The sequence below is a fragment of the Schistocerca cancellata genome, chromosome 6 (assembly GCF_023864275.1).
Source record: "Schistocerca cancellata isolate TAMUIC-IGC-003103 chromosome 6, iqSchCanc2.1, whole genome shotgun sequence".
Taxonomy (NCBI): domain Eukaryota; kingdom Metazoa; phylum Arthropoda; class Insecta; order Orthoptera; family Acrididae; genus Schistocerca; species Schistocerca cancellata.
In genome coordinates, this window is record NC_064631.1 from 62,217,407 (window position 1) to 62,361,585 (window position 144,179).

Sequence of the window (144,179 nt, forward strand, 5' to 3'; positions counted from 1 at the left end):
TGCCAAAATACATGTCGTTTATGAAAAGTAACAGACAGTTCACGTTTGAGTTAGACCTACAGCATCGACACTATCCTAACCAAGATAAGTACTGTTTGAGCACAAAAACAAATACGCATTTTTGAATGTATAAGTGAACCAACTCATTGGGGAACAGCGCCAATACAGTAAGGATGACGATAATAGATCAAATTGCAGACTGCGATTATTATAAAAGATTATACCGAGTCGAGCGGATGTCTCAAAAAAAAAACACATTTACAGACAGCATTTCCTGTAATCAAGACAAACATGTAATGAAAACACCACACATTCACACAGCACACCGAAACACTGATGTAAGAAGAAAGGAATAAGGTTCTTTACTGTGATATATTACCTGAAATGGAGAACAACTGCTTTGTTTATGCACACATGTCATAGGTGGGTGACAGAGATATAACATGACAAAGAAAATCACAGATTTGATATTTCAGAACCAAAATCATCTACAAAATTATTTATAGTTAATCGAGTAGTAAAGCACACACACACCCACACACAACCACACACACACACACACACACACACATGCAAGCTGTTCATCGCAAAAGTATAGCTTCAGATCACTATGACAATTAGATCAAGATGGAACTGCATTATTTCTCAAAATATGAAAAATTTCTAAACCTACACCTACATCCATACCTCGCAAGCCACCTGACGGTGCGTGGCGGATGGTACCTTGAGTATCTCTACCGGTTCTCCCCTCTATTCCAGTCTCTTATTGCACCTGGAAAGAATGATTGCCGATATGTCTCTGTGTGGGCTCTAATCTCTCTGATTTCATCCTCATGGTCTGTTCGCGAGATATACGTAGCAGAGAGCAATATACTGCTTGACTCCTCGGTGAAGGTATGTTCTCGAAACTCCAACAAAAGCTCGTACCGAGCTACTGAGCGTCTCTCTTGCAGAGCCTTCCACTGGAGTTTATCTGTCATCTCCGTAACGCTTTCGCGATTACTAAATGATCCTGAAACGAAGCGCGCTGCTCTCTGTTGTATCTTCTCAATTCCTTCTATCAACCCTATCTGGTACGGATCACACACAGGTGAGTAGTATTCAAGCAGTGAACGAACAAGTGTACTGTAACCTACTTCCTTTGTTTTCGGACTGCATTTCCTTACGATTCTTCCAATGAACCTTAGTGTGGCATCTGCTTTACCGACGATTAATTTTATATGATCATTCCATTTTAAATCACTGCTAATGCCTACTCCCAGATACTTTATCGAATTAATTGCTTCCAGTTGCTCACCTGCTATATTGTAGCTAAATGATAAAGTATCTTTCTATGTATTCGCAGCACCTCTCACTTGGCTACATTGTGATTCTATTGCCATTCCCTGCACCATGCGTCAATTCGTTGCAGATCCTCCTGCATTTCAGTACAATTATCCATTGTTACAACCTCTCGGTGTACTACAGCATCATCCGCAAAAAGAATCAGTGATCTTCCGATGTTATCCACAAGGTCATTTATTTATATTGTGAATAGCAACGGTCCTACGACACTCCCCTGCGGCACATCTGAAATCACTCTTACTTCGGAAGACTTCTCTCCATTGAGAATGACATGCTGCGTTCTATTATCTAAGAACTCTTCAATCCAATCGCTCAATTGGCATCATAGTCCATATGCTCTCACTTTGTTCATTAAACGACTGTGGGGAACTGTATCAAACGCATTGCGGAAGTAAAGAAACGTGGCATCTACCTGCGGACCCGTGTGTGTGGCCCTCTGAGTCTCGTGGACGAATAGCACGAGCTGGGTTTCACACGATCGTCTTTTTCGAAACCCATGCTGATTCCTACAGAGTAGATTTCTAGTCTCCAGAAAAGTCATTATACTCGAACATTAGCCGTGTTCCAAAATTCTACAACTGATCGACGTTAGAGATATAGGTCTATAGTTCTGCACATCTGTTCGACGTCCCTCCTTCAAAATGGAGATGACCTTTGCCCCTTTCCAATATTTTGGAACGCTACGCTCTTCTATAGACTTACAGTACACCGCTGCAAGAAGGGGGGCAAGTTCCTTCACGTACTCTGTGTAAAATCGAACTGTTATCCCATCAGGTCCAGCGGCCTTTCATCTTTTGAGAGATTTTAATTGTTTTTCTATCCCTCTGTCACCTATTTCGATATCTACCATTTTGTCATCTGTGCGACATTCTAGAGAAGGAACTACGGTGCAGTCTTCCGCTTTGGAAAAAGACACTTAGTATTTCGGCCTTTAGTCTGGCATCCTCTGTTTCAATACCATTTTGGTCACAGAGTGTCTGGACATTTTGTTTTGATCCACCTACCGCTTGGCATGAGACCAGAATTTCTTAGGATTTTCCGCCAAGTCAGTACATAGAACTTTACTTTCGAATTCATTGAACGCCACTCGAATAGCCCTCCTCACATTACATTTCGCTTTGTGTAATTTTTGTTTGTCTGCTTGGCTTTGGCTATGTTTGTGTTTGCTGTGAAGTTCCCGTTGCTTCCGTAGCAGGTTTCTAACTCTGTTGTTGTACCACAGTGGCTCTTTTCCATCTCTTACGATCTTGCTTGGCACGTACTCATCCAATGCATATTGTACCATGGTTTTGAACTTCGTTCACTAATTCTCAACACTATCTGTACTTGAGATAAAACTTTTGTGTTGAGCTGTCAAGTACTCTGAAATCTGCTTTTTGTCTGTTTTGCTAAACAGACAAATCTTCCTACCTTTTTTAATATTTCTATTTACGGCTGAAATCATCGATGCAGTAACCGCTTTATGATCGCTGATTCCCTGTTCTGCGTAACTGTTTCAAATAGATCGGGTCTGTTTATCACCAGAACATCTACATCTACATCTATACTCCGCGAGCCACCTTACGGTGTGTGGCGGAGGGTACTTATTGTACCACTATCTGATCCCCCCTTCCCTGTTCCATTCACGAATTGTGCGTGGGAAGAACGACTGCTTGTAAGTCTCCGTATTTGCTCTAATTTCTCGGATCTTTTCGTTGTGATCATTACGCGAGATATATGTGGGCGGTAGTAATATGTTGCCCATCTCTTCCCGGAATGTGCTCTCTCGTAATTTCGATAATAAACCTCTCCGTATTGCGTAACGCCTTTCTTGAAGTGTCCGCCACTGGAGCTTGTTCAGCATCTCCGTAACGCTCTCGCGCTGACTAAATGTCCCCATGACGAATCGCGCTGCTTTTCGCTGGATCATGTCTATCTCTTCTATTAATCCAACCTGGTAAGGGTCCCATACTGATGAGCAATACTCAAGAATCGGACGAACAAGCGTTTTGTAAGCTACTTCTTTCGTCGATGAGTCACATTTTCTTAGAATTCTTCCTATGAATCTCAACCTGGCGCCTGCTTTTCCCACTATTTGTTTTATGTGATCATTCCACTTCAGATCGCTCCGGATAGTAACTCCTAAGTATTTTACGGTCGTTACCGCTTCCAATGATTTACCACCTATGGCATAATCGTACTGGAATGGATTTCTGTCCCTATGTATGCGCATTATATTACATTTATCTACGTTTAGGGAAAGCTGCCAGCTGTCGCACCATGCATTAATCCTCTGCAGGTCTTCCTGGAGTACGTACGAGTCTTCTGATGTTGCTACTTTCTTGTAGACAACCGTGTCATCTGCAAATAGCCTCACGGAGCTACCGATGTTGTCAACTAAGTCATTTATGTATATTGTAAACAATAAAGGTCCTATCACGCTTCCTTGCGGTACTCCCGAAATTACCTCTACATCTGCAGATTTTGAACCGTTAAGAATGACATGTTGTGTTCTTTCTTCTAGGAAATCCTGAATCCAATCACAAACCTGGTCCGATATTCCGTAAGCTCGTATTTTTTTCACTAAACGTAAGTGCGGAACCGTATCAAATGCCTTCCTGAAATCCAGGAATACGGCATCAATCTGCTCGCCAGTGTCTACGGCACTGTGAATTTCTTGGGCAAATAGGGCGAGCTGAGTTTCACATGATCTCTGTTTGCGGAATCCATGTTGGTTATGATGAAGGAGATTTGTATTATCTAAGAACGTCATAATACGAGAACACAAAACATGTTCCATTATTCTACAACAGATTGACGTAAGCGAAATAGGCCTATAATTATTCGCATCTGATTTATGACCCTTCTTGAAAATGGGAACGACCTGCGCTTTCTTCCAGTCGCTAGGTACTTTACGTTCTTCCAGCGATCTACGATAAATTGCTGATAGAAAGGGGGCAAGTTCTTTAGCATAATCACTGTAGAATCTTAAGGGTATCTCGTCTGGTCCGGATGCTTTTCCGCTACTAAGTGATAGCAGTTGTTTTTCAATTCCGATATCGTTTATTTCAATATTTTCCATTTTGGCGTCCGTGCGACGGCTGAAGTCAGGGACCGTGTTACGATTTTCCGCAGTGAAACAGTTTCGGAACACTGAATTCAGTATTTCTGCCTTTCTTCGGTCGTCCTCTGTTTCGGTGCCATCGTGGTCAACGAGTGACTGAATAGGGGATTTAGATCCGCTTACCGATTTTACATATGACCAAAACTTTTTAGGGTTCTTGTTTAGATTGTTTGCCAATGTTTTATGTTCGAATTCGTTGAATGCTTCTCTCATTGCTCTCTTTACGCTCTTTTTCGCTTCGTTCAGCTTTTCCTTATCAGCTATGATTCGACTACTCTTAAACCTATGATGAAGCTTTCTTTGTTTCCGTAGTACCTTTCGTACATGATTGTTATACCACGGTGGATCTTTCCCCGCGCTTTGGACCTTAGTCGGTACGAACTTATCTAAGGCGTACTGGACGATGTTTCTGAATTTTTTCCATTTTTGTTCCACATCCTCTTCCTCAGAAATGAACGTTTGATGGTGGTCACTCAGATATTCTGCGATTTGTGCCCTATCACTCTTGTTAAGCAAATATATTTTCCTTCCTTTCTTGGTATTTCTTATTACACTTGTAGTCATTGATGCAACTACTGACTTATGATCACTGATACCCTCTTCTACATTCAGAAGTTCTAATATGTAATCGCCACGGGTCGGTTCTCTGTTTAACTGCTCAACGTAGTTTTCAGATAATGCACTTAAAAGAATTGAACTGGATTCTTTGTCCCTGCCACGCGTCGTAAACTATTGAGTCTCCCAATCTAGAGCTGGCAATTTAAAATATCCACCCAGAACTATAACATGGTCGGGAAATCTACTCGAAATATTTTCCAAATTTTCCCTCAGGTGCTCTGCCACAAAGGCTGCTGAGCCAGGCGGCCTATAGAGACATCCAATTACCATGTTTGAGCGTGCTTTAACCGTGACCTTCATCCAACTAATTTCACATTTCGGATCTCCGTCAATTTCCTTCGATACTATTGCCCTTTTTATCGCTATAAACATGCCTCCCCCTTCACTGTCCACCCTGTCTCTGCGGTAAACGTTCCAATCAGAGTGTAGAATTTAAATAGTGTTTACATCTGGTTTCAACCGACTTTCCGCCCCTAGTATTATGTGGGCATTGTGACCGTTTATTAATGAGAGCAGTTCTGGGACCTTTCTATAGACGCTCCTGCAGTTTACTATTACCACATTAATATAGTCATTCCCTGTTGCATTTTACCTACTGCTACCTTGTCGCGTCTCAGGAGGCGTCTTGTCGGGCCTAGGGAGGGTATTCTCTAACTTAAAAAACCCACATGTACACTCCACAAGTACTCCGCTACCCTAGTAGCCGCTTCCTGCGTGTAGTGCACGCCTGACCTATTCAGGGGGACCCTACTTTTCTCCACCCGATAGCGGAGGTCGAGAAATTTGCACCCCAGATCTCCGCAGAATCGTCTGAGCCTCTAGTTTAAGCCTTCCACTCGGCTCCAAACCAGACGACCGCGATCGGTTCTGGGAACGACACTACAAATTGTTAGCTCAGATTCCACCCCGCGAGCGAGGCTTTCGGGCCTTCACCAACTCCGCCAACCGCCTGTATGAAATGAGGATGACCTCTCAACCCAGACGGCAGGAGTCATTGGTGCCGACATGAGCAAACGCGCCCGGTACCCGCGAAGATGTCTCGACTGCAGGGACCGTGGGTGAAGCATGTAATACCTGGGGTGTACCATGCAACGTACCAGACTCCCCACAGCCGCTACATCTCGAGGCAGCAGCCAAAAGACGGCTGGCCGTGGCCATCAGCACGTTTAGCTGTTCGCAAACAGTGGCCAGCTCCCCCTGCGTCCGTACACAGCAGTCACACATCCTATCCATCCGAAGAAATCAACAACTTACTGTAGAGAGTTAATCAACTTTTAACTAGACTGCTAATTCACTAAAGGTGACTGGTATCTGACTAAACTATGGTTACTATACACTTCTTGTTGGAAACAATGAAAACACGCACTAACTGTCTCTGGATCTATGGAACACTATTACCAGTACACGAAAATTAAAGCTTCCTAAAAGCAGAAACACATGGAAAAAGAAGTGACACGTAAAAAAACACAGCTAATACTTAAATTTACGTAGCTTGCTACACAGCAGATGTGAAGCAGACGGCAGTTACGACGACACTAAGATTACTGGCACTTCAGCTGAGTAAAGTGACTTCGTACACTTTGCAAGAACACTGGATTCAAATTAAATACTTCCACATCTAGAGAGCCTTAGTCCCACTTACAATCATTTTATGGAGCCATAATTCCGATTTCAAAAGTTTGTTTCATAACTAGCCCCGACTATATCCAGTCATGTGCAATAACTGCCATTGATTTATGTTTCCTAAGACACGTTATCTTCGCCTCTCCTAAAAATGGTGCTGAAAAATAGTCTCTTACACCAAGAGTACGCCGAGAATGCCTAATTTCTTTCACTGCAAGCCTAGAACTGTATCTTGATATTATAGTTTACATCTTTTACACCTAATTTATAAGGTTTACTATGCTATTTTTCTTATAGCACTTCTGATTAGGCATGGAAAGAGTATACTCCAGAGTTCACTGTCATTTATTAGGTACCAGTATGATGAATATGTGTGGTAAATAACAGAGTAATATTTGACTTAAGCATGATTCTATTCAACGTAAAGACTGTAATTTTTGCATAGCTAGAATGTCTTTTCCAGATGTGTTAAATGTGAAAACAGTGTTGTGATACTTGACAAGTTTGTGGGAATTAATTGGTCTCAGGGCGTTTATTGTAATGTTAGAATGACTTTGATGTCAGATGAGATTTAACATAGTAAGAACATTGTTTACTCTCTTCAGCAGCAGAAATACTCACAAGGGAACATTCTAAGATTTTTGATGAAACTTGGTGCATACATAAGAGTGCAAATAATGGTATAGTTATTGTCTCGTTCTCCTTGTTCGCTGTCCGTCTTCTTCCCTTCACCGCATGTGTTCCTGTTTCTATGCGTTTGGGCGCTGATGACAATGCTGTTTAGCGCCCGAAAACCTCTAACCACAGACACACATACACCTCTTTTGGGCCATTTTCACTTTTAAGGGGTATAAACAAACCCAAAAGGTAAAGAGTCATTTTAGGATTAGAGGGAATATATTCAAAATCACAAACATTAAAGAAATGTGTTCTTATAGTTGTTGAAATGTAATTAACATTCTTCAAGCCAGTATAATCAATTTTTGTTATAATTTGAGGTTTTGTAAATTACTTTACTACAAGAATACCTTAATAATACTGCAAAATGAAGGCTTTCGTTACAACATAAAGTACAGAAGCTCTCACACCACATCCATCCACATGTAATGAAGCTCGTCCCTGAAATGCCATTTTTGAAAATAAGTTGTAAATAATGCACTGTCGCAATATTTTCAAGACGCCTACTTGAAGAACCAGAACGTTCATTATCATTCTGTTTATTTCTTTTTATTAGCTATGTTTTATGTTTCAAAATCTAATTTTATATTTTAAGTTCAGTTATTTCTTTGTTTTTAGTCGGCAATTTCACAAACATTTATTTTGTTACTTGAAAATGAAATGTTATGTTAAAAAACCATTACAATAATGACAATCTGTAAAGAAATGTATAGAACATAACGTATCGTTACGCGAGAAACGTAACATGAATGAAATTTCTTCACACGATACACTCAACAAGCAGCGAATATTATACAAAATTAAGCAGGAGTGTCAAACTGTGGAAGTCGATCTTGTAGGTATAATGATATGTACCACGCATATTTCAGTGCATTGGCGATCCTTGGTGAATGAAACTGATTATGTGGTAGTGATTGAGCTTGATAATATTGCTTCTCAAGTGGAGATGTATATCGTAGTCATTCAGCAGTATTAGATACAGTATGAAAATATTCTCACAAAGTTGTTCAAACTTCGAAAGCCATCTGAGTCCAACGAATCAAGGTACTGGGATCTCCACATAAACAAGTTCCAAATGCTCAAGTGCAGAACTCAGAACTGTTCTTTCATTCTTATCATCCCAGGAATTTAACTATAATACAATACTCTCCCACCCTGTGGAAGAAACCTTTGTCAAATGTGTCGATTTGGCCGGACGGTAGTTTCAGCAGATTTCGATGCAGTCACAAGAACATTTAGTGCTTTAAAAGGAGAGACTCAAATTCCCAGTCCAAAGTCTCCATTAGTTTCCTTTACATCAATAAAAAGGAGGTAAGCAATTTGCCAGCTGCAAAGCCTATAAAGCCTACACTCTGAATCGTGTGAGTGAAGTTCTCTTTGTGGCGCGCCTCTGTAGCGTCTCACGAAGAGCATCGCACAAAGAGTCAAACAGCGTGTGTACTGTTAGCGAACTCCAGTCTACTGGGGCGTTGCATTTGAGTACTTACTGGTCAAAGCATTATCCACTGAGGACAGTGGCTGGAACAAACTATTCACGACACAAGGATTGTGATTTCAGGGCATGTTTCTGTTATTAGTAGTTGTTTCTAAAGACTTCTATTTGTAGAATATAGAAGTGCTGCATCATGTAGTAACACGTCTCGTTGCCACCGCCGGTGCCCAGCCCCTTTGCGGCGCCGCTTGCCACTTGCCGCTTCCAACAGACACAGTAGGCTGCGAGCGGCCAGGATTCCACCGAGGTTCGCCAGCCAGCAGCTGCAGACCACGTCGCCAATCCGCCGGGAGCTGCACTCATCGGCGTCTTCCAATCGCCACCTTCCACTACATAAGCCGCTGCCGTCAAGTCTTCAACAGTCTTTGATTTTATCCATACTGGATGAGATGTCGTTGTTGTGAACGTCAATGTTAAAAAATATATAGGCTCAGCCACTTGTTTATAGTGTAAAACACTAAGATTGACGCGTATTAGGAAACAAAATGGTAGGCATGTTTTTAAAATATTTAGGAAACTAACCACAACTTATGTGTTGATACAAAATAATTCCTCCCATCCTAATAGCCAGAAACTTTCTGCTTTTAGATCTTTCATAGATAGAGCCTTTAGAGTCCCTATGAATGAAGAAGATAGGATGACTGAGCTGAACATCGTGAACCAACTAGCTAGAACTAACGGGTATCACCAAAACGTTGTCAATAAATTAATACGACAGAAACAGCGCGCGAATGCAAGGAAGAATACCGCAAATAATATTACAAGAGTCACAATACCATACTTCGGTGATATTTCGCAAAACGTGGCTAACATTTTCAAACCTTTTAAAGTTGATACCGCTTTTCAGACCAATAATACGCTGCGGTTTAAACTAAGAAATAATTTACAGCAGGAAAGCGATAAATATGAGAGAGCTGGGGTCTATAAAATTCGGTGTAACACGTGCAAGGCAAGCTATGTAGGCCAAACTGGTAGGTCCTTTAAAGTACGTTACAAAGAACATAGCGATGCTTCCCGGCTTAATAATTTCGAAAAGTCAGATGTAGCCACGCATGTATGGGAAACGGGACACCCCATGTTGGAAATAGATCAGGATCTCGTTATTTTACATAGACAGGACAACGGCAAAAAGCTGGATCTACTAGTACAGCTGGAAATTACGATACATAGCGTGGATAATCAGAACACACTAAATGACCAGCTAACTGGTGATACAAATAACTTTTTCAAACATTTCACTGGTTTCTTTTTGTAATTTTAATTTTAGCAATTGGCAGGATACCATCGTTTCATGCGGTACTTGCAACATGTATACGTCATCTGTTTATATAGACATATCTGTGACGTCCTTGTTTACTTGCGCGTGAGCTCACTCGCGTTTCACTGTTGCGTTTGGCTACGTGCTGTGTGGTATCAACTAAGACCCACGGGCGGTTTACGACGATGGAGGAGAGAGCCATGTGGTTAGATGTTGAACACCATTTTAGAGTTTTTTATATTTTGACTACTATGTGGAGATGCACCTTGGAAGACACGGCTGCAACAAGGGAGGTAGCCACGATGTTTTAATTTTATTATCAATTTCATGCCTGGTGCATGTTCCATATTAGCGAGTTTTAACAGATTCTTTTACTTTTTATTATTCTGATGATGGAAGCTTGACTTCCGAAACGCGTCAATCTTAGTGTTTTACACTATAAACAAGTGGTTGAGCCGATATATTTTGTAACATTAACTTCAACAGTCTCCTCCGCCACTTCTTGCTATTCGTACGGAATTCTACATCGCCGCACGACAGCTGCACTTCACAATATTGTTCAGGCTCTCTCTCTCTTTCTCTCTCTCGGAATGCGCTTTCCACCCTCATGTTGCGGCAGCGACGGATCGTGGTCGAAAGCAAATCTCCTGCGGTTGACTGTGATTTGAATACAGTCCCCAATTCATCGACGTCGCCGCGGACTACATGGCCTTATCTTGTGAACTACAAGTACCCGACACCGTAACGTCAGCACAACACGCATCTCGCAGCAACGCCGTTGTGCCAGACCTGCCACAAGGACGATACAGACATCCCCCGACTGGTTTGCTCTGTTCCTGTCGCCCTCGTCCAACACAACGCTCCTCGCGATTTCAGTGACGTCTTTACTTTACCCTAACGACATTTCTTATCCGAGAATGAAGAGAAATGCAGTACTCTGGCTAATTGGCACTACTGTGCAGTACATACTAAGTATTTCCCTTCAACGAAGTTATTATAATTAAATAAAATGAATATTTGAAATATATTTATAAATATCATGTAGATGTGTAGCTACTACCATCCATTCTAATTCCGATTGAACATGTGTTTGGAAATCAGAACTGCGAATGCAAGAAAACATGCTTGGAAAACAAATTTCATACTGGAGGCAGGAAAATTAACTTTCGGTATCATTTATGTAATTATGGAACCGGTCTTTATACACCATCGAAGAGACACAATTTCATCTATTTTGATACCCCAAACTAAGAACAAAAATTTCACTGAAGTCATTCTGTCACATATAATCAATAACAAACTAACTTTAGTAGTTCATTGTTTATGTGGTTAGAATAGGAGCTGAAACAAAAGCATCTAAAATCTGAGTAATGAGCACTGGCATTTGTGGGGAAAAAAAAGCATTTGCAGACACTGCATTATCGATAAGTAATCTTTATGTTCATGTCCGCTATGAAATCAGATAATTAGGAACAGTTACTCTCATACACCTACATATAAACATTGAGAACGGATGCGTGCAGTTTGTTTTCGATAATGGAGACTACAATGACCGCACTGTGGGTGGCCATGACACGTTTCATGTGGTGGGTGGAACTGCTTGCATAACACCTAAAACCGCTCTTCAGGTAGAGGACAATTTCCCTCGAAAGTATGTTACTGCTCATGCTGTTGAAAAACGAGACCTGTTTGATTTGCAGACGTACAGAGTGCCAAGTACATCTGGCGATTGTAAAATAATTGCTGCAAAAATGGCTTCACCGAAAATAAAACCACTGTCATATGAACATGGCCAAACACTTAATTTGGTTTGGTTTAGTGGTACCTGGTTGGAAGGCCCAGAAGAATGTAAATCTTATTGTAGGGGCTGCATGAAAATGCTGTACGCCACTTCCGCTGTAGTCCCTCTTACATTCATCAACTAGGCTTCTTCACATCCGTCAACAATTTATACGGATCTTCTTCAAGCTGCCACAAAAGGGACCAGCAATGTAGAAAGAACAACAATGTTGACTTTTGATCAGCCTTTGTACGCTAAGGGTCGTGAAATTGTAGGAACAGCACATGGTGACAGCCTTTTGAAGTCACTTTTCATTCGAATTCGAGCTCACCTGTTAATGTCCTTTCTATCAGCGATTGGATTCATCACGGCAGGAAATGGTTTAGAGGAATTGTACAGTCCTGTCTATGCCAAAAATAGTGTTCAACAATTGATGAACGTGAAAGCTGACACGAAGTTTATTCGTACTCTCTTCCTAGTCGAAGAGGCAGTAACTGCTATATTTTTGAAAACTATTGAAGCTCTCTTTCGTGTGGTTAAAGATTAGCTTAATTTTGTCTACTCAACTTGCAAGCATAGTAATACATCTTCTGAAGAATTTACGAAGGCAGCTAAACAGTTTTGTAGAAATTTTCGAAAACCAACTTTAACGTTCAGAAGAATCAGAACGAACACAAAGACTGTGGATTCACTTCACAGAAATGGTTGAACTTGTTCGAACGAATATTGGAGCTGAGAGGAGTGGGGACTTTCTCCTTCACCTTCACTGTGTACATCAAATGCTCCCCATTTTCCATGCGTCTTACGCTAAATCTGCACAAGTTTACCTACAAGATTCGCTGGATCCCTTCAACTCAATGAGACCAGAATCGATTTGTTCGTTAATTGTGGTTATTTGACCATCCGACGTTCTGAAAAGCTTTGGTCTGGAGTCTGGGATGACACTACTGTTGAACAGGTTTCGATGACATCCTTGAGTAGCATTGGTGCATTGACTGGAGACAGAGGAATAACAGCGGCAACTCCATGCCAGTTTGTTCTCAGGCGTGTGAAGCAATGGAAGAATATTCAGGTGTGTGCAGCGCCTCTTCAGAGCAACACGTGGATATATGAGAGGCAAGGCAGAAAATAAGCTGCAAGGACATGCAAACTTTTGTTTCTTGGTTTGAGGAACACAATCTGTTTTCTAAGGCACCCTAACTCTCCTCCTTGTCAGCAGATGAAAACGTAAACTGTGATAAAGCGTTTGAAATTGGAACACTAGCCTTGAAACAGATTGCGAACAAACATTCAATGAGATACACTTGAAAAGAACGTTAGCTGTTAAGGTTCTAGCCTCTATAACCACGTCCATGACAATTAACAACACTGCATGTGTGAACCTTAACACTCTCTTACATCGGAGAGTGTGCACAGTAAAGAGTGATGAGAGACTTGAAGAAATATTTGAAGTTGAATTATGTGCTTATCCTTCATCCTTGTTCGATGAATCGGGCTTGAAGAGGAAGGAAAGCAAATCTTCAGTGGTGACGGTATTGGTTCCAGATTGAAATGAATCATCGATCACCCCAGATTCAGAGAAAGTGACCTATCTCATTGATGGAGTCAACTCCTTTATCCTGTTGTCTGGCAACACCCAGCTATCTTCTGATAGATTTGAGAGCTATACACAGAAAACATGGTTAGTCTTTATGGGCAAACAAGTGTTGTTTTTGATGGATACAAGCAAGGAAACACAAAAATGAATAACACGTACCCAGATCACGTTCTACCACTAACAATGAAGTGAAAGTAGAAGACTCAGTCCATGTAAATATCAATTAAAGCGAATTTATAGCTAACGCTAAGAACAAAATCAGCCTTATTTCTCTCCTTGCAGTGCACATGCAAAGAGGTGGTTCACAGTTCATCAAGCATCGGGTGATGCCATCTTATTAATAGTTTCAATAGCGATTGATGAAGCGAAGAAAGGAGTTGAAGCTTGTTCAGTTGGTGATGACATGGGCTTACCAGTCTTATTGACTGTCCACACACTATCAGAGAACAAATTGATAATCGTGGTACCAAAGAAAGGCAATCAGCACGAAAAAGTATAGACTATTTCTGACGTTCTGCGAGGCATTGGGAATATGAAAGGTGTACTCTTAGCAATATACGTCTTCACAGGGTGTAACACTGTATCAACTATCTACAACAAGTGGAAAGTGCAAGCCAACAACGCTATTTGTACGAAACTTCTAGTCTTCAACGATACCAAAGCTGACCCCAATGCAGTGACTGATGCTGGAAAGAATTTCCTTCTTGCGGTATTTGGAGCCAAGAACACCAAAGGTCTAGCTTGTTTTGGCTACCAATGTTACTTGCAGGCTACTGCATGCAGCCTATACATTAATTGCTCAAGTTGGCTGCAATTCCCCCCACTTCAGAAGCTTCCAGGCAGCATTCATTTAGAGCCTACCACCAGCTGCAGCAGTGGCTGAAAGAGAAGAAGAATCCACTTAAATGCGGGTTTAAGAAGACTGGCGAACACCTCAGACCAATTACAACAGTACGTCCTGCAGCTCCCTGGGAATTACTATCCCTCGTAGTGTGCGCTTGCAAAGACGTATGCTCCAGTAACTGAGAGTGCAGCAAGAGGGGTGTAAACTGCATATGTTGTAATTGTTCAGCCCTAGGATGTATTAACAGGGACACGAATATCATACATCAAGATCTAGATGAGGACTGAATAATGAAATACTTTACATTCATTTAAGGTCGCATTTAAAATTCTACATTTTTATTCAGAATTACTGCTGAACTCAGTTTATGAACTTCAAAAATTTATATAAAATATCGTGCAATATACAGCCAAATGCGTCTTATTTTCTGAAGAAAAGCCTCCACAAGCTGCTGCTTTAAAAATATTATAAATCAAAATTTTATAATTATGTATCATAATTATTATACAGATAACATTTTTATCATTCAAAATCATTTATGTTGCAAAGTGTTCATTCTTAATGCGCCATTGTCCAGAGAAAGTTCAGAGTGGGTTTCTCCGTACCACAGGTTTATATGGCCTAGGCCTGTGGAAGCCTCTTTTCCCTTAAAAAGTAGCGCCCCTTGAGAAGGTGGTGAGGTTGTCGTTCCTTCAAGGGCTTATCACTAACATACCACCGGCCACTAAAATCACAATTTGCTTTTACAAACACAATCATGTATAAAAAAATTGTTTCCTTAGTGATAATGTCATATTTATTCCAAAATTCTAAAAAAATACGAAACATTTCTACTTTTACATCCTCTGGAACGGTTCACTTTAGCAAGATTATGCAAAGAGCAATTTTTGTTCGAAATTTAATGTAGATTATTTTTGTAAATGGTACTTTACGGGCTAGACAGTACAGTTCTCAAAATATTTAATCAAAACTGATAAATCTACTAATTTAACATCATCTGCTCCCCCCTTCACCCCAAACCCGACGCTTAAAATGGTGTAACATTTTACCAAACAATATGTGGACTGTATAGAACAATTTGGATCTGGAGGGAAGCTTTTACTTTGGATGTTGAGGTTTGAGTTTCATTGCACCGTAATATTTCCGCGTACAGCCCTGCGTCTCTGTTAGGCCTACTACGAATATCTTCATCCAGTAAATACGCTACAAGTCGCGATATCGTGAGCAGCAAAAGGTACCTTGTGTATCTCTACTTGCCATTTCCTTTCCCATTCAACTTGCAAATAGTGCGAGAAGTGAAACGCACTTTCTCGTATGCGTGTGTACAAGCCCTCCTTCATCTTGTCTTTATAAGTCTTACGGGAAATGTACGTTGTTGGCAGTAGAATCGGTGTGCAGTCAGTAAGAAAATCCGTTTCCCTAAATTTTCTCAGTCGCGTTCCCATTTGAGTTCAAGAAGCACTTCAGTGAATCGAAACTTCCAGTAATAAATCTAGCAGCTCGCCTCGAAAATGCTTCGATGTCTTCCTGTAATCCGACCTGTTGCTAATTCCAAACACTTGAGCAATACTGAAGAATGGGTAGCACTAGTGTTCTGTACTTGGTCCCCTTTACAAATGAACCACTCTCTCCTAAAATTCTCCCTACAAACCTATTTAGATCGTTAGCATTCCCTGTCATTGTCCTTCCTTTCTCGTTCCATTTCAGATTTGCAATGTTACTTCTAGATATTTAATCGACGCGACTATGTGAGGCAGTCCACTACTAATGCTGTATTCGAAAATTACGAGATTGTTATCCTAGTAATCTGGATTTCCTTACATTTTTCTATATTTAGAGCAAGCTGCCATTCATGGCACCAACTGGAAATTTGGTCTAAGTCGTCTTGTGCCTTCATACAGTCACTAAACGACAACAACTTACTGTACACCACAGCATCATCAGCAAACAATCGGAGAATGCTGTCTACCCTGTCCGCCAAATCATTTATGTATATAGATAACAACAGCGGTCCTGTCCCGCTTCCCTCGAGCACTCCAAACGGTGCCCTTGTCTGTGGTGAGCACTCGCCGTCGAGGACAACGGACTCAGTTCTGTTATTTAAGAAGCCTTCGAGCCATTCTCGCATTCCCTGTATCTTCGAACCTTCTTTAACAGTTTGCAATGGGGCACTGTGTCAAACTGTTTCCGGAAATCTAGGAATATGGAATTTGTCTGTCACCCCTCATCCATGGCTTGCAGTACATCATGTTGTATCGTTGTATCGTTTAGACGGACTGCACTGTTTGCAGTTCACGAGGATCTGCCGGTCTTGTTCGTTCTGGCAGCTCTCCTCACTTCTTGTGTGCTCTCGTGTCCGCCATAAGGGCCGCGGTAGCTGTGTTGTGCCCACTCACGCTTGTGTGCGATCCGCTCTGGGGCTTGTTGATGGCTGCTCTGTATCTTAAAACATCTCATGTGATAACCTGTTCTTACATGGATTGTGTCTGTTTAATTTGTTATCTTATCTTCGCCGTCAATGGTCGTTCACGCAGAGCCTTAGTGTTTTGTAGATCTACCTTTGCACCTTTCTGGCCTTTCCAACCGCGGGTGCAGTGAAAGCGTCGTGCTGTCAAAGTGTTTTGCAACACCTTGCGGGTAGTCGGTTTGTTATTCTATTGCCGTATTGTAAAATTGGCTGCCTGCCAAGTGTCAGTTTTTTGGAAGTATGCTTTTGATATCTGTTACACTGCCTGTTGCTTGAAGAACTAAAATTTTCTGTCATTAATTACTGTGGTTTCAAAAGAGTTTTTGGTTTTACTATTATCGACATTTGAGCATAACATTTTATAGCTCTCAGGGTTAACTATTTTGGAACTGAAACATGATTTTTAATTCTGGATTTATTTAATGTATGTTCTATACTTCAGTATTTACTACTTTAAGAGAGATTTTCCTGTCTTATTATTAACCCTATTTGTGCACAAAATTTTTATTACTGTCGTTAATTACAAGGTCTACCCATCTAACCGTCAGCATTCTTCTGTAGCACCACATTTCAAAAACTTCTTATCTCTTCTTCTCTAAACTGTTGATCGGCCATGTTTCACTTCCATATATGGTTACACTCTGTACATGTATTTTCATAAAAGGCTTCCTGATACTTGACTCTATACACTATGTTAACAAATTTCTCTTCTTCAGAAACGCTTTTCTTGGCATTGTCAGTCTACATTTTGTGTGGGGTCCTATCCACTCATCGCGTATAGGGAGCCTAATGGATGCCGCGTTCTTGGTATGATATACAGAAATTCATGCAAATAACGTTAGTAATTTTATTTCAATAAAGCAGATTGACAGCTCTTGACTTTGAAGTAACAATGGTGTCGCAAGCGACGGTTGACATGCAAATCAGTCGTAGTCCATTGCTGTATACAAGGTTCATGCAAGTGTGACACACAGTTTGTGGATCACTAATAACTGCTACAGTGGCGTTCTCCGCTGGGCCTGTCCGAATACTGAGCCGATACTGAGCGGCCGAGGCTCGCAGTCGCAGTCGCACGTGACTGAGGGTTGAACCCTCCGCCGGGGACGAAGTTCTAGCGCGTGCTGCGCTTCGCCTTCTTGCATGGTGTGGTGAGGATGAGTGATGACTTGGTAGTGGTGGCTGGTACTTGACAATTGTGCTGTTTTTTTTTTTTTTTTTTTTTTTTAAGTAAGAGAAAAGGATAGTGAGAGGGATAGTGAGAGAAAAGGAAAACGAACGGCCCAATTGACTGGCCGGGAATTACGAGTAGTGACAGAAGAAAGGACAGAAGGAGGAACAGTGAGAGAGAGTGAAAGCGAACGGCCATTATCCTGGCCTCTTCTGCTTCGTAGCGGCGACGTGATGGTGGCGGCAGTCAGTCTTGAAATGGCGAAGTGGGGGGGGGGGGGGGAAAGAGAAAGAAGTCAGAGGGTGACAGTTGAAGAAGTGGAAAAAGGAAGGGCCGAACATGACGAGCCCAACATTGGGGGTAGTGTGGGGGGGAAGGGGGATCATGTTTGGGGAGCGAAAGACATGGCATGTTGGGGGGAATAATCTATGGCGGGAGGGAGCGGCCGAGGCTGGCAGGAGCGGCTTTTATATTCTCCTCCTGCAGAGGCCGCCGCTGTCGTGGTGCGGTCCTAGTCAGTGCACCATTGGCAGACTTCGTTCCACCGCCTTCTCCTCTCTTGCGTTCTTCGTTCCGCCGCTTGTGCTTATGCCAGAACATTTTGTATCCTCCGTACTTCAACCTGCATCAGTTGTTTTGCTTCCCAAATAGCAAACCTCATTTACTACTTCACGTGTCTCATTTTCTAATCTAATTCCCTCAGTATCACCTGATTTAATTCCACTACATCCCATTATACTCGTTTTGCTCTTGTTGATGTTCATCTTATATCCTCCTTTCAAGATACTGTCCGTTCCGTTCAACTGCTCTTCCAAGTCCTTTACTTTGTCTGGCAGAAAACCTCAAAGTTTTTATTTCTTCTCCCTGGATTTTAATTCCTACTCCAAATTTTTCTTTTCTTTCATTTACTGCTTGCTCAATATACAGTTTGATAACACTGGGGATAGGCTACAACCCTCTCTCACTCCCTTCTCCACCACTGCTTCCCTTTGATGCCCCTCAACTCTAACTGCCATCTGATTTCTGTACAAATTCTAAGAGGATTTCTCTCCCTGCATTTTACCCCTGTCACATGTACAATTTGAAAGAACGTTCCTGTCAACTTTGTCAAAAGTTTTTCTAAGTCTACAAATGCTATAAACGTAGGCTTGCCTTTCCTTAACCTTCTTCTAGGATAAGTCATAGGGTCTGTTTTGCCTCACGTGTTCCTATCTTTCTCATGAATCAAAACTGATTTCTCAAGGTCGGCTTCTACTCCATTCTTCTGTGAAAGATTCGTGTTAGTATTTTGCAACCGTGACATACTTTCACAATGTCAGCATCTGCTTTCTTTGGAACTGTAATTGTTATATTCTTCTTGAGGTCTAAGGGCATTTCGCCTGTCTCGTACATCTTGCTCACCAGATGAAAGAGTTTGCTATGAGCGGCTCTCCCAAGGTTATCAGCAGCTCTAACGGAAAATTATCTACTCCTGGGCACTTATTTCGACCTAAATCTTTCAGTGCTTTGTCAAATTATTCACGCAGTACCATATCTTTCTTCTCATCTTCATCTCTGTCCGCTTCCATTTTCATAAAACTGGCTTCAAGTACAACACCCTTGTATAGACCATCTAAATACTCCCACCACCTTTCTGCTTTCTCTTCTTTGCTTAGGACTGGTTTTCCATCAGAGATCTTGATATTCAACAGGTGGTCCTCTTTTCTCTAAAGGTCTCTTGATAATAATCCTTTAGGCAGCATCTACCTTACCCCTAATGATATATACTTCTACACTTTACATTTGTCCTCTAGCCATTGCTGCTTTGCCATTTTGCGCTTCCTGTTGATCTCGTTTTTTAGACGTTTGTATTCCATTTTGCCTAATTCAGTTATTGCATTTTTATATTTTCTCCTTTCATCGATAAAATTCAGTATTTCTTCTGTTACCCAAGGGTTTCCACAAGCCCTTGGGGTTTTATCCTCTTCATTCTCTGCTGCCTTCACGACTTCATCTGTGAAAGCTACCCATTTTTCTACTGTATTCCTTTCTCCAGTTCTTGTGAATCGTTCCACAATGCTCCTTCTGAAACTCTATATCCTCTATTTCTTTCAGTTGATTCATATCCATACCCTTAAATTTATGCCTTTTTGGAGTTACTCCTATTTTAATCTTCAGTTCATAACCAATAAATTATGGTCAGAGTCCACATCTGCCCCTGCGTATGCTGTAAAATTTAAAACCTAGTTCCGAAATGTCTTACTATTATATAATCAATCTGGAATCTTCCTATGTCTCCAGGTCCCTTCCACACATTCAGTATTCTTTCATGATTGTTAAACTAAGTGTTAGCGATGATCAAGTTATGCTCTGTGCAGAATTGCACCAGAAGGCTTCCTCTGTCATTCCTTTCCCCTAGTCCATATTCACCTACAACTATTCCTTCTCTAACTTTTTCTACTGTCAAATTCCAGTCCACCATGACTATTAAATTTTCGTCTCCCTGCACTATCTGAATAATTTATTTTATCTCATCATACATCTCTTCAGTCTCTTCATCATCTGTGGACTATTTGGCAGATAAACTTGTACTATTCTGGTGGGTGTGGGCTCCGTGTCTATTTTGGCTACAATAATGCGTTCACTATGCTGTTCGTAGCAGCTTATCCGCGTTCCTATGTTTTTATTCATTATTAAACTTACTCCTGCATTACTCCTATTTGATTTTGTATTTTTAACTCTGTATTCACCTGACCAGACGTTCTTTTCCCCCTGTCACCGAACTTCATTAATTCCCACTATATCTAACTGTAACCAATCCATTTCTTTTTTTAAATTTTCTAACATACCTGCACGATTAAGGGATATGAATTTCCACGCTCCGATCCGTAGAACGCCAGTTTTGTTTCTCCTGATAATGGCGTCCACCTGAATAGTCCCCTCCCAGAGACTCGAATGGGGGACTATTTCACCTCCGAAATATTTTACCCGAGAGGACGCCATCATCATTTAACAGTACAGTAAAGCTGCATGCCTTTGGGAAAAATTACGGCTGTAGTTTCCCCTTGCTTTCAGCCGTTCACAGTACCAGCATGGCAAGCCGTTTTGCTTAATGTTACCAGGCCAGATCAGTCAGTTATGCAGATTGTTGCCCCTGCAACTACAGTAAAGGCTGCTGCCCCTCTTCAGGAACCACATGTTTGTCTGGCCTCTCAACAGATACCCCTCCACCCTGGTTGCACCTACAGTACGGCTATCTGTATCGCTGAGGCACACAAGCCTCCCCATCAACGGCAAGTTCCCTCGTTCATGGTGGGCCCCATTTGGTTATAAGTAATTATTACTGTCACTGCCAAGTATTGTAACTGAAGTTGATTTCAAATTTTCAGTCGTCTAAAGTCTGACTAACTAATCATGACCATTACTAATAAACCCATATTGGGTGTGAGATTACTGCAACCAGAGTTTGGTTAAAATTCAGAATTTGTGATTATACAACTCTTCAGTTGTGATTATTGACATCATTCTAGGGGTATAGGACTGCCTTGCATAAATAATTAATGTTTGTATTATGGCTCAGTAATCAGTTGAATTTTGATTGCTTCTTGATCATTTAATGATTCTGATAAATGTAACTGTTCAATCTGATGGAAACATTATTTAGTTTAGACAATAAGGGACTGTGTGTGTGTGTGACTGTGAACGCTGCTGCCCTTGTACGTTTACATCGCTCAGCCCTCCACTCCCCACCCTCGCGTGTTGCTCCTTGCGTCGCCCTTTTTTATTATTTAATTTAAAATGACGCATATCATACCGGAAATAAATTATGTCCATTTATTGTTCAAGGGGAGATGTAATAGATTTCGGTCCAAAAATCCATTTTTCCAAAACATTGTTTTCTTAATCTACAGAGATTAGTCTATGCAGAGTGTGAATTTTATAGTGATTGCAGGATTAGAAATGCCTGTAAAATATTAAACGGTTTAACCCTGCACTGACAGACACTACCACCTTTTCCGTCATTTGGGAAACTGCTTGCTTCAACGAAATTTTTGTGACTGTAAAGGCTACTTTCTTTCGATTCCTTTGACTGACATCTATATCTTTGCCTGATATGTTTCATGCATGTGTTTTATTTACGTTTTGAAGTGATTGCGGATGGAAAACCACTAGCCGGAAAATGCAAGTTTACTCTGAAAGAAATTGATTCTCTTCAGCTATTCTGCGGGTGAGTTATCAGGAAAACACAAACAATTTGAGGCAATGAAACGTTCTATGCGGGCAGGAGCAATCAGGAAAAACACAAAGAATTTAGAGGTAATGAGACGTGCTGTGTGGGCAGCTTTTTTTTCCACACACTATCCACTGACCAAACACCAATGCATAATCTATGTCTGAAAGATAACATGTAAGTACAGCAGAAGAAATGAGACGTATTCACGATAAAAATGATTACCAGAACCTGTTGTAAATGCAACTAAGTCCACATTCAGGTTTCTTGCAAATCCTGGTTTAGTGTGGAAGTCTCTCCATGGAATGACACAGAATCCAAATGAAAACCTCAGTACTTTAATTGGATTAGATACTCAAAAGGACATTCTGTGATCTTGAAGTACAAGAAACCGGTGTCAATGATGGAGTTTTATGTTTTAATGACGGCAATATTGGTGGAATTGACGTGCTGAAGGGATTTGGTATAGATGCAGGGGTGTTTACAACAGAAGTATTTTGTATCATAGGTAGGAGCAGCGTCAAGAAAGCTGGCAGGTCTTTGTCTTGCCTATAAACGCAGGGCAGGCAGACTACAAGGGGAGAGAAGAGATACCTGGAGGATGAGGACTGTCAGTATGGAGGATTTTAAAATTGAGGTAAGGTATTTACATGTAGAGGTATGAGAAGAAAATATTTCGGGGCCATTATCTCGGTTTTGCGTTTCTTGCACTATTACAAGCCTTTTCTCAAATAAATATATGCGCTAATGCTATGAAATTTTCAGGAGGTGTTCTAAACATGCTTCTGTCTCGTTGGAACGAAAATATACGATATCCTGCGATTACTCCTCATTTTTGTAGGATTCTGTGTAAAAAAAAATCCTAATTTTGGATGTGCAAAATTCATAATCATTAATAATACAATTTGTACCATAACTTAATAATTGTAATTACGTGATCTTATAACTTTCTCAGCACACTACAATAACATTTTCAAATTCGTTGCATGATTAGAATTTGGCTTAAGGCTTTTTGTTTAAAAGACAACAATAAGAATTAAAAATTCAAAACTTTGACAAAATATGAATGCATCGTCTTTTATATTATTCCATTAAAATACAGCTCTTTCCTTACACATGAACAATTTTAGATGTTTACATTAATAACTATGGCTGTAATATATTTTATTAGATAAATATTTACGTTTTATGTTAAATCCACGCTTAACCAGGATGCTAACAACTGCTTATCTGCTCTTTCTATCAAAAATATTCCCCTAGTCTTCTTGTGATTGATTTGTATACATTGACAACCATCGTTGCTATGATATTATGATCACCATTTCCTGTCTCTATACAGGCACAGTCGATAAGGTCAAGTTTGTTCATAGCTACAAGATTTGAAACGCTCCCATTACGTACGGACTCTCGAACTAGATGCTCGACATATTTTCGGAAAACTTTTCAAAAGTATTTCACAACACTTCCTCTCTGTGGAACAACAACGAATCCGTAAGTTCTGCCTGGGTTGATGGTTGTTTCCCTAGCACCTCGTGGAATCCCCATGGAACGGTCTCATTAAGCTGCTGCTACTGACAGGATGGATGTACCATCAGGTGGTACCTACACCCACTCATCACAGAGCGCCCAGTTGGTCAGTCCTCCGGAAAAGTCTCACAACCATAGTAACAGGGCATTAGTGTGTCATAACACTTCGATTGTAATCAAGCAAACTGGGGAAACCGTTTATATGTTCAAAAGGCACTGGAAGATATTGCTGAGTCTCTAAAAAGAATCAAACAACATTGTAATGGAACAGGAACACTTCCAGTCGAAGGTACTAATTCTACCAAAATATCTAAGCTCCTGGGATGTAAGGCCTTAGGTGACTACCCAGTGGAGTCTGACTTGCATAATACTCTTAACTTTTGTAATGGCGTGGTTACCTGCTCCGATCTAATGGAGGTGAATCCCGCACAGTTACGTGAAGAATGGAAAAATATGGTCGCCACGAAAGTGCAAAACTATGGCAAGTTGGAAAAACCGGCAACATTCAATCTAACGTTTACTATTCCGGAACTAACTGAACATACCCTTGCAGGCTATATCCGCCTTAGGGTTCGCCTGTTTGTTTCTAACCTAATATGATGCTACAAATGTCAAACTTTGGAAATACCACTATGGGATGTAACTGGAGGGCTTCGTGTGGCAATTGTGGAGGCTCAGCTGAGGAATCAGGTAATTCTTCTACACACTGAAATGTGTAAACTGCTCTGGGGATCACGCAGTATGGTGCAGAAAGAGTGAGGTTACAACGAGAGAAGGAAAACTCAAAACTACTTCTTTTGCATCAGCCCTTAAGTGTGATGGCTCCACACAAACTGAGACCACAGATTCAAGTACGAGCACATTCTCTTGCCAATGTACCTGTGGGGGGAAAGCTCCACTTGAAACTGAAGTCGTTCGGAAGCCATCAGCAATGGGCTTACCACCTAAGCCACATACCACTACCCAACATCATAATCCAACAAAGCTGTTCTCGCAACCCAGGCAACCACCTCCTACCATCAGTAAAGAAAAATGTTTTTCAAAAAGTAGCTCCAAGTCGAAGAAAGCGGTAGTTAAATCTTCTGATGGTCGAGCTCTCTCCCTCACTGATGGGACTGTGCTCTTACGGACTTCCAGTGAGAAGAACAGAAAGCAGGGAACCGGCTAACGTTCTCCCTGACCTCTGCGGTAAATAACCGCCTCTGAGAGAAAAAGCTAAGAACATCCATCGCTAAACACTGGTTTCTCAGGGACTTGCATATTACAATGGATTTTGAGAGGATATCGCTCACATTTGGAAGAATTACAGCTCCAGGTCCAGGAGAAACCGTTGTCCATCTGCTTACAATAAATGCATCTTAAAGTCACCTGCACACCTGCATTACCACACATACAGGAAGGACGATACTACTGGAGACAGGGCTAAAGGTGGAGTGGCTGTTTCAGTTGATACCAGATGACACTTCTCTTTTGTTCCTCTTACCACGACCATACTAGCAAATCCCCTGAAAGTTCTCACACCCTTATATATCACAGGGTGTTCTTTGTACCTTACCACCAATGAAACTTTGAATGCAGACGCACTGGCAGAAGTCTTTGGGCACATCCATGCCCATTCCGCCTTGTGGTGGACTTCAATGCACACAATGTATTGTGGGGCTCGTCCACCACTTGCTACAGGGGTCGGATGATCGACTGATTTGTCCATTCTGAGATTATCTGCCTTCTGAACGCAGGTGAGATGGCACACTTTTCTGTAGCTACAGGGTCTTTTTCATCCATTATCTTAGTTTTTTCCCCAGCTACAGCAGACTCATTTCAGTGCGAAGTGGGTACAGATTCACATTCTAGTGACCACTTCCCAGTGTGGCTCCATCTGACGACTAGGATGGTGGCTGACAGGGGACCATGCAGATGTGTGATAACAAGGGCAAATTGCTTGCAGTACAATCGACAGGCTATTTCTCAACAAAAGGATTGGGCACAGAAGACGGTGGCCAGTTTCACTTGTGAGATCCAACGGGCTGCAGCAAAATCCATCTCCAAGTCTACTAACCACCTCAGACGATGGCCTGTACCTCGATGGAATGACGACTGTCGATTGGCAGACAGGGCCAGACGAACAGCTCTGTTGAATTTCAAACATGGTCCAACTACAGAAAATCTTCGTGCAGCAGATCTGCGAGAGCACATGCGAGGCAAGTGATAAAAGAAGGGAAGAGGGCTTCCTGGAGGGAATTAACGACTTCCATTAATCAGACCACTTCCACTGCGCAAGTTTGGGAATCAATAAGATGGATTTCGGATTTCGGGCAAGAGTAGTAGTACACATCCCCTTACGGTCATGTCAAGTAACGGGCTCTCGGTGACCACGCCAGATGACATGGCTCAGGTTTTAGCAGAACACTTCCTTGCTGCCACTATTGCTTTTCAGGTGTTCCATCAGACTGCTGAGAGGAAGTTCACCTCCTTCTCAGAAAATGAGGAAGACTACAATCTTCCATTCTCCATGTGGGAGAATTGTGGTTGGCTTCACGCTGGATCTTCTGAGCGGTGACTGATAGAAATGCTCCCTACAAGATACTAGTCTCCTTCATCTAGGTAGTTAACCAGTAACTTACATCTTCGTTCTACCATTCTCTATAGAAAAGTGACGTCTCTCTCTCTCTCTCTCTCTCTCTCTCTCTCTCTGGGACCACAGAGGTACTCTTCGTTTTCGCCGTCCTGTGTCTCTAAGTTACATTTTATTTACTTTAGCCATTGCTGATGCATTTTATATTGGATAAATATTTACTGAGTGCTGAGATAGGCCGGCCGCAGTGGCCGAGCGGTTCTAGGCACTTCAGTTTGTAACCGCGCAACCGCTCCGGTCGCAGGTTCGAATCCTTCCTCGGACATGGATGTGTGTGATGTCCTTAGGTTAGTTAGGTTTAAGTAGTTCTAAATCTGGCGATTGACGACCTCATATGTTAAGTCCCATAGTACTTAGAGCCATTTGAACCATTTTCTGAAAACAATACGTACAAATAACTGTCACCACAATCTCTCCCATCTCTGGGCAGGAAGTCAATGAGCAGAATGCCCTTCCTGTCTCAGAACGCCCTCCACATCAGTTTCTTGACCGACACAATCTGTTTGAATTTCGTTTTCACCGGAGATCCACCGTGATGTCAATGCGTTGACTGCTGCTTGGTTTCCGGGATCAAGGGAGAAATCCACTTGCTATCGCCCGTGATGATCCTCTGGAGGATACCCCTGCAGAAATGTTAGTACCGCTTTGGAGTAGCGTATTGTGGGCTCGGGTGTCAGGTATTTCGGCAGCCACCTGAACACAGTTTCTCGAACAGCTGGTGCTTAGCGACAATTTTTTCTCCAGTATGAGCTGCTGCACCATCTCAACCAGGTTATCGTTGATGAGGGACGGTCGCCCACTGCACTCTTAATCATGGTCATATTGACGACCTTCAGAGAAAAGCCTGTAAACCTGACAAAGCATGATGATTGATTTAGACGAGCGCTGTGCTTTGTGCATTGAGGAATCTTATCACCGACCGAACCTCGCAGGTGGCGGGAGAAAGAGTAGGAGACGCCATTCCGGCGCACTGCTGCTGCGGTACTGGCGCCAGGTGGGACCTGTCTGGCCCACATTTGATTGTCACGTCATAGATCTGCTGCGCATGCGCAATTTTTCCGTGTAAAAAATCTGCTTTAAAGGAATCATCGGGCAACTCACTTTCTGGATACGCCCTGTATTATGCTATAGCAGAGGTCTACCAGTATTTTGAAGTTCTCTCCCAAATACCCTCACTTGCCATACATTTCTTCACCTCAAAACTACTGTGGCGACACATAGCTTTTAATTTTACCCCCACTTTTGTTCGTTCTGGTCGTCTTTTATCATTTCGGCTATGAGATTCGTTAAGAAGTCAAGGAAGACTTCCAAAAATACTTGGATAAATAAGCTTAAAAATTTTCACTCAAAATCCTGTGCTCTGCAAGTTTTTCTTACCAGACGTGACTATGTAGTGAAGCATTTCATTTGGAATTTTATTACTAATTGTGGCACACAGCTTCATTGTTGTTTTCTGTGTAACCAACACATTCATGTCCCTGACATATTTGTGACATAGATAGGACAATTTGTTAAGAAATTGTACATATGTACAACAACACCACCATTCAATTGTGTGACTCAGTTATAGAAGTGGCAAAAAAATTATGTCATAGAAATAAATTGTTACTGAGAAGTAATAGTTATTGTAATACCCACTCCTCTGATACTAGCAGTTATTTTAATAACTGCCAATGGTGCATCACGCCATTTGTTTACTGAATATCATAGTGCTTTCACATCATCTGAGATCTGGCCACATATGGGAGGGGCAGACCATCTAGACGGTGTTCTACAGCTCATGGTAACAACTCTGCGACTATGCACCATCTGTTTAAAGAAGTGTGTACTACGTTTTCGTGTGCTCTCACTAGTGTTGGCATAAATCTGCTGGCGTTAGGATGGAGGCTGACGGGAAAAGCCGTTTTGGCTTTTGACACAGCTACTGTGCTGTGTGTCAGCTTACTTTGGACTCGTGGTACAAACAGAGTAACATGCTGACAAAGTTTTATGAATTTATTTGTAAAAGTATAGACAGTGCAAATTAAAATGTCCTGTGGTGCCTCTCCTCCTCAAAGTCGGCCCGTTTGACTTCCTACCCCCCTAAGCAGACCAGGAAACCCACCCCGATGGCGCAAGTCATGGTATCTGCAGCCTATATGGTCAGCCACTGATTTAGACCCTCCACTCGGATCTACACCAAAGGACTACATTCGGTTCTATTGACGATGCAGTAGATTGTGAGCTCCGCCTTAATCTCACAAGCAAGACTGGCAGTCTTTACCAATTCCGCTAGCTGTCCAAAACCAAAGTGAATCTCCTCCAATCCAAAGCGACACACGTCATTGGTACCTACATGGGCCACCACCTGCAGTTGGCTGCACCCTGCACTTTTCATGACATCCTGAAGCACCCTTTCCACAATCGGAATTCTCCAACGCTATGCACACAGAGTGCACACTGGCTTCCTTCCCCTCCTTGCCAGCCATGTTCGTAAGGGGCACCATTATGCGTTTAGCTTTGGAGCTCCCAACTACCAGCAAACCCACGCTCTGTGAATACCCACATCTTGTGGGCCGAGAAGCTTCCTCTGGAGCAGGGTGGACGACTGCATTCAGCTCAGAGACTTCGTCACCCATAGATAACGCCCGAAACCTGTCTGTCAAACGAACTGAGCAGGACCTATAACCGGCCCATCGGAAAGTCCTTTGCTGCCTGCCAGACTTTGAAATTATCTCCCACTTGACCACAGGTGAGGTGTCAGCCTCGGTGTAGGCAGTACTTGCGGAAGCCACAGCAGTGGACGATCAGGGCACACATGGGACATGCTCTATGTCTCTCTAATCCCCACGTCTAAACCCCCACAGTGATGGCTCTTGGCAGCAGCCTCAAGCTGTCTGACAGAAGCCAACAATGCCTGGAGCTGTGAGCGAAGGGTCACCAACTCAGCTCACATCCTTTCCATTACTGAAGTCGGTACCGTTCGAAGCTCGTAAAAATATGTAACAATCGAATGGTGTACTTGGCTTATTACCAGCAGAAACTCGAGGTGATCTCTCTCTGACAGTCTAACCGATACTAAGCTGTTCTATCCAAAACAAACAAAAGCCTGTACGATATGAGGGTCTATACAAGGGTGGATAACAACGGCGGTACTGTGCGCTACATTGTTATTTAAATAAAAGGTTGTGGCCCGCAGTAATTACTCAAAGGCTTTCATAACCCGTACCAATGAGTATGAAGCAAGGTTATTCTATAACATTAAAACGGGTCTAATTTTCCATCTTTACAATGTTAACTCTCTTATTTGTCACAACAAATGTAGTCTGCTGACCGAAACGGCCTTTTGAACATGCCAAACTGCTTTATAAAATGTTTAACTAAAACTAATGTGGCAGACATATTAGTGGATTGCCTACGAGGTGTCAATGACACAAACTTTTACTTCAGCTATACCGCTACAAAGAGATATGAGACATTCTTAGTATTCCTCGGCAGTGGACCAAATAGATCGACCACAGCGACCTACTTTAGCTTTGAAGGAATGACAGGAAACATTGGACCATGATGAGATACTGGTAGTAGCTTTACCTCTCTAACAAGATTGCCAAAAGCTCTGGCTTTCAGATTCGCCTCCCTATCATAACAAAGAAGCATGTATTACAAAGATGGTATAAAATCAACCCTATAAAAATCACCAATATCCTTTATCATAAAGAAAATGTCACTTTCAACAATCTATTATTGCCAAATCACAGTAGTGAAGCGATCCATCCACTTCAATTTCACTTCCTTCCAGGAAGGATCCTTGTCCCATGCCTTACCAATACAGGCAAGTGACCATGAGAAAAAATTCAAAAATAAATGCCTACAAATAAAAGAAAACTAATCTATTCTCATAATGATTGCCCTTACATTCATTATTCACCCCTAGAGACCAACCCCAGACGACACTGGCTATAATATTTTCTTTTTACAAAATTTTAGTAGCACTGAAATCAAATCAGTTATAGGACCCACCTGATTTTACTCATGAAAAATTATAATGCTCTGTTGTGTATGGATACTTTGGCCACTTAATCGACCAATAACAACGAAATTGACAAAGCCCCTTCCAATTCAATAACTGAATTGTAAGATTCACATATTTGAGCATTCAGCTCCCAAAGAAATCGTTAGATGACACATAAAATCATCAAACATCAAATTCTGCAAACAGCTCTGCAGTAAGGCCTGTTATATAACTGTTCAAAGAGAGTGAAAAATCCTTACTCAAACCAAGTAATATTAGGAAAGGAGCCGCAAGAAGAACCTGTTTCACACAAGTGAATTCAGTTTGCACCTAGGCATCCCAACTCCACGGAGCATTTTTACCCGTTTGTGCGCCAACACATGGAGTAGCTAAAGTATTCAAGTTCATAAAGCGTTTACAACAATTTGGCCAAACAAGAACTGACAGATCAAACCTGCACAGTTTTTCAGTTGTTATGATGCATTCCCAACCAGTCAGTTTTAGGAAGATCCCTGTCGCCACACTAAACAATAAACACTTCAAAGAGAAAATTTAGACCATAAAAGCTTGGCTGGAGTAATTACAGTGAATCAGTTACTTCTAAACGTAGATGTGTCACGTGAGCGCTGTGCACCGAATATCACACACTGTACTGTGATATGACGCTGCACACATGAGACAAAGACGACTATCAAACTTAACGACGCATTGTCAGTGGGCAGAGAAAAAATTAAATGCAGTAGATCAATTAGCCAGTCCCAGGTATTTTTCTGCTATCAGGATATAATAAAGATACGTTGTTACACTCTTTCTTAAATCTTGCTAACCTCTAATTGGCGCAGCCGAACTCACAGTAAGTCCGAACGGCAATTTGTCGGATTGATGGCGAGAGGCATTACGTAAAGATGACGTATATTTCGGACATGGCACGTGCAACCCCATCTGCCAATAACATATCTCATGTCAGTGGACGATAGAACTCTGACTCTTTTCTTTGGGACATTTAACTACGGACTATTGTAAGAATTAACCGTAGGTTCAGTGACAAGCTGCCGTAATATCTTTTCTATTTCTGCCTCTATCCTGTCTATAGGAACCTATGGTATAGGGTAGGATTTAACAATGAACTTGCTAAGCTCCTCTCATACAAACAGATAAGGAAAACATGTAATCACATCTGGGTACTCTGAAAATATTTATGAATGGCGCGGCAATAGATTAAATAAATCTCTTTTTCCCCATTCTCTGCCTGACCAACACAACGAACTCACTTCTGCATTTCTAAAAAGGTACGAACATGTCTTTGGTAATAAAACGAAAAAAATTACATAATCACAACTGTCACTTTCAACTGGCTACCGACCAAATGAAAATACTCATTTATTGAGAAACTTAGCTTTATTAATACCAATGCATTTTCATAGCGCGCATTGTCAAGGTTGGGGCGTGGGTCGTGCTTAATGCCCATCGCAAGACATAATGAAAAAAAATGAAATTCGTTATTTATTTTTGTCCTATATCAACAACACAGTTTTTGAAGACATAATGATGTGTAAGTAGAGACCGCAACGTGAGCATACTCGTACCAACAGCAACACACCTAGAGTAATGTGTAATACCAACGGGACGTCGGAGTACTTTACGTCCAAGGAAAAAAAATATTTAAGAAACGCAAATTTGAATTTTACTGACAACTTACTACTTAAAGAGATGTTGATGTGTAAGTGAAGTCCTGAACCTGGAAATACTGAGTACAACACTCATCAGGGAAGTAACTTCTACACTTAACGCTTAAATTTTTGTGTTAACTTTAACTGAAGAATTAAAACATGGGATCTGGAAGAATAATTCGTTAAAAACCGTTAACATTTTTTCAAAATTTTAAAATTTAGTGTAAATGACAAGGTAACAATATTTCCAAATGGTGGGCATAATGTGCCCCGACTCCTATGTATCCTTGGTATTGCGAGGGTTAAGACAATGATTTGAGTTCTTTTCGCTAAATGCACATTCGACTAATACCAGCTTTATTGCAGAACCATTATTCGTTAATATAACTTTACCGCAATAGAAGCTCGTCAGTCAGCCGCTGTGGCCGAGCGGTTATAGGTCCTTCAGACCGGAGCCGCGCTGCTGCTGCGGTCGCAGTTTCGAGTCCTGCCTCGGGCATGGATGTGTGTGATTTCCTTACGTTATTAAGGTTTAAGTAGTTCTACGTCTAGGGCACTGATGACCTCAGATGTTAGGTCCCATAGTGCTTAGAGGTATTTGATCCATTTTGAAACAGCTAAGTGTTGACAACGCTGAAAGAAGGCCACAGTTCAGACGTTCCAGTGAGCTGTCAGTTGGATTAATGACGTCACGTTGGCACCAAAGAGTCACCACAGTTCTGCCCCGTGCCACCGTGGACGCGCCACAAGATGGGGAGGGTGACACACACCCTCTTACCCAAATTTCACCCCGTCTATTGAAGCGTCTGCGATAGCCGTCAGAACCGGAACACCCAGAGCTGCAATCACGCGGTTTGCTGACGGGTGGCCGGGAAAATATTTCAGACGTCCCTACGCTGAGAATCGACACAAAATGGTCTCAGGGTGTGTCATAAAGGCGTCGATGAAACCAACCCTTCGGTTTGTGCCTTACCAGGGTGATTTGATGTGATAGTGTGCAACATTACTATCCTCTCACTGCCGTTATTGACGGATCTTTTTGGAAACTGCTTCGGAAAATAAATACCCTGTTAGATGGCTATTAGGTCTCGGTGAATCTGTTAGACCATAGGCAAAGGAGACAGCTACCCTTTTGGTCCAGATGGACTGGCCACTAAGGTAAACGCGTTTCCGAACACCACTGGCCGTGTGATTATAGAGTATGTACTCGTAACACTCGTAGAGTGTTTACTCCTAACAATCACTCAAAGCTTTTTTATTTAGTAGAGGACGAGCGGAATACCTTAGCTATTCTTTTGGCCCCAGTAGTCTATCACATTCAACAACACACACAGCGCGGAATACCACGAAATAGGGATTAGCACGAGCCCAAGGCACAGTATCACGATTCAGGATGTAGATTATTTATGCTTTTATTGAGTTCTGTCCCAAGAGTACGTTTTACAGAATACAACAGTGTAGTCCTACGAGCCAGTAGCTGCTGTTTATTCACAGAAAAAATCCATATGTAGTTTATTTATCATCTCTCTGGACTTAATGATTATTGCAAATTTAGGAGTATTAATTTAACGACTCATCAGCCGTCTTTCTTTTATGAACCATTCCAATACGCGCTTCAATTCAAGTGTGCTGTTCATTCCAGTCGGAAGTAAAAAAAAAAAAAAAATATATAGAGAATTACTATTTCTCAGTTAATACCAGAGTCTAATCACACGAGGATATTTCAACAGCCACCTTTAATAGTCACAAATTATTTTAGGTACTTGGGTTTTATATTAATAGTGCTGCAGTGACCTCAGGTGGTGAAACCAAAAGTACATTTGTTTTACAAGCCCATAAAAGGGCAATAGGATCTCCCTGTCCAGTGGGTGTCATATGTGACAGAAAAATAAACATATTTTCGTCCACGAATGTGTTAACGTAACTTTCCGTTTAATTATTCACGTAGTTTATTTAGATAGATAATCAGAGCATTCGTGAACACACCACAGTAGTGTTTGCTACAGCTCGAATTTTATTAATAATTAAATGGAACGACTGCTTTCGCTGCTTTGTGAGTCGTATGTAGAAATAAATATCTTGAAGTTGTACGTTATCCCTCCTCTCACAAGAATGTCTTAAATGTTTTTCTGTGTTTAACTTCAATTTATTTCTTTGAATAAAACAAGTACGCCATCTTAGAGCATAAATGTTCATTGTATTCAACACAGTTTTAACAATACCAGCGACAAGCTCAGTGATTACAGCAACGGCCGTTCTCCTCACACATTTAAGATAACTAAAAATGTGTCTTTCCTATAGTTCCTTTCTTTCAAAAATATCAATACTATTTTCTTGTGATTATTACTTCATATTATTTATGATACAAAAATCAACTACTTTCATTATTGATAGTTAGTATTTCTGTCGTCGTGACTCAACGATAAAATAATCTTTTAGAACTGTATCCCGAACGACAGTACCAAATAACTATCACCTTGCTGACGTTTATGAATATAATTAGTCGCAGGTGAAGTTATTAGAATGATTTCGAGAAAAATAAAAAGAATCTCTGTTTTGTGTTGTTATAGAAGGAATCTTAGCTATATTTTGTAATAACTCTTTCTTCCTTAGGTACATAGTAACATTTCACATTAATACTACATTGCATATTGTGACGTTCCAGTCTTTAATGGGTTCATTTTAGGGTTAAGGTTTGAGTAGGTAGGGAACCAAATTTCTAGTTTAGAAAACGGGTTTGTTTTATTTTCAATAATTAGCCATTGCTTTACTAATATAAAGCGAGAGAACTGCGTGTTGTTTGACGAAGGATTGTGACGAATGTTCCCTTACTTCTCCATAAAGGATCCCATTTTAAAAAATAAAATACCTCTTAGTCGAGGATCATCAATCACTGTTGTTTCGTCTTCTAAAACGGAACAGGACTGACCCCCACCCTAACCCCCCTCCCCGAAAGAAAAAAGAAATTAATTCTGTGCAGCATTTCGATAGCTTCCACATCAGAAACTTCCAACACTTTTATTCATAAAACAGTCGTGGATCACCTTTTGTGTCCCCACCAGACCAGTCATCTAAGCCTCCTACAATCTTGAGTTTAGTAAGGAATTGGTAATCAACCAATAACCACATACATAGAACCTTCCCCAATGTCGTTCTAAAGCTCGAAGTATTAATTCACAGCACCAGAGGCTAGCTACCAAACGTTTTTGTAAGTCTATCTCTGGCGCTACAATTATTTTCTTTGGTGAAGTTTTAATGACTTTTCTTTAATCTACAGACCACAAACAGCTGTAGCTACACATGCGCCAAGTATAGACTTTCTGCCTTTCCTTGACCTTTGCACATTCTTACCACAGCGCAAGGTACAAGTATTTCCCACAAAATTACGTTTAACATTACTTTTAGCAACATTAGCCACCAAGGGCTTCTTAATATGGCGAAAATTACGTTTCCCTACTTTCTTATCATTATTAACTTCTTTCAGCACTACTGCCGTAGCATGAATACTACTTTAGACAATAAATGGACATTCAGACAGGTAGAAACACTTTTTCATATTATTATTTAATTTCTTGCTTTTATAATATCCTCCTCATAGCACTAAATCTCCTATCCTGTTAGGGTTTTCTTGCCCTTTTCTTCCAAATCTTCCTCTTCTGGTTTCAGCACTCTTCTTTAAATTTTATCTACACACTTAATTACTTTATATCTGAAGCTAGGTATTACAGGTGGATACTTAATCTTGTCAAAAAGACGATACATTTGTATCTTGCCTTCTGTTATCCCTCTAGGCGCCACTACAATAGTAGCAGGAGGTTTATCTTTCAGTACCCTCTCAAATTCTCGAATAAATTTAGGCCAAGCCAAACGCCTCTTCGCACAACAAGTATGTCCAGGCCTCCCAATTAAGCGGATATTGCTGGCTCAAGGATGCGATTTGGGTGACGTTTGGCTATTAACAATTCTTTTACTTTGTTCTGTTTCAAGAACTCTTGAAATTCGTAAGACACAAATTGCACTTCATTGTCTGACAAGAGGCGCGATGGTGTCCCTACGATAGGGAAATACGACTCTCCAGGATATGCATAATCGTATTACTGGCCGCCACCTTCACTTGACACAATTTCACAAATTAGGACTAAACCTCCAATACATGCACAACAAAAATCTCTCCACTAACCTCTATTGACAATAGTCCTAGAATATCAACTGCTGAAATATCTCACACAAACCCATGGGTACTACTGCAACAGACTGCACTTTATCTTTCTGCTTCTTAATTTTCGTATATTGGCACATCTAACAAGTTTTCTACTCCTTCCTAGCTATCCTACTCTTAATCTTTGCATGCAAAATAATAGTTACATAAGTGTGAAATATATACTTGTTTATACCAAAATACCCATAAACTCTGTTAAGATTCCGTTGGCACTGCAATGCTTCGTGTAAAAGGTTGTGGTAAGTTGCTAACGACTAAAACGTCATTACAGCAAATCCACTTCCCCTTCACAGGTTTCCCTACCTGTCACCCTTCCTTGATTTTTGTAAGATTCTTATCCTTCTTTTGTTCTCTACTAAGATTTTTCAGTAATGCCTCTAACTCTTTCTCATATTCTAAATGACGAACTGTGGAAACTGAACTCCTTCCCCAGTTCACAACTCCATTCGCTTTCCATTCCACAGACAGGCGAGATAGAGCATCTGACGCACAATTGTCCTTTCCTATAATACATCGTATTTCTAAATCACACTCCTGATGAAAAAGAAACCGTCGCATCAAGCGACTGTGCAAAAGCTTCCTTGTCCTTAAAAATATCAATGGCCTTTGTACAGAATGAAATCCAATCTTTCTCCCATAGGACATATACCTAAACTTTTTCATAGCCGTTGCTACTGCTAAAGTATCCTTTTCAGTAAATGAGTAATTCCACTCACAGCTGGTTAACATACGACTGGCAAATGCTAACGTCACTGTTCTTCCGTCATTTACCGTTTCCTTGATCACCTGACAATCCAATCAAAATCCTTACGCATCTGCATCCACACAAAACTCTTTGGTCAAACCCGGATGCCCGAACAATCTAGGATTATTAAGTTCTCGTACCAAAGCATAGGACTCTTGTTGACAACTCTCATCCCCTCTCCAAGGTGTGGTCATTTATAAGAACATATTAAGGTGCACACAGTTCATTATATTATCAGCAATATTCCTTCTGTAAAACCTAGAAAAGCCTTCAGCTGTAACCTACTTCTAGGGAAACGACAACGTTTAATTGCCCACAGTTACCTTGGGTTAGGTAATGTTGACTCCTGACTTACAATGTTTCCCAAAAATTCCTTGAGATCTTCCACTTTTAAATAACCTTTCTGTGTGTTTCTTCCATGTTCTAGATACTACTAATACATCATCAACATATACAAATACATTACTTAATAATTAATCTCCTAAGGAAAGCTCTAATAATTGAATGAATTCTGATACACACAATTCAATCCAAATGGTAGAACTTTAAACTGATAATTTCGCCTGTTAAATAGAAAAGTCGCGTTAATTCCGCAATTCCACAGCGAGTATAATCTGGCAGTGGCCGACCATGAAACCAACCAGACTTAAATATGTACTTTACAGACACCCAATTAAGTCCCCCTGCTCCGTTTCCTGTTTACATCAGTTCACATAATGTAACTGATCTAATATTTCCAAGAGCGGTCGGACCTGAGTCCCTCTCTCCTCTATCAGTCATTCTCAAACACCATCTGGTAGTCGAGTAACAAGTTCTTCGACGAGATGCAACTCGTTTACTTCATTTGAATGGTAGTTCATAAAATTTGCGGTAGCCTCCCCAGCTCTCATTCTATTTCTGTTTGCCAAACTTCTCTAGTCTTAGTTTGCGTTGGATACTCTATGACGAATATTTTGCTTTAAAAGCATTAATTAATTGATGAACAGTTGAAAATACATTTAAATTTAACGCCACACTTCTATTATTACCACATTACCTGTAAACGCTTTAAGAAAAATTAAGAGATGCACACAACCTACAGGTTCGAATGTAGGAAAATGGTTACTACTGCCTCTCATTACCAGTTTTAGTTCCACTACGCGAACAAACTCACCACGCTGAGTCTTACTTTTACTACAGGTGGGTGAAAATCCCAATGATCCTTCTCAGATTTCCTTCGATCCACTATCAGCACACTATCTGTACTACTACATGGAGTGGAAGACACGCATCTCCGAATACCACCATCATGTTTTCGCTTAGTGCTGATTTTATTCTGATTAAAACTGCCTTAAGATACTAAAAGTTTAGCATTTTTCACATTCTCTACTACCTATCTGTGTGCCTTAGTTATTCAGTCTTATACACTAGTACTTAACTTATTCATCTCGGGATTAACTTTGACGTTGTTGCTACTAATCTGGTCAGTCACATCCTGAAGCGAGGGACTAATAGATGTTTCCTGTTCCTCTTTGCTTCATTTAAATTTTCCTGAAGATTTCCTATTTTTACATACATCTTTATACTCAGGATTATCGTATTACTTAACTCTACTTAAGTCCTGTTTTGCTCTAACTAACTCATTGCTTGAAACATTTCTTTTCAAAAAATGTTTTGCAATATGTTTTGTACTTCCGACGATTTTATTAGCCGTTCTCTGTAAACAACCTAAGACGGTTCCTCAGATTGTCTCCAAATCGTTTATATAAATAAAGAACAGCAAAGGGTCTATAACACTACCTTGGGGATCGCCAGTAATCACTTCTGTTTTACTCGGTGACTTTCTGTCAGTTACTACGAACTGTGACCTCTCTGGCAGGAAATCACAATTCCAGTCACATAACAGACGATATTCCATAAGCACGCAATTTCGCTACAATCCGCTTGTGTGGTACAGTGTTAAAAGACTTCCGGAAATCCACAAATACGGAATCGATCTGAAATCCCTTCTCAATAGCACTCAACACTTCATGTGATAAAGAGCTAGATGGGTTTCACAGGAACGATGTTTTCTAAACCCTTGTTGACTGTGTGTCAATAGACTGTTTTCTTCGAGGTAATTCATAATGTTTGAACACACTATATGTTCCAAAATCCTGCTGCCTATCGACGTTAACGACATAGGCCTGCAATTTAGTGGTTTACTGCTACTACCTTTCTTGAATATTGGTGTGTTCTGAACTTTCCAGTCTTTGAGTACGGATCTTTCGTCGAGCGAATGGTTGTATACGGTTGTTAAGTATGGAGCTAATGCATCAGCATACTCCAAAAGGAATCTAATGGGTATACAGTATGGACGAGAATTCTTGCTTTTATTAAGTGATTTGTGTTGCTTCACTACTCCGAGGATATTTACTTATACGTTACTCATGTTGGCAGCTGTTCTCGATTCGAATTCTGGAATATTTACTTCGTCTTCTTTTATGAAGGCTTTTCGGAAGGCTGTGTGTAGTAACTCAATGTGAAATCCCTATATCGGATTTGATGCTCGTTATTAACTCACAATTATTTGTTGCTAAGAGGTCAAATATGTTTTCACAACCGTTTACTATTCGCGTGGTCTCATGAACTAACTGCTCGAAATAATTTTCAGAGAATGCGTTTGGCACAATTTCCGATGATATTTTATGCACACCTTCGGAATTTCGACAACATATCGAGGGTAAATTAAAGTCAACAGCAACTGTTACCGTATGAGTCGGGTACGTGTTTGAAATCAAACTCAAGTTTTCTTTGAACCTTTTAGAAACTGTATCATCTAAATTGGTAGGTAGGTAAAGGATCCTATTATTATTTTATTCCGGTTGTCAACAATGACCTCTGTCCATACTAATTCACAGGAAGTATCTGCTTCAGTTTCGCGACAGGTTAAACAACTTCTAACAGGAACAAACACGCCACCATCAACCGTGTTTAGCACATCCTTTCGGAACACCGTTAGGTTCTTCGGAAACATTTCGCCTGAGCTTATATCCGACTTTAGCAATCTTTCAGTGCCTTTAAAGATTTGAGCATCAGTGCTTTCTATTAGCGCTTGGAGCTCTGGTATTTTCCCAACACAGCTACGACAACTTACAACTGTTATGCCAACGGTTCCAGTATCTACGTTCTTCCAGTGTTCGGCCTGCACCCTGTGTGACTGAAGCCCTTCTTTTGTTTTTCCGAGACCCTCTAACCTAAAAAAGAAAACGCCCAGTCCACGCCACACAGCCGCTCGAAACCAGAGAGAATCTCTCCTGACCCAAAGTGTCACACATCATTGGTACCGATGCGAGCAACCACCTGCAGTTGACTGCACCCTGTGCTGTTCATGGCGTCCGTGAGGACCATTTCCATACCTGGAATGACTCCAGTCGGTATGCACAAGGAGTTCACATTGGTTTTCTTTCCCATATTGTCAGCCAAATACCTATGGGGCCCCATAATGCGCATAACGTTGGAGCCCCCACTACCAATTATCCCACTTTCTATGATTGCCTGGATCATGCAGACTGATTGGTTTCAAATTATTAAACAAATTAGCAATAATTAATGACAGTCGTAAAAAGCCTAAAGACGACAGTTTTGTTTAAAAATTATGTTTTAACTACCAGATAATTACATAGTCCATAAGAAGCTGATGCCTTTCGACCACAGACGGAACGATGACCATGACTCGCTGTTGAAAGCTGCTGCCCGCTGCCGTTTCTTACTTAACATGGGGGCGTTATGAAGGGCTGTGCCTCATGGTCATTCTTTTCTTCTTATTTTATTTTTATTTTTTCTCATAGCATTGCTGTTACGGAGCATAGTGATTCAGTTAATTGGGACACTGGCGAAGATAACAACACAAAGCACTTGGCGATTCCTTCAATGTAAATGATGACGTTCCTAGAGAATTCATATAAATAGTTATCCTGAACGGCTTCAGCGTATAGTAACGAATTGGTATCAGAATAAAAAACAATCTGAGTCACTCCAGTTATTTTTCTTACCCAGATTTGCATAATCATGATAGATATAACAATAAATATTTGAAAGACGTGAATTGGTAGAATGTAAGACTTATCTTCGTAGTGTATGAATGTCGCTAATCACGTGGACAAAAGCACAGGTTGCGCATTCAGTAACAGAAAGTGACTGACTGGCCGACAATGTTATCACAGCTATAGTCCACCCTTAATTTAAGTGAGTCGTAACAACAAGGAGCGGCACTGTACAATTACCAACACTTTTCTGGATTCTAATCTGGTACGAAACTTGTGGGAAGATTACTACTTAAACAAGACAATTTTCCATAACTCGACACATTCAGTACTATAAAAACTTTTACGCGTGTGGTGCGAAATTAAACACCAATCACAAAAAAATACCGTTTCATTCGTATTTCCACTTCATCTGCTGCAGGGCGACTGCACAATTTGTTATGAAAATTTTCGACTTAGTGTTTTGCCTGGCAACAGCATTGATTTGCCTTTGTATAGTCAATAAACCTGTGTTTACTTTAACAATACAACCACCTTTAACCATTCTGTTGTGCGTTACAACCATTCAGTTATATATTGCCGAATTGGTAATTAGGACGGCATTAGCTGTACTTAAAACTATCTTCACTTTTAGGTCGTCGTTAGTAGAATGATTAGTACGAATTTAAGAGTATGGTACGTTTCCCATGTGAAAGGAAAAATGGAATTATTGTTAATTTGTACTCAGAACTTGCATTATATATAAAATTTATTTACCACCTCTTTCTGGTCACATATTGCTTTGAGTGAAAATCATTTCAAAAACAAAGTTTCATGGCTTTACCTCAAACTATTCCAAGCCGTGGCGTCCCTCTCTAGGTGATTATGTAGACATATAGCATTCTCAAAGGGAAAATATCAAGTAAGTGAGATGAAACACGTGGTTACCAAAAAAAAAAAAAGTTTTCCAATGAACAGCTTCAATTATCCAGAAACTATCTGCATTAAATATAAATATCGAAGTGAAAGCCATTTACATACATGGAACTATTAAATATTATATGCTGCTTAACGCGTCGGCTGGAAGACAACTAATAATTTCTCAGTTGTTGTTGTTGTGGTCTTCAGTCCTGAGACTGGTTTGATGCAGCTCTCCATGCTAATCTATACTGTGCAAGCTCCTTCATTTCCCAGTACCTACTGCAACCTACATCCTTCTGAAACTGTTTAGTGTATTCATCTCTTGGTATCCCTCTACGATTTTTACCCTCCACGCTGCCCTCCAATGCTAAATTTGTGATCCCTTGACGCCTCAGGACATGTCCTACCAACCTCTAGGGTTGGAGGGAGTGGGGGAGGGGTGTTTGGGCTTATCCAAATTTATGTTCTGAAGCTGTGTGCTGGGACTTGAGTATTTATTCTCATTCTTCAGAATTCTGATTGTAGGGAAATAGTTCAATCAGGTTCAAAGAATTGCTATGAAGAATGTGCAAAATCCATATTGCAACAATAACTCAAGTATCAAAGAGTTTGAGTTATTTATGTCAGATAATCACATAAGTGTTTTAATCAAATTAAAGTAATCATAGCTATATAACAGTTTGCCATTGCTGCTACATGTGTAATTCCTTGTATGAATAATTTGGGTAAAACTATTTCAAATTTATGAATTAATAAAACTAAGAATATTTAATTTATTTCAGAGTACATCCTGAAGAAGCGCCGACACCTGGCAGGCAGGCTAAAGAAGTGAGCGCCGCCTACAAAATCCCGGTATTTATTGAAAGAAACATGTACAGAACATACGAAATCTTTGTAAGGACATGTTAGATGCTACTACTTGTCCACTAGCCATTTCACTAGTTTGATTAGTAGTTTACTGAGTAATGGTAGAGAGTACTTGGCATCACTTCTGACCTGAAGGAAAATTGTAATATACGATTAATTGTACTTATCACAACAGAAGCCTAGCAAAGCTTAATTTAAGTAAGAACAGCAGTAAACAGTAACTCTGTCTGTCTATGCAGTGTAATCTATGAGTCACGATTTAACCTTGGCTCTACCTGTGAAAGAAATGATATGCTGCGATTAAGGAAATGGTTAAAGTGAAAATTTGAAATTATCATCTTTTTATACTTTTCATTCTGTAGCAGAGAGAGTAGTGTGGATACTTTGAGGTAGAATCCACAGCCCAGATCTCTTCAGTAAAATGGCAGCTGACTTGGTATTGAATCAGATGGTTCCCCATCTCGAAATGTTTAGGAAGTGTTTTCAGACTGCAATATGCTTTGAAATTACGGTCAGTTTTCCGATATACTTGCTTGGGACTGGGGAATAGTAATAATTTTTAAATTATTTCTAGCAAATATGACATTTTCTTAGAAAAACATTTGATAGCTTGGATACTTAGTTTTGTAACTAATTAACTTCTGATCTTACTATGTGCTGTATATTTGTAACACTCGTCAGGAAAGCCACCGACTCTGTCCTGTTACACAGGCTTAGGAATGTGCCTTTGATATTTTTAGCTGGGACATGTCCCTCTCCAATGAAAATTAAAATGGCTACAGTTTCCTGCTTCTGTCCACTGTCTTCAGAGATTTGTCTTGGTTGTAAGCTGTTGCAATTACCTTTACGTTATTCCAAATCACAAAGCCCGCTGGCCACATTAAACCCTCTGGGTATCACATAGGTCAAATTGTACTTGCATTAGCTGTTGGCTGGTAACATTCAAATTGATGTGTTCTCATATGTCGACCAGAAATGCTACATTTTTAGAACAGATTGACTTGAGTTAGATGTTGTTATTTCCTACACATAACGACGGACTGGGATGTTACACACCAGGATACAATTCCTGTCTTTATTCCTCTATATAGTGCGTTGATACACAAACAACAGTCGTCAAATGATAATGAGAGATGCGTAATCAACGTAAAATCTCGCAAGTGTCATGCCTTTCTCGTTTTACCTGATGCTTTGATACACACATTGTAGATGAACATACGTTAATAAAAGACTGTATGAGTACTGCCCATTTCGATTAGTTACAGATGCAAGAAGATGGGTTAAAAATAAACATACTTAGTTTGTCATTCAACATTTCATATATTAACAATCAGAACCAGAGATGCTGAAGTGTTGAACAACAAACAAGGTACATAACATTTTCACCAAGCAGTGTAGAAATTGTACTTATCGGTAAAGTCTTAATAGGAGAATAATATACAGTCTACAGGATGATTTCATAATGATGCTACAAACTCTCGGGATTGATAGAAAAGGGTAAATGTATCAGCGTGAGGTAGGGGGCCATGTCCAGTAAACGAGCGTGTCGACAGTTATAAGCCAAAATTATTCTGAGGTCTGTGACAGTCGCCTATCTGCAGCAGGCTCTTCGTTGTCCGTACTTGGGAAGAAAGTAGAATCGATAAATAAAAAAAACGGGTTCATTAAATATGGACTCTAAAGTGCATACCTGAAGAGCTATGACCAGTTGTTAACCTTTGCTATTGTGAAATACATGTCTTCTACTGAACAACAACTCATAGCTCATTAGGTATGTATTTCAGAGCCCTTGTTTACTGGATATTTCTGTTGTTTTGGTTCAAATTACCTAATGCCAAAATATGAAAAGTAAAGGATTTCCAGCAGAAGTGATCCACTGTCAGAGGTACCGGAACGATTTTCGCTTGCAAATTTAGACTGTATCGTTTCAGGCCGAGAGTCCCATGCGTCGGATTGACATATTTATCCGTTTCCATCACTCCTGAAACTGTGTAACATCATCAGGGACAAACGACTTGTAGCTCGCATTCTCTGTACTTTCGTCATTCACACCACCATTTACAACAATGATCTAACACTCAGCATAGAGAGAAATTTCTATTTAAACGGATCTAGCGTTTCGTTAACCCTATACTGACTGCACTGTCTTCATGTGTTGCAGGACGGAAGTGTAGACGAGACAAATAACAGAAGAACGGGAAAGGTCTTTGTTGGGATAGGTATACGTTTTATTAACGGGGAAAGTAATTCTGAATTAATCTGACTGTCTTTTTCTGTTGCAGGAAACATATACGAAGGAGAAGCAAGAGATGGTGTCGGCATGGGTGCTGAGGCATTTTGGCAGCGCCCGGGACCGCTGCAGGAGGGTGGAAGGGCTGCACGCAGATGCCGTCAGCGCAGAAGCTGCAGAGGTAACGTATTGTGAACGTTTCAGTTATGCAAGCAGTGGTGAGTAGAACAATAATATAAACAGAAATTCGTCTACACTAGGCACAGTGGACAGTAAATATGATGTGGTGTTACATCAAAGACATAATCGTTGCGTCACATTCAAATTTTCCACTGAAACTGTTTTATTTCAAGGAGAAAACTTTAGTCTCCGTAATAGTAGTAAAAACCTTTCAGTTAAACGGTTGAATTATCTGATGCCAGCCTCATCCCGAATTCCGCAGAGTAATTGTTGTGTTGGGCGTAATTCATAATGCATAGCTTGAAATAACGTAAACAAATACATATTAGTATACTTCCTCTTATAAACTGTAGCGGTTCATAGATAATGAGTTTAGTAGTGTGAGTTCCATCTTTTAAAAGACGAAACAGGAAAAAATCTTGAAATGTAATTATCGTAGACGAGTTACCAGTCCTATAACGCAAGATAGAGAAAGAACGTGAAATAGTGAATACATTTTGATATAAAATTTAAAAAAAATCCATGTAACCACTACTTCCTCGTAAATGTCAAACACTTTGCACCAACAGAGGACGAACATCTTAAGTATTTAGATTCCTTGAATCTGTGTCAGATCTGTTATAACAACACCGTGGCCGATCTTTTCAAACACAGAGTTGTTGACGGTTTAAATGTCACATTAAGTGAAACACTAAAGTAAATTAAAGTAGTTTATTGGTGGTTTTTGCATCATAAGAACAACAGCGATAGACACTGAATTAATATTTTTGTATCATTGGCCTAAAAGAAATCATAGCGAACTGTAGCAGCAGACATTGAGTAAGAATACCGGATTGAAACAGTGTACTTGCACTAAATCAACGTGAGTGTAATGTGGACTCCACATCAGCAGAGCTACAGATGTCCTCGTAGAGTTTTCATGTGTGGCAAGCTAGTATGCAAGGCAGGGAGCTGTACCAGACACGAATGCATGCCATACGCTGGACTTACAGATGTTGGTTTGATTCACTGCCCAGCCTCAGTGTGGTATTTAGGCGGTTCTCCACGCTCGTTTAGGCGAATGCTATGCTGGTCCCCAGTCTCTGCCTCGAAGTATACACAAACAACTGGAATACTGAAACATAAAGTACAGTGAAACTTCCAGGTAGATTAACACTGTGTGCCACACTGAGACTCCAACTTGGGACTTTTGTCTTTTGCGGGCAGGTGCTTCAATTTCATATCAGCGCACAGTCCGCTGCAAAGTGAAAATCTCATTTTGGAAGCATCCCCGAAGCTGTGGCTAAGCCATGTCCCCGCAATATCCTTTCTTCAAATGGTTCAAATGGCTCTGAGCACTATGGGACTGAACATCTATGGTCATCAGTACCCTAGAACTTAGAACTACTTAAACCTAACTAACCCAAGGACAGCACAAAACACCCAGTCATCACGAGGCAGAGAAAATCCCTGACCCCGCCGGGAATCGAACGCGGGAACCCGGGCTTTCTTCCAAGTGTGCAAGGTCTGCAAGGTTCGTCGTGAAGTTTGGACGGCACGAGACGAGGTACTGGCAGAATTGAAGCTGTGAGGCGGGGTCGTGAGTAGTGCTTGGATAGCTCAGATGGTAGAGCACTTGCCCGTGAAAGGCAAAGATCCCGAGTTCGAGTCTCGGTCTGGTTCACAGTTTTAATCTGCCAGAAAGTTTCAGATCAGCGCACACTTCGCTGCTGAGAGAAGATCTCATTCTATAAAGAACAGTGTTTACAGGATTCGCAGACAGGAAGTAAACACAGGTTTCCTCAATTAGACTAAACTTATGGCTGAGGTGGCCAGCCAGAAAGTAAAAACTGAAAAAAAAAACTACCAGGTCGTGAGAACTGTGGACGTCGACCACGCTATAAATGTTCGGCGACAGAGATTATATGTAGCAACTGACGTGAGGATCGGTATAATTTATTTAGTACAGCTTGAAAATTAGGCATTACGCACGCTGGTTTATGACTTAAATCTCTTAATATTTGTGTCTTACTCTAATCGTTTATTACGGTAACCGTTAAAATCGAATTGTATCTGATTTGATTGTTCAGTAGGAGGAAACGAAGCTGTCAAGCACACAAATTTTAAAATCGTTACGGCGCAAAGTATAAAAAAATACAGGTCTTATATTCCAGAATGTGCAATGACAATATTAATTATATATAATAGATAGCTACATATTTATCCAAAATTTACGTAAAATGTGTAACTTGCAGTATTTCATAGTACTTCCAAGGTTGCTCAGCGGTATAGAAACGCTCTAAATTTTTTGCCATATTTCCCCCAAACGTTACATAAAGCAGCACTTGCGTATTTGCAAAGACTGAACTAACGCACTAATTAATTACTTCCCAAATCTAAATTCCTGTCACATTTCGAAAGTTGGGTAGGAAAGCAGCGGCAAGAATAAACAGATGACTATGCATTTTACAAGCCTCAGCTAGTCTGAGAGTAGAGCGCATGCAGTTTTATCCAGTTTACAATGTAAAATATGCTTCTATATTTCGAGAGTACTGAACCACTGAGGAAGTATTCTTCCTCGTATCCACAACTCTCACATCCTGTCAGCACAACATGAAATGCGTGCATCTTTATAAGACTCACATAGGCGCTAGAACTTATATTGCACTTGTCGACAAGTCTAAGCAATGTCACCACCATGGCAAATCTCTTCTGATATCAAAGACAGTCAAACATTATAGTGAACTACTAAAACTAATTATTTTCCACATCTGGGATGCTTCCATGTATCATTATCTTTTTTCACATATGTAATGTCTAAAAAAACACGCCAGCAGTGCAAAGAGTGCAGTTTGACAACGTGTATCACAATGTCTAAATTAATTATCACAGTGTTATTACCCACTTGTATTTATCATACGGATTGCCAAATCATTATACGTAGGAGAGAGCAATATACTGCTTTACTCCTCGGTGAAGGTATGTTCTCGAAACTTCAACAAAAGCTCGTACCGAGCTACTGAGCGTCTCTCTTGCAGAGTCTTCTATTGGAGTTTATCTAACATCTCCGTAACGCTTTGGCGATTACTAAATGATCCTGAAACGAAGCGCGCTGCACTCTGTTGGATCTTCGCAATCTCTTCTATCAACCCTATCTGGTACGGATCCGACACTGGTGAGCAGTATTCAAGCAGTGGGCGAACAAGTGTACTGTAACCTACTTCCTTTGTTTTCGGACTGCATTTCCTTAGGATTCTTCCAATGAACTCAGTCTGGCATCTGCTTTACCGACGATTAATTTTATTTGGTCATTCCATTTTAAATCACTCCTAATGCCTACTCCCAGAAAATTTATGGCATTAACTGCTTCCAGTTGCTGACCTGCTATATTGTAGCTAAATGATAAAGGATCTTTCTTTCTGTGTATTCGCAGCGCCTCACACTTGTCTACATTGAGATTCTATTCCCATTCCCTGCACCATGCGTCAATCCTCCTGCATTTCAGTACAATTTTCCATTGTTACAACCTCTCGATGTACTGCAGCGTCATTCGCAAAAAGCCTCAGTGAACTTCCGATGTTATCCACAATGTCATTTATTTATGTTGTGAATAGCAACGGTCCTACGACACTCCCCTGCGGCACACCTGAAATCACTCTTACTTCGGAAGACTTCTCTCCATTGAGAATGACATACTGCGTTCTGTTATCTAGGAACTCTTCAATCCAGGCACACAATTGCCCTGATAGTCCATATGCTCTTACTTTGTTCATTAAACGAGTGTGTGAAACTGTATCAAACGCCTCGTGGAAGTCAAGAAACACGGCATCTACCTGGGGACCCGTGTCTATGGCCCTCTGAGTCTCGTGGACGCATAACACGAGCTGGGTTTCACACGATCGTCTTTTTCGAAACCCATGCTGATTCCTACAGAGTAGATTTCTAGTCTAGAAAAGTCATTATACTCGAACATAAGACGTGTTCCAAAATTTTACAACTGATGGACGTTAGAGATATATTTCTCAAGTTCTGCACATCTGTTCGACGTCCCTCCTTGAAAACGGGGATGACCTATGCCCTTTTCCAATCTTTTGGAACCTTACGCTCTTCTTTAGACCTACAATACACCGCTGCAAGAATTGGGCAAGTTCCTTTGCTTACTCTGTGTAAAATCGAACTGTTATCCCATCAGGTCCAGCGGCCTTTCCTCTTTTGAGATATTTTAATTGTTTTTCTATCCCTCTGTCATCTATTTCGATATCTACCATTTTGTCATCTGTGCGACAATGTAGAGAAGGAACTACGGTGCAGTGTTCCTCTGTGAAACAGCGTTGGAAAAAGACATTTAGTGTTTCGGCCTTTAGTCTGTCATCCTCTGTTTCAGTACCATTTTGGTCACAGAGTGTCTGGACATTTTGTTTTGATCCACCTACCGCTTGGCATGAGACCAGAATTTCTTAGGATTTTCCGCCAAGTCAGTACATAGAACTTTACTTTCGAATTCATTGAACGCCTCACGCACAGCCCTCCTAACACTACATTTCGCTTTGTGTAATATTTGTTTGTCTGCTTGGCTTTGGCTATGTTTATGTTTGCTGTGAAGTTCCCTTTGCTTTCGCAGCAGTTTTCTAGCGCGGTTGTTGTACCACTGTGGCTCTTTTCCATCTCTTACGATCTTTCTTGGCACATACTCATCTAACGCATATTGTACGATGTTTTTGAACTTTGTCCACTGATCCTCAACGCTATCTGTACTTGAGATAAAACATTTGTGTTGAGCCGTCAGGTACTCTGAAATCTGCTTTTTGTCACTTTTGCTAAACAGAAAAATCTTTCTACCTTTTTTAACATTTCTATTTACGGCTGAAATCATCGATGCAGTAACCGCTTTATGGTCGCTGATTCCCTGTTCTGCGATAACTGTTTCAAATAGTTCGGGTCTGTTTTGCACCGGAAGGTCTAATATGTTATCGCCACGAGTCGGTTCTCTGTTTTAACTGCTCAAGGTAGTTTTCAGATAATGCACTTAAAAGAATTTCCTGGATTCTTTGTCCCTGCCACGCGTTATAAACGTTTGAGTCTCCCAGTTTAGAGCTGACACATTAAAATCTCCACCCAGAACTATAACATGGTCGGGAAATCTACTCGAAATATTTTCCAAATTTTCCTTCAGGTGCTCTGCCACAACAGCTGCTGAGTCAGGGGGCCTATACAGACATCCAGTTACCATGTTTGAGCCTGCTTTAACCGCGACCTTCATCCAAATTATTTCACATTTCGGATCTCCGTCATTTTCCCTCGATACTATTGCACTTCGTAACGCTATAAACGCGCCTCCCCCTTCACTGTCCATCCTGTATCTGCGGTAAACATTCGAATCTGCGTTTAGAATTTCATTACTGTTTACATCTGGTTTCAGTCGACTTTCCGCCCCTAGTACTTTGTGGACATTGTGACCGTTTATTAATGACCTTTCTATAGCCGCTCCGGCAGTTTACTATTAGCAGATTAATATTGTCATTCCCTCTTGCTTTTTACCTACTGGTACCTTGTCGCGTCTCAGGAGGCGTCTTGCCGGGCATAGGGAGGGAATTCTCTAACTTAAAAAACCCACATTTGCACTCCACACGTACTCCGCTACCCTTGTAGCCGCTTCCGGCGTGTAGTGCACGCCTGACCTATTCAGGGGGACCCTACATTTCTCCACCCGATAGCGGAGGTCGCGAAATTTGTATCTCAGATCTCCCCAGAATCGTCTGAGCCTCCAGTTTAAGCCTGCCACTCGGCTCCAAACCAGACGATCGCGATCGGTTCTGGGAACGACACTACAAATTGTTAGCTCAGATTCCACCCCGCGAGCGAGGCTTTCCGCCTTCACCAACTCCGCCAACCGCTTGTATGAACTGAGGATGACCTCTCAACCCAGACGGCAGGAGTCATTGGTGCCGACATGAGCAAACGCGCACGGTACCCGCGAAGATGTCTCGACAGCTGGGACCGTGGGTGAAGCATGTAACACCTGGGGTGTACCATGCGACGCACCAGACTCCCCACTACCGCTACATTTCGAGGCAACAGCCAAAAGACGGCTGGCCGTGGCCATCAGCACGTTTAGCTGTTCGCGAACAGTGGCCAGCTCCTCCTGCGTTCGTACACATCAGTCACACATCCTATCCATCCGAAGAAATCAACAACTTACTGTAGAGAGTTAATCAACTTTTAACTAGACTGCTAATTCACTAAAGGCGGCTGATAGCTGACTAAACTGTGGTTACTGGACACTTCTTGTTGGAAACAATGAAAATACGCACTAACTGTCTCTGGGTCTATGGAACACTATTACTAGTGCACGAAAATTAAAGCTTCCTAAGAGCAGAAACACATGGAAAAAGAAGTGACACGTAAGAAAAACACAGGTAATACTTAAATTTACGTAGCTTGCTACACAGCAGATGTGAAGCAGACGGCAGTTACGACGACACTAAGATTACTGGCACTACAGCTGACTAAAGTGACTTCGTACACTTTGCAAGAACACTGGATTCAAATTAAATACTTCCACATCTAGAGAGCCTTAGTCCCTCTTATAAACATTTTATGGAGCCATATTTCCGATTTCAAAAGTTTGTTTCATAACTAGCCCCGACTATATCCAATCATGTGCAATAACTGCCATCGATTTATGTTTCCTAAGACACGTTATCTTCGCCTTTCCTAAAAATGGTTCTCAAAAATAGCCTCTTACTCCAAGAGTACGCCGAGAATGCCTAATTTCTTTCACTGCGAGCCTATAACTGTATCGTGATATTATAGTTTACATCTTTTACACCTAATTTATAAGGATTACTATGCTATTTTTCTTATACCACTTGTTATTAGGCATGGAAAGGGTCTACTTCAGAGTTCACCGTCATTTCTTAGGTACCAGTATGATGAATATGTGTGGTAAATAACAGAGTAATATTTGACTTAAGCATTATTATACTCAGCATAAAGACTGTAATTTTTGCATAGCTAGAATGTCTTTTCCAGAAGTGTTGAATGTGAAAACAAGTGCTGTGATACTTGATAAGTTTGTGGAAATTAATTGGTCTGAGGGGGTTTTCTGTACTGTTAGAATGACTTTGACGTCAGACAAGATTTGACATACTAAGAACATTGTTTACTCTCTTCAGCAGTAGAAATACTCACAAGGGAACATTCTAAGATGAAACTTGGTGGATACATTATGTGCAAATAATGGTATAGTTATTGTCACGTTTTGGGCCATTTTCACTTTTAAGGGGTATAAACAAACCCAAAAGGTAAAGATTCATTTTAGGATTAGAGGGAATATCTTCAAAATCACAAAATTTAAAAGAAATGTGTTCATATAATTTTTGAAATGTAATTAACATTCTTCGAGCCAGTATAATCAATTTTTGTTATAATTTGAGGTTTTGTAAATTACATTACCACAAGAATACCTTGTTAATACTGCAAAATGAAGGCTTTCGTTACAACATAAAGTACAGAAGCTCTCACACCGCATCCATCCACATGTAATGAAGCTCGTTCCTGAAATGCCATTTTTGAAAATAAGTTGTAAATAATGCACTGTCGCAATACTTTCAAGGCACCTACTTGAAAAACCAGAACGTCCATTATCATTCTGTTTATTTCTTTTTATTAGCTATGTTTTATGTTTCAAATTCTAATTTTATATTTTAATTTCAATTATTTCTTTGTTTTTAGTCGGCAATTTCACAAACATTTATTTTGTTACTTGAAAATAAAATGTTATGTTAAAAAACCATTACAATAATGACAATCTGTAAAGAAATGTACAAAACATAACGTATCGTTACGCGAGAAACGTAACATGAATGAAATTTCTTCACCTGATACACTCAACAAGCAGCGAATATTATACAAAATTAAGCAGTAGTGTCAATATGTGGCAGTCAATCTTGTAGGTATAATGATATGTACCACGCATATTTCATTACATTGGCGATCCTTGGTGAATGAAACTGATTATGTGGTAGTGACTCAGCATGATAATATTGCTTCTCAAGTGGAGATGTACATCATAGTCATTCAGCAGTATTAGATAGAGTATGAAAATGTTCTCACAAAGTTGTTTAAACTTCGAAAGCTATCTAAGTCCAACAGCTTTACCCGATGCATCAAGGTACTGGGACCTCCACATGAACAAGTTCCATATGCTCACGTGCAGAACTCAAAATTGTTCTTTCATTTTTATCACCCCAGGAATCTAACTACAATACAATATTTTCCCACCCTGCGGAAGAAACCTCTGTCAAATGTGTCGATTTGGTCGGGCGATAGTATCATCAGATTTCGATGCAGTCACAAGAACATTTAGTGCTTTAAAAGGACATCCTCAAATTCCCAGTCCAAAGTTTCCATTCGCTTCCTGTAAAACAATGAAAAGGAGGTACGCAATTTGCCAGCTCCAAAGCCTATATTCTGAATCGTGTGAGTGAAGTTCTCTTTGTGTCTCGCGAAGAGGATCGCACAAAGAGTCAAACAGCGTGTGTACTGTTAGCGAACTCCAGTTTACTGGGGCGTTGCATTTGAGTACTTACTGGTCAAAGCATTATCCACTGAGAACAGTGGCTGGAACAAACTCTTCACGACACAAGGATTGTGATTTCAGGGCATGTTTCTGATATTAGTAGCTGTTTCTAAAGACTACTATTTGTAGAAGTGCTGCATCATGTAGTAACACGTCTCGTTGCCACCGCCGGTGCCCAGCCCCTTTGCAGCGCCGCTTGCCACTTGCCGCTGCCAACAGACACAGTAGGCTGCGAGCGGCCAGGACTACACCGAGGTTCGCCAACCAGCAGCTGCAGACCACGTCGCGAATCTGCCGGGTGCTGCAATCATCGGCGTCTTCCAATCGCCACCTTCCACTGTATAAGCCGCTGCTGTCAACTCTTCAACAGTCTCCTCCGCCACTTGCTCTCTCTCTCTCTCTCTCTCGGAATGCGCTTTGCACCCTCATGTTTCTGCAGCTACGGATCGTGGTCGAAAGCAAATCTCCTACGGTTGACTGTGATTTGAATGCAGTCGCTAATTTATCGACGTCGGCGCGGACTACATGGCCTTATCATGTGGACAAGTGCCCGACACCGTAACGCCAGCACAACACGCATCTCGCAGCAACGCCGTTGTGCCAGACCTGCGACAAGGAAGATACAGACATCCACCGACTGGTTTACTCTGCGCCTATCGCCCTCGCGATTTCAGTGACGTCTTTACTTTACCCTAACGACATTTGTTATCCGAGAATGAAGATAAATGCAGTACACTGACTAATGGGCATTTCCGTGTAGTACATACTAAGTATTTCCTTTCTACGAAATTATTATAATTAAATACAATGAATATTTCAGATGTATTTATAAATATGATATAAATCTGTAGCTACTACCATCCATTCTAATTCTGATTGAAAATGTGTGTGGAAATCAGAAATACGAATGCAGGAAACATGCTTGGAAAAAAAAAATTCATACCGGAGGCAGGAAATTTAACTTTCGGTATCAATTCTGTAATTATGGAACCGGTCGTTCTACACCTTCGAAGAAAAGCAGACTAAGAATAAAGTCATTCTGTCACATGTAATCAATAACAAACTAACTTTAGTAGTTCACTGTTTGTGTCGTTAGAATAAGAGATGAAACAAAAGCATCTTAAATCTGAGTAATGAGCACTGGCTTTTGTGAAAAAAAAAAGCATTTGCAGACAGTGCATTATCGATAAGTAACCTTTATGTTCATGTCCGCTATGAAATCAGATAATTAGGAGCAGCTACTCTCATACACCTACATATAAACATTGAGAACGGATGCGTGCAGTTTGTTTTCGATCATGGAGACTGCAATGTCCGCACTGTGGGTGGCCATGGCACGTTTCATGTCGTGGATGGAACTGCTTGCATAACACCTAAACCGCTCTTCAGGTAGAGGACAATTTCCCTCTAAAGTATGTTACTGCTCATGCTGTTGAAAAACAAGGCCTGTTTAATTTGCAAACTTGCAGAGCCCCAAGCACATCTGGCGATTGTAAAATAATTGCTACAAAAATGGCTTGCCTGAAAATAAAACCAAAGTCATACGAACAAGGCAGAACACTTAATTTGTTTTGGTTGAATGGTACCTGGTTGCAAGGCCCAGAAGAATGTAAACCTGATTGTACGAAGAAGGACACAAGGACTTTGGATTCACTTCACAGAAATGGTTGAACTTGTTCGAACGTATATCAGAGCTGAGAGGAGTGGGGACGTTCTCCTTTACCTTCACTGTGTACACCAAATGCTCCCCATTTTCCATGCGTCTGGTCACTTAAACTGCGCTAAATCTGCACAAGTTTACCTACAAGATTCGCCGGAACTTCTCAACTCAATGAGCCCAGAAAACGATTTGTTCGTTAATTGTGGTTACTTCACCATTCGACGTTCTGAAAAGCGTTGGTCTGGAGTATGGGGTGATTACCGTTGAACAGGTTTCGATGACATCCTTCACTAGCGTCGGTGCATTGACTGGAGGCAGAGGAATAACAGCGGCAACTACTGCAACTTGAATCAACTCCATGCCAGTTTGTTCTCAGGTGTGTGAAGCAATGGAAGAATATGTAGATGTGTGCAGCGTCTCTTCAGAGCAGCACCTCGAGATACAAGAGCCAAGGCAGAAAAGAAGCTGCAAGGACTTGCAAACGTTTATTTCTTGGTTTGAGGAACACAATCTGTTTTCTAAAACACCCGAAATCTCTTCCTTGTCAGCATGGGTTGAAGCAGATGAAAACGTAAACTGTGATAAAGCGTTTGAAATTGGAACAGTAGCCTTGAAACAGAATGAGAACAAAACATTCAATGAGATACACTTGAGAAGAACGTGAAAGTAGAAGACTCAATCCATGTAAATATCAATCAAAGCGAATTTATTACTAACGACAGAACAAAATCGTCCTTGTTTCTCTTATTGCAGTCCACATGCAAAGAGGTGGCACACAGTTCATCAAGCATCGGGTAATGTTAACTTATTAACACTTTCAATAGCGATTGATGAAGCGAAGAAAGGAGTTGAAGCTTGTTCGCTTGGTGATGTCATGGGCTTACTAGTCTTCTTGACTTTCCACACACTATCAGAGAAGAAATTGAAAATCGTGGTACCAATGAAAGACAATCAGGAAAAATTATAGACTACTTATGACGTTCAGCGAGGCGTTGGGAATATGAAAGGTGTACTCTTAGCAATATACGTCATCACAGGATGTAACACTGTATCAACTATCTACAACAAGTGGAAAGTGCAAGCCAACAACGCTCTTTGTACGAAACTCCTAGTCTTAAACGATACCAAATCTGTTTCCAGTGCAGTGACTGATGCTGGACAGAATTTCCTTCTTTGCGATGTTCAGAGCCAAGAACACTAAAGATCTAGATTGTCTTCACTACCAGTGTTACTTGCAGGGTGTTGCAAAGCAGTCTATACATCCATTGTTTACTGTTCAAGTTAACTGCATCCCCCCCCCCTCCCAATCAGCGTACTGGCAGCAGGGGCTCAATGAGAAGAAGAAAGCGATCGAGTGCGGGTGAAAGAACATTGTCAAACACCTCAGACCAGTTACAACAGTATGTCCTACAGCTCCCCAGGAATTACTTTCCCTAATAGTGTCATGACCTATAGGAATCACAGGAAAACAGACTGGGAAACATACAGGACGGACATTGACTTAGGCTTATCGGAAATTGAAACCTCTATAAGGAATGCAGTAGAGTTTGAGGACGTAGCAGACCTCTGCCATTGTGACCTCATATCACGACAACTGCACAGTCACTAAGAAGTGCCCAAATAGGAGTGTGCCTTGGTGGAATAATAACTTGGAAATTCAAAGAAAACAGATACAAACACTGTTTAACATTGCGAGACGTAAAGGACAATGAGTTATATATCGTGAGGCCCTTGTCAACTACAAACTTGAAATCAGACAAGCAAAGAAGACATTCTGGAAGTCATTCTGTGACGACGTGGAGAGCACAGCTGCCCATGATAGACTTCACAGAATCCTCGCTAGAGTACCAATCAACCCAGGACGTACGATATGGAAGGAGGGTGCGGAATATACAAAGACAGCACATGATACTAACTGAAACTGCTCCTCAAAACTCACTTTACTCAATATTCTCTGCCGGTCAACACAGACCAGAATGTGATCCCAGAGAGACAATGGTTCTCAGGCACTCGAAGAGATGACTGGGAATCGACCAAGGAGTGTATGGACTTTAATAAAATCCAATTTCCAACCGTTCAAGTCACCTGGCCCAGATGGAATTTTTCTAACTCTCCTGAAACAGGTTATTCAGGGTTAGCTTAGCAGTAGGAATCATTCCCAATGTTTGGAGGGCAGTGAAGGTTGTCCCTACATTTTTATTCAATATTACTACTGAACTCAGTTTATGCAGTTCGAAAATTTTAATAAAATATAGTTACAATATCCGGCCAAATATGTCTATTTTCTAAAGAAAAACCTCCATAATTTGTAGTTTTAAGGATAATATGATTAAAAATGATATAATTGTATATCATAATTATTATACAGATAATATTTTATAATTTAAAATTAAACATTAAAAATGTTGGAAAGATATTCATTCTTGATGCGGCATTGTCCAGAGAAAGTTCAGAGTGGGTTTCTCCGTACCACAGGTTTATATGGCCTAGGCCTGTGGAAGCTTCTTTTCCCTTAAAAAGTAGCGCCCCTTGAGGAGGTGGTGAGGTTGTCGTTCCTTCAAGGGCTTATCACTAACATACCAACGGCCACTAAAATCGCAATTTGCTTTTATAAAACAATATCCTATATAGAAAAATTAGTTTCCTTAGTGATAATGACATATTTATGCCACAAAATCTAAAAAATACGCAAAAATTGCTACTTTTACACCTACCCCCCCCCCCCCCCCCCGCATAACTCTGAAACTGTTCACTTTAGCAAGATTATGCATGGGACCATGTTTGTTCGCATTTTGGTGTAGATTATTTATGTATATGGCACTTCTTTACCAACTTCTATACTCCTCCCACCAAACCTGACGCTTAAAATGGTGTAACATTTTTCCAAAGAATATGTGGACTGATTGGAACAATTTGGAGCTGGAGGGAGATTTTTACTTTGGATGTTGAGGTATGGCTCTAATTGCACCGTACTGTTTCCGCGTACAGCCCTGGGTCTCTGTTACGCCTACTACGAACACCTACATGCGGTGTATACTTTACAAGTAGCGATATCGTGAGTGGCGGAGGGTACCTTGTACACCTCTACTTGCCATTTCCTTTCCCACTGAACTCGCAAATAGTGCGAGGGATAAAAGGCACTCTCTCATATGCGTGTGTACAAGCCCTCCTTGATCTTGTCTTTATATCCTTTACGGTAAATGTACGTTGGCGGCCGTAGAATCGGCCTGCAGTCAGTTAGAAAATCCGTTTCCCTAATTTCCCTAAAAATTAAGGAAAGTTAATACAGTTCTACGTGGACACACACTTTATTCTTCACCATGCACCAAATTACATTTGGGTTGTGTTTTTACCCATAAGTGAAAATGGGCAAAAACGTGGAAAAATGTGTATTGCATTATTTGGGCCAGTTTACATACCCACCAAATATCATCAACACCGCCGGCCGCGGTGGTCTAGCGGTTCTAGGCGCGCAGTCCGGATCCGCGCGACTGCTACGGTCGCAGGTTCGAATCCTGCCTCAGGTATGGATGTGTGTGATGTCCTTAGGTTAGTTAGGTTTAAGTAGTTCTAAGTTCTAGGAGACTGATGACCTCAGATGTTAAGTCCCATATTGCTCAGAGCCATTTGAACCATTTTTGTCATCAACACCATTGTCAGGCCGTGAGTCAATATTTTTCCGCTGGTTTGCTGTCCACCTTGTGACGCCTAACAGCAATTAGATGTGGGAAGCAAATAATTTGAGCATTCTTTCTGTCTCTGCATGTACAGAAATGCTGATTTATATAATGTTTTTTATAAATATGGTGCTGGGTGATTCATATTTTTGAACCCCCTTTAAAATACTACACAACGCAGCAAGTTACACTCTTTATGTAATTGTTGGATAAATTTGAGTGTGCATGTGTGTGTGTGTGTGTGTGTGTGTGTGTGTGTGTGTGTGTGTGTGTACGCGCGCGAGCGAGCGTGAGTGCGAGAGTTTACTAAACGAAATAAATCTTTCTCCACAAAATTAGGTGCCTACGTTTTAAAAAAGATACCACGTACAAGGAGTACGTTTTAAATACACTTTCCTTATTTTCTGAAACCACGAGGACTTTCAGACTGGTTGCCTCATTTTCATACAAATGGCTATAGAGAATGGAGGAGAGGAAGTTGGACAATGAAGATGGGAGACATGCGGAGCACACGAAGTTAATCTTTGTATTTTTTCATAGATTTAATCGGAAGTATTTATACACTGAACCTAATGAATTTTCTGCACTTTTACATAAAAGTAACCACCATCGATTAGTGTGTTCCTACTCTGAATCAACATCCAATTACACGTCGGTAACTACAGCTGCATTCGATAAGACTGTGATACCCAACAACAATACAGGAAATCATATGCCATTCTCTCAAGTTTGCACCAAAACAAAGAGTTCGTCGGCAGCCACAAGACCTCGCCACAAGTCCACTGCCTTTGTTGAACACCACCACCAGCTACCATATTACTCCGTGCTCTTCTGTGTGAGCTCTTCCAACCAAGCAACTACACGCTCATAGAATCCCAACATATGACGAAGGCTGACAAATGATGAAACAGAATCTCTCAGCTCCACATAGGAAACATAGTTATTAATCCCTATAGTTTAAGTTCCATAGGGCCTGCGGTGTAGTAATAAGTCAGCAAGTGACATATTTGTAAGGAGTATCAAGACTCGCTACTGTGTGATATTAGTTTCTATTTCATTCCCCTTCTCTACAATTCTGTTTCGACTAAACTGTCCTACTACAACAAAAAATGTATAATGAGAGTAACGTCACCCACATTGTAGAACAGGTCACTCGTTAATGGCAGTTTAGTCAAATCAAATGTATAGCCAAAGGGAATAAATTAAAATGATCGTCATACAGCAGCAAGTTTGGACATTGTTTATAAAAAAATAATTCTTACGGGTGTTGTGTCCATTAAAGTGACTCCACTGATCACAACGGGTCAGTAACCAACCAATGTGATGTACCCGAAACTCGCAGACTTACCTTTCCCCATCAGGACTTCCAATACCATGGAAGGCTGTTGGACAACTCCTAGACTTAGCGAGCTCCTACAGGTTTTACGAAAATGTCTAAGTTCTCAGCCAGTTAACCAGAGGAAAAGAGTGTAAGCATATTCTTGATTATTTCCTGCCCTCAGCTAACAGCAAGTAAAATAATGCTCCCTTCCAGAAGTTCTCAGAAAGTCTTGTAAAAGATCTGCTGTCACAGAAAAGCCATTAGCCATTAGTTCAGTACGGTAGCCCCGACTACAAGCCCTTTAGAAGGATTATGGGAAGAACAGCCCATCAACCGCAGTCTGCACAAATTCACACTCCCCAGACACCACAAACTGGATCCTGCCTTGGTGGTATGCATGCAGACACACATTGCAGAGTCCTCCTATCTTGGCGACAGTTAAAATTATTCAAATGGGTAAACAAAACACTGGGCTGAAAAACCTACATAACATGTTAGTGGGAAGACTACCATAACAGCAAGTAATTAGTTAACAAAGTGGTAAAATATTATGACGGCACACTTTAATGAAAAGCTCAATTAAAGTCTTAGGAATGTTCGATGTACAACATGATGATAATGTAAAATTAAGATAAAGAAAGATGCCTCTGGTAGCATTAGAGACCAACATATCATTGAAACATCCAGATAATCAGGGAAATAAAATACTTATTACACTCAACGCCTGAAATATCACAAAAGAACAACTGTAAATATGTGGAGATAAGTTAGCTAAATCAGAATGAATTATAGATTTTACTTATAACAAACAAATTACTATCCCAAATTTTTATTAAAATAAACAATCAGTCCCACAATCTCTGCCCAACACTATGAAACTATACCCTGCCTATAACCCCCGCATCCCCCCCCCCAAAAAAAAAGAAAAGAAAAATAAGAAAGAAGTTGGTCCAGCTGCCCCATCTGGCACCAATTTGAAAGCATCCTTTTTCGTGATTATAGATGATAAAAGTCAATGGTTTTTAAAGCAGAAGAGGACCATGCATACCCAAGGTGTATATAGCAAACTAACTCCATGCTTCATTGCTTAATACTTTGAATCTACTACTGGGAAGGAACAAATCCGACCCACATTTCTCTAAGAATCAGACATAATCGGAAGTCATCAAAAAGAAGCCACTAACCCCGTGGCAACTGTGGACAGAAACCCATCACTGTTAGGAGTGCAATCATATCTTGGGGTCCTGTTGGCGTGCAACTACATGTTTAGGGAAGTCGGAGGGACCTGCATGTTCTGCGGCAGCAATACTAAATTGAAAAAGAAAAACGAATATTACATCGCTACCACAAATGTGAAATCATTGCGAAAATTTTGTGTACAATAAAGACTGACAATTTGTTGGACTACCAAAACATCACAGTCCTAGTTTTCAAAACACACATTATCAGGACGAAAGCGTTATGGACAATGTAGTGTATAGGATCTATGAAAAAAAAGGAAATCGTGAATATAAACATGAGTATATAAATGTTGGGAACAGATTTCTCTGTAAATAACACGTTTATCAACGCAGTGGTGAACTTTTCAAGTGTATCAAATAACTTTCAGTACTCACTCTTTGCTGCGGGAGGCGGCTACACCCTGCTCAGTGTACATGCGGCCACTTCATGTGTGAGAGCAACAGCCATAGTCCAGAGAAACAAGAACAATTTTGGGATCTCCAAGAGAAGGAAAAGGCGAAAATAACTACAAAGAATATTAAGATTTTTGTCGACGACTGTAAGCTGACGTGGAATAATAGTAAATTATGAACCGGTACAGAAGGAGCAAGACATTTTGAGTTTGGTTTTTTCCAACTGTGTCGAACATTTAGTCTTCAGTTGATATCAAACACAAACTAAGTAAAGAGGAGACACGGAAACCACTTGGAAACTCGAACGATGAAAAATCGTCCACATGCATCATTCTAGGATTGCGATGAAGGAAATTAATAATATTAAAGTTCAAATAGGTACCAAGTATCATTTAGATAATTAACTCTCCAGGATTAAAATGAATTTCATTTTTCTCAGAAAGGCTCCAACAGCTGGAAAGAACAAATGCAGAAATGATGTGGCAACATTTAAAATCAGTTAACAAGTATTGAGAGAGTGCCCACAGCAACTAACATTTTAGTCTCAGGACTGTACAGACAGTACAATACAATAGACAATACAAGAAGCTTGAAATTTCGGAAACGCATACGTAGATGGTGCAACGAGACCTCGAACCAGAATTACCCACACAGAACAAATTCGTTGAAAAAATGAAACTCTCCGAAGGAACATGAAGATTTTAACTCCTTCTCTAAAAGTCGGAAGCACGCAGCCCCTGTGATCCGACTTGCAAAGCCATTATTTTAGAAACAACAGATGAAACGTATTGATCAGGATATTCTAAAGAACAATCTTAGGGATTTCATTCAAATTTTCAAGTCTAATCTGAAATTGCAACAACCCTCAACCACGTGCTTCAAGGAAAAATAGCGACAAACGCACATCCACACATGTAAGACAGAAATGAAACAGATCATGGACGCCCTAAGTGATAATATAGCAGTTTGAAAGGAATCAACTGTCGCAGAGTCCCGGAAGCTGGTCAATGAAGACATTCTGAACATACCAGCCGAAGGAGATACAGAGAGGTGGTCGGGTATCCTCTGTGTGCCTATCGATCCTAGTCCACCAACACCATAAAAATAGTGGCTCAGGAGGCTATCAGCAGTTGAAGAGATATTATATTAGTACCTGTTCTATGGGAGACGCTCTCCAAAACAGTCCAGAACTGAATTGACGTTTATTTTTATAAATAGACTAATAAGTACCAGGCCAATTTCAGGAAAGTAAGTTTCTGGCTAGAGGAAATTTTCAAGTTGATAAACATTATCAAGTACTAAACGTCTGGAAGGCACTGCCGTGCGATAGTATGCATTGATAAAAAAGGCGCACGACTCAGTTGACAGTGAGTCACTGTTGAACGTTATGGAAGTATTTGGGGTGGATGATTCAACAGATTGTGATCGATACAGGATCAAAAGTGAATCTTGTTTCAACATCTCGGACCCCTTTCAAAACCAATACTGGTATCAGACAACTCGATGAAGTTTCCCCGCTCCTTTTTAATTGTATCTTGGAAAAAATCATTCGACAATGGAGGAAGAGAATCAACTAAGAGGACTGAAATGAATAATGATTCAGACTAGGACCCAAACACAGCTGATGATCTAGCCATATTTTCCAACAACATTAATTCACCAATCACGAAGATTCATCAACTAACAGAGATAGCTGAGAAAGTAGGATTACAGGCCTCCTATGAGGAGGTAAAATATATTACAAATATCAGTGGTGGACCACAATAGAAGATTTTAAATAAAGGGAAGATTAATCGCGCGAAAAAATGTAGATGCCTAGGTTGGATAATACAGCAGTAAAGCTTGGAGCAGGACGCGATTAATCTTAGGATCTGCAAAATCTCGTCTATCCTATTAGATGACGTTAAGTGTCTATAAGAAATGTCAGATAGTTATTGGAGCCAAGTTAAGACCGTATGGTACGACTGTGTAACTGGGAAGATTATATCCCTTCGAAACAATGAATATTTTTAATTTCTGATTTATTTATTTATTCACTCATTAATTTAATCTGGCAGTCTGTGGGCCTTTAGGCCCCCTCTCACATCTAGCCAGGCGATTCACTTCCTTTACACAACATATATTTCAATAACCATGTAATACTACATTTGGAAATTGAAAACTACAATAGTGCACATGAAAAAGGATACAGGTAGAAAGTTTATTTCTCTCCTTATAGTGCAGATGGTCGTACCGTAGGTACAACCACAACGGAGGGGTATCTGTTCAGAGGCCAGACAAACGTGTGGTTCCTGAAGAGGGGCAGCAGCCTTTTCAGTAGTTGCAAGGGCAACAGTCTGGATGATTGACTGATCTGGCCTTGTAATAATAACCAAAACGGCATTGCTGCGCTGGTACTGCGAACGGCTGAAAGCAAGGGGAAACTACGGCCGTAATTTTTCCGGGGGCATGCAGCTTTACTGTGTGATTAAATGATGATGGCGTCCTCTTGGGTAAAATATTCCGGAGGTAAAATAGTCCCCCATTCGGATCTCCGGGCGGGGACTACTCAAGAGGATGTCGTTATCAGGAGAAAGAAAACTGGCGTTCTACGGATCGGAGCGTGGAATGTCAGATCCCTTAATCGGGCAGGTGGGTTAGAAAATTTAAAAAGGGAAATGGATAGGTTAAAGTTAGATATAGTGGGAATTAGTGAAGTTCGGTGGCAGGAGGAACAAGACTTCTGGTCAGGTGACTACAGGGTTATGAACACAAAGTCAAATAGGGGTAATGCAGGAGTAGGTTTAATAATGAATAGGAAAATAAGAATGCGGGTAAGCTACTACAAACAGCATAGTGAACGCATTATTGTGGCCAAGATAGACACGAAGCCCACGCCTACTACAGTAGTACAAGTTTATATGCCAACTAGCTCTGCAGATGACGAAGAAATTGAAGAAATGTATGATGATATAAAAGAAATTATTCAGATAGTGAAGGGAGACGAAAATTTAATAGTCATGGGTGTCTGGAATTCGAGTGTAGGAAAAGGGAGAGAGGGAGACGTAGTAGGTGAATATGGATTGGGGCTAAGAAATGAAAGAGGAAGCCGCCTGGTAGAATTTTGCACAGAGCACAACTTAATTATACCTAACACTTGGTTTAAGAATCATGATAGAAGGTTGTATACATGGAAGAACCCTGGAGATACTAAAGGGTATCAGATAGATTATACACTCCTGGAAATGGAAAAAAGAACACATTGACACCGGTGTGTCAGACCCACCATACTTGCTCCGGACACTGCGAGAGGGCTGTACAAGCAATGATCACACGCACGGCACAGCGGACACACCAGGAACCGCGGTGTTGGCCGTCGAATGGCGCTAGCTGCGCAGCATTTGTGCACCGCCGCCGTCAGTGTCAGCCAGTTTGCCGTGGCATACGGAGCTCCATCGCAGTCTTTAACACTGGTAACATGCCGCGACAGCGTGGACGTGAACCGTATGTGCAGTTGACGGACTTTGAGCGAGGGCGTATAGTGGGCATGCGGGAGGCCGGGTGGACGTACCGCCGAATTGCTCAACACGTGGGGCGTGAGGTCTCCACAGTACATCGATGTTGTCGCCAGTGGTCGGCGGAAGGTGCACGTGCCCGTCGACCTGGGACCGGACCGCAGCGACGCACGGATGCACGCCAAGACCGTAGGATCCTACGCAGTGCCGTAGGGGACCGCACCGCCACTTCCCAGCAAATTAGGGACACTGTTGCTCCTGGGGTATCAGCGAGGACCATTCGCAACCGTCTCCATGAAGCTGGGCTACGGTCCCGCACACCGATAGGCCGTCTTCCGCTCACGCCCCAACATCGTGCAGCCCGCCTCCAGTGGTGTCGCGACAGGCGTGAATGGAGGGACGAATAGAGACGTGTCGTCTTCAGCGATGAGAGTCGCTTCTGCCTTGGTGCCAATGATGGTCGTATGCGTGTTTGGCGCCGTGCAGGTGAGCGCCACAATCAGGACTGCATACGACCGAGGCACACAGGGCCAACACCCGGCATCATGGTGTGGGGAGCGATCTCCTACACTGGCCGTACACCACTGGTGATCGTCGAGGGGACACTGAATAGTGCACGGTACATCCAAACCGTCATCGAACCCATTGTTGTACCATTCCTAGACCGGCAAGGGAACTTGCTGTTCCAACAGGACAATGCACGTCCGCATGTATCCCGTGCCACCCAACGTGCTCTAGAAGGTGTAAGTCAACTACCCTGGCCAGCAAGATCTCCGGATCTGTCCCCCATTGAGCATGTTTGGAACTGGATGAAACGTCGTCTCACGCGGTCTGCACGTCCAGCACGAACGCTGGTCCAACTGAGGCGCCAGGTGGAAATGGCATGGCAAGCCGTTCCACAGGACTACATCCAGCATCTCTACGGTCGTCTCCATGGGAGAATAGCAGCCTGCATTGCTGCGAAAGGTGGATATACACTGTACTAGTGCCGACATTGTGCATGCTCTGTTGCCTGTGTCTATGTGCCTGTGGTTCTGTCAGTGTGATCATGTGATGTATCTGACCCCAGGAATGTGTCAATAAAGTTTCCCCTTCCTGGGACAATGAATTCACGGTGTTCTTATTTCAATTTCCAGGAGTGTATAATGGTAAGACAGAGATTTAGGAACCAGGTTTTAAATTGTAAGACATTTCCAGGTGCAGATGTGGACTCTGACCACAATCTATTGGTTATGACCTGTAGATTAAAACTGAAGAAACTGCAAAAAGGTGGGAATTTAAGGAGATGAGAACTGGATAAACTGAAAGAACCAGAGGTTGTACAGAGTTTTAGGGAGAGCATAAGGGAACAACTGACAGGAATGGGGGAAAGAAATATAGTAGAAGAAGAATGGGTAGCTTTGAGGGATGAAGTAGTGAAGGCAGCAGAGGATCAAGTAGGTAAAAAGACCAGGGCTAGTAGAAATCCTTGGGTAACAGAAGAAATATTGAATTTAATTGATGAAAGGAGAAAATATAAAAATGCAGTAAATGAAGCAGGCAAAAAGGAATACAAACGTCTCAAAAATGAGATCGACAGGAAGTGCAAAATGGCTAAGCAGGGATGGTTAGAGGACAAATGTAAGGATGTAGAGGCTTATCTCACTAGGGGTAAGATAGATACTGCCTACAGGAAAATTAAAGAGACCTTTGGAGATAAGAGAACCACTTGTATGAACATCAAGAGCTCAGATGGAAACCCAGTTCTAAGCAAGGAAGGAAAAACAGAAAGGTGGAAGGAGTATATTGAGGGTCTATACAAGGGCGATGTACTAGAGGACAATATTATGGAAATGGAAGAGGATGTAGATGTAGATGAGATGGGAGATACGATACTGCGTGAAAAGTTTGACAGAGCACTGAAAGACCTGAGTCGAAACAAGGCCCCCGGAGTAGACAACATTCCATTGGAACTACTGACGGCCTTGGGAGAGCCAGTCCTGACAAAACTCTACCATCTGGTGAGCAAGATGTATGAAACAGGCGAAATACCCTCAGACTTCACGAAGAATATAATAATTCCAATCCCAAAGAAAGCAGGTGTTGACAGATGTGAAACTTACCGAACAATCAGTTTAATAAGCCACAGCTGCAAAATACTAACACGAATTCTTTACAGACGAATGGAAAAACTAGTAGAAGCCGACCTCGGGGAAGATCAGTTTGGATTCCGTAGAAATACTGGAACACGTGAGGCAATACTGACCTTACGACTTATCTTAGAAGAAAGATTAAGGATAGGCAAACCTACATTTCTAGCATTTGTAGACTTAGAGAAAGCTTTTGACAATGTTGACTGGAATACTCTCTTTCAAATTCTAAAGGTGGCAGGGGTAAAATACAGGGAGCGAAAGGCTATTTACAATTTGTACAGAAACCAGTTGACAGTTATAAGAGTCGAGGGACATGAAAGGGAAGCAGTGGTTGGGAAGGGAGTAAGACAGGGTTGTAGCCTCTCCCCGATGCTATTCAATCTGTATATTGAGCAAGCAGTAAAGGAAACAAAAGAAAAATTCGGAGTAGGTATTAAAATCCATGGAGAAGAAATAAGAACCTTGAGGTTTGCTGATGACATTGTAATTCTGTCAGAGACAGCAAAGGACCTGGAAGAGCAGTTGAACGGAATGGACAGTGCCTTGAAAGGAGGATATAAGATGAACATCAACAAAAGCAAAACGAGGATAATGGAATGTAGTCGAATTAAGTCGGGTGATGCTGAGGGAATTAGATTAGGAAATGAGACAATTAAAGTAGTAAAGGAGTTTTGCTATTTGGGGAGCAAAATAACTGATGATGGTCGAAGTAGAGAGGATATAAAATGTAGACTGGCAATGGCAAGGAAAGCGTTTCTGAAGAAGAGAAATTTGTTAACATCGAGTATAGATTTAAGTGTCAGGAAGTCATTTCTGAAAGTATTTGTATGGAGTGTAGCCATGTATGGAAGTGAAACATGGACGGTAAATAGTTTGGATAAGAAGAGAATAGAAGCTTTCGAAATGTGGTGCTACAGGAGAATGCAGAAGATTAGGTGGGTAGATCACATAACTAATGAGGAAGTATTGAATAGGATTGGGGAGAAGAGAAGTTTGTGGCACAACTTGACCAGAAGAAGGGATCGGTTGGTAGGACATGTTCTGAGGCATCAAGGGATCACCAATTTAGTATTGGAGGGCAGCGTGGAGGGTAAAAATCGTAGGGGGAGACCAAGAGATGAATACACTAAGCAGATTCAGAAGGATGTAGGTTGCAGTAGGTACTGGGAGATGAAGCAGCTTGCACAGGATAGAGTAGCATGGAGAGCTGCATCAAACCAGTCTCAGGACTGAAGACCACAACAACAACAATAGTGCACTTGCTAAGATGTGGTTCACAGTTCAATCATCGAATGATGATGACTTATTAATAGTTTTAAGAGCGATGTATGAAGCGAAGAAAGGAGCTGAAGCTTGTTTAACTGTTGATGACACAGACGTGTTGATTGTCCACGCACCATCACAGAAGAAATTGAAAATGGTGGTACCAAAGAAAGGCAATCAGCAGGAAAAAGTGTACACTACTTCTGACATTCAGCGAGGCATTGTGAATATGAAAGGTGTACTCTTAGCCATCTATGCAGGATGTGACACTGTATCAGCTATCTACAAGAAGGGAAAAATTACACCATGTAGGAAAGTGCAAGTCAACAATGCTCTTCAGACGAAACTTTTAGTCTTCAACGACCCCAAAGTTGACCCCAGTGCAGTTTCTAACACAGAAAAGCATTTCCTTCTTCCGATATTTGGAGGCAAGAACACCAAAGGTCTAGATTGTTTTGGCTACCAACGTTACTTGCAGGCTACTGCATGCAGCCTATACATTAATTGCTCAAGTTGGCTGCAATTCCCCCCACTTCAGCAGCTTCCAGGCAGCATTCACTTAAGAGCCTACCACCAGCTGCAGCAGTGGCAGAATGAGAAGAAGAATCCACACGAGTGGGGGTGGAAGAAGACTGGCGAACACCTCAGACCAATTACAACAGTACGTCCTGCAGCTCCCTGGGAATTAATTTCACTCATACTGTTCTTGCAAAGACGTATGCTTCAGTAACTGTGAGTGCAGAAGGAGGGGTCTAAACAGCTCAAGCATATGCAGTAATTGTTCAGTCCTAGGACGTGTTAACAGGGACACGAATATCATACCTCTACATCTAGATGAGGACTGAATACTGATGAAATACTTTACATTAATTTAAGGACGCATTTAACATTCTACATTTTTATTCGATATTACTGTTGAACTCAGTTTATGAACTTCAAAAATTTAAATAAAATATGATGCAATATACATCCAAACATCTCTTATTTTTTGAAGAAAAGCCTCCAAAAGCTGCAGTTTTAAAATATTATGAATCAAAATTATATAATTATGTATCATAATTATTATACAGATAATATTTTTATAATTCAAAATCTTTTGTGTTGCAAAGGTATTCATTCTTTATGCGGCGTTGTCCAGAGAAAGTTCAGAATGGATTTCTCCGTACCACAGGTTTATATGGCCTAGGCCTGTGGAAGCCTCTTTTCCCTTATAAAGTAGCTTCCCTTGAGAAGGTGGTGAGGTTGTCGTTCCTTCAAGGGCTTATCACTAACATACCACCGGCCACCAAAATCTCAATTTGCTTTTACAAACACAATCCTGTATAAAAGAATATTTATCCAAAATTCTAAAAATAATACCAAACATTTCTACCTTTACATCCTCTCGAACGGTTAACTTTAGCAAGATTATGCACTGAACCATTTTTGTTCGCAATTTAATGTAGATTATTTTTGTATATGGTACATTTCGCGCTAAACTATTCGCAATATTTAATAAAAACTGATAAAAACTACTAATTTAACAAAATCTCCACCTCCTCACACCCACATACCCAACGCTTAAAATGGTGTAACGTTTTACCAAACAATAAGTGCACTGTACAGAACAATTTGGATCTGGTGGGAAGCTTTTACTTTGGATGTTGAGGTTTGGGTCTAATTGCACCGTAATATTTCCGCGTACAGTCCTTGGTTTCTGTTAGGCCTACTACGAACATCTACAAGCAGTAAATACTCTACAAGTCGCGATATCGTGAGTGGCGGAGGGTACCTTCTCTACTTCTACTTGCCATTTCCTTTCCCATTCAACTTGCAAATAGTGCGAGAGATAAAAGACACTCTCTCGTATGCCTGTGTACAAGCCCTCCTTCATCTTGTCTTTATAAGCATTACGGGAAATTTACGTTGGTGGCAGTAGAATCGGTCTGCAGTCAGTTAGAAAATCCATTTCCCTAAATTTTCTCAGTCGCCTTCCCATTTGAATTCAAGAAGTACTTTAGTGAATCGAACCTACCAGTAATAAATCTAGGAGATCGCCTCGAAAATGCTTCGATGTTTTCCTCTAATCCGTCCTGTTGCGAATTCCGAACACTTGAACAATACTGAGGAATGGGCGGCACTAGTGTTCTGTACTCAGTCCTATTTACAAATGAACCACTCTTTCCTCCCAACAAACCTATTTCGATCGTTAGCCTTCCCTGTTATTGTCCTTCCGTTCTCGTTCCATTTCAGGTTTGCAAAGTTACTTCTAGATATTTAATCGACGCGACTATGTCAGGCAGTACACTACCAATGCTGTATTCGAACATTGTTTTCCAAGTCATCTGGATTCCATTACATTTTTCTATATTTAGAGCAAGCTGCCATTCATGGCACCAACTGGAAATTTTGTCCAAGTCGTCTTGTACCTTCATACAGTCACTAAACGACGACAGCTTACCGTACACCACAAAATCATCAGCAAACAACCGGAGATTGCTGCCCACCCTCTCCGCCAAATCATTTATGTATGTAGATAACAACAGCGGTCCTGTCACGCTTCCCTCGAGCACTCCAAACGGTGCCTTTGTCTGTGATGAGCACTCGCCGTCGAGGACAACGTACAGAGTTCTGTTATTTAAGAAGTCTTCGAGCTATTCTCGCCTTCTGTGTGTCTTCGAACCTTCTTTAATAGGTAGAATGGAGCACTGTGTCAAATTGTTTCCGGAAATCTAGGAATATGGAATTTGTCTGTCACCCCTCATCCATGGTTTGCAGTATATCATGTGAGAAAAGGGCAACGTGAGCTTTGCACTTGCGACGCTTTCTAAATTCGAGCAGATTTGTAAACAGAAGACGCTCCGTTTCAAGTAATTTTATTATATTCGACTGAGAATACGTTCAAGAATCCTGTAGCAGACGGATGTTATGGATATTGATTTGTAATTCACCCTTCTTGTATAAAGGAGTCACCTCCGTTTGTTTCCAGTCGCTTGGGACTTTGCGCTAGGTGAGATATTCGAGATAAATGCATGTTAAGTAAGGGGCAAATGCCGGAGGAACTCTGTGTAGAATCGTACTGGGACTCCTGTCAGACCTTGTGACTTCTTTGTTTTCAACTCTTGCAGTTGCTTCTGCACGTCAGTGAATCCAATTAATCTGTCCTCTATACGGGAACTTGTGTGACGGTCAGACGACGATATGTTTGTACGATCCTCCTGGGTCAATGATTTCTTAAAAGCTAGATCTAAAACTTCGGAAGTCTTTTCATTGAATTACGTGGCAACGTTGCCACACTAGACTGGTCACAAAGTGAATGGGTAGATGTCTTAGGCCCGTCGAGAGATTTTACTCGGGACTAGAATTTTCTCGGGTTCTCGGGAAGATCTTTCGCTAGATGATGGTGGTAGTTGTATGTTTCGCGCATCGGTCTTCTTACAGATGCACGATTTTACTGTTTGTCATCATTTGCGCGTTCTGATTTGAAGTACAACAGCCTCTGTTTTATCAACAATTTTAGAACTAAACCGTGCCGCGTTTCTTCTTCCCCTAATCCACTCGGCAGGTACTTACCATGGCGCGATTTACAATTAGTTTAAGCTTTGCCCACAATTCCTCTACGTCTTGATGCACGTCACGGCCTATTAAATACAGCCACGAAACACTCTGGTGCGAAAGTTGTTAACGTTTGATGGCTGCAACAACATGAGCGCTCCAAGCGGTGAGAAAGCAGACAGTCAGGTGCGTCTCTTGAGGATAATGTTGGTTTTTAATTATTTTCTACTCGATTAACGAAACGGTTGTTATAATTGTGCGTTCCTTGCGTTTGTAAATTACCTAAAGACATAAATTATGGTGAAACTCATACGGAACTAGCCGAATTAGTTAATTCAATAACATAAGCTTCAACTTATTTTTGAAGATATACTTTCAAGTACGTACATATTCGCAGCTTACTCCGCTAAAAGCAACGGAATATAAACGTGTATTTCGAGCATGTGAAGCCCATATTTTTTTGTTGCCTGTTGTTGTTATCATAAATACTTTCCTTGACACTTAAACAATTTTATGGAAAAAAAAGATTCGCCTATTCTTAAACTTTACTCGTTTCTCTAACGCACGAATAATTTTTTAAATCTAGTTACTTTCGCATCAAAAACGAACATGTTGATGTTCCTTGCCGTTTGTGGCAATTTAGCAGCATGTGTAGAACTGGTTCCTTCTGTATGGGGAAACAGGTCTATTGCTTTTGATGATTTTTTATCACGTCTGTGGCGTTTTATCTCAAGCTACAGCTGTGGTGGCGTATTTCGTACATTAAGTAATGTAGGTGAAATCAGTTCCAAATTCATTGATTTGGCCTGAAGTGTAGCGGACAAAATTCGACTTTGTAGGGTAGACATATAATGTCTTTATGCAAAAGTCCAGATCTTCTGGTATTTGCTAACAATTTTTTGCTATTAAAGGAAAACATTATTCGGTAAATATCTGTACCGTACAACAGAATCGTAAATAAACAGTTATGTGATGTACCGTTTCGTTCCTTCCAGAGTCCTTAGGAAACTAAAGAATGACAAATGTGGTGTGATTATGAAGTTATCGTTAATTTTTATGATAGTTAAGTTTCCCAACCGGGGGGTAATTACCCCTGACGGACAAAATGAAAATTTCTGAGGGATGAAAACAGAAAGGGTTCGATTGTGTTCGTCACGAATTTAAATTATATTTAAAATATGATTTCTATTATTACTACTGTATAGTTTATGACTCTTTGCCGTGCCTGTTGTATTGTGTGCGAGTCGACTGAGGTTCTGCAGTGGTTTCGTTTTGCAAGCTGCCTGCCACGCAGGTGAACTCAACACGCAAACGACGAAACAGGCGATTCTGAGCTCAGGCAGTATCCAACACAATAATACAAATGTTAAATTGATAACTATTAAAGCTGCTAAATGCGAATGCAGGTGAAGTTACGCTATTGCCAAAATAAAATTTAATACGGTTCGTATAATTATAAAGTATCCTTCTAACTTTCCAAATTAAAAAAGGTGTAATGACACTTCTAATATATCGGAAACACCGTCATATTGAGACTGCAGTTCAGTGAGCTAGAGCCGTCTCGCGATATTTATTTTTCAGGAAAAGGGTCGTTTCATAAAAACTTCGTGGGAGGAGCTGATAGAGTGAGGAAAAGTCATCTCAAAAATAATTAACTTATTTTCTCTCAATCAACATTTTTCAAGTTGAGGCTGGATTGATTTACGATTACTTTCATCAAAAAATTTTAACTGTAATGCGTAGAAGGTTAAGATTTTTCTGAATCAGCGTAATAACATGCGAATCGCCTCCCAAAGGCTGCTCAACTCACAAAAGCGACATATATCGGATGGCTTCGAGTTTTGATCCCAGTATGAGAGAGAACTAACCATAGAAATCAGTCACAAAGTCACGAAAGAGACTCGCAAAGTGTCAGCTACGCAGTGCAGAGACGACGCAAACGCGAGTCTCACTCAGAAACAGTGAAAGCTGCGTGACGCTGCAGCAGTGCGCCGCAGAGAGACTTTCGAACGAGACACGAACCGCCGCTAACGTGTGCTCGCCCCAAAATGCACTACTGACTACCTGCTCTGACATACTTCTCCAAATTACCGCTAGAGGAGAGGAAAATCACAGGGTTGCCACTGTGACAACTGAAAATCTCCCTCCTTGTTGCTGCATGCAGCGAAAGCTTGCAGAATCTTCTTCCCCAGTACTTGTTGTGTTTTCTGTCAACAAACTGAAAGTAGCCAGTGTCCTGGCCCTCACCTTACAATTGGCGGCATGATGTCTGGGCGTGTAAATGCAATTCGCTTCCTATTCCGTTCACAGAAACATAGAGGTGTTCAGTTGTCCCCTTCCGCTTTTGGGACAATCTGTAAGCTTTTATTGAAACTATCCGACGATCGCATGTGATTTGCACTGCTTTAAAAGAATCTTTTGAAGTACTCTCGTTTAAGAGGTACTAACAGTGGCTCAGTCACACGATCACTGTCCATGGGACGTCCTGCTGGTAAACCTCTCGGATTTCTGCCATTGTCTTCCCAACACGTAAAACTCGCAGATGGCACATCTCGACACATTCCAGCAGCTGGGAGAAACAGGAGCTAAAATGCTAGAATTCACAGACCCTGCTCTTGCATTTATATATATATATATATATATATATATATATATATATATATATATATATATATATATAGTTTCGCAATAAACTATAAAAGGCTTCATTATTCACTTGGTAGCAGCTAAACGAACTAATGAAAACGCAACAATAACTACGGATATGACCATTATATTGCTGTAAGGCCCTACACTCTACTGTTATTATTATTATTATTACTAAACACTGTCAGCCTGAATTCTGCTAATCGCTTTCGTTTCCGAAGTAAAAGAGTCCAGCAGTGAAGTGATTTACAAGCTATGTATAATTGATTTGAAATGAGGGTGCAGTATGCGGGTGGAGCCATGTGCTGCTAGGGAGAGGACTGGTGCAGAGAAACCATGTCTTGTAACAAGCGACTACCCTCAATGCGAGTAGTCAGCTTTCTTCTCTGAGAAGGACTTTAGGTAGCAATCGTGTCGCTCTGGCAGCTGCTCCACCATTCTATTAAAGATGTTCTAGCTGTTATCTAATTGACTCAATAGTTTGTGATTTAATGGAACACCTACAAAAACTACATATTGTTTTTTATATTTTTAAAAATAAAACTGTTCAAAGAAAATTTTGTTTCATTCTAAAATTTGGTTAGTTGCTAATGCTGATGGGTACTAGCAGATATGTGATTGCTCTCAGGGGGTAATGGTCCCAGAAACCACTGCACTAAATACACGCTCTGTTCTAAAAACTGTGCTGCAGAGCAGTATAAACGTTAGTATCCTCACTCATCAGGTGTCGTATTCATAGTGTTGCTTACTGCCGCTTAGTGCGCTGCTATCGGTGTGGGTCACAAAAACGAGACGAAGTCTGTTCCGGCAATGCAATTGTGGTCCGTTAGTATGAATATTTCGGTGCCTTGTTGGCTGTTCCTGCTGAGTCTGAATTAATTACACGTTTTCTTGATAGTGCCCTGTACGTACCCTACACTGCAGTTACGATTACATGGTGCTCAAAGAGCGAGATTTAAATGTCCTTTAAAAGTCCCGTTGACAGAAGTAAATTACTAGCTCACCTGTATTGGTTTGGAGCATTTACCAGTGATTAATTCAATCATACCATGCAAGGGTAAATTACAGTGAATTACGTAATATCTTTAAATCAAGTGTCATTTAATTGAATATCATCGGAATTAGGGTTACCAGATTTCGGAACGCCAAAAAGAGGACATTTTCCTATTTTAGGAGGATAAAGAAGACACATTCTATTTCAATATATAACAAACAAAATAAAAACATTATGCACATCTCACACACCTGCGTATTTTTCAATTGACTGAATCTTTTTTTAAAGTTCCATACCTTGTCTCAGATATTTAAAAAATTTCTAAAATTAAATTTCACCCTTGCAATCCCCTTTACAGTGTCAATAGTGGATCTATTTCTCTCCTTTGTCCACTGTGCCTCTATTAAGAACAACCTCTCCACACAAGCCTTATGGGCTGGCAACGTGAAGAAGACTTATGCAGTTTCAATGAACTCGCTAAACTGTTCCTCACTGCTACACGACTCAACACACTTGCACCACTTCTTAAGGGCCGGATCTCATTTTCTATCATATGTGGCTATGAATTTTTTTAAACTGGAAAACTGATCAGAGCACTTTTCTTCGTCTATTTTAATATATTTATTCAACAATCTGAAAAATCGAGCCACTTACAACAAGAAAATTCACAAAATGGTCCCATTCACTAATTCAGGTATTCCAAACATCCTTCTTAGTGGGTACCAACATGGCACTTTAAATTCTTCACCTTCAGAGCATAACCATGGTTTTCCATTTGAAGCAATCTTTCTTTCACACTCAAAGATATAAAATTTTCATCTTTTCTGTGCTGAGGAACACCACGAAGGGAATGACGAGATTCATGACATCGATAAGGGAGATTTCTTCCTTTTCTAAGATACTAATAAAATTATGGAAAATGACAACTAATGATTGGATATGCCATAGATATAGCTCATAGATAGGGTCCATAAAAAATTCTTTAGGACTGTTGGAGGTTTGTTTTGTGGCAGAAAGAAGGATTTCAGAGCGGGAAACATCTCTGTAAGTCTCTGAATGGCTGGAAATAGTAATAGCCATCGAGTCATGCTATGGCTGAGATGTTGTTGGTACTCTATTTCGACAAAATCAAGAAATTTCTTTAGTGACTCTACACGGATAGTGTATATCGAAAAATCATTATATATTTTCATTATTAAACCTTGTAAGCCAATTTCAAGGAGGTCATTTCCGTTCTGAATGCAGTTATTAAGAACATGAGTAGGACATCCCACTCCAACCAATATCTTGTTAAGTACCCCCTTTAGATTAGCATATACATTATTTCCATCACCTCTTTTAATGTCACCAAACATTGTGTTGCAATTATCAACATCAAACGCCACACATTTTTTCTTAATTTTAAACTTGTTAGGCATATCAGTGATATATGTTGAAATAGTTTCTGCAGTTTCATTTGGTCTACTTTCTATATTTAGAAGTTTAATTTGCAGTCCTCCATTCCTGTGATCAAAGTAATGAACTATAATGGGGATCATTTTAATATTCCCACGGTTGCTAGCATCTGTCGAGACACCAACAAAAGGAATGCACTCCATATCTTTCATGGTGTATTCTAGTGAATGAGGTGCTAGAACTGAATTCACTATTTCTTCAGTTTTGGTACGTCCACACGAGATTTTTGATGATATGGACGAGTCATGGAAAATTTCTCTCAGCAGTCCGCTGGATTTGTAACAACTGTGGTGAAACACAGTATGGTAAGCAAAAGTTCCTTCAGCAGCACTTACTTTGGTGTCCAGTTCAGCACAGGGTTTTGTAAAAAGATTACTCACTTTACTCGACGAACTTGCACCTCTAACACACTTCATATGTTTTTCTGTTTTGATGTGCACTTCCAGATCGCCGGTGCCGTGATTTGCTATAGATACATAGGTTCCTTGGCAACAAACGATACATTCTGCTTCCCATTGAACTCTTCCAGGACGAAAGCTCGGATATTTTTCTCGGAGTTTATCCGTAAATGCACACTTCGTCTCTGACGTGATGAGAAATTATCTCAAACAAAAGTTAAACAAAGAATGATCAAAACGTACTGTCCAGCGAAACCATGAAAAAGTCTTCACTTACAAAACTTAACTATAATTCTGTGCCATAAGTTATATTTTGAAATTCACGAAACTTACCCAATATGATGAATATGGAAAGCAAAGATGCAGCTGGATGATCAACAAGTTCGCTAAAAACACGTGCGTCACACAAAAACAAACAGCACGTAGACAATCACAGCTATGCTTTGACCATAGATACTACCTATGGTGGAAGCATCAACCTCGAAGGTGAAAGATACGTAATTTATATGCAATACAAATCGATATCTTCGATTGTTTCTACATCTACATCTACATCCATACTCCGCAAGCCACCTGACGGTGTGTGGCGCATGGTACCTTGAGTACCTCTATCGGTTCTCCAATCTATTCCAGTCTCGTATTGTTCGTGGAAAGAAGGATTGTCGGTATGCTTCTGTGTGGGCTCTAATCTCTCTGATTTTATTCTCAAGCTCTCTTCGCGAGATACACGTAGGAGGATTCTTCCAATGAATCTCAGTCTGGCATCTGCCTTACCGACGATCAACTTTATATGATCATTCCATTTTAAATCCCTCCTAATGCCTACTCACAGATAATTTATGGAATTAACTGCTTCCATTTGCTGACCTGCTATTTTGTAGCTAAATGATAAGGGATCTATCTTTCTATGTATTCGCAGCACATTACGCTTGTCTACATTGAGATTGAATTGCCATTCCTTGCACCATTCGTCAATTCGCTGCAAATCATCCTGCATTTCAGTACAATTTTCCATTGTTACAACCTCTCGATACACCACAGCATCATCTGCAAAAAGCCTCAGTGAACTTCCGATGTCATCCACCAGGTCATTTATGTAAATTGTGAATAGCAACGGTCCTATGACACTCCCTTGCGGCACACCTGAAATCACTCTTACTTCGGAAGGCTTTCTCCATAGAGAATGACATGCTGCGTTCTGTTATCTAGGAACTCCTCAATCCAGTCACACAATTGGTCTGATAGTCCATATGCTCTTACTTTTTTCATTAAACGACTATGGGGAACTGTATCGCACGCCTAGCGGAAGTCAAGAAACACGGCATCTACCTGTGAACCCGTGTCTATGGCCCTCTGAGTCTCGTGGACGAATAGCGCGAGCGGGTTTTCACACTACCGTCTTTACCTTTCTGCATCAGTTATTTTGCTTCCCCAATTGCAAAACTCATTTCCCACTTCAAGTGTCTCATTTTCTATTCTAATTCCCGCAGTATCACCCGATTTAATTAGACTACATCCCATTATCCTTGTTTTTCTCTTGTTGATGTTCATCTTATATTCTCCTTCCAAGATACTGTCCATTCCGTTCAACTGCTCCTCCAAGTCCTTTACTTTGTCTGGCAGAATCACAATCTCTTCAGCAAACCTCAAAGTTTTTATTTCTTCACCATGGATTTTAATTCCTACTCCAAATTTTTTTTCCTCTCCTTTACTGCTTGCTCAATTTACAGATCGATAACAATGGGGATAGGCTACAACCCTGTCTCACCCCCTTCTCCACCACTGCTTCCCTTTGATGCCCCTCAACTCTAACTGCCATCTGCTTTCTATACAAATTCTAAATAGACTTTCTCTCCCGGCATTTTACCCCTGCCACCCTTACAATTTGAAAGAGTGTTCCGGTCAACATTGTCAAAAGCTGTCTCTAAGTCTACAAATGCTATAAACGCAGGCTTGAATTCCTTAACCTTCTTCTAAGACAAGTCATAGGGTCTGTTTTGCCTTGCTTGTTCCTACCTTTCTCCTGAATCCAACCTGATCTTCCTCAAGGCCAGCTTCTACCAGTTTTTTCATTCTTCTGTAAAGAATTCGCATTAGTATTTTGCAACCGTGACTTACTTTCACAATATCAGCATCTGCTTTTTTTGGAACTGGAATTATTATATTCTTCTTGAGGTCTAAGGGCATTTCGCCTGTCTCGTACATCTTGCTCACCAGATGAAAGAGTTTGCCATGAACGGCTCTACCAAGGCTATCAGTAGCTCTAACAGAAACTTCTCTACTCCTGCACCCTTGTTTCAAAATAAGTCTTTCAGTGCTTTGTCAGATTATTCACGCAGTACCATGTCTCTCTTCTCATCTTCATCTATGTCCTCTTCCACCCTGTATTCACCTGACCAGAGATCCTTTACCTCCTTCCACTGAACTCCATTAATTCCCACTATATCTAACTCTAACCTATCCATTTCTCTTTCTAAATTTTCTAACCTACCTGCACGATTAAGGGATCTGACATTCCACACTCCGATCGGTAGAACGCCAGTTTTGTTTCTCCTGATAATGGCGGCCTCCTGAGTAGTCCTCTCCCAGAGACTCGAGTGGGAGACCATTTCACCTCCGAAATATTTTACTCAAGAGGACGCCATCATCATTTAACCGTACAGTACAGCTGCATGCCCTCGGGAAAAATTACGGCTGTAGTTTCCGGTTGCTTTCAGCTGTTCACAGTATCAGCACGGCTAGTCCGTTTCGGTTAATGTTACCAGACCAGATCAGTCAGTTATGCAGATTGTTGCCCCTGCAACTACAGAAATGGCTGCTGCCCCTCTTCAGGAACCACATGTTTGTCTGTCCTCGCAACAGATACCCCTCCACCCTGGTTGCACCTACGGTACGTCTATCTGTATCACTAAGGCACACAAGCCTCCCCACCAACGGCAAGGTCCATGGTTCATAGGGACCCATTTGGTTATAAGTATTTCTTACTGTCGCTGTCAAGTATGGTAACTGAAGTTTATTTCAAATTTTCAGTCGTTTAAAGTCTGAGTAACTAATCATGACCATTACTAATAAAGCCATTTTGAGTGCAAGATTACTGCAACCTGAGTTTGGTTAAATTTCTGAATTTGTGATTATACAACTCTTCGGGTGTGATTATTGATATCATTGTAGAGGAATAGGACTGTCTTGCGTAATTAATTAATGTTTGTGTGACAGCTCTGTAATCAGTTGAAATTTGATTGCTTGTTGATCATTTAATGATTCTGATAAATGTAACTGTTCAATCTGATGGAAACATTATTTAGTTTAGACAATAAGGGACTGTGTGTGTGTGACCGTGAACGCTGCTGCCCTTGTATGTTTACATCGCTCAGCCCTCCACTACCCACCCTCGTGTGCTGCTCCTTGCGTCGCCTTTTTTTATTATTTAATTTAAACTGACGTATATCTACCGGAAATAAATTATGTCCATATTTTGTTCAAGGGGAGATGTAATAGACTTCGGTCCAAAAATCCATTTTTCAAAAACATTGTTTTCTTAATCTACAAAGACTGATCTATGCAGAGTGTGAATTTTCTAGTGATTGCAGGATTAGAAATGATTAAACTCTTTAACCCTGCACTGACAGACACTACCACCTTTTCCGACATTTGGAAAACTGCTTGCTTCAACGAAATTTTATGCGAGTGTAAAGGCTACATTCTTTCGATTCCTTTGACTGACATCTATATCTTTGGCTGATATGTTTCATGCACGTGTTTTATTTACGTTTTGAAGTGATTGCGTATGGAAAACCACTAGCCGGAAAATGCAAGTTTACTCTGAAAGAAATTGATTCTCTTCAGCTATTTTGAGGGTGAGTTATCAGGAAAACACAAACAATTTGAAGCAATGAAACGTTCTATGTGGGCAGGAGCAATCAGGAAAAATAGAAAGAATTTAGAGGTAATGACACGTGCTGTGTGGGCAGTTTTTCTCCACACACTATCCACTGACCAAACACGAATGCATAATCTGTGTCTGAAAGATAACATGTAAGTACAGCGGAAGAAATGAAACGTATTCCCGATAAAAATCATTATCAGACCCTATTGTAAATGCAATTAAGCTCACATTCAGGATTCGTGCAAATCCTGGTTTAGTGTGGAAGTCTCTTCATGGAACGACACAGAATCCAAATGAAAGCCGTAGTACTTTAATTTGGATTAGATACCCAAAAGGACATTCTGTGATCTTGAAGTACCCAAAATGGATGTCAATGACGGAAGTAATGGTAGAATTTATGTGCTGAAGGGATTTGGTATGGCAGACTAGAAGGAGAGAAGAAGAGAAACCTGGAGGATGAGGAGTGTCAGTATGAAGGATACTAAAATTGAGGTAAGGTTACTACAAGTAGAGGTATGAGAAGAAAATTTTTCAAGCCCATTCTCTCGTTTATCCGTTTTTTGCATTATTAGAAGCCTTTTCTCAAAAGGTATATACTCTAATGCTATGAAATTTTCAGAAGGTGTTCTAAACATGTTTGTGTCTCGTTGGAACGAAAATATACGATATCCTGCGATTACATCCTCATTTTTGTAGGATTCTGTATAAAAAACTTAGTGTTGGATGTGAAGAATTCATAATCATTAATAATACAATTTGTACCATAAGTTAATGTTTGTAATGCGTGGTCTTATAACTGTCTTACACTACAATAACATTTTCAAATTCATTGCATGATTGGAATTTAACTTACGGCTTTTTGTATAGAAGACAGTAACAAAAATTAAAAATTCAAACTTCTGACAAAATCCCAATCCAGCGACTTTTATATTTTTCCATTAAAATACAGCTCTTTCTTTATACATGCAAAATTTTAGATGTGTGCATTAACAACTATGGCTGTAACGATTTTCTTAAATAAATGTTTACATTTTCTGTTAAATCCACCCTTAACCAGGATACTAACAACTGCTTATCTGCTCTTTCTATCAAAAATATTCTCCTAGTCTTCTTGTGATTGATTTGTTCACATTGACAACCATCGTTGATATGATATTACGAACACTAACTCCTGTCTCTATACTGAGACAGTCGATAAGGTCAAGTTGGTTCATAGCTACAAGATTTGAAACATTCGCAATATGTATGGACTCTCGAACTAGATGCTCGACATTCAAAAACTACTTCACAAGACTTCCTGTCTGTGAAACGACACCGAATTCGTAGGTTCTGCTTGGGTTGATGGTTGTTTGCCTAGCATCTCGTGGAGTCCCTATGGAACGGCCTCATCAAGCTAGTGCTACTGACAGGACGGATGTACCATCAGGTAGTACCTACACCCACTCATCACAGAGATCCCAGTTGGTCAGTCCTCCCGAAAAGTCTCAGAATCATAGTAACAGAGCATTAGTGTGTCGTAACACTGTCATTGTAATCAAGCAAACTGAGGCAACCGTTTCTATGTTCACACGGCACTGGAAGATATTGCGGGGTCTCTAAAAAGTGTCAAACAACTTTGTAATGGAACAATTCTAGTTGAAACTGCTAATTCAACCAAATTATCTAGGCTCCTGCGATGTAAGGCCTTAGGTGACTACCCAGTCGAGTCTGACTTGCATAATACTCTTAACTATAGTAATGGCGTGGTTACCTGCTCCGATCTAATGGGGGTGAACCCCGCACAGCTACGTGAAGATTGGAAAAATATGGTCGCCACGAAAGTGCAAAACTATGACAAGTTGGAAAATTCGGCAGCATCCAATCTAACGTTTAGTACTCTGGAATTACCTGAACAAATCCTTGCAGGCTATATCCGTCTTAGGGTTCGCTTGTTTGTTTCTAATCTAATATGATTCTACAAATGTCAAGGTTTGAACATATCACTATTGGATGTAATTGAGAGGGCTACGTGTGGCAACTGTCGAGGCTCAGCTCAGGAATCAGGCAATTCTTCTACACTTCGAAATGTGTAGTGGCGACAATCTGGGTAAAGTTTTGTTTGCCAACAGCTAATCTGCAAATCAATTGATGTCAAAACTCATACCCCATGGAAGTGCAGCAAGACTTCTTACTCCATGGAAGCGCAGCTAGACTTCTTTTATTGTCTATGGTCTGTCCTTTTCTGGCTCTGTCGCGATATTTATTTACCGGTAATTAAGCAAAACCCTCATGGATCCGTCTTTTCTCCTCATACACCATATTGGATTGTGTACCAGCTGACAGTTTGTTTTATAACCCCTTCTTCCTACATTTTCTTCACTTTGTTCTGGATATTTTGCTTTTATATTACTCGCAGTTGGTGGAGGTTTGACAAATAACTTGCAAAGTTTCTTCACCCTCAGTTTATATAATAAGGTCCCTAATGGTTCCGGTGTATGTGCAATCATTTCCACGTACGATTTCAAAACATTTCATGCATCTTGGGATTCAAAATCTCATAGCTCCACCCCTACCTCTTCATAAATAGCCTGAGTTTCGTCGTTATGGGCTTCCACTAACCTGAGTGCCATGACTCATTGCTGCTATCTTTTTCCACACAATTATCGAAATTCAAAACGGCAGCCTTCCCTGCCACTTTCACAGTGATGAAACTCTCTCTCAAATGCAAAACTATCTCGCACTTTTCAACAACAAAAATGGTTCAAATGGCTCTGAGCACTATTGGACTCAACATCTGAGGTCATAAGTCCCCTAGAACCTAGAACTACTTAAACCTAACTAACCTAAGGACATCACACACATCCATGCCCGAGGCAGGATTCGAACCTGCGACCGTAGCGGTCGCGCGGTTCCAGACTCTAGCGCCTAGAGCCGCTCGGCCACCCCGGCCGGCTGTCTCGCGGAATTCTTTGGTACACAACTACGGGTGTAGACGGTTGGCGATGTCCGGAAACGGTGAAAATTTGTGAACTAACACAAACTGCTTCCTCAGCTTCTCTTTGTCCATGCCACAAGATCCCGTATCGGCAGTCGCAGTGGAAGTTATTGATAGCTCAGAGCGTCATGGCTCTTGGCATAACCTTTCGATTAGATCTCTTCCCTGTTGCGTTATTCTTAGCGCTGAATCGCTACACTATCTTGTCGCTTGAACCGGGCAATGATTTTCTTCAGCACGGATGTACTCACATTGCTCGAACTCTCACGGGAATCAGTAGATTGCCTGTCGCGAGTAACGTGTATATTAAACAGGGGCAGTACACATGTAGTGTGTGGTCAGTTAAGTTGGAAATGTGGGTCTCAAGGGAAGCGTGTCAGAGATAAGTCAGAGATAAGTCCCTGCAGTCGCACTATCGTCTGTGTCCTTGTTGGATCAGTCGGATAGAGAGTCTGCCGTGTAAGCAGGAGATCTCCACTTCGAGTCCCCGTCGGGGCACACATTCTCAACACTCCCCGTTGACATTTATCAACCCCTGTAAGAAGTTAATGGACTTGATTTCATTGTAATTTCATTCCCCTTTCTAGTGCTCTCCTGAACCAACTGCGCAAAATAACTTTCTGACGACGTTTTATGCCTACCACAGGCAGTGAATTCGTATTTTCGCCAACAAACCGCGGGCACATCCAAGTCACCATCAACTTCTGTCGTATGGACGGGGTGCCTATTTGTGATGAGACTGAAGTTATCTTTGAACTCTTCAATAAGTGTCTCACACTACTCGAGAGTGATAAAAGGAACCATTTATTAATTTATCCCTGCTGTTACGTGTAACCTCTACCCATACTAAGTCACAGGCACTATCTACTTCAACTTTGCTATGGGATAAACTACTGCTAAAACCATAAAAGGCGCCGCCTAGAACTGAATTAAATCTACGCTTTCTAAACACGGTTAGGCCCTTCATTAAAATTTCAGTTGAACTTATCTCTGACTTTAGCCAACTTTCCGTAGTCTACATTCTATTTGAAATTCATCGCTTTCTATTTGTTCTTGGAGGTCTTGTTCTTCCCCAACTCAGCTATGACATTTCTTCCCCAATGTAGCTTTGACAGCTTACAACTGCTGTGTTGATTGTTGCCATGTCACATGGATCAAATTGCTCTGAGCACTACGGAACTTAACATCTGCCGTCATCAGTCCCCTAGACCTAGAACTACTTAAACCTAACTAACCTAAGGACATCACACACTTCCATACCGGAGGCAGGATTCGAATCTGCGACCGTAGTAGTCGCACGGTTCCGGACTGGAGCGCCTAGAACCGCTCGGCCACAACTGCCAGCGTTGCTATGTCTACCGTCTTCCTATGTTCGTCCAACAGTTTTTCGAGATCGTCTAACCTAAAGCCACCCAGCCCTTTTCACACACCCCTCGCTATCCATGTATCTGCCTCCCGCATGTAGTTGAAACATGGCCTATTAAGTGGACCCCGAAACCCCACCACCCTAGGATGGCACCACAAAGAGATGGCACTCCCTCGACGGTCCATCTGTGAACCGGCTCTGAGGCAGTCGACCCTACTGCCTCTGGGGATTTGTGTACGTTCTCACTTTCAAAATTTTCTCACTTCTACCAGGGACCCAAAATGCAAATTCAATTAATAGTAAAAGAACAGTATGGTTGCTTTTATGAGTTACCGACAGTAAATAGCACCGCTCTTTATTGTATACCTTGGTATCAACTGAATTTTCCGATCAAATGGGACTTTTGTTATGAATCTGCATTAGTGATGTGACTGTTTCCGAAAAACGTGGTCCCGTAGCAAGTATGGAAATTGCTCCAGCATAAAGTCAAGCGCCGGCACCCCAGGTGGAAACGTTAGAGCAGAGAGGGCTGTGAAGAGGACGTCAGCCAATTGCAAGTGGAACGACCCCTCTACAGGACGACAACCCAACGGCAGCGCCCTCGACATGAAGAGGACATAAGCGCTGAGCCGGCTGGCCGCGGCCCAGTTGAAGACTAGCATTCGGTGACTTCCACAGCGGCATCGAGAATAGGCTCTTGTTTAACAGAGACTTAGGAACTGTATTACTCCTCTTGTATCACGAATTGTATATAGTGAAGGGATTTCTTGTTTGTCTGTCGCCCTTTGCTCGAGACACGTCTGTCTCTCACAAAGTAAAGTATTGTAATCACTTCCTTTTGTAATAAATTTCATTTATATGACTTGCTTGAATTGTTGTCTAGCGATCCGAGAAAACAGGTTTCCTAGGCATCCCGTATTCGACGAGTATGCAGGATACAACATTGGATATGAGGTGGTCAACGTATTCCATAGCGACAACCCATGGCCTAATTGCAAGAGAATTCCTTGTGTGTTTTGCTGGTGCTTGAATTCTACTTTGTCTTTCTAGTTCGTAGGGTGTGTTTACTTGATTCGTCAGTATCTCTCATAGTGTTTTTGCTAATCAGTGTCTTCAGGTTGGCGTTGCGGACATTTTGTTTGCTTTTGTACTTATTTTATAGCTTGCCTTGTCTGTTTACTACATTTCTCTCTCCCCACCTAATCCACTCCCTGCACAGGCGCCTCAGCTGCAAGCGTTAGATGCAACCCTGCGCATGCAGATGTTTCAATTTCAGAGATAACAAATATCAACCCTGCTAAACACGGTGCAGCAGCTACTGGCGAATGCTGCATTCCCAATGGAACAGCAAACTACATCTACAGCAGCTCCAAGTGCTATACCGCCATTTGCCGCGCGGGATTAGGCGAGCGGTCTCAGGCGCTGCAGTCCTGGACTGTGCGGCTGGTCCCGGAGGAGGTTCGAGTCCTCCCTCGGGCATGGGTGTGTGTGTTTGTCCTTAGGATAATTTAGGTTAAGTAGTGTGTAAGCTTAGGGACTGATGACCTTAGCAGTTAAGTCCCATAAGATTTCACACACATTTCAACATTTTATGCTACCTTTTCGCCAGTTTCATAAACAAGAGGAGGTATGGCTCAAGTAGTTTTCAACAGTTTGAAGCCCAGGTAAATGCTCACAACATACCAGATACTGTGAATGTCCATTATTTTTTGTCCACAGTAGGAAGGGCAGTGTTCCGCCTCCTTCAGAAACTCTTGTAACGCTGCAGGTAGCATGTAGTTTCCTCGTAGATTAAGTAGCTTAGAGCCTCATAGAGGTAAGATTAGAGTAAATAATAATAATAATAAAATTACCTGTAGTGTAGAACAGAAAGCTGCATCTTCTCTGTATCATTATTAGGACCCACAAATGTAGTCAGGTAGTGGGTTATTATGTATAATGTAATGGATTGAATAAAGAAATTTTTTTTTAATGGATCCTTGGTAGTTCTCTGGAAAGCTTAACGTCAGTGGGAAATATCGTGTGAAAGATTAACACTTTTTGCTGACTTCTTTTATATATCATACATACCCGATGACATGGCAGAAACTGTCATAAAATTCAGTAAAAATATTATTTAATTCTACCCAAACTGATTTTATTTCCAATTGGTGACTGGTTTAGACTGCAGTTGTTTATGTTAGGTACCCTTGAACTGTGTAAAATAATGTCCCACACGGACATCCTAATCTGAATATGGATATGTAATCGAAAGCGCTCCCCATAGACAAGTAAAGGCGACATGGATTGTTTTATGATCGATTTTCTAACTATCAGTCCCTTATGTTCTATTCGAGGGGAGAGAAACTGTCATAGCATTTGGGGAACCAGGCATGCAACTGGTGTGCATGATCTGTGAGTCTACATCTACAAAAATACTGTGCAGTTAGGTCCCTGGCAGAGGGTTCATCGAACCACCTTCAAGCAGTTTCTCTACCCCTTCTTTTAATGCATTGTGGATGTGGGACAACGACTGGCCAAATATTTACCGTGGAAATGAGCTCGTTTCGAGCTGTTATTTTATTCGACAACTACTTTCGGCATCTCAATAACGCCATCTTCAGGCCCCATACGCACTTCATGTGTTGTCAAGTCTTCGAAGGAAACACTGGAATAACGAATTCAGTGCATCCAGATACCGATATTATGCTAGTGTTGATGCATTTGATTGTCTGTACATGAAGTGCATATGGGCTCTGAAGATGGTATTACTGAGATGTGTGGCGATTTCCTTCATAAAAATTTCTCTGCTGTTTCACTATCGAAAAGCACACGGGAAAAGTGAACACTTAAATCTCTCTGTGGGAGCTGTGATTTCCTTTATTTTATCATGATGGTCGTTCCTCCCATGAAGGTGGCCGCCAAAAAAATATGTTTAGTGGCTGAGCAGAAAGGTGGTGATTGAAACCTCTTGAGAAGGTCTTGTCGCAACGGAAAACGCCTATTTTTTAACGATTGCCACCCCAATTCTCATATCACTTCCGTGGCACACTCCCCCCTATTACGCATTAATACAAAACGAGCTGCTCTATTCTGAACATTTTTGGTGTCCTCCGTCGATACTATCTGATGCGGATCCCACACCACGTAGCAGTATTCCAAAAGAGGACGCATCAGTGTAGTGGGGGGCAGCCTCTGTGGTAGACCTGTTGCATATTGTCATTGTTCTGCCTATAAATTGTAGGCTTTGGTTTGCTTTAACCACAACATTATCTATGTGATCATTACAACTTAAGTTATTCGTAAATGTAATCACTAAGTATTTAGTTGAGTTTATAGCCTTTAGGTATCTGTGATTTATCGTGTAACCGCAGTATAGCTGATTTCTTATAGTAGTCACGTGGATGAAGTCATACTTTTCACGACTTAGGTTCATTTGTACCGTAAAGATAGCTTGTGTAAATCATTTTTCGGTTCGTTTCATCACCTGATGACATTGTTCAAAAATGGCTCTGAGCACTATGGGACTCAACTGCAACAATCTACGATTTTTACCCTCCACGCTACCCTCCAATGCTAAATTTGTGATCCCTTGATGCCTCAGAACACGTCTTACCAACCGGTCCCTTCTTCTTATCAAGTTGTGCCACAAACTCCTCTTCTCTACAATTCTATTCAATACCTCCTCATTAGTTATGTGATCTACCCATCTAATCTACAGAATTCTTCTGTAGCACCGCATTTCGAAAGCTTCTATTCTCTTCTTGTCCAAACTATTTATCGTCCATGTTTCACTTCCATACATGGCTACACTGAATACAAATACTTTCAGAAACGTTTTCCTTGCAATTGCCAGTCTACATTTTACATCCTCTGCACTTCGACCATCATCAGTTATTTTGCTCCCCAAATAGCAAAACTCGTTAATTACTTTAAGTGTCTCATTTCCAAATCTAACTCCCTCATAATCACACGACTTAATTCGACTACATTCCATTATCCTCGTTTTGCTTTTGTTGATGTTCATCTTATATCCTCCTTTCAAGATACTGTCCATTCCGATCAACTGCTCTTCCAAGTCCTTTGCTGTCTCTGACAGAATTACAATGTCATCCTCGAACCTCACAGTTTTTATTTCATCTCCATGGATTTTATTACCTACTCCGAATTTTCTTTTCTTTCCTTCACTGCTTGCTCAATATACAGATTGAATAACATCGGAGAGAGGCTACAACACTGTCTCACTCCCTTCCCATCCACTGCTTACCTTTCATGCACCTCGACATCCACTGCCATCTGGTTTTTGTACAAATTGTAAACAGCCTTTCGCTCCCTGTGTAAACCCCTGCCACCTTCAGAATTTGAAAGAGAGTATTCCAGTCAACGTTGTCAAAAGCTTTCTCTAAGTCTACAAATGCTAGAAACGTAGGTTTGCCTTTCCTTAATCTTTTTTCTAAGATATGTCGTAAGGTCAGTATTGCCTCCCGTGTTCCAGTATTTCTACGGAATCCAAACTGATCTTCCCCGAGGTCGGCTTCTAGCAGTTTTTCCATTCGTCTGTAAGTAATTCGCGTTAGTATTTTGCAACCGTGACTTATTATACTGATAGTTCGATAATTTTCACATCTGTCTTTCTTTGAAATTGGAATTATTGTATTCTTCTTGAAGTCTGAGGGTATCTCGCCTGTCTCATACATCTTGCTCACCAGATGGTAGAGTTTTGTCAGTACTGGCTCTCCCAAGGCCGTGAGTAGTTCTAATGGAATATTGTCTACTCCCGGGTCTTTGTTTCGACTCAGGTCTTTCAGTACTTTCTCAAACTCTTCATGCAGTATCGTATCTCCCATTTCATCTTCATCTACATCCTCTTCCATTTCTATAATATTGTCCTCAAATACATCGCCCTTGTATAGACCCTCTATATACACCTTCCACTTTTCTGCTTTCCCTTCTTTGCTTAGAACTGGGTTTCCATCTGTGCTCTTGACATTCATACAAGTGGCTGTTTTTTCTCCAAAGGTCTCTTTAATTTTCCTGTAAGAAGTATCTATCTTACCCCTAGTGAGAAAAGACTCTACATCCTTACATTAGCCATCCCAGCTTAGCCATTTTGCACTTCCTGTCGATCTCATTTTTGATACATTTGTATTCCTTTTTGTTTGCTTGATTTACAGCATTTTTATATTTTCTCGTTTCATCAATTAAATTCAATATTTCTTCTGTTACCCAAGGATTTCTACTAGCCCTCGTCTTTTACCTACTTGATCCTCTGCTGCCTTCACTACTTCATCCCTCAGAGCTACCTATTCTTCTTCTACTGTATTTCTTTCCGCCATTCCCGTCCATTGTTCCCTTATGCTCTCCCTGAAACTCTGTACAACCTCTGGTTTAGTCAGTTTATCCAGGTCCCATCTCCTTAAATTAACACCTTTTTGCAGTTTCTTCAGTTTTCATTTACAGTTCATAACAAGTAGATTGTGGTCAGAGTCCACATCTGCTCCTGGAAATGTCTTACAATTTAAAACCTGGTTCCTAAATCTCTGTCTTACCACTATATAATCTATCTAATACCTTCAATTATCTCCAGGATTCTTCCATGTATACAACCTTCTTTTATGATTCTTGAACTAAGTGTTAGCTATGATTACGTTACATGAAAGTGAATGACAGCATAATGTGCATACTAAGAGGACTACTCAGAAGGTCTCCTAAACAGCAACAGTAGAGAGTTATAACACTTCCTTGGGAAACGCCAGAAATCACTTCTGTTTTACTCGATGAGTTTCCGTTAGTTAGTACAGACTATGACTGTTCTGACAGGAAATCACGAATCCAGTCGTACAACTGAGACGTTAGTCCATACGCGTGCAATTGTCTTAGAACTCGTCTGTGAGGTATAGTGTCAAAAGCTTTCCAGAAATCTAAAAATATGGAATCAGTTTGACAACCTATGTCACATGCACACATTATTGATGAGAATAAAGGGCTAGTCGTGTTTCACAGTAAAGATACTTTCTGAATCCGTGTTGGCTGTTTGTCAGTAAATCGTTTTCTTCGAGGTAACTCATAAAGTTCGAAAACATTACATATTCTAAAATCCTACTACAAATCACTGTTAGCAGTATGTTCAAAAATTTTCAAATGTGTGTGAATTCCTAAGGGCCCAAACTGCTAAGATCATCGGTCCCTAAACTTACACACTACTTAAACTAACTTCTGCTAAGAACAAAACACACACACCCATGCCCGAGGGAAGACTCGAACCTCGGCGGGATGGGTTGCGCAATCCGTGACATGACGTCTCAAACCTCGCGGCCACTCCGCAAGGCGGATCAGTTAGTAGAACACATTCTGACACATCAAGGGATCGTCAGTTTAGTAAAGGAGTGAAGAGTCGAGAGTAAAAATGCAGAGGGAGACCAAGAGATGAATACAATACGCAGGTTCAGATGGATGTGAGTAGCAGTAGTTACTCAGAGATGAAGAGGCTTGCTCAGGATAGAGTAGCTCAGAGAGCTGCATCAAACCAGTCTTCAGACTGAAGTCACACCACAACGAAAGACAACGTGTTCCATAGCTGCAGTCTCTGAAATAAACAGTTGAAAATGGTCCTGCAAGCTTTTACAATGCTTCGAATGTTACGCAATAAATAATGTTGTCAATGTTTATTAGCTTTATGGAACGATATTTTTGTGCTTCTTTATATATTTGTTCTAATTATTAATACATTTCTTGTGTTAAAAATTCATAAATTTCTAATTCTGCAGCGACAATCCAAATTTGTGATCACAAGCTGTTGCACAGTACTGCTTATCTGTGTATGCCTATTCTATGTCCTTAAGGGAGGTCATATACGCATCCTAACAATTCATGTGTCAGCCTCTCTTCTGTTCACTTGCTAGTAGCCAACTCCGTAAAAAGGAACTGTTTGGGTGTTTGGTCTGTAGCTCTCGATAGCCACCCATGGTACCACTGTATTGTGACCATTTGACCAATCGTTAAAGCTGCGATTGAGGTTTTCCATCTTGTTCCAGGGACTGAGCAGGGAGGCAGCATGGAGTCAATTTCTGCATGACGCTGAAAGTACATCGCAAATAGTATTATCAACATAGCGAATACTAGTTACCCAGTGAATTTATTTTCAAAAAAAAATATACGTGCATTCTTGGCTCTGTAATTAACTGCAAATTTCCCTTAACCTCCTAATATCTGGTCGGCAACAGAAGGGGCTTAGTGTATTGGCATAAGCTGTCCCCACCACACTGGTCGCGAAAGATGAAGTGCACAGATCGACTAACAGGCGCTGGACCAAGAACGCCTACCACCTGAGTGGCCAGACAGACACCCACACGCAACAGGCCGCCAAAGCCCTCTCGACAGCAGGTATTTAGGCCGCCGCCGCTGACTGGAGGGTCTCATTCACTCACTCACTCAATCAGTCATCCGGTTTGCCATCTGTCAGTTTACTCGCAGAGCGGGTTTAGTTCGCCACAGGCTACGACAGTACATTGCGACCAGATTAGTGACTATAGAGGGATTGTTACTGATGAGCTTGTACCACAGACATGAAGTCTATTCATGTTAAGTAAATATTCCAGTTCACATAAATAAAGAACAGTATTAATCCAAGTGGGCATTCGTGTTTCCAGAATGAGGATACTGTCCACCCATAACTGCGCGGCCCCTCCCGCCAGAGGTTCGAGTCCTCCCTCGGGCATGGGTGTCTGTGTTGTTCTTACCGTAAGTTAGTTTAATTAGTATGTAAGACTAGGGACCGATGACCTCAGCAGTCTGATCCCTTAAGAATTCACACACATTTGAACATTTTGGCCACCCATAATAACATCCTCTCCCTTCCTTCTTTGCGGTGATGATGATGATGAGCGTTTGGCGTCATTGGCCGGGAGGCCCCTCGCGGGGCAGGTCCGGCCGCCTTGGCGCAGATCTTATTACATTCGGCGCCACATTGGGCGACCTGCACGCCGGATGGGGATGAAATGATGATGAACACAACACAACACCCAGTCCCTGAGCGGAGAAAATCTCCGACCCAGCCGGGAATCGAACCCGGGCCCGGAGGACGGCAATCCGTCACGCTGACCACTCAGCTACTGGGGCGGACTTCTTTGCGGTACAAGGTCTGCAATGGCGAATGAGGATAATTCTCTGGTGATCGGTGTTTTAGCTTGCAGGGGTGATCGTATTCAAGTGTTACTATTTGCGAATTTGTTGTTGTGTTCTTGCATGTAATCCAAGAGGGGAACTGCAGAACTAATCAAAATTTTCTTTTCATAGGCTTTTGTTGCTTTTTGATGCCCCGGCGCCTCTGCCGCAGACAGCCAATGTGATGGATCCAACACAAGTTTCAGGTAAGATCCGTAGCAGTGGAATGTGTACAGATTAGAAGCTACAGAATTCGGTTGCAGTGTGCACCGCTCCGCTTTCATAAAACGACTTTAACACGGACTCAGCGACATTGGAAGTTACATCCAACGATATTACTGAGTATGAGAGACAAAGATACTGAAACACAGTGTAGTCGGTATTTCTTTGCTAGAAATGAGGGTCGATTTGCGTGGTTTTGTGTGCTATGCAGTTCGTAAATACACGAAATGTAGAAGACGTTGTGTATGACTATCAGATTTCCCTTATCGTTGATACACACTTCGAAGTGCAAGGATTAAATCACTGTAGCTTCCATTTTGTATCTATTTTGCGTTTCAGTAATAATTTGTTGAACTGGCGTGAACTTAACAGCGTGTGCAACTCATCCGTAGTACGCTTCTGTTGGTAATCCGTTGTCGTACGTCGTAGCCAGTCTGGTGATAGTACACGGTAGCAATTGAAAATCAACGTCTTCTTTTTTTTCCGACTTTAACTGTGGCTAAAAATTGCTCCAAGTGAAAGAAAATATCCATCAACTTCGTTTATGAAACACAGGAAGCTACGAAGAAGCAGTGTTGTTCTTTATTCACATCCGATTAATTATTCGCCATCTTCACTTCCCACTCTTCCAATAAAAAGGCCGTAGACAGGGTAGGTGCACCTTTACCTTTTCTTGTGCATCTCACACATCAAACTACCGTTGCATATGTGATTGACTTGTAATCGTTGTTCATGTTTATGTCAGCAGGCACTGGTTGTAATATCAATTGCCTAACATCATCAGTAATATTACAATTTTCGCAGCAAATATGAGTTAGGAATAAATGAAACACGAAAAGTGTTTCTTAACTTCAGTTTTATAGGTAGTAAAGAAGATGGTACATCCAAAAATGGGCCTCCAATCAAGTCTGAACGTAATGAGTTGGGTACCCATGACCAAAAATTTAACCCTAACTTTTAACCATAGTCAGGAATGCGATCTCACCATCCCCTTTGCCCAATAACGACTAAACAAAAATGCCTTACACCAATGGGTACACATCACATCACCACCTTCCTTTGAAGAATTAGGGTCTTAGCCATTCCAAGCTTGACAAACAGAATCATTTCAGGCTTTTCTGAAGTCCTCCAATACCTCTTTTCTCATTCTAATTGTATTTCATGATTTTCTGTGGAATCTAAAATTCCCATGAGGTTTTTTGTCGATTTCTATCGATTCATTTGACTTTCATGTTGAAAATATTTAATTCTGTTCTTTTATTTCCAGTCACGGCTCTCTTCTTTCTTTTTGTGGTCTCCAAAGTTTCATTTATATAGTGTAACAAAGTAATCGCTATCTTCCATCTTCATTAATTTCCTTTGGGCCTTTGTCCCATTTCAGCGCGGTGTCAGCCTTGTTACAATATATTTGGCGATGTTGATGTCAGGGGGTGGCAAGATACCCTTCCTGTCGCACCCCATACCCCCTTGTTACAATATATTTGGCGATGTTGATGTCAGGGGGTGGCAAGATACCCTTACTGTCGCACCCCATACCCCCCAGGAGGGAATTTGTGTACCCCACCTGTATGTGTCTAGTGTAAGCCATGAAATAGTGCGAACGTTTTCAAATGTCTGTGAGTAGTTTATCTGAGGCGTAACGTGGGGACCAGCCCGTTATCCACCTAGTGGGATGTGGAAAACCGCCTAAAACCACATCCAGGCTGGCCAGCACAAATGCCCTCGACGGTACCCTGCCGGAGGGCATTCGCTCCAGGGCTGGCGTGCCTACCCGAGTCCAGGAAGCAAGGCATTGATGCCCTCGGCTAACCTGGCAGGTCTAACGAAGTAATCACCATCAGTTTATAAAATTTCATACTGGTTTCTTTTTGAATTTAGGGGTAAACTTTCTGTTACTTGTCCGTAAGACAGTTCGATTATACATTTTACTTTCAATATCGTCACGTAAGTAACGGATTTGAGACATTTGTTCTAAAAATGTGTTACGGTACCTGAAAAAGATTTTTGTCTTACTGGATATTTTGTTCGGAATGCCATTATTTATGTTATATAATCTTAAGCCAGGGGGCGAACATATTCACCTTCTAGAAATAACAGAAAATAGTGTTCAGCCTCTTTTTTTTCGGATTTTCATGTTTCCTGTCAGTATCTGTTCTACATGAACTGGGCGTTGTCTACTTTGCGTGAATTAACTTTCTTAACAGTTATACCGTCTATCACGTAGACTATGAAAATAGAATTCTTTATAAAAAGTTGTCTTATAACAAGCGACAAATCATCACAAAAGATGCATTTCATTTTGTGTTCATAACAGTTGTGTATTACTTGTGATGTTTCATATATGTGAAAATTAATGAGTAATTATATGCAATACCGCGTATTTAGATATAATCGGCACGATAGCATATGATCAGTTGAAACACATTTCCATCTTTACTCTATCCTCTTTTACCTCAGATAGAGGTAATATTTTTTTCTAAACTTCGCAAGGCCAGTATCTGACGTATGTACGTCTTCTCCTGCTTTCTGTTCTTGCCTAGAAGATTTCCCATCATTCTTATCTCCCTTACATCTATACAAATATGTTGCAGATTTGTTGCAGATTGGGCTAGGACACTGTCTTCCTCACTGCAACTTCATCTTCATTCGCGAATTTGACGTAATCAATAACAATTTGAAATTTTTTCCGTGCATTCCGGGTGTCTAATGATACTTGTAGTTGCTCGATTTCGTGACAATTATTATGCATAATACAAAGCATAATGTCGTGGGATAACCGTAACCGCTGTATCATGATGGAAAACACCGTCTGCGTCACTGAATTTATATATTTATTTAGCGGTTTCAATCGTAAATATATATAGCGCTGAAACACTAATCACTGTAGCAGAGCCGCCGAGGTGGCCGACCGGTTCTAGGCGCTACAGTCTGGAACCGCGCAACCGCTACGGTCGCAGGTTCGAATCCTGCCTCGGGCATGGCTGTGCGTGATGTCATTAGGTTAGTTAAGCTTAAGTAGTTCTAGGTTCTAGGGGACTGATGACCTCAGAAGTTAAGTCCCATAGTGCTCAGAGCCATTTGAACCATTTGCCACTGTAGCAGAGACTTTAGTCCCAAGCCCCTAAACTTGTATGTCCCTCTTCAAGAAATGTTAATGTCGCTAAGGAAAGCGCAACAATTTAACAAATTCGAAACATGGAAGGATTCGAGTTACCTCTGAAACTAGTTTGGGGGTAGTAAGCTAATACGTAAGGTAGATCCACAAATCACAAACTGCGTTTACACTGACGTCAACGTGTTTATCGCATTACCGGCTATTAGTTTCGTATCACATAGTACCAATTTTAGTGTATTTCTCGCGTGAGTAATAACGACAGTTATGGTTTGAATCAACCTGTGGAGCGAGGACTTGTACTCAACAACATGAACTAAGGTAACTCACAAAATTACAGGTGATGCTGTCTAAGGCGACAGTGTGAATATATTTTACTTTCCTGTCAGCAGTGATTTGAATTATCTCTGTACAAGGTAAAGAAGTCAAGACATGAGACCCAAAATAAAGGGCGAATCCGAACTCTTGAAGCTCTCGTAGGCAGTTTATGAGTATTTCAGTATAAGGATTTCGTGGTCACCAGCCCGTCGTTATAGAATAATAATATAATGATGATTTATTCACCTTTTTACCACATTTACGTATATTTCTTTGAAAGGATCCTACAATAGTATAAAATCATGTCATAAGCAATCAACAAAGCATTCGAAAAATAACGGTGTAGCGCAAAAACCCTCGGACTGTGCTAGAGTACAGTGATGTGTTTCTCTGTGGCTGCGGGAACAGTCAGCACGGAGTCGTGGCAGTCTGCCTCCGCACTCTGTCAGCCCAGACACGAGAGGAAAGTCAGCCTGTTCATCGTCAATAAACTTATCCTCACTGCAGTGTATCACTGTGACACTGTCGCAAACGAGACACTTGCAATGTGCGCACGTAATTTCCCTACAATACAGATACAAACAGGAACAGGAATAGGAAACCATACGAAATGCAATTGCTTGATAAAAAGCAACAAGATCCAGTGGGTCACTGACACCAAAAAGGATGAAAAAATGTCCCTGTCAAACCTACGAAGTTTTATCGCTGCAGTTCTACTTCACCTACGACGAAGAATCCTGACTTTCGATAACAGTCGAGTGTGAAGCATATCTGAGTAATACACCTCTTGTAACTGCTATCCAATAGTTGTGAAAAGAGCCATCATGAAGCCATAATGTTTGCGTTCTGATAAAGACGCATTGACTTTCCTAATCTCGAACATTACAACACGACTTTCTTTTGAAAACAGAAATATTATTGTACGGGATTTATACGCAGTTTCGAACACGAACATAAATCAGTTGATTACATTTGACGACCGCTAAGTTCGTAGCTGCAGAAACAGCTCACATCACAATGGCTTAGCGAACCAGCAGTGTTCCGGCTGCTGTTCCAGCGGTGAAGCAGGAGTAGTAATACGTGCACTTACGTCGGTATGGAAAGGTAAAGAACACGACCCATGCAGTGTTACATAAAGTGCGTAGCTGCAGGAGCTACATGTGTTAGAAGTTACAGAACTATAAAGGTTCGCGCCATTTCGCACACAATAAAACTCAGTTCGTGTTGTTAACGACATTCACCGCTGTAGAATGCGATATTATTTATTACAAGACCAATACAATGATGCTAAATTGCGCTTGCTACACTAGCCTCTCTTCTTGTGGTCAAATTCGATGTTTTGCGTCTGGATTGAAAGTGCGTATGGGAGGTAGTGCGAGTTCGTCTTCTCCCTGACCGGCACCCAAAAATTTCGTATTTACTATTGAGTTAATCGAACTAAAAAGACAGTAACTCTAAAGGTCCTCCGAGCCAACATTAATAATTTATTGTGCCTCGACTATATCGTACTCATGTTCCGCAACCTTACAGGAGTCTTTGTCTTCTTTTCTTACCAGCAAATGATGGGTTTGAGTGTATTATCGTGACACGAATAATGATTCATATTTAAGCGCGCAGTGACATTCAACTTATGTGTCTCGTTTTCTCAGTATAAATTTCAACATAATACGATTCTTTACGTTGACTTGATATTGACAACAGCCACAGTTTTGATACAAAGTTTCCACATATTTTTGTAAAAAGTGATTTTATTTCCATCAGCATGCATTACTACCGTGCAACTTCTATATTCAGCTAGACAGCAAACAACGAATTGTTGGAAGCAGATGGTAATTGTCTGTATGATGTATGGCAAATATTAAATTGTTTGACGGAATACTAAGCTAAGTAGTGAAAATTTTTGTTTATTGTAGTTGCTGTGGTCTTCCGTCCAAAGACTGTTTTGATGCAGCTCTCCACGCTGCTCTATCCTGTGCAAGTCTCTTCATCTCCCAGCAACTACTGCAACCTACATTCTTCTGAGTGTGTTTAGTGTATTCATGTTTTGGTCTTCCTCTACGATTTTTACTCCTCATGCTTCCTTCCAGTATGAAATTGGTGATCCCTTGCTGCCTCAGAATTTGTCCTACCAAACGATCCCTCCTCCTGGTCTAGCTGTGCCACAAATTTCTCTTCTCCCAAACTCTATTCTGTACCTCCTCATTTGTTACGTGATCCACCGATCTAATCTTCAGCATTCTTCTGTAGCATCACATTTCAAAAGCTTGTATTCTCTTCCTGTCTAAACGGTTTATCGTCCACGTTTCACTTCCATACATGGCTACATTCCATGCAAATACTTTCATAACAGACTTCCTGACACTTAAATTTTTACTCGATGTTAACGAGTTTCTCAGCTTCAGAAATACTTTGCTTTCCATTGCCAGTCTACATTTTATATCCTCTCTACTTCTAAAATCATCTTTTATTTTACTCCCCAAATAGCAAAACTCATCTACTGCTTTAAGTGTCTCATTTCCTAATCTAATTTCGTCACCATCACCTGATGTAATTTGACTACATTCCATTATCTTCGTTTAACTTCTGTTGATGTTCATCTTATACCTTCCTATCAACACACTGTCCATGCCATTTTTGTTTATTGAAAAAAAATTTCTTTTCAGATAGCATGGGCTAGAAACTTACAAACTATGTCAAGCACCTTACAAAATGGTGCTGTTAAATAAATCTCGATTAGAAACGTTGACTTCGTTTCAATGTTGAAATACTTTTGTAGCTCAAAACGCAAGAAAGTTCGACTAAGGTGACAAGAAATGTCGATTATTCCTAATGACAGCGTATGACACGTAATTACATATTACTTGTGTTCTCGCCATTTAATTTGTAACACAGTGAAAGGCCAGCACGGCGACTGAGTTTCCCCCTGTGTATCGGCCTCTCCATCTGCTGGTCACATTCAGTAAAAAAATTCTCTTTCTTTAATTGCGTTGTATGGCAATGTTACAAAATGACACGGTTAGAAGAGCAGAAGAATTTAATTCATACAACCGATTGTGGGTGATTGTGAGCTTCGATTTTCGTTTTCTGGTTCGTACAATAATTCGAGTAAAGAGAAGGCTCTTACTAGACGTTTGGCTTTGCGAACCGTATTTAAATACCCGACCGCAATTTACACGTGACTCTTCGCGTAGTTTTGTCGTCCTGTTGCGCTTTTTCATACGTCTTGGACACATATACATAATTTGCAGCTCTGCTGGCACAGAAATAAAAATATATAGCGTCGCTTTAGAAAATAATTTCCGTGATATTATTTAGTAAACTGATAGAAGGTAGGGACATAACTAGATATATGACTAATAAACATTCATTCGAAGAGCTTTATACGTAATCTACAGAATAATCATAAAAGTTTCTCTTAGCACATCGGTGCAACCACGCTTTATCTTGTTCTTATTAATGATGGAACGTGATGAAATACATTTTTATAATAATTACTGAACTGAACGTTGACAAAAATTTTGATGTGAGTTTTACAATACGTTGACTACTATTGGATACAGCATAATACCCCACACTCATTCCATCTGTGTCTCTGTTCCAGGTCCTAAGTACTGCTGCCGAATATAGGTCAATTACACCGACATGCCGTACACGGAAGCTATCGTCAAGATTTACGAACTGTAGCTACAATAATTCCTTAGTACATCAACGCAAGCTGGTGTTCTCACTTTTTTTTTTACATCATCAACATTACAAGTCGTTTTGTCCTAATATCACTCAGTAGGCGTAATTACTGAATTGAATATCGATCAGAAGTTGTGCTGAGGGTTTTACAAACAGTTACTGCTATTCATGAAATTCCATGACTTGTAATGTAGCGTAATACCCATTACTCATTGCATTGTGTATCTCTGTTACAGGTGATGAGTGCTGATGCAGAGTGTAGGGCCGTTCCACCTCTACGGCCTGTACGGGAGCAGGACGTGGAGGTCTTGTTGAAATACCGTGAGTACCTTTTGGTGTTGTGAGGATACGAGTAGCAACGATTCAAGTAGTGTAATGGTTTTGATGAGGTGACTTTGTTACAGAGCTTACGTTATATATCAGCAACTTGTTTCCATATCCCAGCTGCGTCTGCTATAATAAACACGAAATGAATGCAGCGCTGCGTCTTTGTCACTTTTTTGTAGTCTGCTTTATACGTAACGTGATATGGGCATTCTGTGACATTTGCTATGGGAAGGATATTCAGTTCTGCTAGTCTTACAGCTAAGATCACTTTACCGATCATTTGTATTAGGAGTGATGCCATGGAAGCCACGTTTTAGGGTATGAACTTTTTACTGGTCGTGTTCTCTTCATTAGCCTGTTAGTTGAGTAGCTAGGACATGGATTGCGTCTGTCAGTGAGTGCACTCGTTCCTGATGGATCTTTCAACTAGATCTATGTGGTAGTAGCAGAGTTAAAGAAAACGCTGTGGAGATCTTAATAACTCTCTGGTTTAGAAATACAATCGTGTGTCATATTTCCACTAAATACTGTACTGCTAATGGGCAGCACACAGTCCTCTGAGATGGTCAGTAGATTATTTCATAATTATTTTCATCATGTCAAATATATTTCTGTTTACAGAAGGTGCTATCTTCATTATTATTTGTCCGCTAACAGTGTCGACAACGTTGGGTAGCAGTAAGTACTATAAGATGTATTCACTTTTTCTGACGTGCAAGAGCAGTAATATTAAGTATTATAGCTGTCTATGTACATACTGCAATTATGACACATTATTAGTCTGTAGCAGTGAATGACTGTGAGCTTTTGCAGATAGATGTTGTTTAGAGTGATTGTGAACTTTTATTTTACAGGCCATTGCTAACGCCACGATGTGCAGTCTGAGCCGTCCCCGAGACCCACGCTCACGTATGTCGTGTCAAACGTGGCAGCAGGTAAGGTGCAAGAGAGGCAAGGTGGAGGTGGAACAGCCCGACAGCAGCCGCCACAGCAGCACCGCGATGTGGTTGAGGCAGATGGAGGCGAAGAAGAGGAGGAGGTGGGGGAGGCCAAGATCAGCCGCGGTCTGCTGCGGTGGCTGCTGCCTCTGCATTAGGCTGCTATGAGGCCGCAGGTCCAGGAGGACCAGCAGGTGAGTCTGGCCTGTTGTGCCGAGTGTTCAGAATTCTTCAGCGTGCAACTTACCATGTAGCGCAGCCGAATTCGTGAATGTGCCGTAATTACTGCCCCACACGGTGACCAATAGGGTTGGACGGAGTGGAGGAGGGGTGATTGGGCTTATCCAAATTTATGTTCTTAAAATGTGTGTGGGGACGTTAGTATCACTTCTCATGTTTCAGAATTCTGATTGTATGGAAATTGCTCACTCAAGTTCAAAGAATGCCTATGAAGAATGTCCAAATTCCAAATTATAACAGTAACTCAAGTATCAACGAGTTTTGATAATTCACGTGAGATAAACATGAATGTGTTTTAATCAAAGTAAACATAACTACTTAACAGTTTTGCATGGCAGCTACATTCGTAATTTCTTGTATGAATAATTTGTCCAAAAACGATTTTAAATTTATGAATAAATAAAATTAAAAATATTTAATTAATTTCAGAGTTTATTCTGAAGAAACGCTGACACCTGGCAGTCAGGCTAAGCAACAGAGCCCTGTCGTCAAAATCCTGGTATGTATTGAGAGAAACATGTACAAAACTTACAAAATCTTCGTAAAGACATATAAGATGCTACTACTTGTCCAATAGCCGTTTCATTAATTACATTATTAGTTAACTGAGTAATGATAGAGAATACTTGGCATCATTTCTGACCTGAAGGAAAATTGTAATATATGGTTAATTGTACTCATTATAACAGAAGTCTAGCGAAGCTTAATTTAAATAACACTAGCAGTAAAAAGTAACTCAGTCTGTGTGTGCAGTGTAATCTATGAGTCACGATGCAACCTTGGCTCTACCTGTAAAAGAATTAATACTCTGCGAATAAGCAAATGGTACAAAGTGAAAATTGGAAATTATCATATTTTTATACTTGTCATTCGCTACCACAGATAGTAGTGTGGATAGTTTGAGGTAGGATCTACAGCCCAGGTCTTGTCCGTCAAATGGAAGCTGAATTGATAGTAATCAGATGATACCCCATCTGGAAATATTTAGGGAAGATTTCCAGATTGGTATATGTCTTTAAATTAAGGTCAGCTGTAACACTCGTCAGGAAAATCACTGAATCTGTCCTGTTACACATGCTTCGGCATATGCCCTTGATAATTCCTGCTGGGGCATGTTCCTATCTAATCAAAATTAAAATGATTACAATTTCCTGGTTCTGTCCACTGTTTTCGGAGATTTGTCTAGGTTGTAAACTGTTGCAGTCACTTCTCCATTATCCGAAATCAAGAAACCCCTGGCTACATTAAATCCTCTGCGTATTGCATAGGTCAAATTGTACCTGTGTTAGCTGTTGGCTGGTTACATCCAAATTGATATGTTATCATATGTTAATCAGAAATGCTACATTTTTAGAACACAAGATCTTGCGTTAGACGTTGGGATTTCCTACAGATAATGACGGACTGGGATGTTACATACTAGGATACAATGTGAAAAATTCCTGTATTTATTCCTATATATCGCAGGTTGATACATACAGAACAGTCGTCAAACGATTATGAGTGAGACGTAATCAACATAAAATTTCTCAAGTGTCATGCCTTTCTCACCTTACCTGACGTGTTGATATACACATTGTTGATACGTTGGTGAAAGGGTGTGTGAGTACTGACCATTTCGATTAGTTACACATACATACTTCATATATTAGCAGTTGGAAGCATAGATGCGACTTTATGAATTGTTGAATCACAAACAAAGTCCATAATATTGTTGCCAAGCAGTATACAAACTGTACTTATCGGTAACGTTTTAATTGGAGGATAATAACAGTCTACAGTGTGATTCCACGACGATACTACAAAGTCTCAGGATTGATAGAAAAAGGTAAAAGTGTCAACGTAACGAAAGCGTCCATGGTCAGGAAACGATTTAATTGAAAGTTATAAGCGAAAATTGCTCCGGTGTGTCTGGCAGTCGCCCTTGTGCTCTAGGCCCTTCGTTGTTCGCACTTGGGGAGGATTTAGAATGGATCGAAAAAAGCAAAATGGTTCATTAAATATGGACTCTAACGTGCATACCTGAAGAACTATGAGCAGTTGCTAACTTTTGCTACTGTGGAATACATGTCTTCTACTGAACAACAACTCATAGCTCATTAGGTATGCGTTTTAGATCCCTTGTTTGCTGGATATTTTTGTTGTTTTGGTTCACACTACCTAATCCCAAAACACGAAAAGCAAAGAATATGCAGTAGAAGTGATCCACTGTCAGAGCTATCAAAACAATTTTCGGTCGTTTCTGGAGGAGGGTCCCATGCGTTGCATTCATATATTTATCCCTCTCCATCACCCCTGAAAGTTTGTAAGATCGTCACGGACCAACCCCGTGTAGCTCGCATTCTCTGTGCGTTCTTCGTCCACGCCACCATTTACAACAATGATCTAACGCTCAGTATAGAGAGACGTTTCTATTTAAACGGACCTAGCATTTCGTCAATCCTATACTGACTGGAGTGTCTTCATCTGTTGCAGGACGGAAGTGTAGACGAGATGAATAACAGAAGATCGGAAAATGGGATTTCCTTTTGGAATACAAATACTGACAACTCTTTGTTTTGATAGGTATGTGTTTCATTGACGGGGAAAGTAATACTGAATTAATCTAACTGTGTTTTCCAGTTGCAGGAAACCTACTGGAAGGAGAACCAGGAGATGGTGTCTGTCTGGGTGCTGAAGCATTTCGGAAGCGCCCAGGACCGCTGCAGATGGACGGAGGAGCTGCACGAAGAAGCCGACAACTCACAAGTGGCAGAGGTAACGTATTGCGAAAGCTTTAGCTATGCAAGCAGTGGTGAGCAGAAGAATAACATAAATAATAATTCATATATACTAGGCCCAGTAATGTGGTTATGTATCAAAGACTAAATCGTTGTGTCTCAATCAGATGTACAATTGAAATTTTGATGTGTGTTTACACTCTTAATTTCCCGAATCAGAATATTTGATCAGAAACTATACGATTCTAAATAAGTTTGTATACAGATCCTGTTCCATCTGTTGTCTAGTTGCGCTTACTGATATCAGTTATTAAATGTCAGCCATGTGCCTACCGCAGGATGTCCCTGTAATAGGAAACAACCAAAACCAAAACAGCACTTATTAACCCTCCCCACTAACGCCCCAAAATACAAATAACTGTCCTAACAGGTCTTCACATTTAAACAATGTATCAGGTGTTCTGAAGACTGGAGATTGTTATTAGTTAAATTGTTGTGGAGCCAAAGTGAGATAGGAAAATCTAATATAGTTACCTGGCTTGAAGGACAAAACTTTAGTGAAATCCTTTTTAGTTAAAGCCTGGATCATCCGTTGCTTGCCAGCCCGACTTTGAATTCCACAGATGTAGTTGTAGTGTTGCGCTTGATTAATAATGCATACTACAAAATAACATAAACAAACATATTAGCATGCGAGATATTTCCTCTCATGAAGTGTACCAATTCAAAGATAATGTTTTAATATCATACGTAATAGCAAGCAAGAAAAATCTTGGAATGTAATTATCGCAGCTGAGTTATTGGTACTGGAACACAAGAAAGAGAAGGATGTGAATTAGTGACTGCAAATTGTAAAAACAAATCCGTAGAAACATTACTTCCTTGTGAATCTCAAACATTTTGCATCAGCAGAGGATGAACATATTAACGATCTAGATGCTTTGAGTCTTTCCAATATTATTCTATCATTGATTTTCCTTTCTTTAGTATTTCCTTTAATCTATGCCAAATTTAAAAATGTTGAGGGTCTTTTTCACACAGATTTGTTGACGATTCAAGCGTCAAATTAAGTGATACCGTAAAGCAAATTAAAATAGTATTTTGGCGTAGTTTGCATCTGAAGAAGAATAGTGGCAGGCATTGAATAAATTTTTTTTATATCATTGATCTAAGAAATCATAGCAAACTGTAACAACAGAAACTCAATAAGAATATTGGAATGAAATAGTGGTCTGGCACTACTCATACGTGAGTGTAATGAGAAATCAGCATTAGCAGAGTTACAGACATGCTCGTATAGACTAACGTGCTGTGAGCTAGCTGGCGAGACAGGGAGGTTGACCAGACACGAATGTAGTGCAAATATTGGACTCACGACTACTGGTCTGGTCCACCAGCCAGGCTAAGTATGGCTTTTATGAGGTTTTTCACCCTCGTTTATGCGAATGCTGGGTTGATCTCCAATCTTCACCTCATAAAAATATACCATTCACAAACAGCTGCATAACGAAGTCATACAGATCAGCGCTTGCAACATTCGCAGACATTTGGCGAACATCACTTTCCTCCATTACGTTTAACTTATGGCTGCAGCCACATGAAGGGTAACCAGCCGGAAAGTAAAAAAATAAATTAAAAAAAATACCAGGTCACGAGAACTGTGGAATTCGACCTCGCTACAAACGTTAGGAGAGAGAAGTTATACGTTGCAAGTGACATGAGGATCGGAGGAATTTATTTTGTATACCTGGAAAATTAGACATTACTCACGCTGTTTTAGGACTTAAGCCCATTAGCGTTAGTTTGTTACTCTAAGGGTTTTTAATGGTAACCGTTGAAATCGTATGGTATGTGATGTAACTGCTCAGTAGGCGAAAGTGTTTCAGTAAGAAAACCGAAAGTTGTCAAACACACCGAGTCCCCCTCATACTTGAAGCGCAAATATCTCAAGTTAGTAGAGTGGCACAGCTTTCTCGCTGGGAAAAGTGTGTTATTCAATGCCTCTGAGGTAAGATGAAGGTACTATAATGCAGCACTTATAAAAAAATATTAGGTTATCGATAATCAACTGATCGTCATGACATTGATCTTAAAACGTGGGCGTTGCAATTGAGCAGAAAAGTAAAGTATTTCAAGGCAAGTCCCAAAGCACTATTCAATTTTAAACAGATACGCGCAATTCTGTCATGGAGAATAACAGAGATTATATCTAGAAACTATATAAGCGACAAAGATTATCTTGAAAGTTTCTTTTTACAATTTTAGGGATCTACTGCCATCCAAAGGGTTAAAAAATCATTCATTTTGCTATCATTACCTTCAGTTACTCAGAGTTTTACGATTCACCTCAGAGCGTATGCGGCCTGCTAATGGATTATCCTGTTCCCATTCCTTTAAAAGAAACTAATGGAGAGTTCGCTGCGAAGATTGTATAAAGCCCCAAATGTTTTCGTCACCACACTGAAATTTGATAAACTAACGCCTGATCACATCAAAAGATATCTGACAGAAGAAAAAATGTGTCAAGCTTTTCCTTGCAGGTTATCATAACTGTAATGATTTCGCATTATCAGGGAGAGTTACCAATTATTTTCAATTGATATGTTACACATGTGTGAATTGGTAGACAAAGACAAAAAAAAACATTAATTTTAAAAGTAAAATACCATCTGCAAACATAAAGCGAAGCTAAATAAGGCAAAGAAATAGAAGCATAATGAAGATGTACGTATTTGAATTACATATGTCGAAAATACTCCTACAGCACTTTTGTGTAACATATTTCATAAAAATGGCGTTTCAGGATGCAGCTTTATTACATATGGATGGATATGGATAGAGAATGTCTCTAATTGACGTTGTAACGGAAGTTTTAATTTCTCCAAATGTATTGATAGTGGTACGATAGTTTGTAGAAAAATTCAGTTTATACCAGAGGAAAGTTAATACAGTTCTATGTGGACACACACGTTTTTTCTCCGCCATGCACCAAATTACAACGTGTATTGCATTATTTGGACCAGTTTACGTACCCACCAAATATCATCAACACCATTTATTTACATCTGGGTTAGTTCCCTTGTTTGGCAGCGAGTCAATATTTTCGCAATCTCCAAGCATGTTATATTTTGTCGATTGGACAAAAATGCACGTCTGCTCACCTCACACACCCTGAGGCTTGTAAAATGCAGAGTCATCAGTATTCGTTTTCCGCTTGTTTTCTGTCCACCTTGTGACACCTGACAGCAATTAGATGTGAGAAGCAATTAATTTGAGGATTCTTCCGATCTGAGCACGTACAGGAACGCTGATTTACGGTATATTTTTGATAAATGTGCTGCTCGGTGTTTCATATTTTTGAATCCCCACTAAAATAGTACAAAACAAAGCAAGTTACAATCTTTATGTAATTTTGGGATAAATTTGATTGTGCATGTGCATGTGTGTCAGACTGGTTGCCTCAATTTCATACTCCACAATAATGGAGTAGTATAAGTCAGCATGTGACATATTTGTGAGGGATGTCTAAACTCGCTGCTGTGTGATATTAAATTCTGTTTCCCTCCCCATCTCTACAGATCTGTTTTGACTAAACTGTCCTACTATAACAAAAAATGTATAATGAGAGTAACATCACCCAAATTGCAGAACCGGTCACTCGTTAATGGCAGCTAAGCCGAAATAAATGCATAGCCGAAGGGGAAAATAAAAATTTTCGTCATACAGCAACGAGCCCGGACATTGATTATAAAAAATAATTCTAACAGGTATTCTGTCTCATTAAAGTAACTCCACTGATCGCGACGGATCAGTAACCAACCAATGTCATCTACACGAAACTCGCAGACTTACCTCTCCACATCAGGACTTCCAATACTATGGAAGGTTTTTAGACAGTTCCTCGACTTAGCGAGCTCCTAGAAATTTTATAAAAATGTTTAAGCTCTCAGGCAGTTAACCACAGCAAAAGAGTGTAAGCATATTCTTGACTATGTCCTGCCCTCAACTAATAGTAGTCTTTAGTAATATAGTACTCCCGTCCAAGAGTTCTGAGAATATCTTGTAAAAGATCTGCTGTCACAGGAAAGCCATCTGCCATTAGTTTAGTACGGTAGCCCCAACTACAACCCCTTTAGATTGATTATGGGAAGAACAGCCCACCATCCCCAGTCTGCACAAATTCACCCTCCCCAGACACCATAAACTGGATCCTGCCTTCGTAGTGTGCATGCAGACACACATTGTAGAGTCCTCCTCTCTTGGCGACAGTTAAAATTATTCATCACAGTAAAGAAAACATTGGGCTGAAAAACTCACACAACACATTAGTGGGGAGACTACCACAACAGCAAGTAATGAGTTAACAAAGTGATAAAATATTATCATGGCCAACTTTAATGAAAACTCAATTAAATTCTCCAAAATGTTCAATGTACAACATGATTATAATGTAAAACTAAGATAAAAAAAGATGCCTCTGGTAGCATTAAAGTGCAACTTGTCACTGACTGAAATAGCCAGATAATCAGAGAAATAAAATACTTATAACTTTCAACGCCTTAAATATCACTAAAGAACAACAGTACATATGTCGAGATAAGTTAGCTAAATCAGAATAAACTGTAGATCTTACTAATAATAAACAAATTACCATCTAATAATACAAACAGTCAATACCACAATCTGGGCCAACACTACGAAACCAGGCTCTGCCTGTGACAAAAAAAAAAAAAAAAGAAGAAGAAGGAAGATATTGGTTCAGTTGCCCCGTCTGGTAGCAATTTGAAAGCATACTTTTCCATGATTATAGATGGAAAAAGTCAACGGTTTTTAAAGCAGAAGAGGAACATTCGTACCAAGGGTGTGTAAAGCAAACGAACTTCAAGCTTCATGGCATAATACGTTGAATCTACTAACGGGAAGGAACAAATACTACCCACATTTCTCTAACAATCAGACATCATGGAAAGTCGTCAAAAAGAAACCACTAATCCCGGTGGCAACTGTAGGCAGAAACCCATCACTGTTAGGTGTGCAAGCGTATCTTTGGATCCTTTAGGCGTGCAGCTACATTCTTAGAGAAGTCAGAGGGACTTGCATGCTCCGCATCGAGAAATATTAAGTTGAAAACGAAACAAAATTACTATATCGGTACGATAAAAATGAAATATTTGGGAAAATTTGGTAAACGCGAGGGATTTACAATTTGTTGGACTACCAAAACATCACAATCCTGATTTTCAAGGTACACATTATCAGGACGAAAGCGTTATTGACAATGTACACTATAAGATCTATGATAAAAAGGAAGCCGTGAATATAAGCAAGAACATATCAATGTTTGGATCAGATTTCTCTGTAAATAAGACGTTTATCAACGCAGTAGTGAATTTTTCTAGCGGATCAAATAACTGTCAATACTCACTTTTTGTTGCGGAAGGCGACTGCAGCCTGTTCAATGTACATGCGGCCACCTCACCTGTGAGAACAACACCCATTGTCCAGAGAAAAAAGAACAATTTTGGGACCTCCTAGAGAAGGAGAAGGCGAAAATAACTACGAAGAATATTAAGATTTTTGTCGACAACTGTAAGCTGACGTGGAATAGAAGCAAATTATGAACCGGTACAGGAAAACATCCTACACACGGAAGGAGCAACACATTTTGAATTTGGTTTTGTCAAACTATGTCGAACGTTTAGTTTGATATCAAACGCTAACTAAGTAAGGAGGAGACACGGCGTCCACTTGGAAACTCGAACGATGGAAAATCGTCCTCATGCCCCATTCTAGGAATGCGATGAAGGAAATCAACAATATTAAATTCCAGAGAGGTACCAAGTACAATTTTGATAATTACCTCTCCAGGATAAAAATACCAACAACTGGAAAGAACAATGGCAGAAATGATGTGGCAAAATTAAAGTATTGGGTGAGTGCCATCAGCAACTAACATTTCAGTCTAAGAAGTGGACAGACAGTACAATACAATAGACAATACAAGAAGCAGCTACTGTTTCTGTGGTTTCACCGCCAGACACCACACTTGCTAGGTGGTAGCTTTAAATCGGCCGCGGTCCATTAGTACATGTCGGACCCGCGTGTCGCCACTGTCAGTAATTGCAGACCGAGCGCCACCACACGGCAGGTCTTGAGAGACTTACTAGCACTCGCCCCAGTTGTACGGACTACTTTGCTAGCGACTACACTGACGAAGCCTTTCTCTCATTTGCCGAGAGATAGTTAGAATAGCCTTCAGCTAAGTCCATGGCTACGACCTAGCAAGGCACCATTAACCATTTCTAGAGAGAGTCTCATTTGTATCATCCAGAATGCTGTATACAAATGATGGATTAAAGTTAAGTATTCCAGCAGCTACGTACTTCTCTTTATAGCATTCATTACGTATCCTGTTTCATACCTAACGCCTGCCGGCGTGTGTAAACGCGTGCCTTTCGGTTACCCGTCACTGTGGACTGGCTGTCTTGTCAGTCCACTACAGTTTCAATCTTAAAAGGTCGCAAATGGAAACGTAGATGGTGCAACTAGACCTGGAACTAAAATTACGTACATTGAACACATTCGTTGAGAAAATGAAACTCGTCGAAGGAACATGAAGATTTTAACTCCTTTAGTAAAAGTCGGAAGCACGCAGCCCCTGTGATTCGACATGTAACGCAATTATTTTCCAAACATCAGATGGAATATATTGTTCAGGATATTCTAAAGAACAATTTCAGGGATTTCAACCATATTTTCAAGTCTAAGCTGAAAGTGTATCAACCCCCAGTCATGTGCTTCAGAGAAAAAAATGGAATGCTGGGCATGAACAAATAAGTCTAATAAGCTAATACTCTAATATCTTGGCAGCGTGTTTAAGAAAACTGCGTAATTGGAATGAACCAAAAGGGAGATTACCCATACGACAAGCCACTCGAATAGCGACAAACGAGCATCCACATATCTAAGACAGACATTAAACAGGGCATGGATGGCCTAAGGAATAATATAGCAGCTAGAAGGGAATCAATTGTTGCAAAGTTCCTGAAGCTGGCGAATGAAGATATTCTGAAGATACCAGCTGAACTCTTTGAGGAGATACAGAGATCTGGTCGGGTATCCTCTGTTTGGCTGTCGGTCCTAGTCCGCCAACTCCATAAAATGGTGGCTCTAAAGGTGATCAGCCGTTGAAGGCATATTACATTAGTATCTGTTCTACGGGAGATGCTCTCGTCAACACTACAGAACTGAATTGTAGATTTTCTTAATAAACAAACTAATGAGTAACTGGCTAATATCAGGAAAGGACGTTCTTGCCTAGAGCAGATTTTAAACTTCACAAACATTATCAGGCATAAAATGTCTGTTAGGTACTACTGTGGGGTCGTATGCATTGATAAAAAAACGTGCACGGCTCAGTTGACAGTGAGTCACTGTTGAATGTTATGGAAGCATTTGGAGTGGATGATTCAACAGGCTCTGATCGATACAGGGTCAAAAATGAATTTCGCTGACAATATCTCGGACCGCTTCCAAAACTGATACTGGTATCAAACAACTCGATGATGTTTCTCCACGCTTTTTTATCTGTATGTTGGAAAAGGTCATTCGAGAATGAAGGAAGACAGTAAGCTATAAGCGTGGGAATAATATTTATTCAGAGAAGAACCCAAACTGAGCCATTTTTTTCAACAACATTAACTCACCAATCACGAAGATTCATCAACTAACAGAGATAGCTGAGAAAGTAAGATTACAGGTCTCCTTTGAGAAGACAAAATACATTACAAATCTCAGTGATAGATGATTTTAATAAGAGGGAAGATTAATGTCGTATAAATTTAAATACCTGGTCGGGATAATTGAGCAGGAAAGCTTGGAGCAAGAAGCGATTATTCTTAAGATCTGCAAATTTCATCTATCTTATGAAATGATGGAAAGCGTCTATAAGAAATATCAGATAATATTGGAGCCAAATTAAAACCGTATGGTACGGTTGTCTAACCAGAAGGGTTATATGCCTTGAAGAGAATGAATTATATTTAAAAATATTAATTTATTTATTCATCCATTTATTTAACCTTGGATACGGGAGGGGGGGGATATTAGGCTCTATCTCACATCTAACCAGGCGTTTCGCTAACTTTACTCAACATATATGTCAATAATCATGTATTACTGCTTTTAGAAATTGAAAACTATAATAGTGCACGTAAAAAAGACACATATACAAACTTTATATTCGCACATGATAAATAGCATAATAGAAATTATGGGATGTGGGTTTTTAATTGTCAGTGCTAGCAGCTGTACGCATGAGTGAAAGGAATACAGAAGGGAGGGAAAGGAGAAAGTAATAACACACACTGAAAGAATATGAAGGAAGAGGATAGCGTGACTCATAGAGAAAAGCAATGAGATAGGGTCATGACTGGCAGAAGACAGGAGCATTGGCTATGCTTTTTGACAGACGGGAAATTGGGCTTATACTTTAATTCTGGGGATGACAAGAGTTAGTGCGCAGACTTCCCTTGAAATCAGGCAGATTTTGAATTTTTCGCATTATGCAGCGAAGCGCCTTCCAGAAGCGGAGATGGCAGAGCTAGGATACCAGATAAATGGATCTTGTGTTTCGATTGCGATGGCGTGTTTATTCTCTAATGGAAGGTAGTGGTTAGTCTGCACACTACGGAACCTGTAAAGTAGACAATGCGTGCGGTAGACCCGTAACTTGTTTGGCCACAACGATCCTAACTGAGCAAGTGAAGCACCTACAGGCCGTACTGGTGAATCCTGCAGATGTAACGCACATACGCATTCATGGTTATGTCTGACAGTCATGTGTTTTCACCACTCGTGCCACGTTGAATTACGTCTCAATACAGGAGGTTCGGCAGAATGAGTGCTTGCTTAAGTTTACGTTCACATCCTGCGGAAAACGTTCCGAAACTATTTGTAATCAGGGACTCAATTGTAGGTGCCCTGCCACATTGTGACAGTATTCTCTACCCAGTGGAGATGATCTTTCAACGTTACACCAAGTTCTTCACTTGTTTCTGACGTGATATCGGAATATTTTCAAGCCGGATAGGGGCCAAGCGTTCACGAAGTTCCGAAATTATTAGTTTCTGGCGAGTTACTATGATTACTTGTAACCTCTTTGCATACAGTTCAAGGATCAGATTTACCTCCATATTACCACTGAAGACAGATCACGAATCACCTTAACGACCATAATATTCGTATTTATATCTTCAAGTCTGTCACTTAGGTAAAACTGCGTATCGGTATTGAAACGATATTTACAGAACAATGGAAATGAAGAAATGTCACTGACGTACAAGGAGAACGAATGTGGGAGAGAGACTGACCCCTTTGGCTGTAATCAGTGAACATGTTTCCACGATGACTTTTTATTCACACAGACAACATTTTACTATCTGTTTTTTCAAATAGTTTTCAAACCAATTCAGCGCATTACCTGCGAAATTTTGTTTTGACATTTTCCTGAGCAGTATGCGTTATAAGTATTAAAAGCTTTGCTAGCGTCTGGTTGTGTCAGAGTTGTTGCAATACGGTCGTCAACAGCATACCTCATATCATCAGTTACCTCAACTAGTCCTGGGTCTGTGCTGTGGTACATATGAAAGCCGGACTTATTTGGTCATATTGAATGAATATGCGCAAGTGATCAGTGATTTGGTCTTGACCAATATATTCTGGCGCTTTGAAAACAGTAGCTAATATACTTCCACATTAGAAATCGATAGGATCATCCTTCTTTTTCCGTGGAAGGCGATATACACCGATGGAAAAGAAATCACAAGAGCCGAAATAGAAACCGATGGTGCAATGACATAGTGGAATTTCACTTAGTGTCCTCTATGTTCTGTTTCACAGTGCAGAACAGCAACCGGTTCTTCTTGTGCAAAATTAAGCACGTCAGAGCCAAACTGTTGCAACTCATGCGCCAAAAGATGGATGGTACAGTCGTTTGAGCATAGCGTGACTACAGAGCTAAAGAGTCACGCATGACACACCCTTCCTCCATGAGGAAACTTGGCACACCACTTCGGAAAGAAGACGAGCAGCTGTTGTCAAGTAAGGCAGAGATGAAGCTGTTTGCGCATTAAAATTTTCGCGAGTACTTACAACGTTGACTGGAGAAGATTAGACATGAGTCGGTGATAACAGCGCTATTCACAGGGCATTGTGTCACCGCCTGCAGAATACATGGCTTGATGCTTGCGGTCGACCTACAGAAAGTCTTCGACGCTGTCGGCCATTGCTGTTTGCGTGCAACGATGGGAGCAATAAATATACCACAACAGTAATACGGCACGGATCACAATGAATGGTCTTACTGAACGGCCTTTTGACAAGACCAGTACGGATTCAGTGCTTTGTCAGACAAGGGTGTACCCTCTCCACGCACCTGTCTGCACAAGTTACTGTGCCACTGTTGATGCACTTCACAAAACGCTATATTGTGTCAACGTGCGAGGATATAAATATGTGAATAGGCGTACGCAGTTGATGTGGGACGAAAGAGATTGCCATGGCACTAGCTATGACTGAGTGTTGTGGAAAAGTGGCTGATGCCCAGATGAACAGGCGAAAATGGGGGCTCATGAACATCGGTCACAATTTAATTGCGGAACTGGATGGACTCATTGATGTGGCCACTGTAATGAAATATTTGGGAGTGGTGTACACCGCATTTTTGTGAGACAACAGGAAGGTATCAACAATTGGAGGCATTGTTGGGAGCATGTACATTGTCAATGCATGTAAAACCTTTATGGTGCCTCTCTTTCGAATAGTATTTTCTCGAGTTGTGAAAAAGCAGAGAGTTTGGTTATCTATCAGTTAATCGTACAGGGAACATTTGGGACTTGGGAGCAACGTACAGCTATTGGGGAAAGGAACACCTCGAAGCATTTACTGGCGGCAGAACGCTGGTCTCAAGAATTTCTCGCACCAGTGGGCAGACAGTGCTTTCGGCCAAAGAGGGCAAACAATTGCCTGCCTGGATCTACCTGTTAAGGGCCTCGCCAAGGCGTTTCAACAGTGTCAAAAATGCCCACTATGTATAGGGATGGAGGTGCAAAAGTTCACTAGTTTCCATGTTCAACTTGGACTGGACGCTATTGAGGGAGCCCTCAGGTGGTGTCGTCGCACTGCCTGTCAAGTTTTCTGGGAAGCCTCAAGCTTTCAGAAGAAATTTAGAATGGAACACAACATTTATCGCTGCTCCGAAATGGTCTATGTTGGAACATAACAGCGCTAAGTTTTGCTGAGGGCTGTAACGTTCAGCCCATCTGCATAATGATCTTAGTGATAAATGCCTTGTTCACTTTGGGCCTAAATGGAAACTCAGAACATATTTCCCAAAGTGTCTGTGGGAAAACAAGTCAGTAGCGAACGTCTTCTCCTCCTTGCAACGGAATTTACAAGTCAGGGATTGGCTGCTTCTCCAGAAAAGAAAAGAATATTATTAACTTTGATTGGGATTGGCCTGTGGGTAGAGCAGATGAGTAAGAGGTGAAACATGGAGGGCGCCGAGTCTTGTGATTGGCAAGGAACGCTCGTGGGAGCAGTTGTGTGACTGCTTTTGACGAGTTTACTGAGGTTTGACGGGTGCAGAAATGTGTGTCTTCAGATTCAGGCTCCAGTCTGACGAACACATTCTGATCGGGACTCTTGTTATGAGTGGGTTGCTCTTGGGACACTCGTCCTGAGTGTGACTTCTCACTGGTATTTGTCTTGACTGGGGGATCCTGTGGTGAAGTCTTACCTGTATCAGCTTTCTCTAAGTCCACAAATGCAAGAAATGTAGATTCGTCTTTCCTTAATCTATTTTCTAAGGTAAGTCGTAGGGTCGGTATTGCCTCACGTGTTCCAACATTTCTGCGGAATCCAAACTGATCTTCGCCGAGGTCGGCTTCTACCAGTTTTTCCATTCGTCTGTAAAGAATTCGCGTTAGTATTTTGCAGCTGTGACTTATTAAACTGAAAGTTCGGTAATTTTCACATCTGTCAACAGCTGCTTTCTTTGGAATTAGAATTATTATATTCTTCTTGAAATCTGAGGGTATCTCGCCTGTCTCATACATCTTGCTCACCAGATGGTAGAGTTTTGTCAGGACCGGCTCTCCCAAGGCCGTCAGTAGTTCCAATGGAATGTTGTCTACTCCCGGGGCCTTCTTTCGACTCAGGTCATTCAGTGCTCTGTCAAACTCTTCACGCAGTATCGTATCTCCCATTTCATCTTCATCTACATCCTCTTCCGTTTCCATAATATTGTCCTCAAGTACATCGCCCTTGTATAGACCCTCTATATACTCCTTCCACCTTTCTGCTTTCCCTTCTTTGCTTAGAACTGAGTTTCCATCTGAGCTCTTGATATTCATACAAGTGGCTCTCTTTTCTCCAAAGGTCTCTTTAATTTTCCTGTAGGCAGTATCTATGCTACCCCTAGTGAGATAAGCCTCTACATCCTTACATTTGTCCTCTAACCATCCCTGCTTAGCCATTTTGCTCTTCCTGTCGATCTCATTTTTGAGACGTTTATATTCCCTTTTGCCCGCTTCATTTACTGCGTTTTTATATTTTCTTCTTTCATCAGTTAAATTCAATATTTCTTCTGTTACCGAAGGATTTCTACTAGCCCTCGTCTGTTTACCTACTTGATCCTCTGCTGCCTTCACTTCTTCACCCCTCAGAGCTACCCATTCTTCTTCTACTGTATTTCTTTCCCCCATTCCTGTCAATTGTTCCCTTATACTCTCCCTGAAACTCTGTACAACCTCTGGTTTAGTCAATTTATCCAGGGCCCATCTCCTTAAATTCCAACCTTTTTGCAATTGCTTCAGTTTTAATCTACAGTTCATAACCAATAGATTGTGGTCAGAGTGTCTTACAATTTAAAACCTGGTTCCTAAATCTCTGTCTTACCATTATATAATCTATCTGATACCTTTTAGTATCTCCAGGTTTCTTCCATGTATACAACTTTCTATCATGATTCTTAAACCAAGTGTTGGCTATGATTAAGTTGTGCTTTGTGCAAAATTCTACCAGGCGGCTTCCTCTTTCATTTCTTAGCCCCAATCCATATTCACCTACTAAGTTTCCTTCTCTCCCCTTTCCTACACTCGAATTCCAGTCACCCATGACTATTAAATTTTCGTCTCCCTTCACTATCTGAATAATTTCTTTTATTTCATCATACATTTCTTCAATTTCTTCGTCATCTGCAGAGCTAGTTGTCATATAAACTTGTACTACTGTAGTAGGTGTGAGCTTCGTATCTATCTTGGCCACAATAATGCGTTCACTATGCTGTTTGAAGTAGCTTACCCGCATTCCTATTTTCCTATTCATTATTAAACCTACTCCTGCATTACCCCTATTTGACTTTGTGTTTATAACCCTGTAGTCACCTGACCAGAAGTCTTGTTCCTCCTGCCACCGAACTTCACTAATTCCCACTATATCTAACTTTAATCTATCCATTTTTCTTTTTAAATTTTCTAACTTACCTGCTCGATTAAGGGATCTGACATTCCACGCTCCGATCCGTAGAACACCAGTTTTCTTTCTCCTCTTGAGTAGTCCCCACCCGGAGATCCGAATGGGGGACTATTTTACCTCCGGAATATTTTACCCAAGAGGACGCCATCATCATTTACTCATAAAGTAAAGCTGCATGCCCTCGGGAAAAATTTCGGCTGTAGTTTCTCCTTGCTTTCAGCGTTTCGCAGTACCAGAACAGCAAGGCCGTTTTGGTTATTGTTACAAGGCCAGATCAGTCAATCATCCAGACTGTTGCCCTTGCAGCTACTGAAAATGCTGCTGCCCCTCTTCAGGAACCAGACGTTTGTCTGGCCTCTCAGCAGATACCCCTCCGTTGTGGTTGTACCTACGGTACGGCCATCTGTATCGCTGAGGCACGCAAGACTCCCCACCAACGGCAAGGTCCATGGTTCATGGAGTTTTATATATATATATATATATATATATATATATATATATATATATATATATATATATATATATATATATATTGTCACTTCGTGGCATGTTGCAAACTAGTACTGCCACACTATTTAAAAAGATTGTAATACTAATTACATAGTTTCTCACGTACTAACATTGGCCCTTGGCTCAATATGGTGAAGTCTACACCTTCTGAAAGGAATTTATCAATGTCATTGTCCTCAGCTAGTCCATCCACTACACACATACTTTGTGTCTCATACCTCTCATCTATGAGAGTAGAATTGAGATATATAATTAAAATATGCTTAAATATCGCATGAAAAACATCCGAGTTGTAGATAGTTTCGCAATAAACTATAACAGGATTCATTATTCACTTGGCAGCAGCTAAATGATCTAATTGAAAACGCAACAATAACTACGGATATGGCCATTATATTGCTGTAAGGCCTACACTCTACTCCTATTATTATTATTGTTATTATTATTATTATTATTATTATTACTAAACACTGTCAGCCTGAATTCCACTAATAGCTTTCATTTCCGAAGTAAAAGAGTCCAGCAGTGAAGTAATTTACAAACTATGTATAGATGATTTGAAATGGGGGTGCAGTATGCGGGTGAAGCCATGTGCTGCTAGGGAGAGGACTGGTGCAGAGAAACCATGCCTTGTAACAAGTGACTACCCTCAATGCGAGTAGTTAGCTTTCTTCTCTGAGAAGGTCTTTAGGTAGCAATCGTGACACTCTGGCAGCTGCTCCACCATTCTATTAAAAATGTTTTACCAGTTATCTAATTGACTCAATAGTTTGTGGTTTAATGGAACACGTACGAAATCTAAATATTGCTTTTTATAATTTTAAAAATAAAACTGTTCAAAGAAAATTTTGTTTCATTCTAAAATTTGGTTAGTTGCTAATGCTGAAGGGTACTAGCAGATATGTAATTGCTCTCAGGGGGCAATAGTCCCAGAAACCACTGCACTAAATAGACGCTCTGTTGCAAAAACAGTGCTGCAGAGCAGTATAAACGTTAGTATCCTCACTCATCCGGTGTCGTATTGAGAGTGTTGCTTACTGCCGCTTAGTGCGCTGCTATCGGTGAGGGTCACGAAAACGAGACGGAGTCTGTTCCGGCATTGCGATTGTGGGCCGTTAGTATGAATATTTGGGTGCCTTGTTGGCCGTTCCTGCTGAGTCTAAATTAATTACACGTTTTCCTGATAGTGTCCTGTACGTAGCCTCCACTGAAGTTACGATTACGGGGTGCTCAAAGAGCGAGATTTAAATGTCAGTGAGTTCCTTTAAAAGGCCCGCTGACAGAAGCAAATAACTAGCTCACCTGCATTGGTTTGCAGAATTTACCAGTGATTCATTCAATCATACCATGCAAGGGTAAATTACAGTAAATTACGTAATGTCTTTCAATCAAGTGTCATTTAATTTAATATCATCCGAATGAGTTAGTCATTCTTGGCGCCAAGTTTATTTCGACCACGACTGATTCACTAAAACCGTTAGGTGGCCGACCGTTGTATCGTTAACATGGACTGTCATTGTCTCTATACAGACACAGCCGGCAAGGTCAAGTTTGTTCATAGCTACAAGATTTGAAACACTCCCATTATGTATGGACTCTCGAACTAGATGCTCGACATATTTTCGGAAAACTTGTTCAAAAGTACTTCACAAGACTTCCTGTCCCTGAAACGTCAACGAATCCGCAGGTTCTGCCTGGATTGATGGTTGTTTCCCTAGCATCTCGTGGCATCCCTATGGAACGGTCTCATCGAGCTACTGGTACTGGCAGGACGGATGTACCATCAGATAGTACCTACACCCACTCATCACAGAGCGCGGCCGGTCAGTCCTCCCGAAAAGTCTCAGAATCATAGTAACAGGGCATTAGTGTGTCATAACACTGTCATTGTAAACAAGCAAACTGAGGGAACCGTTTCTATGTTCACAAGGCACTGGAAGATATTGCGGGGTCTCTAAAAAGTGTCAAGCAACATTGTAATGGAACAATTCAAGTTAAAACTGCTAATTCAACCAAAATATCTAGGCTCCTGGGATGTAAGGCCTTAGGTGACTACTCAGTCGAGTCTGAGTTGCACAATACTCTTAACTTTAGTAAGGGCGTGGTTACCTGCTCCAATCTAATGGAGGTGAACCAACAAGAGTTACGTGAAGAATGGAAAAATATGGGCGTCAAGGAAGTGCAGAGCTATGGCAAATTGGAAAAATCGGCAACATTCAATCTAACGTTTAGTACTCCGGAATTACCTGAACATATCCTTGCAGGCTATATCCGTCTTAGAGTTCGCCTGTTTGTTTCTAATCTAATATGATGCTACAAATGTCAAGGTATCGAGATACCACTGTCGGGTGTAATTGGAGGGTTACGTGTGGCAATTGTGAAGGCTCAGCTCAGGAATCTGGCAATTCTTCTACACTTCGAAATGTGTGAACTGCTCTCGGGATCACCCAGTGAGGTGCAGAAAGTGTGAGGTTACAACGAGGAAAGGAAATTTCAAAGCAGTGCAACACTCGGTTTTTGCTACTTCTTTTGCATCAGCCCTTAAGTGTGATGTCTCCACACAAACTCAGACCACAGATTCAAGTCCGAGCACATGCTCTTGCCATTGTACCTGAGGGTGGAAAGCTCCACTTGAAACTGAAGTCGTTCGGAAGCCATCAGCAATGGGCCACATACCACTACCCAACATCAGAAGCCAACTAAACTGTCCCCGCAACCCAGGTAACCACCTCCTCCCATCAGTAGAGATATACATCCCTCAAAAAGTAGTTCCAAGACCAAGAAAGCGATAGTTAAACCTTCACATCGTGGAGCCCTCTCCCTCTCTGATGGGGACTATGATCTTGAGGATATGAACTTCCAGTCAGAAGAAGCAGAGAGCAGGAAGCCGGCTATGGTTCTCCCTGATCTCAACGGTAAATAACCGCCTCTGACGGAGAAAGGAAAGAACAACCATCGCTAAACACTGGCTTCCCAGGGACTTGCGTGTTGCAATGGAATCTGAATGGATATCGCTCACATTTGGAAGAAGTATAGCTACAGGTCCAAGAGAAACTGTTGGCCATCTCCTTACAAGAAATGCATCTTAAAGTCACCTACACACCTGCATTACGGGGTTACCACACATATAGGAAGGACGATACTACTGGAGACAGGGCTAAAAGTGGAGAGGCTGTTTTCATTGGTACCAGATGATACTTCTCTTCTGTCCCTCTTACCACGACCATACAGGCAATTGCTGAGAAAGTTCTCACACCCTTCTATATCACAGTGTGTTCTTTGTACCTTACCACTAATGAACCTTTGAATGCAGAAGCACTGGCAGAACTCTTTGGGCACACCCATGCCCATTCCGCCTTGTGGGGGACTTCAATGCACACAATGTACCGTGGGGCTCGACTACCAGTTGCTACAGGGGTCGAATGATCGAGCGACTCGTCCATTCTGAGATTATCTGCCTTCTGAACGCAGGTCAGATGACACACATTTCTGTAGCTACAGGGTCTTTTTCAGCCATTGACCTCCGTTTTTGTTCCCCAGCGATTGCAGACTCATTTCAGTGGGAAGTGGGTACAGATTCACATTCTAGTAACCACTTCCCAGTGTGGCTCCATATGCCGACTAGGATAGTGTCTGACAGGAGACCATGCAGATGGGTGATACCAAGGGCAAATTGCTTGCAGTACAACCGACATGCTATTTCTGAACAAAAGGCTTGGGCACAGAAGACAGTGGCCGATATCATTTGTGAGATCCAACAGGCTGCAGCAGAGTCCGTCTCTACTAACCACCTCAGACGATGGCCTGTACCTTGGTGGAATGACGACTGTCGATTGGCAATCAGCGCCAGATGAACAGCTCTGCGGAATTTCAGACATTGCCCAACTACAGAAAATCTTTGTGCAGCAGATCTGCGAGAGCACATGCGAGGCAAGTGATAAAAGAATGGAAGAGGGCTTCCTGGAGGAAATTAACGACTTCCATTAATCGGTCCGCTTCCACTGTGCAGGGTTGGGAATCAATAAGATGGATTTCGGGCAAGAGTGGCAGTACACATCCCCTTATGGCCTTGTCAAGTAATGGGCTGTCGGTGACCACGCCAGATGACATGGCTCAGGTTTTAGGAGAACACTTCCTTACTGCCACTACGTCATCCACAGGAGCTCCTGCTTTTCAGGTGTTCCATCAGACTGCAGAGAGGAAGTTCAGCTTCTTCTTGCATAATGAGGAAGACTACAATCTTCCATTCTCCATGTGGGAACTGGAATAACGTTTGTCTGCAGCTAGACACACTGTTCCAGGACCTGATGAGATTGCTTCAGGGGCTGTCATTGATGGAACCAATGACTTTCGTTAGCGCCTAGGTAAAGATAAGCCCAAAAATATGATAATTCCCCTATTCGCCAGTCAAGAAGGCATGATAGGCTGACAGCTGTTATCACCATGGAAGGCAGAGACTCCCGATGATTCAGTGATTTCTGATCGAATGTGGATCAAAGGGAAACCTCGCACTAGCAGGTTTTGCATTTGTTATTAAATTATGGTTGGCATTACACTGGATCTTCTGATCAGTGACTGATAGAAGTGCTCCCTACAAGATAGTAGTCTCCTTCCTATAGGTGGTTACACAGTAACTTACATCCTCGTTCTACCATTCTCTATAGAAATGTCACGTCTCTCTCTCTCTCTCTCTCTCTCTCTCTCTCTCTCTATCTCTCTCTCTATCTCTCTCTCTCTCTCTCTCTCTCTCTCTCTGGGACCAATGAGGTAGTCTTGCAGTCACCGTCCTGTGTCTCTAACTTACAGTTTATTTACATTAGCCATTGCTGATGAATTTTGTGATGCATAAATATTTACTGAGAGATGAGACAAAATGTTCAGTGCTTCACAATTTCTCAGAGGCCCAGGACTGCGGATGGCCAACACATCTTGAGAAGCTTATCTGTAGCTTTGAGTATTTTCTGGAAAAACCTCTAGTTTTCTATATTTTCGTCACAATGATGTTATCTTCATCTTCCACTAACAGGAAGCCCTCTCACCCCACTCTCAGGTCGTAAAATGTTTTCACCGTGAGTTCACTCTACGGGAAATGTTATCGGTGTTCGTATATGAGGTGGCTGGACGTCCTAGGGCGACACCAAGGAGATGGCAGAGGTCAGTTTGGCTACTGTCACACGGCTCTACATCGCTAACCCTCCACTAATTGGGCCTATGGGGCGGTTGAATCTACTGACCCTGGCAGTCCTTGTTATTCCTCACCATTCAGAATGCTTTCAACGTTTTCTCACTTCTACCAGATAAGCAAAATGAAAATTAGATCTAGGAGTAAAAGAATAGTAAGATATGTCACACAGTTTCTGACAATCACTAGTAATGCTGCTTTTCGTTTAACTTAAATATTCTAATCAAATGGGACTTGCATTACGAATTAGCATACATCATATGAGTGGTTCTGGATAAAAGGTCCCATAACATAACCCTTCCTTCCGGTTTTAAATTTATGCCAATGCAATTGTGCCCAAAACTTGTTAAAGCACCAGTGCATCAAAGAAATTTTGATGCTGTGTGACATTGGAATTATGTGCACGGTTGGAACTGTTGACGATATGCACCCATCAGTTTTGCTGGCGTACTGAATCCGTACTTTGCATTATTGTCCCAGATTATACTCATTTATGTATCTTGAAAATTTCCTTTACAACTAATTCTTACTTATCCTACATTAAATCATATTCTCTATTCACACATACTGATCGTTTGTAGCATACACTCATTCCATCATTTTAAATAATAATCAATTTTCATTTACTCTTCAGACAATTTCATATTTACTCCATTTCCACTCTCTTAAAATTAGATACTAAATTCTACTAATACGTCATCAACATATACAAATACTTTACTTAATAATTAATCTCCTAATGAAAGATCTAATAATTGAATGAACTCTGATACACACAATTCAATCGAAATGGTAGAATTTTAAACTGATAATTTTGCCCGTTAAATAGAAAAATCGCGTAATTTCGCAATTCTACAGCGAGTATAACCTGGCAATGGCCGGCCATGAAACCAACCATACTTAAATATGTACTTTACAGACACCCAATGAAGTCCCCCTGTACAGTTTCCTCTTTACATCAGTTCAAATAATGTAATTGATGTAATATTTCCAAGAGGGTTTGTACCTGAGCCCCTCTCTCCTCTATCAGTCATTCTCTAACACCATCTGGTAGTCGAGTAACAAGTTCCTCGACGATATGCAATTGGTTCACTTCTTTTGAACGGTAGTTCATAAAAATTGCGGTAGCCTCCCCAGCTCTCGTTGTATTTCTGTGGGCCAAAACTACTCTAGTCTTAGTTTGTGTTGGATACTCTATGACGAATAGTTTGCTTTAAAAGCTTTAATAAATTGATGAACAGTTGAAAATAGATTTAAATTTAACATCACACTTATATTATTACCCCATGTCTCTGGAAGAACACCTGTAAACGCTTTAAGAAATGTTAAGAGATGCACACAGCCAATAGGGTCGAATGTAGGAAAATGGTTACTACTGTCACTCATTACCAGTATTAGTTCCACTACGCGAACATACTCACTGCACTGAGACATACTTTCACTAAAGATGCGTGAAAATCCCAATTATCCTTCTCAGATTTCCTTCGATCCACAATCAGCACATAATATGTACTACTACATGGAGTGGAAGACACACAACTCCTATTACCACCATCAGGTTTTCGCTTAGTGCTGATTTTATTCCGGTTAAAACTGCCTTCAATACTAAAAGGTTAGCATTTTATACATTCTCTACTACATATCTGTGTGCCTTAGTTATTCAGTCTTATACACTAGTGCTTAACTTATTCATCTCGGAATTAACTTTAACGTAGTTGCTACTAATCTGGTCAATCACATCCTGAAGCGAGGGACTAATATACGTTTCCTGTCCTTCTTTTGCTTCATTTAATTTTTCCTCTAGATTTCCTATTTTTGTACTAACATCTGTGAACTCAGGATTATGGTACAACTTCTTAAGTCCTGTTTTGCTCTAACTAACTCATTCCTTGAATATTGTTGACCTTGTGACAAATTTTCAATACTCTGTTTTGTCTCCCCACGGAACTGTTTAGTATCTTCCTTGTCTTCTTACGAAACTGTTTAATCTCCTCTAGAATTTCTGCTAAGAGTAGCGGATACTGCTCTGTCATTTTAAAAAATACTCTAGTATTTCATTTAAATATCCGAACTTTACTTCACGAGCGATAAATTCACGTAACCACACTTAAACAAGTCACAGTCTGCTTGGGTTATCACTTGGTACAAAATAACTCCCTACAGTGCTTAACTCGATTCGCAATTGAAAAGGAATAGCTGTCTTGACAACAATCCCAAAAACATTCATCTAATCAGATAAACTAATAACTCTTGTTTTATTACTTAACGTTATTTGTTCTCCATTCTCCGGAACCTTTCGAGGTGGCTACAAATAGGTTGCCGGTGGTAGGCGCAATGAAGACAGCAGAGGCACAGCATGAAGTACAATCAGGCTGCATCCTCGTTACGCCTTATCTGTACTCGACTATGTCTCATTTGAAGTACTATAACTAATCAAACCAATATGCTTTTCTTTTATTTAATTATATCGAACTTTCCACTGTGAATAGATCCACTCTCTCCTTCATGTATGTTCTGTATCATTTTCATAAAAAATGTTTTTTCTGTCACCTAACACCCTCAGAATGTACCAACTTTACTATGTACACTCAACAGTAGATCCTGGACCACATTGTCTATGGACACCTGTACTATTCCTTACTGCTGTGATATGTCCTCATAACAGACAACTATACTATTCTCACACTAAAAGTACTGAACGATTAGTTTGTACCCTGTTTCTGGAAAGAAACAGCTTTTTGGGTAGATGCTAAATTTCGCTGCATATTCTATACCGTAGACGAAACGGAAAAACCCTCAGTTGTCCAGATGGACTGCGATTAAGGTAAATGCGTTCCCGAACCGCAAAGGCCATATGACTAGCGACTATTTACTTCCAACAGTCACTCAAAACCTTTATATTTAGTAGAGGACAAATGGGTTACCTCCAACTATTCTTTTAGCCCCAGGTGAATTGTTTCTCGGTAGCCTGTCACACTCAGCAAGATACACAGCTCAGAATATTAAGAAGCAGGGATTAGCCCTAGCTCAAGACAAATCAGCAGACTATTCGCGCAATGGACTGACTGTATATATCACGATTCAGGATGTAGGTTATTTATGCTTTTATTAAGCCCTGTCCTAGGTGTACATTTTAAGCAGGATACAGTAACATAGTTACATGAGACAGTAGCTGCTCTCTATTCACAGTAAAAAAAAATTAAAGACTAGTTCACTTATTACCTCTCTGAACTTTAAGATTACTACCCATTTAATGCAAATCCTAGCGATTCGTTAGCAGTCTTTCTTTCAAGGGTCAGAAATCAATACACACGTCACTTCACGTGTACTGTTGGTACCACTCGGAAGTAAAAGAAATAAAGCATTACTATTTCTGTGTCAGTAACCAAAGTCTAATTACTCGGGAATAAAACAACAACCACCCTAATAGAAAAAAAATTATTTGAGATTGAAACGTCCCCTTAGAAAAATTATACATGACTGTGCTTAAACTGACACACAATATTTTTTTAGGGCAACGCAATCTGACTTTCAAAAATCCCTGCAAAAGAATGGCCCTGACTAACATTAATCTATACCTTTCACAAATCACTTACCTCACCAAAAATCTCCGTTACTCGAACTACTGAAATACAGCGAGCGCCACTACTGCCAGCTAAATAAAAGATTCAAACTACTGAAGGCACTAACTACTGATAGGCATAGTTAGCAAATGAAAGATTTTAATAGAGAACAAACAATGTATTTACCTTAATAATCATAATATATATAGCAGTTCATGACATCCATTTTTACAAATTTCAAAACTCCGCCATTTCTCTCCCCACATCCACCACTGCTGGCGTCTCACCTCCAACTGCGCAACGCTACGCGCTGTTCACATCCAGCTGCCGCTGCCCAACACTACAATGGCAGACAACAATGCAAACTAGCCACAGACTGCACACAGCACAGCCAGTGATTTTCATACAGAGAGCGCTACGTGGCGGCGGCGTTACCAATATAAGAACCTAAACAGCCTACTTACATAGCCTACTTACAAGATACTTCAATGTTATGCTTACAGCGATGCGGTGTTCTCAGCTGCCGAAACGAAAAGTAAGTACGAATCAGTAATTGCGAAAACATTTGTCCAAAAACGCAAATTTTTCATAAGAAGAAGAAACTGTATACTAGCTGTATAATGAAATGTAGGATGCGTGCATTCATTTAAAAATCAGCTGTATCTGTAAGGTAAACTTTAACAATAAAATAATGAACTGTAAATGTACCACGTTGCATGTAGCATTTCTAAAAAAAAATTATGAATTTATGTGTTATCGGAGGTTAAACATTTTATACTAACGTTTTAATAACAAATTTTTTTTATGTTACAAAATATTAGTTTATTATGTAAATTTAATATACAATATTACTTCTAGGATAGCTTCACACCAATTGTTTATTTTTTAAAAAGGACATTGACAAAAATCTACACAAAGCTTGTTGTAAACAACAGATTTTTCTATAAATCATATGCAGGAATGTCTACAGAGGCCACTGAGCCAGTTCCAGATAAAAGGCTTTGCGCCCTTCAGGAATGTACAGCAGCAGTTGTCCTATGTCTTTCAGCTTTTTGACATTGATTGGGGCTATGTTGTTATGTGCCATTTATGAAGGCAACTTTGGTTGTGGCTATAATGAGAGTCGCAAAGAAGTTTTTTGAGACCATCACTATGATAGTAACACTCAATTTCCCCCATAAACTGTGATGGAAGCTCATAAATGAGGGCCCTGTGAATTAAACTGTACAGTTCTGGTCCATACAGTTTACGTAACTGTCATCAGACAAACAGTATTGCTCATAAAATTTGGGCCACGATTTGTTGTAAACCATAACCCCTTCTGTGTTAACAAGCTATACTTGAATATTTTGATTTTTGGACCGAGTGACCATCTTTCCGACATAACCCTACAAGGAGTATATTCTGTCTTGTTTTCCCATCACCCGTTTTACGCAAGCAGGTTTACGATGACATGCCAAAAGTACATGACCACGCACAGCAAAACGCTGGAACACACCTTTGAATCTGCCGGAATTTCAAAGCATTAGCTTAACCACTAAGTTGTTCTTGTATTATGCTGGGGACACGTCAGAAAACACGTGCTATTCAGAAACACATTTACTATGCACTGTCCTAGTGTAATCAACCAAAAAGGAACATATTTCGTTAGGTCTTTTGTCAGCTGTATCTTCATGGTACAGATATAGCTTGGATCTGTCGCTTTTTAGGTATGTAACAGAGAATGCATTAACGTTAAGTCGACGCACATTAAATACTTCCTGCACTGTGAGCTCAGGAATCTGCAGATACTGCATGTAACAGAAACACAATGACACCACATGCTCATTTTCTGCACACATCTTCTTTATTGCATCCATCTTTTAATTGAATTTTCCTACTACTTTTTTATGTACCATTAATTCCTCATAGCTGTAGAATATGCTATATCGTTGTACGATTGCCTCTCAATTTTCGCTGCAAGTGACTCAAAAGAACATCAAATTCGGTTAGTGGCTGCTCAGAGCATAATTAAAACGCTCAGTGAAACCCCTGAAATATATTTCATATGACGTGCAAATGTAGCTTTATGAGCATTTCACAAATGGTTTTTACAAACAACTCAGCATCTAAGTAACACACTTCTTCGGTAGAGTTATGCGTGATATTCATAGGGGTTGGTTTAATATGCTTCTCAGTCATCTGCAGGTCTGGGGTGCCACATTGCTTGCAGTAGCACATCCCCTCTGTCATAGGGTTCAATATTGTTTTTCACACAATATAGAAATTCATCGCACACGTTCATTTTCAGTGCCAAAAAGGATGCAAAATTCCGGTTTGCACACTTTGACAGTCTCGGCCTCTGTAGTTAACACGCGATATCCATAATTTTTTTCCGTTGTCTTTTGTGCACCACGCCTTCTTTCTAGATCAGCCGCGGAGGGTATCCATTATGCCTGCTCTTACTTTCAAAATCATGAAATTTCCGGAATATTTCTATCTATTCGTGATCAGAAATCACATTCCAATACAGTTTCATACACTTGAAACATATCAGTACACGAATATCAATTGCTATGTGACAGAAATTAACATCACCATACAATCAAGAACTCATGTTGTTCTGCCAATTTTTGTAATGATAATATGAGTCCAGTTGCAAACGTAACTTATTTGTCTGTCTTTGAGGAAAATAAAATAGCTGTCTTTAATGTTTTTGTAGAAAGAAGCTTCCACGTATTTTATAACAATTCTTCCTCCTCCTGTTAAATCGTAATTTTCTTCAGTGCTTTGTCTTACTGAGACTTTTCATACTCTAATTTTAGAATCAGAGCTTTTTTTTCGTTCCAACAAGTAACCACGGGTTTATTCAATAGAAACAAACACTACTGCGGGGTGCTTACCAAAGATTTGTCACGAGTGTCCTCCAAACATTTCTCTACACAGAACTCCATTTATAAAAACATAAAAAAAAGATCGCCATCACCTCTTTGGACCCTGACATTAACTACTTGAAATTATAAATGAGCGCACAACAACTCAGCCTCCTCAGGCAATGGCCAGCAAAATCTACCGGCACCCCAATAATCTACTCTGACCCCGTTGGACCACTCGGCAGTCCTAAAATGCATAACAGAATGTACGGTGTGAAAAAAAATTATTGATAAATAGGTCCAGAAAAACTTTCGCTGTTACGGGGATCTCTGTATATTATTCAGCATTATTGGTCTCTTTGTCAAAGTATACTTCCTGTCACCTGTAACAGTGCTTTGATCTTCTAAAATCGAACAGGGCCGCAACCTCACCACCATCCCCCAAAAAACACCGTCAATTAATTACGTGGAGCATATGAATAGCTTCCACTTAACAAACTTCCACCAAATTCTTCCGTGAAATAGTCTCACATCACCTATTGTGTCCTCTTGACCTGGTGAGTCAATCTCCAAACTATGTAAATGCTCCAGCACACAGTGCACTTGGGGAAATCCTATTATCGGTCACGAACCGCGGTTCTCACCACTATTATCATGGCAATAATTTCATGAGCCAACGTATACACAGGGCCTTTACGATCCTGCTCAAATGCGCGGGAAATGCTAAACTCCTTTCTGCTAGTATGTTAAGCAGCCAATCAGAGCATCCCCAGCACTTCTATACTCGCGCTATTTCTAATGCCTGTCAGTCAGATTAGCACAAGTAATTTAGACTAGAAATGCCGTAATTCCAAAACTAAATAAAATTTAGTGAAAACAAAATGCGATTTCTTTCCACAAAACATATTACTAATAAATTTAATACTCCATGCCACTTCTGGCTGCCTTTTACAAAATCAAGCTCACTCGGACATACGTCACAAATTGCCCTATTGCGCAGCAACATTCTCACACATGCATTTACATACTTTTAGTAAAATGTCTCATTCTCACTTTACGTATGTCCTTCATTTACTCTCTGCCTCTCCAAACCACTGACACAACCAAAATACAATGAAAGAATAATTTTCCAACGTACATCTAATTACGTCAGAAATCTGTGGTAATGAAGCTAGAGAATTTCCATAAAATTAGGTTATACGAACCCATACTCTCGGTTGAAGTTTCAATTCATTCTACAGATGAATACATTACAGTCCCTAATACGGGGCCGCCCGCTGTGGCCGACCGGTTCTATGCGCTTCAGTGCGGAACCACGCGGCCGCTACGGTCGCAGGTTCGAATCCTGCCTCGGGCATGGATGTGTGTGATGTCCTTAGAACTACTTAAACCTAATTAACCTAAGTCTAGGGGACTGATGACCGCAGATGCTAAGTCCCATAGTGCTTAGTTCCATTTCAACCGTAATATGGTTTCCCAATGCCAGCACGGATATTGTGTGTATTATGTAAAAATTTACATCTCCGAAAGTATGGAAGTTTTTGATATAAACTTGTGACAGTATGGTTGCGTAATCGATAGAAGTTGGTATACCAAGTATGAAAAAGATCGATTGATATTTAATACTACTTCTTCAGATTCATAGAGTATGTGTAACGTATTGCACTCAGCGTTAAGCAAATACAACGCTCGTTCTGCCCAGGAGAGGTTGCAAGACAAGACAGACAGACAGAGGTGTAAAAACAGAGAGGGCAGAAGAGAATATGTGAAATGCACGAGGCGTGTGAGAAAAGTATCGAGATGGTCAACAATGCGAACTATCTGGTAACGCTGTGTTGTTCTTGTGTCGACCAGTACTTTCATCCCTTCCTGATACTCAGTCTGAGTTTTCACCTCCGTAAATCCATTATGTGACTTCTGAGACGCCATCAGTGATGCGGCGTTTTTATTGTCTGTTACGAAAATGGAACAGCGGATTTTAGAGCAACGTTATGCCATCAAGTTTGATGTTGAATTGGGGAATCAGCGTGTGTGACCTTAGATCACTAGAAACTAGTCCTTAGGAAACATTTCTATCAAGAGCGCAAGTTTTTCACTGTCGCAAATAGATTTAGGAAGGCTGACAAAACGTTGGGGAAGAATTGTGCTCAGAGAGAGATTTCAACTTCAAAATCCAACCAAAAGATCGAACGTGTATGGGCTCTTGTGAGATTCTTCCACCACGACAAACCGTCAAGCAAGAGTGTTACAAAGATGTCCTTTAAAAGCCAGGAAAAGGGTGAATCGAGTGAGGCCGGACATTACAGGCAGGTGGATACTGCATTGTGACAACACTCCACTTCAAGTGGTCGCATCCATCACGAATTTATTGACCTCAAACGGAATTCTGATGTTCCATAGCCCCAATATTCACCTGATTTGAGTCTCTGACACTTTGTTTTCTCGAAACTGAAAAATATCTGAAAACGACATCACTTTAGTTCACTGAAGAACATTCAAAATAGTGTGACAGACATGTTGAAGGACCTGCTAACTGAAGTCCTTCAAGTCTGATACCAATACTGCAAACGACTCCACCGGAGTGCACCTCCTGAAGGGAACTACTTTGGAGTGGAAAATATTCTTGTTTGAAAAAAATTAAAACTGTGATAGGAAAAAAAATCACTCTCATTACTTTTCTTATACATCTTGTACGTGACATAGCTACACATACCTGGGCCAAAGTGCTAGTGCAAGGGTTGTATTCCCATAAACTGTGCTTGTACTATATGTTTTCTTTGTATTCTGTTTTTGCATTTTGGGAGAATGCATTGAATGAAGTGTACAAGGAATTAATGCTTTATATTTTTCCTGTTCTTGGTTTGATACCATAGCGTTGCATCGTTGTCAATGCTAAAATTTATTCCAAACTTCTTTAGTCCCAGTACTTCCAGTAAACAAAAGTGATATTTTTTCCTGGTGCAGTAGGTTAGCTTGTGCCATGTTGAAGCAAGACAACTCAGTCGCAAAAACAGCGCTCCACATCAACCCAGGAGGAACAAGACTACGAGGAAGACCGGCAAAGAGGTGAACTGAAAACATCAGGGGACACATGCACGTTGTTGATTTAAGACCAGAAGATGTCAACGACAGGGAGAAATGGAGGTTCAAAATGGTTCAAATGGCTCTGAGCACTATGGGACTTAACATCTGAGGTCATCAGTCCCCTAGAACTACTTAAACCTAACTAACCTAAGGACATCACACACATCCATGCCCGAGGCAGGATTCGAACCTGCGACCGTAGCGGTCGCGCGGTTCCAGACTGAAGCGCCTTTAACCGCGTGGCCACACTGGCCGGCGAGAGAAATGGAGGAGATGTAGGAAAACAGCAGACCCCGCAAGTCGGGATTAATGCTTTGAAAGAAAGAGAGAGTAGGTCAGCTTGTATTAATTTTCCTGTGTTATGTTCTCCCTTATATCCATGAAATTTTAATTGTGGAATAGACTGCAATGCCGAATCGTCACCAGCGTTTAATTAATGCAACTCTGAACTGATTTAAATTGATCTCAACTGTGATGGTGTACTTCGAAACTGTCATTGTGATAACCATTTTACCATGCACTTTGGTCCGTCTGTTTTCTTTCCCTCATTTCCGTTTCAAACTATATAAACTCCTTACATCCGAGCGCTCACACACTTCCATCGATGTAATGCATCCCTCAGCCCTCCTTTCTGTTGGTGTTATAGTATCCACCTCTCTAACGGAGGGTTAAATAACAGAATTTTCAAAATGTATTTCTTATTTTCTCAATTCCATAACATGGTTTGTTGTACATTACACAATATCTTCGAGGCAATAATTTACTTTTTCTGTACAATCACATCTCTCACGCTTATGTGTACCTCGTCAATAAGCATAATAATAAACATTTAATATCTTACTTCCCATTCTCACCATTACTCTGCATCTACATGTACATCTACATGGATACTCTGCAAATCACATTTAAGTGTCAGGCAGAGTTTTATCGAACCACCTTCACAATTCTCTATTATTCCAATCTCGTATAGCGCGCAGAAAGAAAGAACATCTACTCGTTTATCTTTCCGTACGAGCTCTGATATCCCTTATTTTATCGTGGTGATTGTTTCTCCCTATGTAGGTCAACAAAATATTTTCGCATTCGAAGGAGAAAGTTGGCGATTGGAATTTCGTGAGAAGTTTCCGCCGCAACGGAAAACACCTTTCTTTAAATGATGTCAAGGCCAAATCCTGTATCATTTCTGTGACACTCTCTCCCATATTTCGCCATAATACAACCTAAGACGGCTCCTCAGATTGTCTCACAAAACCTTTATATAGATAAGGAACAGCAAAGGGCCTATAACACTACCTTGGGGATCGCCAGAAATCACTTCTGTTTTAGTCAGTGACTTTCTGTCAGTTACTACGAACTGTGACCATACCGGCAGGAAATCACAAATCCAGTCACATAACTGAGACGATATTCCATAAGCACCAAATTTCACTACAAGCCTCTTGTGTGGTACAGTGTCAAAAGCCTTCCGGAAATCCAGAAATACGGATCGATGTGAAACCCCTTGTTAGTAGCACTTTATGTGAAAAAGAGCTAGTTGTGTTTCACAGGAACGATGTTTTCTAAACCCACGTTGACTGTGTTTCAACAGACAGTTTTTTTTTCCCTGTAATTCACCATGTTTGAATACACCATATGATCCGAAATCCTGCTGCATATCGACGTTAACGATATGGGCCTGTAATTTAGTGGATTACCCATACTACCTTTCTTGATTATTGGTGTGACCTGTGCAACTTTGCAGTATTTGGGTACGGATCTTTCGTCGAGCGAACGGTTGTATATGATTGTTAAGTATGGAGCTATTGCATCAGAATACTCCGATAGGAACCTCACTGGTATACTGACTGGACGAGAAGACTTGCTTTTATTAATTGATTTAAATTGCTTCACTACTCCGAGGATATTTATTTCTACGTAAGTCATGTTGACAGCTGTTTTCGATTCGAATTCTGGAATATTTACTTCGTCTTCTTTTGTGAAGGCATTTCGGAAGGCTGTGTTTAGTAACTCTGCTTTGGCAGCACTGTCTTCAATAGTATCTCCATTGCTATCGTGCAGAGAAGGCATTGATTGTTTCTTGCCGCTAACATACTTCACATACGACCAGAATCTCTTTGTATTTTCTGCCAGGTTTCGGGACAAAGATTCTTTGTGGAAACTGTTATAAGAATCTCACATTGAAGTCCGCACTAAATCTCGAGCTTCTGTAAAAGATCGCCAATCTTGGGTAATTTGCAACTGTTTAATTTAGCAAGTTTGTTGCGTTGTTTCTGCAACAGTGTTCTAACTCGTTTTGTGTACCAAGGAGGATTAGTTCCGTCGTTTGTTAATTTATATGGTATAAATCTCTTAATTGCAACCAATACTATTCCTTTAGATTCAAGCCACATATGGTCTACACTTATATTATTAATTTGGAATGAGTGGAAATTGTCTCTCAGGAAGGCGTCAAGTGAATTATTATCTGCTTTTTTGAATAGGTATAGTTTTCGCTTTTTTTTTTTTTTTTTTTGAGGATTAACCGATTACAATATTCAGGCTTGCTATGGCAACCCTGTGTTCACTAATCCCTGTATCAGGTTTGATGCTTGTTGTTAACTCAGAATTATTTGTTGCTAAGAGGACAAGTGTGTTTTCACAACCGTTTACTATTCGCATGGGCTCATGAGCTAACTGTTCGAAATAATTTTCAGAGAATGCGTTTAGCACAATTTCGGATGATATTGTATGTGCACCTCCGGAATCTCGCCAATATATTGAGGATAAATTAAAGTCACCACCAACTGTTACCGGATTACTTGGGTGCGTGTTTGAAATCAAACTCAAGTTTTCTTTGAACCTTTCAGCCACTGTATTATCTAAATTGGGAGGTCGATAAGAGGATCCTATTATTATTTTATTCCGATTGCCAACAATGACCTCTGCCCATACTAACTCACAGGAAGTATGTTCTTCAATTTCACGACAAGTTAAACTACTTCTAACAGGAACAATCACACCACCGCCAACCGTGTTTAGCCTATCCTTTCGGAACACCGTTAGTTTCTTCACAGAAATTTCCGCTGAGCTTATCTCTGACTTTAGCCAGCCCCTGCTACCCGTGTAGCCGCCTCATGCGTGTAGTGGACACCTGACCTATTCAGCTGAACCCGAAACTCATTCAACCTTTGGCGCAAGTCGAGGGTCTGCTGCCTACACGGTAGCGGAACCGTCTGAGCCTCTGATTTAGACCCTCAACTCGGCTCTGTACCACATTCCGCGATCGGTCCTGTCGACTATTCTGCAAATGGTCAGCTCCGCTTTCGTCTTGCAAGCAAGACTGGCAGCCTTTACAACTTCTGTTAGCCGCTCGAAACCAGAGAGAATCTTTTCTGATCCAAAATGACACACATCATTGATACCGACGTGAGCAACCACCTGCAGCTGGCTGCACCCTGTGCCTTTCATGGCATACGGGAGGACCATTTCCATGCCTGGAATGACTCCACCCGGTATGCACACGATCTGCACAATGGTTTTCTTTCCCTTCTAGTCACCCATGTCCCTAAGGGGCCCCATAATGCGCATAACGTTGGAGCTCCCAATTACCAACAAACCCACCCTCTATGATTGCCCGGATCTTGCATTCTGAGTGGTTTAAAATTATTAAACAAATCAGCAATAATTAATGACAGTCGTAAAAAGCATAATAACCACAGTTTTGTTTCAAAATTATGTTTTAACTACCAGATAATTTCATAGTCCGTAAGAAGCTGATGCCTTTCGACCACAGACGTAACGATAACCATGACTCGCTGTTGAAAGCTGCTGCCCGCTCCCGCTTCTTACTTAATATAGGCGCGTTATGATGCGCTATGCCTCATGGCCACTCTTTTTTTTCCATAGAATTGCTCTTGCAAAGCATGGTGGTTCAGTTAATTGGGCAACTGGCGAAGGTAACAACAGAAAACACGTAGCGATACCTTCAATGTAAATGATGACGCTCCTAGAGAATTTATATAAAAAGTTGTCCTGAACGGATACAGCGTATATTACGAAATGGGCATCATAGTGAAAAACAATCTGAGTCACTCCAGTTTATTCTCCTTACCCAGATTTGCATAATAACTGTAGATCTAACGATAAATATGTGAAAGACGTGAATTGGTAGAAGGTAAGACATATCTTGGTAGTGTATGAAAAACGCTAATCACGTGGACAAATGCACAGGTTGCGCATTCAGTAACAGAAACTGACTGACTGACTGGCCAACAATGTTGTCACAGCTACCTGTAATTTAAATGAGGTGCATCAACAAGGAGAGGCGCTGTACGTTTACCAACACTTTTCTGGATACTAATCTGGTACAAAACTTGTGGGAAGGTTATTACTTAAACAAGACAATTTTCCGTAACTCGGCACACGCAGTGCTCAAAAAACTTTTACGCGTGTGGTGCGACATTGAACACCAATCACAAAGGATTACCGTTTCATTCGTATTTCCACTTCTTCTCCTGCAGGGCGACAGCACAATTTGTTATGAAAACTTTGCACTTGGTGTTTTGCCTGGCAGCATCAGTGATTTGCCTTTGTATAGTCAAAAACCTGTGTTCACGTTAGCAATACAACCACCTTTAACCGACTCTGTTGTGCATTACAACCATTCAGCTTAATATCCGAACTGGATATTCTAACGGGAATGGTTGTACTTATTATCTTCACCTCTAGGTCGTCGTTTGTAGAATGATTAGTAGAAATTTTAGAGTACGGTACGTTTCCCATGTGAAAGGAAAAGTGAATTATTGTTATTTTTTACTCAGAATTTGAATAAAATATAAAATTTATTTGATACCTCTTTCTGGTCACTTACTGTTTTGAGAGAAAATCATTTCAAAAACTAAGTTTCATGGCTTTGCCTCAAACTATTCGTAAGCCGTGACGTCTCTTTCTAGGTGATGATGTAGACATATAGCATTCTCAAAGCAAAAACATCAAATAAGTGAGATAAAATACGTGGTTACAACCAAAAAAAAAATAAGTTTTCGAATGAACAGTGTCAGTTATCCAGAAACTATCTTCATTAAATGCAAAGATCGGATAGAAAGCCATTTATATATATGGTTCTATTAAATATTACATGCTGTTTAACGCGTCGGCTAGAAGACAACTAATAATTTCTCGGATAGTGGTAACGATTTTAGATCGACCCTATTTACTTCAAAGTTACTTTAATTTTTCGACACACATATTATATTTGGATGTCAATTATCGACAAAGCTCACATTTTGCTAACGGATATGGCTAGTTATTCCCATAAACAACTCAGACAAACAGCGTAAAAGAAGCCTTAAATACTTCCTGAGTGGAAGTATGAGGGTTTAGCATGTCACGTGCGAGAATCTCCACTCCGGTTTAACACTCTGAAATGATTACAGGCGCTATTCGTGGGCATGCACTCCGTGTGACGGCTCGCCTTTAATCCTCCAGAAACAATAACATCGATCGATATTGCAGAAGAGACGGCACACGCAACAATGAATGACAGTTGACGATCGCTAAGATCATATCCGCGGAAACGCACCCTTTCATTTGCTTCAAGATGTCGGAGCGCGTCGGAAGTGTTCCTGTCGCTGTGCCCGAGGTGAAGCGGAAGCCGTACTACGTGCCGTGGCACGAGTACGGAAAGGTAAGTGATATGTTGCACACTGTTTCAGGTAAGATCCGTAGCTGTGGAATATGCACGTATTGCAAGTTACAGAATTCGGATGCAGTGTGCACCGCTCCTCTTTCATAAAACGACTTTAAAACGGAATCAGCGACGTTGGGAGTTACATCCAACGATATTACTGATTATGAAAGACAAAGATACTGAAACACGGTGTAGTCGTTATTTCTTTGGTTAAAATGCGGGTCGATTTTCGTAGTTTTGTGTGCTATGCAGTTCGTAAATAGACGAAATGTAAAAGACGTTATGTATGACTATCAAAATTCCCTTATCGTTGATACACATTTCGGAATGCAAGGATTTAATCACTGTAGCTTCCATTTTGTATCTATTTTGAGTTTCATTAATAATTTGCTGAACTGACGTGAACTTATAGCGCGTGCAACTCATCCGTTGTACGTTCCTGTTGGTAATTCGTTGATGTACGTCGTAGCCACTCTGGTGATAGTACACGGAAGCAGTTGAAAATCAATCTCTTCGCGTTTTTTCCGGCTATATATCCATTTCCGAAACTGTGGCTAATAATTGCACCGAGTGAAAGAAAATATCCATCAACTTCGTTTATGAAACACAGGAAGTTACGAAGAAGCAGTGTCGGTTTTTATCCACATCCTATGAATTATTCGCCGTGTTCACTTCCCACCTTTTTTCATGGGAACTCTTCCAGCATAAAGGCCGTAGACGGGGTAAGTGCACCTTTACCTTTTCTTGCGCATCTCACACGTCAAACTACCGTTGCATATGTGGTTTGTAATCTTCGTTCATGTTTATGTCAGCAGACACCGGTTGTAATATCATTTGCCTAAGATCAGTAATATTACAATGTTCGCAGCAAATACGAGTTAGGAATAAATGAAACACTAAAAGTATTTCTTAACTTCAGTTTTATAGATACTCAAGAAGATGGTACATCCAAAAATGGGCCATACGATCAAGTCTGAAAGTAATTGGTTGGGTACCCATAAGCACAAACTTAACATTAACTTTGTAACCATAGTCAGGAATGCGATCTCACCATCCCCTCTATCCAATAACGATAAAACAAAAACGCCAATGGATACAGATCACATTATCACGTTTCTTGTAAGAATTAGGCTATTGGCCGTTCCAAACTTAACAAACAGAATCATTTCAATATTTTCCGAAGTCCTCGAACAACTCTTTTCCCATTCGAATTGTAGTTCATGATTTTCTGTGGAATCTCAAATTCTCATGAGGTTTTGTGTCGATTTTTCACGATTCATTTGATTTTCATGTTGAAAATATTTAATTATGTTCCTTCATTTCCAAACACGTCTCTGTTCTTTCTTTTTGCGGTCTCCAAAGTTTCATCTGCATAGTTTAACAAAGTAATCACCATCATCCATCATCATTAATTTCCTTTGGGCCTTTGTCCCACTTTAGCGCGGTGTCGGCCTTGTTACCATATATTTGGCGATGGCCAGATGGCCAGATGTCCTTCCTGTCACACCCCATACCCACTGGGATGGACTTAGTATACCCCACCTGAATGTGTCTAGTGTAAGTAACAGACTTGAAACATTTGTTCTAAAAATGAATTATCTAACACAGATTTTTGTCTTACTGGATACTTTGTTCGGAATGTCATTATTTTCGTTATATACCTAGAAACGTTATAATGCAAATTCACAGACAGCTATGATACAGGAAAAGCATGCAAAGCAATCTTAAACTCAGCTATAAATCTAAAGTCAGGTGACGGAACGTATTCACTTTCTGAAAATAACAGAAAATAGTGTTCAGCCTCTTTTGTTTTCGAATTTTCGTTTTCCTTTCAGTATTTGTTCTACATGAACTGGTGTTGTCTGCTTTGCGTGAATTATTTTTCTCAACAGTTATACCGTCTATGATGTAGGCTGTGTAAATAAGTCAAAATCCTTTGTAAAACAGTTGTTTTATTTACAAGGAAAAAATCTTCACAAAAGATCCATTTCATTCTATGTTTATAACATATTTGTATTACTTGAGATGTTTATGGGATTTTTTTTTTGTTTCATATACATGAAAATTAATGAGTAATTATATTCACTATCGTGTGTTTAGATATAATCGGCGGGATAGTATATAATCAGTTGAAACTCATTTCCATCTTAACCCTATCCTCTAAAACTCAGACAGAGGTAATATTTTCCCCTAAACTTCGCAAGGCCAGTATCTGACATGTGTACGTCTTCTCCTGCTTTCTGTTGTTGCCTAGAAGTGTTCCCATCATTCTTATCTCGTTTACATCTATGCAGTTATGTTGCAGGTTGGGCCAGGAAACTGTCTTCCCCACTGTAACTTCATTGTCATTCGCGAATTTTACGTAATTAATAAATATTTGAAATTTTTGCTGTGCATTCGAGTGTCTAATGTTACTTTTAGTTGTCCGTTTTCATGACAAATGTTTTGCGTAATACAGAGCATAATGTCTTGGGATAAGCGTAACCGCTGTATCATGATAGAAAACACCATCTGAGTCGCTAAATTTATATATTTATTTACCGGTTTCAATCGTAAATATATCTAGAGCTGAAACACTAATCACTGCAGCAGACACCTTCGTCCCATACCCCTAAACTTGTATGTCAACCTTCAAGACATGTTGATGTTGCTAAGGAAAGCACAACAATTTAACAACGTAGTAAGATGGAAGGACTAGAAAATGTGCAGGAACAGAAATACCGCAGGTGTTCATGAGTTACCTCTGAAACTAGCTTTGAGGATAGTAAGCGAATACGTTTTCATTAAGATAGATCCACAAATTATCAATTGAGTTTAAAGTGACGTCATGTGTTTATCGAATTACCGGTCAACGTGTTTATCGCATTACCGGCTATTTATTTCGTATCACATAGTACTAATTTTAGTATCTTTCATCGCGTGTGTAATAATGACCGTTAAGGTATGAGTCAGCCTATGGAGCGAGCACTTGTAATCAACAACATGAACTAAGGTAACTTACAAAATTACAAGGCAACCTTCGTACATGTGATGCGGTGTAAGGTGACAGTGTGAATATATTTTACTTTCTTGTCAGCAGCAATCTGAATTATCAACGTTCAAGGTAAAGCAGTGAAGACATGTATTTCAGTACAACGGTTTCGTGGTCACCAGCCCTCCGTTACAGAATAATATTATAATGATGATTTATTCAACTTTTAACCACATTTACCGATATTTCTTTGAAGTATCTTCACAATAGTAAATACCCTGTGATACGCAATCAACAAGAGATCCGAATCCAAACAGTGTAACGCAAAAACTCTCAGACAATGCTAGAGTACAGTCATGTGTCTCCTGTGGCAGCGGGAACAGTCAGCATAGAATTGTTGTGGCAGTCTGCCACCGCACTCAGTCAGCCTAGACACGAGAGGAAAGTCGGCCTGTTCTTCGTCAGTAAACTTATTAGCACTGCTGTGTATCAGTGTGACACTGTCGCAAATCTAAACCGAGGCACAAAATTACTGAACCGTACTGAATACAACATTGAGGACGAAGAGTCTAGCGGGCTTATAATTATCGACAGAAAGTACGATAAATAAATGGTACAAAGTTGTTTCCAAACAAGACACGCAACACGTACAGTGGGCGCTTGCAATGTTGCGCATATAATTTCCGTGCAGTACAGATACAAACAGGAATGGGAATAGGAAACAAAACGAAATGCAATTACTCGGTGAAAAGCTAGCAGAGCTCATAGATCATTGATACCAAAATGATGAAAAAATGTCCCTGTCAGACCTCCGATATTTTATCGGTACAGTTCTACATCACCTAGCCTGAAGAATCCTGACTTTAGGTAACAGTCGAGTATGAAGTATATCAGAGTAATACAACTCGTGTAACTGCTGCCCAGTAGTTGTGAAAAGAGCTGTCATGAAACCAGGATGCTTGCGTTATA